Source organism: Nymphaea colorata, chromosome 9, assembly GCF_008831285.2.
Source record: "Nymphaea colorata isolate Beijing-Zhang1983 chromosome 9, ASM883128v2, whole genome shotgun sequence".
NCBI lineage: Eukaryota > Viridiplantae > Streptophyta > Magnoliopsida > Nymphaeales > Nymphaeaceae > Nymphaea > Nymphaea colorata.
Window position 1 is genome coordinate 311,920 of NC_045146.1, and position 138,901 is coordinate 450,820.

The 138,901-nt window shown below is 37.9% G+C and overlaps 12 protein-coding genes across 23 annotated transcripts; 6 read left to right on the forward strand and 6 right to left on the reverse strand.

The window, feature by feature from the left end:
- Positions 1-4,564: 4,564 nt before the first annotated feature.
- Positions 4,565-6,190, reverse strand: LOC116261352 (non-classical arabinogalactan protein 31-like). The gene is made up of 2 exons (XM_031640069.2): positions 5,859-6,190; positions 4,565-5,370 (listed from the first exon to the last, which is right to left on the reverse strand). Exons 1-2 carry the CDS (start codon positions 6,055-6,057, stop codon positions 4,988-4,990), a joined length of 582 nt encoding a protein of 193 aa, XP_031495929.1. The 5' UTR covers positions 6,058-6,190; the 3' UTR covers positions 4,565-4,987.
- Positions 6,191-9,390: 3,200 nt separating this feature from the next.
- LOC116261351 (uncharacterized) lies at positions 9,391-13,870 on the forward strand. The gene is made up of 11 exons (XM_031640068.2): positions 9,391-9,572; positions 9,860-9,963; positions 10,571-10,702; positions 10,802-10,875; positions 11,446-11,551; positions 11,671-11,739; positions 11,919-11,983; positions 12,078-12,176; positions 12,378-12,477; positions 13,256-13,346; positions 13,445-13,870. The coding sequence occupies exons 1-10, from the start codon at positions 9,431-9,433 to the stop codon at positions 13,316-13,318; spliced, it is 954 nt and encodes a 317-aa protein (XP_031495928.1). The 5' UTR covers positions 9,391-9,430; the 3' UTR covers positions 13,319-13,346; positions 13,445-13,870.
- Positions 13,871-16,519: 2,649 nt separating this feature from the next.
- LOC116261240 (VQ motif-containing protein 4-like) lies at positions 16,520-21,212 on the forward strand. Its single transcript, XM_031639912.1, has one exon. The coding sequence runs from the start codon at positions 16,721-16,723 to the stop codon at positions 17,381-17,383; it is 663 nt and encodes a 220-aa protein (XP_031495772.1). The 5' UTR covers positions 16,520-16,720; the 3' UTR covers positions 17,384-21,212.
- Positions 21,213-21,331: 119 nt separating this feature from the next.
- Positions 21,332-26,455, reverse strand: LOC116261239 (probable bifunctional methylthioribulose-1-phosphate dehydratase/enolase-phosphatase E1 1). 2 transcript variants are annotated; one of them, XM_031639910.2, is made up of 8 exons: positions 26,053-26,455; positions 23,618-23,796; positions 23,226-23,381; positions 22,934-23,083; positions 22,753-22,854; positions 22,053-22,162; positions 21,761-21,879; positions 21,332-21,692 (listed from the first exon to the last, which is right to left on the reverse strand). In XM_031639910.2, the coding sequence occupies exons 1-8, from the start codon at positions 26,228-26,230 to the stop codon at positions 21,601-21,603; spliced, it is 1,086 nt and encodes a 361-aa protein (XP_031495770.1). In that variant the 5' UTR covers positions 26,231-26,455; the 3' UTR covers positions 21,332-21,600. The 2 variants fall into 2 exon arrangements, with proteins under 2 accessions (XP_031495770.1, XP_031495771.1); XM_031639911.2 differs by having other exon boundaries at positions 23,618-23,800; positions 26,102-26,452.
- A 6,263-nt stretch (positions 26,456-32,718) lies between these two features.
- LOC116261157 (early nodulin-like protein 1) lies at positions 32,719-35,023 on the reverse strand. The gene is made up of 2 exons (XM_031639790.2): positions 34,747-35,023; positions 32,719-33,499 (listed from the first exon to the last, which is right to left on the reverse strand). The coding sequence occupies exons 1-2, from the start codon at positions 34,937-34,939 to the stop codon at positions 32,970-32,972; spliced, it is 723 nt and encodes a 240-aa protein (XP_031495650.1). The 5' UTR covers positions 34,940-35,023; the 3' UTR covers positions 32,719-32,969.
- Positions 35,024-46,308: 11,285 nt separating this feature from the next.
- On the forward strand, positions 46,309-48,683 carry LOC116260086 (uncharacterized). Of its 4 annotated transcripts, none has more exons than XM_050079755.1 (4): positions 46,309-46,632; positions 47,161-47,436; positions 47,581-47,986; positions 48,169-48,683. In XM_050079755.1, the coding sequence occupies exons 1-4, from the start codon at positions 46,446-46,448 to the stop codon at positions 48,497-48,499; spliced, it is 1,200 nt and encodes a 399-aa protein (XP_049935712.1). In that variant the 5' UTR covers positions 46,309-46,445; the 3' UTR covers positions 48,500-48,683. The 4 variants fall into 4 exon arrangements, with proteins under 4 accessions (XP_049935712.1, XP_049935711.1, XP_031494031.1 ...); XM_050079754.1 differs by having other exon boundaries at positions 46,311-46,632; positions 47,161-47,508; XM_031638171.2 differs by having other exon boundaries at positions 46,321-46,632; positions 47,161-47,986.
- Positions 48,684-50,822: 2,139 nt separating this feature from the next.
- Positions 50,823-54,714, reverse strand: LOC116259914 (uncharacterized). Of its 2 annotated transcripts, none has more exons than XM_050079406.1 (2): positions 54,448-54,714; positions 50,823-52,165 (listed from the first exon to the last, which is right to left on the reverse strand). In XM_050079406.1, exon 2 carries the CDS (start codon positions 52,163-52,165, stop codon positions 51,113-51,115), a length of 1,053 nt encoding a protein of 350 aa, XP_049935363.1. In that variant the 5' UTR covers positions 54,448-54,714; the 3' UTR covers positions 50,823-51,112. The 2 variants fall into 2 exon arrangements, with proteins under 2 accessions (XP_049935363.1, XP_031493772.1); XM_031637912.2 differs by lacking the exon at positions 54,448-54,714 and adding an exon at positions 54,202-54,441.
- A 5,663-nt stretch (positions 54,715-60,377) lies between these two features.
- On the forward strand, positions 60,378-64,559 carry LOC116260399 (trifunctional UDP-glucose 4,6-dehydratase/UDP-4-keto-6-deoxy-D-glucose 3,5-epimerase/UDP-4-keto-L-rhamnose-reductase RHM1). The gene is made up of 3 exons (XM_031638719.2): positions 60,378-60,846; positions 61,965-63,575; positions 63,686-64,559. The coding sequence occupies exons 2-3, from the start codon at positions 61,977-61,979 to the stop codon at positions 64,142-64,144; spliced, it is 2,058 nt and encodes a 685-aa protein (XP_031494579.1). The 5' UTR covers positions 60,378-60,846; positions 61,965-61,976; the 3' UTR covers positions 64,145-64,559.
- An 8,952-nt stretch (positions 64,560-73,511) lies between these two features.
- Positions 73,512-89,185, reverse strand: LOC116260218 (alpha,alpha-trehalose-phosphate synthase [UDP-forming] 1-like). Of its 4 annotated transcripts, none has more exons than XM_031638380.2 (18): positions 88,909-89,185; positions 86,401-86,862; positions 85,907-86,004; positions 85,390-85,778; positions 84,330-84,444; positions 84,068-84,169; positions 82,491-82,641; positions 80,598-80,686; positions 79,092-79,140; positions 78,667-78,767; positions 77,692-77,879; positions 76,481-76,598; positions 76,206-76,385; positions 76,006-76,128; positions 75,818-75,905; positions 75,607-75,737; positions 74,714-74,812; positions 73,512-74,396 (listed from the first exon to the last, which is right to left on the reverse strand). In XM_031638380.2, exons 2-18 carry the CDS (start codon positions 86,774-86,776, stop codon positions 73,995-73,997), a joined length of 2,799 nt encoding a protein of 932 aa, XP_031494240.1. In that variant the 5' UTR covers positions 86,777-86,862; positions 88,909-89,185; the 3' UTR covers positions 73,512-73,994. The 4 variants fall into 4 exon arrangements, with proteins under 4 accessions (XP_031494240.1, XP_031494239.1, XP_031494238.1 ...); XM_031638379.2 differs by lacking the exon at positions 88,909-89,185 and adding an exon at positions 87,249-88,141; XM_031638378.2 differs by lacking the exon at positions 88,909-89,185 and adding an exon at positions 87,025-88,141.
- An 8,415-nt stretch (positions 89,186-97,600) lies between these two features.
- On the reverse strand, positions 97,601-111,139 carry LOC116260213 (peptidyl-prolyl cis-trans isomerase FKBP42). Of its 2 annotated transcripts, none has more exons than XM_031638372.2 (9): positions 111,003-111,139; positions 110,636-110,695; positions 109,187-109,265; positions 108,401-108,586; positions 102,323-102,412; positions 100,359-100,543; positions 100,153-100,275; positions 99,878-100,030; positions 97,601-98,368 (listed from the first exon to the last, which is right to left on the reverse strand). In XM_031638372.2, exons 3-9 carry the CDS (start codon positions 109,221-109,223, stop codon positions 98,039-98,041), a joined length of 1,104 nt encoding a protein of 367 aa, XP_031494232.1. In that variant the 5' UTR covers positions 109,224-109,265; positions 110,636-110,695; positions 111,003-111,139; the 3' UTR covers positions 97,601-98,038. The 2 variants fall into 2 exon arrangements, with proteins under 2 accessions (XP_031494232.1, XP_031494231.1); XM_031638371.2 differs by lacking the exon at positions 111,003-111,139 and adding an exon at positions 110,845-110,975.
- On the forward strand, positions 111,140-119,693 carry LOC116260212 (probable hexosyltransferase MUCI70). 2 transcript variants are annotated; one of them, XM_031638370.2, is made up of 8 exons: positions 111,140-111,198; positions 112,162-112,243; positions 113,966-114,434; positions 116,091-116,308; positions 116,507-116,683; positions 116,756-116,911; positions 117,684-117,960; positions 119,269-119,693. In XM_031638370.2, exons 3-8 carry the CDS (start codon positions 114,083-114,085, stop codon positions 119,496-119,498), a joined length of 1,410 nt encoding a protein of 469 aa, XP_031494230.1. In that variant the 5' UTR covers positions 111,140-111,198; positions 112,162-112,243; positions 113,966-114,082; the 3' UTR covers positions 119,499-119,693. The 2 variants fall into 2 exon arrangements, with proteins under 2 accessions (XP_031494230.1, XP_031494229.1); XM_031638369.2 differs by lacking the exon at positions 111,140-111,198 and adding an exon at positions 111,412-111,468.
- A 2,532-nt stretch (positions 119,694-122,225) lies between these two features.
- Positions 122,226-125,312, forward strand: LOC116259923 (HVA22-like protein f). 2 transcript variants are annotated; one of them, XM_031637925.2, is made up of 5 exons: positions 122,226-122,474; positions 122,692-122,718; positions 123,229-123,351; positions 124,428-124,718; positions 125,126-125,312. In XM_031637925.2, the coding sequence occupies exons 1-4, from the start codon at positions 122,428-122,430 to the stop codon at positions 124,699-124,701; spliced, it is 471 nt and encodes a 156-aa protein (XP_031493785.1). In that variant the 5' UTR covers positions 122,226-122,427; the 3' UTR covers positions 124,702-124,718; positions 125,126-125,312. The 2 variants fall into 2 exon arrangements, with proteins under 2 accessions (XP_031493785.1, XP_031493783.1); XM_031637923.2 differs by having other exon boundaries at positions 122,230-122,474; positions 124,428-124,677.
- Positions 125,313-138,901: the final 13,589 nt, after the last annotated feature.

Below are 138,901 nucleotides of genomic sequence, written 5' to 3' on the forward strand. Positions count from 1 at the left end.
CGAATCCGATCTGATTTCTTAATCAGATATTAATTTTTTTTCCCATGTCCATTTTTTCGAATCGGATCTGATCAGTCGGATATCCAATTTAAATCAGATATATTGATGTCCCTAGTATCGATGTATCTCCAAGAGGCCAAAGCCCCCTTAAGAGCTAGAAAGTTCTGGCAAATGAGCAATTTTAAGTTTAAATTTCAAACTTTAAGGAGCACTTATACGTAAAAAATTGAAAATTATTGCAGTTTTTGTATGTAAATAAAATAAATTTTGTGGGCTGGTGTAATGTAGATGAGTGGCAATGACACTTCCCCCTTCTCCCCTACCTCCAGGACGCAGGACTGGTTCACAAAATGTGCAAATTAAAATTATTTTTATGGGTGTTTTCTTGAATTTGAATAATGGCATTAGAAGCCTTTTGTATTAACTTAATCCATAGTTGCCGCTAATGTATACATTGTCAAGTACCTAAGGTCAAGGACTTGATTAAAGATGAAAAAATAATTTAAAATCTAGTTGAGGTTTTATAGCTCAATATCTACAAAAGCTCTAACTCAGCTAGACGAAGCTCGAACCCAGCAAAGTATGAGGTGAGCATAAATTGGCACCCACTAGCTTTAAAACACAACTTCTTACTTGAAAACCTACAAAAATGAACATTACATCATATGATAATGGTAATATGCCTAATCGAGAGAGCTAGTGTGGGTAGTTTTCAAAATAATCTTATAAAATTTAGCAGTACTCATTACCTATAACAGATTACTACTGTCTCATGTTTTTGTTCCAAAATTGGGTGTAGATTCATAAAACAGTATGTTACAGGGTTTCGTGAATTTGACTTAAGTTTTAAGTCGTTGAGCCGTAACAATTTGTTATTGGTATCAAACGGCCTCTTAAGAGTCTAGTATGTTTTGGATGAGTGTCTTTTAACCAAAAGTTTTTAATTCTACCATGGATAATCAAACTTCCAAAGATTTGTTTCATTCGTCAAGTTTGGCTTCAACTTGTTTAATGGACGAGCCTAAAACAAGACATGCTCACCTTGCCCAACACATTATTTATATATATAAAGGTATTGGAACCAAATGGCTGGTGGATGTTATCATATAGCCAAACAATTAAAAACTGTCAATAATGCACCTTCAATTGTTGTTAAAGCATCATGAACCGCTGGCTACATTTTTAAACTTGTAGTGATATATATATATATATATATATATATATATATATATATATATATATATATATATATTCTGCTACATACAGCAAATAAAAAGGCATAAAGGGTAGAAGATATGGATGATGGTTTTGCATGTTTTTTCTAAAAGCTGGAATGAAAAGGACGGATTCCATGGGAGCTAATGATTGGTTGGATTGATATAATGGTAGTTCGACTAAAAGTGCATACTTTTTTCATGCCATGCCAAAAAAAAAAAAAAAAGAAGGATGGCCTTTGAAAACGACCCATCATTCACGTTATCCCATGAAACCGGATTTTAACAAATCGGACCCGACCGGATCGGATTCTAATCTTTTAACTGGCGTAATTTCATTTTACGTATCATCTACTTCAAATTCCGATCCCCTCCCCAATGCGCAGGGAAATTGAATTCAAGGGCTCAAATTTGCCCATAATCCGGAGGAGGCAGGGGGTCGGGGGTGAGCGCAAGAAAAAAAAAATTATATTAAAAAAGTCATTTTTTTTTTTAAATTTGCCTTGACCCGTCGCTCCTTTTGACCCGACCCACCGACCGTTTGGCCTGCCCCTAAAAAAAAATCCTGGCTTTGCCCATGCGCGGAAGTGGGCTTCGTGTAATGAATATAAACTCGGTCAGCTCGAGTTTGAGCTCGAATTCGGGTCAAGTCATGTATTGCTCGGCTTGAGCTTGATTCGAATTCAAGTAGAGTTTTGTGAGGGAAGCTTGAGCTGCACTTAGTAAACTGGGTTTGAATTTGAGCTCAACTCATTTAAGTTCGTTCCACTTCATGCGTACTTTCTCTTAAATGAAAACGAACATCTCAAAAACAGGTGTTAAGATTTATAAACAAATAATTACTGACATGCCCTTGAAGATTAACTAAGTTTAAACAAGCCAAGCTCATATAACTTGAATCCAACTCATTTATAACTGGAGTTTTAACTCGAGCTTGAGTGCGACTTGCTTGTTAAACGAGCCAATCTTACAAAAGCAAATTTGAGCCAAGCCCGAGTTGGCTCGACTGGTTGTACATCCTTATCTTCATATCTGTGAATTTTTTCCATGCAATCCGAAAAATCTGTTCTTGGGTTGCTGATTGGTGAATTGGCCAATTCATCAATTTAGCTGAACGAGTTAGTTGTTAATAAGCCAAAAAGTATTGATTTTAACTAAATGCTTGATTTTACCATTTTCCTGCATTAATAGTTGACGGCAACATTGCCCTTTATTACATGGGACACGCATGACCCAATTTATATGTGTTAAATGACTGGTAGTAACGCATTTGTAATGATGACGATGACAATAACGAATAGAATCATGTGGCGCTCACTGACACACTCCAACGACTGCAAAAAAAGTTGAAAACTCTCAGTCTTTAATGTTTAGATGTTTAGAAATGCTAGCTAGGCACCTCTTTGAGGGGCCAAGCATAATTAGTTGGGTGAATAATTATTCCAGAGGCCAAGCATAATTAGTTGGGTGAATAATTATTGTAAGGTACATTACTTGTTTGAATTTTATGGATGCTACTCCTCTAAATCTTCAATGATTGTGATACTTAGGCTTGCGAGTATATTGTATTTTTTTAGGTTCCAATGGTACAATGAAGGGCCTTTAAATCTTCAATGGTTGCGATACTTAGGCTTGCGAGTATATTGTACTTTCTTAGGTTCCAATGGTACAATATAGGGCTTTGAAGACATGAAGAATAGGGGCCTTCAGGACGTGTTAGATTTTTTTGGATGCTACTCCTTTAAACCTTCAATGGTTCCGATACTTAGACTTGCGGGTATATTGTACTTTCTTATGTTCCAATGGTATAGAAGACATGAAGAATAGGGGCTTTCAGCTCATTTCTGAACAGTAGGTTTTTAACCTTCACGATGTGTTTGATTTTTATGGATGCTAATCCTTTAAACCTTCAATGGTTGCGGTACTTAGGCTTGCGGGTATATTGTACTTTCTTAGGTTCTAATGGTACAATGCAGGGCTCTGAAGACATAAAGAATAAGCGCCTTCAAGTATAGGCGCCTTCAAGTCATTTCTAAACAGTATGTTGTTAACCTTCTTCTTGCTCACCTAAAAATTTAACTCATTTAGACTTACCTTTACATTATATGCAGTGTAAGGAGACTATGAGGATAGAACATTTGTTCACCAATGTCATCTCTTCAATGGATAAGCATTTGTTTCACCTCCCAATTGGTTGGACATAGGTGCGATGATTTACTATTCACGGGCGAAGTCCGGGCATCAGACTTCATGCTCCAATAATTGGCTCGGAGTATATCAGGCTTCTTCATGCATGCTCCGCCCCATGTTTTTTTCTCTGTCCACTTGCCTGCATCAGAGCCATGGCCCGCCCCCTCTAGTGCTAACTCCACACATAATAACAAACTAAACAGATGCCCTCTAATGCGTGAGGGAAGGTCTTCGATTTCGTAATCGAAGGTCTCATAGTCTCAAGAGGGCGGTCTTAATACAAGAACTGAGAACTTGAGAGATCTCAAGACTTTGACCTTTGAAGATTTGTTGATATAAAATAAAGAGTTGTAGAAGTTAAGCAAAACTTCAAGTCCAACACAAGATCTTTAGTTTATCATATCACAGAACACAAGATCTTTGTTCGTTATGTCATAGAAGAATTTTTTGGCTTGTAGATGTATTGGCTTTCATCATACGTCGTCAATTGAACACATCAGCCAACCCATATGGCGCATCAAACTCATGGATTTGGTCCGCCCGTGGAACATTAATCTCTTTGCACCTCATTAGTGTAAGCAGCTTGTTTTTAAAAGAAACAGTAAGGAAGCAGGTAAGACAAGCAAGACGCGTAAAGAAGCTAAGAACTTCCTTTTTTGAAGGAAACTGTGTGAAACATTAACAGATGCTCCAATTTTGCTGACAACTACTAAATAAGAAAGATCAGTTGCCAGTGGATAGATGATTTTGTTTTGAACAACTTGAGGAGTTACATTCCTTTACTCTTCTTTGAAATTTATTTTCATTAATTCCTTTACTCTTCTTTGAAATTTATTTTCATTAATATAGCTCAGATTCATCAGTACTCTTCGATATGGTAAATCTCTGGTGTCAATGCTGCCAGCGAAAGCTGACAACGCTCAGAACAGCAGAAGCCAGCAAGAATAAACATTAAACAGGAGCAAGCACCGTCCTTTCCTCATTTATGCGCAATACTCCGCATCAGATTAGCCATAGTAACTCCATTTATCCATGAAAACCAACAAAGTACAAAAGTTCCTACCCATTGCAGCACCACCACCATTAAAGAAGCAAAGAAAAAGTATTAAACGAAGCCAGCACCGTCCTCTCCTCATTTATGCGCAATACTCCGCATCAGATTAGCTAATAATAACTCCATTTATCCATGAAAAGCAACAAAGTACCAAAGTTCCTACCCATTGCAGCCCCACCACCATTAAAGAAGCAAAGGAAAAGAAGAAAAGCCTCTATTCTGGCTCTCTGTAGAACCAGGAAAGTGCAGAAGCAGAAGAAGAACATGGACCAAAGTCCAAACAGAAGAAGCCCCAACGCCCACTACAAGTCTACAACAAGCCCCATATCAACTCTCTCTCTAACAGAAGAACATAGATCCAACAGAATAAGCCACAGTTAAAACAAACCCATTTAGAACTCTCTCCCTTGGCCTCTCTTGATTCCTTGCTATCAATCTTTATTCATTTGTAAGCAAGGCATGAATAGTACGTAGTAGCAGTTACTTGAGAGGTGGCGGTGGCTCATTCATGTCATTTTGATCCAATGCATCAGTGATGTGGAGGAGGAGGATGAGGTGGAGATGGGGTTGGGGTTGGGGCGCCATGAGAATGACCGGGGGGAGGGGATGCGCTGGGGGGGCAGATGGACGGGGCAAAGGCGAAGGGCCCGGCGGCGAAGAGGGACGTCGGCGGATTGCCGCCGAGGGAACGCTCGAAGAGGACGGGGGCGCCCCGCATGCCGCCATTGAGGTTGGTGGGGATGTTGCAGGGGGACTTGGCGGAGGAGACGAGATAGAGGTAGCACTTGTGGACGCCGTAGCTGGTGACCTTCACCTTGGAGGACTCGATGTAGAAGTAGCCGTTCTTGTCTGTCATCCCTTCCACCACCATCGGCACCCTCGAGTTGTTGCAGACCAGCTTGACGGTTGCTCCTGTAAAACAGAGAGAAAGGGAAACAGGAAAGAAAGCATAAGACAGAGAATGCGTTCATTCATTGGTCTTCCTTCTTTCTCTCTTTCATTAAACGTTTGGTTGCTGATGTTGGAGACATGCTTCTGTGAAAAGAAACGGAGAAAGGAAAGAAGAACAATGTCCGAGTTTCTTCACTTTTTGTTTCTCTACATTTTGATGCTAGGATTAGTTTAGTAAAACCCAAAAGATTACACTCTCTCTCTTTGCTGTAAACCGCTTCACCATTGAACCTGAAGCAAGTGAACTGGCTTTCTCATTAGCTTTTTGAACATTTTACTATTCAAACAGGCATCAAACCCTCGAGACCAACTTGTCTCTCTATGACAGACACCATTAAAAAACAGAGCAGTAAAGGGGAGCTCAGCTCAAACAATGCTTGCAGTCAGAGTGAAGAATAAGAAACAGGATATCGCATAAGAATCTTATGAGTCTTAGTTATCATACAGACCGAGCAAAGGAGTGGCGCCAACCAGAGTGTCCACGTCCTTGTAAGCGCATGATTTGCAGTAAACAACTCCCTCCACGGCCACACGACTGCGAGGAGCAGGCGAAGGCTTGACGGGGACAGTACCCTCTACACCACCACTACGCCATGAACACAAGATCAATGCAACCAACAACACGGAACTCTTAACCAGAGAAGCCATTTCCTCTTTCCTTCAACTCTCTCTGTCTCCAGCTAGATGGCTTGTGGAGTGGGGGGCCAAAGGGAGAGGTGGGGAGATATAAATAAGGGGAAGTTAGGGCATGATTCCCGGCGGGATTGATTGAAGGAGATAAAGATGGAGGGGTACGAGCTAGGCGTGACGGCCTCTGTCAAAAAGTGGTCTTTGAAAGAGACGGGGGTCTTCACCTTCTTTTCTTCTCTGCTTTTTCTTTCGGGTTCAGTCTACGAGGAGGAGGCTGGTGGGGAAGAACGGGAGAGGTGCTCCCTGGCCGGCTGCACGTGAACCGTCGTCCACGTGCAGCCCCTTCCCCGATCATCTACATCTGCTTTCTTCTCGATAATATATATTAGACGGAGCAAATCCTTTTTTATCACCTCTTCTTTCTTTGAAAGTTTGATCTTATAACCAAGAAAGGAGATGTCAATCAGAAACAATGGAGTTTTGAATGGTTTAATAAGATACTAAGATTCCACAAAAATCCGAGAAGGAAAAGCTCGTTTCTCAGGACTTCTCGTCTTCTTCCAGTTTCAGGCCAGAATAGATCATAGAACGCAGACCTTTTTTCGGTCTCTCTTGGCTTCGCGGATATTTATGGATCTTCCTGCCAAGAAACATCAAACAGCAAAACCAATCAAATTGCTGAAGCGACGGTGAGTCGAGACAAGGAGCCTTCTACTCAAGCTTCTATGAAATGTGCAGTCTGAACGAACATATTCGGCCTGCACATATTACTCAACCCGTTGGTGTGAAGGAGAGAATACTCGAATTTTCGGCCTAGCCTCAGTAACCCACTTCATTCATTTAGAGCATCAACTGCGTGTTAAGGATCGAACGAACTTGGACCTGGCAGCTAAGTAATATATGGTGGAAACATAAAAAAAAACATGTTTCTTCTTCTTTTATATATATTTATGCATCATGTCACATCCCTCCCCTTCCAAAATGTATTTCTATCTTCCAAGAAATTAACTTTTTTTCCTTTCGTCTGGCCCTTTATTAAGTTCTTTTCTTTTCTTATATCATGGCATTTTGATCATTTTGTATCCACTTCCATGTTCAGCCTGCACATATCATAAACTTCTCGTCCACGCTCCATTTGTTGCAAAATAAGCTTCTTCTATGCTTCTAGTCCAAATGAAGGATCAAACCGATCTTTCACTTATTATTAACAAACGAAACTGCATCATACATGTATCAAGCAGTGTGTCGCGAGCCAGATTGAGGATTTATTCGTACTAAAAATTTAGTATATATAATATGAATGCATGACTTTGGCTATTTATAATCACCAGTAATCTAACCAAAGCCGTTTATTTAAAGCAAATAGACGAACAAAATGTTCAACAATTTTGCACAAATTAAATAGCTCAGGAAAAGATAAGAAAGTGTGTCTAACTACCTACGTTCCCCAACCAGGCTTTTTATTTAAATATTTTTTGTTGGGTCAATGAAAAATATTTAATAGCTCAAACTTTTTTTTTTTTAACTGCTCCACTTTTTTTTTTTAATAGCTCAAACTTTTTTAACTAGTTATTGCCATCGGATGTTGCGTAACGTCGCCACTTGATTGCTCATTTTCTTCGTTATAAAAAATGTCATGGGTGCGGGGGGAGTCGAGCCCAGGGTCGGGTCGAGTCCCTACGGTCAAGCCGGTTGAGTCTTGGTTCGAACCTTCTTTGTTTAAACCCATTGTCCTCTCTTCGCCTATAATGAGGCTTGCGAGCACGAGCCCAGCGCTAGGAGGGTATCAAAAAACCGCGACGAATTGAATCGGACCTACGTGCTGTAGCCGATACGATACGGTGGTTTTCCCGTGGAGGAGAGTAGATGTAGATCCCTATGGGATGGGATGGTGACTTTGGGGACATCGGGAACCGTCCAGTTAGGAGCTGCCAGCTGGACGGAGAGCCCAAGGAACTGACACCTGCTGGGCAACCGGGTCCGGGATTCACTTGTCTCGGGTGTGGTATGGAATGCATAGAAAAAATAAATTTTTTTTTTTTAGGTGAATAATTTATTTGCATGTCTCTAATATCCACGGGTCTGATATCCAATTTCAAATATTTTTTCTCTTATTTAAAATAAAACGAGCATTAAAAAGTAAAACTTTTATTTTATTAATTTTTAAATAATTATTATATTCCACTATTACAGGTGAAATGTTGTATCAAATAATCGTGAGAACGATAGTTCAAACTCTTTTATTTTTTCAAATGAATATATTACAGTCTTTCCTTTACAAGACAACTTTACATCTTCCATTTTATTTTATGAGCCATTACCTAAATTAAAAATAACTTGTAATCACTGTATTTACTAAAATCTTTAACTTTGTTAATTTTATTTATAAAAGGTTGAGTAGGAAGGTGTTAAAGAGAACACGGGAGGGGGCTAGGAAGATATTGGAGTTATTTTGAGTGAAATAGAAGCATGTGCTAAGTTGTTGACAATAGCTTTGGTTTTCTCAAAAGCCAGGGGTTGGGCTCCCACTTTAATGGCGGTTGTCTAGATCCATAAGTATTATGGTTGCTATAATTATTTGACTCATAAATAAACATTTATGGAGTAATTACTAAATTTATATAATCTATAAAAGTGTAGAGTATAAAATTGCTTGTATTTAAGGAGTCTTTGACATGCTCGCGAATCATAATAAATAGTGACAAAAGTGACATTTAAATTAAATTAAAGAATGTATTCTTAAAAGCATGCATAATGGTCTGACATTAAGATTTTTTTGTTAAAGGTGTTTTTTTTTTCTAAATAAAATATTAAAAAATGTCTAAATTAAAGCCTGAATGGTAAAAATAAATTTAAATCAAATGTGCGTGTAAAAACAACAAAAAACAAACTTAAAAAACCACTCTCACTTTAACTTCAACCCATAACTCGACAACTGAACACCAGGTCGGTTGAGATATTTGTAAAGGGGCTAAACTTAGTTAGCCTAAGCCGATTTGGTCCTGCCTCGGTTCAAAAGCAAGAGCGAAGCCAAATTTTTTTTTTAAGAGTGGGCCAAACGATTTGTAGGTCGGGCCAAAAGAAACAATGGGTCGAACCAAACTAAAAAAATTAGATGTTTTTAATATAAAAAAATTCTTTTTTAATTAGATGTTTTTAATATAAAAAAATTCAGTCCCCCTCTCCCTCCGCCCTTGCACAAATGGAAATCGAGCGCCAACAAACCTAATTTTTTTTCTTAATTTTGAATATATATTTATATATTTTTCTTTATATTTATTTTTCTTCGGTCGTAAAATGTTAAGGGAAGGGCGTAAAAGTAAAACGATCTTTTTATTAGATTCTGGAGGGAGGCTGGCCGGAGGAGAAGGGAGCAAGGGTTCAGAAAAAAATGGCTGGTGCCATGAGGGTGTCCGTACAGGGGATGAGGTTGCTCGGGGGAGTTCTGATGCCGAAGACGCCCCTCCTCTCCTCGCCCTGTTCTCTTGGCCTCCCTCGTCACCCATTCCTGAACCCAAATCTCCGAGCTTCAGGTGCGTTGACGTCTCGATTTCCTCACTGGTTCACGAAGGAACCCGAGCTGCTAATTCTTCTCCACCTTTCTTCCTTTCTTTTTCTTTTCTCGACAAATCTGGACTATGGTGAAATTGATGAGTTTTCTCTCATTTATTTGTACGTTATCATCACCATCCACGTTTTTCTGGGAAGTATCATAAATGTGATGATTGGTCATGCGGCTTTCATCGTCGAATGCTTCCAGGTTTCAATATTTGGTTGGCTTGTGTTCACTTCATTTTTACGTATAGTTCTGTGCATCCAGGATTTTGTGATGTAGCCCATGCTTTGAAGGGTGGCGATGATGGTTTACTGAAAGGCATAAAAGATAAGGAGATACTTGAAGAAGTAAAAAGACTACTTGAAATGGTATTTGTTTCCGCCGTTTTCGTTTTTATTCTCTCTTTTGCATTCCACTTTGCAAGATTCTGATACTGTGTGTGCGGGTGTGTGCTCGTGCCCGCCGGCCCAACCCCCCCACCCTAATGATCCTAATGCTTTTGAGATATTACTAGTTCAATGTCTTGGTTCATGATACAACTAAATTCTAGTCCAATCAAGTGTTTGTTATTGAAGATGTTGGTTCATATTTTTATTAGCTTTTTCTTGAACTATCATTTTGTTTATGTACTCGTTATGTTGCAAGAACTGTAAAAATGCATACCATTTCTCTGTGAGAGGCAGAAATCGCATACTTGGTAATCTGTCAATGTTTATGTCTCACAAGTGTAAAACTTGAGATGCGTTCGCTCAGTGTGTTCCCCAGTTTGTGACCCATCATCAGCAAACAAGGTCTTTCATCAGGCAGTTTTCCTATATTCATGGGTAACTAAATTAAGCAATAAGTTGGTACCAGAGTTACTGGATCAATGTATCAAGCATAATTTTCCTGGTTCAGTAAATCTCTGTTTGTTATAACGAAACTTTGCAATACATGAAAAGAAAATCTAGGCTTGACTATCAATGTATTTGGAAGGGAAGGCGGGCATTATCAAGAAGAGAAACCATACATTCAGATTTTCTCACTCCTCCAGTATTAAAAGAAGCAACAGCAGCACTGGAGAAACTTTCTGATGTCAAAGCAGTTGCCCAGGGAGGATATCCAGAGGCAAGGAATTAATTTAGATCTAGTTCTGTTTTATGATTTTGTAATGCACGTTCACTTCCTAATATGCATTTTATTTATTGATTGATTATTGATTAGCAGGCTGAACGCTGCCGCCTTTCCATTGGACATATTGATGACTTCCAAGCAGATCCAGATGTTGTTGCTGCTCTTAGGTTAGGTCATTCCTGTGCTATCTGTAGTTAGTCAAGGGTTTCTAACAACTCAATTTGAGACTTGCATGTATTATTCTTCAATTCATGCTAATATGCTTATTTTTATTCCAACTGGGAAGTTGAATCTATGATTCTCCCTTTTGCAATTTGCTCTCTCATCCCTCCCTCTTCTGACCTTCTCCAACTGAATTGCCAATATAATATGATTGTAACTCTCCCTTTTCTCTGCTTTTTTTGTAGACAACCTTTAGGCACAATCTACAATAGATGGTAACATTAACACTTGAAATTTCACTAGTTATTTTTGAAAATGCATGATCCTAAATCTACTATGGTTTTGGTTTTTTCAATAAGAAATAAAGTGTTTAGGATTTCACAAGGCACTATCCCTTTGCTTGTATGCTCTTTGAATATGGGCAATTTGGTTAAGTACCAAATCTGCTGCCACTTTGGAGCACGTGCTTGTGAAACCTTATTTTCACTTGCAAATATTTTCTTGCTAATTACTCTGTTTCTACTTTCTACTATGGCATCTGTTGCATTTGGTTTAATTCTATCGACTGCTTCCAGTATCTCAGGGAACTTTGAGTTTGAACCTTGTTCTCATGGGGATTTCCTGGGTGCTATTCTTGGTACTGGTATTACACGAGAGAAGCTGGGAGACATTATATTGCAGGTTTATTGCTGAATTAAGTCAATTTCTGTTGATCTGTGTATGCTTATTATTATGATGTCACTACATTGTTCGTATAAGTAAAAATGACATCTGGTATTTATTCACCATCTTGAAAATAGGGTGAGAAGGGGGCCCAAGCTCTTGTGGTTCCTGAATTGGTTGAGTTTTTGGAATCATCATTGCAAAAGGTAAATTTTCCGATAAGCTGCATGTGCTGTAACATCCTAGGCTTGATGTCCAAATATTTGTGCAATATGGTCTGTGACAGCTTTCATTATTGGTCTTTTCTGAATTAGAACAAATATATTTTGTGGACTAAGCTGCACCAGATTGTAGCTAAGATTCCTTTTTTCTCCTTTCTTTTTAGGTGGGAAGTGTTCCAGTTTCTTGCACAAAGATGCCTCTACTGGCGTTGGAATTTCTGCCACCAAGGTAGCCACTTCATTCGGAACCTTCTTGTTCTGTCCTGTATTCTTTTTGTAGCATTGTATCCCAGACCTTGATCCTGCTATCAACTATTTTGCAGGACTAAAACTCTCAAGTCAATTGAAGCATCATTGCGAGTTGATGCAGTTGCTAGTGCAGGATTTCAGATATCTCGTACAAAGCTTGGGAATATGATCTCGTAATCCTTGTTACTGAAATAACATTTTCTTGGTGGCATCCTTTATCTTTCTTATATATGTTTATATATTTGTGAACAATGCATCTATTCATGTGTACATTATGCCCCTATGTTTGTGCTTTCATGTGGTTGTTAATTTTGTGTGACTTTTGTCAATTAATTCTTTCTCTGAAGCTGATATTTTGTCTTTATCACTTTCAGAAATGGGGATGTTCGAGTTAACTGGACACCCGTCACTAAAAGTGGTACGACTCTGAAAACTGGCGATATGGTTTCTGTGAGTGGTAAAGGGAGGTTGAAGGTATCTTGTTGCTCTTTCCAATCATCTTTTAATATTTCTTGGTTGCTTTATTAAAAGGTGTAAATGACGGTGTCATGAAGCTGTCTGCATATGACAAAGACACTTATACACATACATGCACACAAGCACATGATCGGATGGACTGCCCCAAGTTTTTACATTCCTTGGTGTTTCCCGCCAAAAAACCGTCTGATTGAATGAATGGATGGTCAAAATAATTTGAAGGACGTGATCTGCACAGTTTATTTACAAACAAGAGGTTTTGAATAAGATAATTTCAATGCGTAAGATAACAAGTTCATGAAAAATCAATGGCTTGAAATGCATCTAAGATTCTCAAGCAAACTAAGTCCGTTCCTCTATTTGAGGTTCTTTCAGTAAAGGTTTTTTTCTAGTAGTTTCGAGAAAGCAAGCTTTTGGTGCCACATCGATGACTCAGTGTTCCACTGCCTTTTGGGAACGTACCATGCAAATTGCAAAGTTAACCTTTAAAGAGCAACTCGTCAATTATGGTAATGGAAGTTCCCTTTAATGTATGGTATCAAAATTTCCCCTATACCTACAAAGCGTCCTTTTAGTAAGAACTTGACAACTTGTATGGTACTACACTGATCTTTTGATATCTTCTGGTAGTATCTCACATTAGGAATGCTGGCTTGAACTCGATTTGTTTGAAATTTTTCTTAGCAATTTTAAAAAATGATATGGGACTAATTGCTATTCTTACCTGAAGTTGCTTGATTGATGGGGAAGTGACTGATAAAAATTTATAATGCAGATTGGGGAGATCACAACAACAAGGAAAGGCAAGTATGCCATTGAGCTCATCCGGTATCTTTGAAGATTCTAATATGGCAAGGTCTTCTGAAGTAAGAGAACTGGTTGTGCTTGCTCTTATATGACAAATTCAGGCTTTATGCTTATGTGAATCCAAACTTCATTTTTTGTTTTCCCTTATTTTGTGCAGACAGAGGAGTAGCAGAAAAGTTGTGGAACTGATGAGGCCTATCAATGACTAGTACTCTGGAGTCATGAGTTCTCTAACAAAAATATGGATTCATTAGCTAGGCCATTATGAGATGCAACAGAGATCAATGTGGATATTGCTGATACCGTGAGAATCTGAAGGTTGCAGATTTAACCTGTGAAAATACTTGGTAATTGCACTTCTCCACCGCAGGTTGGGTGCTTGGTCTATTAGTTATTGCTTAGAACAACCCTAGGTTTTGAGAAAATGCATGATGAAATGCATTGTTTTGCAGTTTTATTTAGGTGTTTCAAGGATTACATTCATTGTGGCATTATTTGTACTATTTTTGAGATCTCTTCGGAGTTTCATGGCTTTGCCATTTTGTCTATAATTTCAAGAATACCAGCCTATACTCTTTTCAAACTTCTTGATCTGCTTTGCTTGATAAACTAGCTTGAAGGGCATAAAATGGGGTCAAGTCTTGCTAGACCGGAGCATGTTAGTTCAGCATATTCTTTTTTCTCCGTACCTAAGCAAGAATCTGTACAACTTTAATGATATCTTAGTTATATGGGATGTTGAATTCATTTATACTACGATATGGCCCCATTCATTAGTCAAAATAAATTAGAATTTTAGGTGTTCTTTAAAGGCTGGTATGGGCCGATTAGGAAACGATGCTTATTGTGATACAACTTTGGTTTTGGGTTTCAGATTTTGTGGACTGACTTTTCACTCCCAAATCTACTGGCACCTACATCTCTATGTCGCAAACACATGCGTTAGACAGAACAACACATCAAAAATTCCTTCATTTCTTTATCTCCTTCCTTATTTAAAGCACTAAAGTCTTATAAATTATTGCTTGTACTCTTTTGGTGAGATCAAAGCTTCTGTTGATAAAAAAAAAAAAAAATCATAGTGAAAGAGTAAACAAAACTCAACTGGACCCACATAACTCCTAAGCACTGAAGCTTCTTCCTGAAAGTCAATTCTTTCTTCGCTCTCTAAAGTCAATGATAAAACAATGCCTTTGTGTAGAATTATCTTCTCAAAACCAGCATCCGCCCAAAGCAGCTTGTGGTCTCTCCCGGAAGACATGATGCACTGTTGTTACTAAAATGGCATCCTTGTCCACATACATATGGTAGAGCTCAGTCTTAATTTTGAGAATGGGAATTCATGGCTCGTTGGTTTTCTAAGTTGGCAAGGACGAGCGACCGTGAACTTGCTACTAAAACTGCGAAGGTCCTTGGCCAACGAACATCATGAGTTTTAAAGCTCAATGTCACCTTTTATAAAACGGGGCTTTCTAAACTTTAAAGTAGTAATGAACATTCTTCTCAAAGTTTTATATCGTTGGATAGGTAGCATAAAAATTTTAGGTTATTGAAATGTCATGACTAGGGTTGATGAGTCAAGCTCGACTCGTTAAAGCTAGGCTCATGAACGAGTTCGAGCTGAGTCATTTGTTTAACGAGTTGAGCTTGAGTTCATGAGTTGACTCGTTCAAATAATCAAGTTGAGTTCAAGCTCAACACGTAATTGCTGAGTCGAGCTTGAGCGTTAATCGAGTTTGTCGAGCCTTAATCAAGTCGATCTATTCAAACGAGTTTATGAGTTTGTTAAGCCTTAATCTAGTCGAGCTTGAGTTCAACGCATAATGATGAATATCAAATTTATTCAAACGAGTTTGTCCAACCTTAATCGAGTCGAGCTCAACACGTAACAATGGATATCAATTTAATTCGAACGAGTTTGTCAAGCCTTAATCGAGTCCAACTCGAGCTCAACACATAACTGCCGAGTTGGGCTCAAGCTGCTTCCGTCGAGCAATTATCGAGCTTGAGATTTTATTAGTCTAGCCGAGCTCGAGCTACTTGAACTCGGGCTTGACTCGGCTCATGTTCACCCCTAGTCATGACTCTGCCTCAAGGGGCATAGTGCAACTGCAAGACAAATCAACTCCCACTCAAGGGATTCGAGGTTTAAACCTTGTGGTTCGTTGTCACATTTCAGTGTATATTTCAAAGCTGCAAATGGTGGTAAGCACGACACTCAAATTGAAGGATGTACGATAAGTTCATTCATGCCCTTAAAAAGTTAAGACCTTGGGGACATAATCTGATCTGGAGGGTTTTATATTATAGGTAGTTTTTCTGTAGTTAAACGTTACAAGGAAAAAAAAAAAAAAGCCACCACATAGAATGCATGCAAGCTGTAGTAATAATAGGGTACAACATGAGTCTCTTAATTAAAAAATAGATTTTTTATTTTTTATTTTTTAAAAAAGTAAACGTCTTGTAAAATGCCTTGACTAGAAGAATGACCCAAGCGCCCTGCATTGATCCATGCTCATTGTCAAGGACGTTGATAAGCAAAATCTGAATGAGATCTTCTTACTCGAGTTTTTTTTCAATAGATTGTTGCTTGGTCAGAGTTTACTTCTCTAAAGTGGAGCCGTTAAATGGTTTTATTCCGGGAAGATTCCTCGTTAAGAGAAAAAAAGAAACCCTCGAAATTAACGTCTATCTTCGTCGACATATCCCAGGGCACTCGTGTGATTGACTCCCATGCTATTGTTTTTTAAAACTTTCTTTTCACATCAAAAAACAAAAGAAAGGGACATCCCCATTAATCAAGAGTTCTTCTACCCCTATGTTCATCCTTGAAAAAGTTTTGGAAGAAATAATAGGAAATTTTCATCTGAAAACTTGTCTTTCAACATAAATTGTAGAATTGGGTCTCATGTTTTTCTATCTTCCTTTGCCTTTTACTAAGCTGTTAAATAATTTGATATCCTACCTTGTAGGATTATAACATAGCCCTGATTCAAGTATTATTATAAAAAGTTGGCAAGAGTTTTACATTTAAAGGAACCACATTGAAAAGTGTATTATAGTAGCTGGACGCAGTATGGGTTTATAAGAAGGTAGGTTTATAGTTCAATTCCTATAAATGTTATTATCGAACACAATGTCTAAGTTGAAGTTCTAAGTTGAAGGATGCATCGAATGAATCAACGTAACATGTCTTGCAGTTTGGATGAACCGGGAAAACATATTACGCGAATGAGTTTGTTTGTAATTGTTGACAAAATTGGAGGTACATAAAAATTTTAAAAAGTAAGACGGTTGTTATACAATTTCTAGTAAAAAGTTGGACCTAGGTGAAATATCATTTCCATATAATCAGAATTCGAGAGAGAGAGAGAGTCCTCCCGTCTCCCGCGTTCTGCGTTCTATTTCTGGTCTTCCCTCTACTCTTGAGAAAATGTCGACTCTTTTCCTGCGGGAAATGGATGCAGTACATCCGTCGTCGTCGCCGTTTCTCCAGCCGCAGCCCCCCTTCACTTCCACCACCAACAACGGCGCCACCTCGCCGGCGCCACCGCCGCCATGCCGCCCGCCTCGCAAGCCGTCCCTCATCTTCCAGGACAGCTCTCCTCCCACCACCTTCGTCCAGGTCCAACCTTCCTCATTCAAGCAAGTCGTCCAGATGCTCACCTCTTCCCGAGAACAGCCGCCGGTCCGTGCCTCCTCCGCCTATCCTCCTCCCTCGTCCAGCCTCCCCGTTTTCAAGAAGGCATCCTGCTGTTCCCCCAGCAAGCTCCTCGTTCGCCGCCGCAATAACTTCCGCAACCTCAAGCTCGCCGCCCTCAGCAGCGGTTGCACAGACTCGTCCTCCTTACTGACGCTTTCTCCTAGCTCCCTCGTCGATCTCACCCAGCTCTCGCTCAGCCCCGTCGCGCCACTCGGCTCCGATTCGTCCACTGCTCTTCCCGCGGCAACGGCAGAGGAGAATGCGATCGCCGGGAAGGGGTTCTTCCTCCATCCAACGACCCCACGAGGGGGCGAAGAATCCGTCTCGCTCCCGCGGCTGCTCCCACTCTTCCCGACTACCTCGCCCAGGGTGCCTCCTTCGTCGCCGTCATGACCACCGCGGAATTCGATGGGAGGCGGCGATCTGCATGGCATCCCTGTGCGGAGACCCTGATTCAGTTGCTCAGTTCTTCCTTTTTCTCCTCCCATTGCCTTCCGGTATCCTCCTTGTTCTGATTTTGATTTTATTTGCGACTTCTGAAATAATTATACTTTCTGATCGGAAGACTGGATTCTGCTTTAGAATTCCTCTCACCGGTCTGCCTTCGTCGTTGTGTCCGCTTACTTTTCTCAATGTTCTTCGATAGTTTATAAGTAAAACTCACGTCTATATAATAATAAATCAGAAACCGAAGGCCCATATTTGAGATTATGGTGAAAAGGGTGACACTCGTGGGGGTGGCATTTATGTAATTATTCTGTCACCGAACACAATCACAAGAGAGTGAACATTGTGAGATTGAGTTGCGTGCACACACACCTCTGTGTGCGGAATAAATATGCACCAAGGAGACAGTGGCATTTAAGATTTTTTTTTTCTTAAAACTATGTATATTGTAGTCTTTTAATACTTTTATAATTCTCATTTTATCTACTCAACTTTTCATTTTTATTTTAGTCATTATAAACCCATGTGCATACAAGGTGGTGTGTATCATATAAAGGTTGCTAAGATCATTCACGACCTTAAATCCAACTTCCAAGTCACCAACGTTGCTAAGATCATTCATGAAGTCAGTTAGGATCATCAACTAATTACATCTTCTTTTTGGTAGTGCATTACTGAACACTGAAGGTTGTTATTTTATGAATTGTGAAATATCACAAACTTTATTAGATATGCACAGATATCTGTATTCCATGTTATATGGTTTTAGTCCAAGAAAAAATATCAAACATCAAGTCCTACAAATCCTACCTTCTTCATCTCTACTAGCTTCATCTTAGCTTATTAGCTTCACTTAAACCCGGGTCGCAATATGTCTGTATGATTTCAGAATAAAAAATTCTTTGTTTGATAACACATTCCCATTTCACCAATGGTGAAAATGTTAATTCTAGAATTGCATAATTCTAGCAGAATCAAATCAAACACCCCTTTAAAAAGCTGAGGCATCACAATTAGGTCAACTTTAGGTGTGGGGTAGCACTATGTGGTTGGTCAACGGTGCAATTTTCCTACTGTTCCTCCAGAAGCGAAATATTATAGTCAAAAGCAAAATAACAAGAAGAAAACCTTGGAATACGTTTGCAGGAAGCCGCTCCTATATATACATTAGAGGCACAAAAATTGGTTTATTACAAAATACATGGCCAACATGCCAACCAGTTCTCCTTCTACTCAAGTTGATAAGAAGTCAAGAGTTCGAGTCTCTATTGGCACAACCAACTAGAATCGGCTTAAGAAAAAGAAGAAGAATGTTCACTATTTTTTGGATAGTTATAGTCAGCGGCGAAGTTAGAAATTTTTAACTGAGGAACACTGATCCATTTTATTATTATAATAGAGTGAGTGCATGTAGAACTATGGCTAGACCTGAATCAAACACATGATAATAAAACTTTTATAAAAGCATACACAGGCTGGAGTAGGCAGTTGCCCACTCCAACTTCATGATAGCTCAGTTATTGGTCCTAGTTCGATTCCCACGTGTTACACATTTTACACAAGTATAGTTTTATTTAAGGTTGTAAGTTTTTTTTTTTTTTTTTAAGTAAGCACAAAAAAAGGAAAAGAATAATTTATTTAAAAAATGACTAATAGTGCCAACTCGTGTCGGCCCGATACGGCATAAGCTTTAGATACAAAATAGAAACCGAGACATAAAACACTGGCACCAGGAAGGGTAACCCATCATTTCAACCATGGGATTCTGTCGTTTATTTTGAAAGGTAGGTTGAAGAAGTCAGATCCCAAGAGGTCTGACATTTTTTGAGGGATTTCTGTCGGTCATTTGGGAACAGTAAGATTATTTATCACATCTGAGGCAACACCTAAGATTCTCAGTCAGCCGCATGAGAATCATATAATTTAACAGGTTCTTTATTTAAACGTATTTTCTTTTCTTAAGGAGGGAAAAATGGACATTTTAATTATTTTTTGATGTTTTCATTAACTAAGGATGCGTTTGCGAATTGTATTATTTTGTGATTTCTCTAACATTATTTATGGGCATGTCCAAAGTTAAGGTGCCTTAAATTTCTAAAAGAAAAAGGCAAAAGTCAAATGACAACTCAACCAGCAAAGGTGGATAATAAACTCATAACTTTTCAACCACACACATATGCCCTTATTTCTACCTCGCAATTCACAAGATCCGAAAGCCACCCCCTTGTCCCTACCCTCATGGTTCAGGATTGTTTAGGTGGTTCTATGGTACACCCTTTAATTTGAGTGTGACATATGCTATTGTTTGCATTCTGAAGGAGTAGTGCCCACAAAAATCAAATTGAAGACTGGGTTCTCACACGCCTACCAGTCCGATCAGCTATCTTAAGTCCCTTGGAGCAGATCTTTCTCTCCCTGGATTATGAAATTATGCACCAAGATATAAATACATCTCCTACCAATCAATAAAACCTCTACCCGTAACACAATTCACAAGGAAAGCATGTTTTTGTTCTAGGAAACATGATTTGATTGTGTCCAGTGTTTGGTTGCTGGATCAAAAAAATTCATTCATAATCAAATATGGTTCTTTGGAACAAAAATATGATTTTCCTAAAACATGTGCTCGAAAAAAGAAAAGTGTTCTTCCTACAAAGCACCCTATCTGTATCTGTGTGTCTCCATGTTTATTAATTTACATTTATATGTGTAAGGAACTCTTATGTATATTGACTAGACCAAGCCTAATAGGCCAACAAGCCAAATGATAGGGATGTAAGCAGTTCCGTTTCAGATAATACAATAGACTCAAAATTTTATTGGATCTTGTCAGCTAATACCAGACGTGAACCATTAACTATTAATTGTCGGGTGAATACAATGAGCATTTCATCATATTACCCAACAAAGAGGGTAAAGCTAAGCCTGCGCATCGGGCTGGCCTCACATCTAAAACTCAGGCCCTGGCCCGGGTCCGAGCTCGGCCTGGCCCAACTTGATTAAATTTAAAAAATATTTTTAAATATAAAATAATGGTTGTAATAAAATATTTTAGATATATATATATATAAATTAATAAAAAAATTAAAAAATCATTATCTGACCCGACTCGGGCTCATCGGACCCACCCAGGCCGGCCTGATAATTTATCGGGCCGGCCTGAGTCTCGTTTTTCTGAGCCTGGACCTGAGTCGGGTTGGGTACTGGGTACTCGGTGGCAGCCCGGCCCGATTCCCAGGCTTAGCTAAAGCCCTCACTCTTCCCCTAAGGGGACATGCTTGCTTTCGATAAACCATTAAGGCATTGACTATTTACTGAATGCAAGCATTTTCAACATAATATCTCAAACACCAACAGTTGCAGCTTAATGTAACAAGAAAACAAATCAAACTGATATGGCGGACCACTATCAATTCCTATTGATCAATTGAGCCGAAAAAGGAAACATCTGAACCATGTACTATAATACTAACCAGTAGATCGCTGCCTAGCAGATAGGGCCATCGCCAAGAAACCAGCAAAGCCCAAACAGGGGGCAGGCCTAGTTTATCAAACTACTAGACCAGGCTGCTGACCAGCCCATCCTGGTCAACTGCTCATCAAGCAGTTAATCGGATGAGCTGCCTGATCCATTGACCAACCCCATGACATGCTTGACCACCCTACTTTAAACTATATGGTTCAAATTTGACATTCGATTTTTTGACAATACAGATCCAGGTTGTCCACCAAAATGAATTTGATCCATAGAAAATTTATTTTAATCCATGCAAAATGAGCCATGCTGTGATAGTCGGGGGATATGTATATTACTCATTCTTCAAACTCATATTCCGTAGAGATGCACATGGGACCTCATGTTGGAAAGGATGCTTTTCTCCATAGAGAGGATGGTAAGAACTAAGAAGTACTAAAAATTCATTGAGCATGTTAATTAACTATTTAAGGTGTAAACAATTTCAAATTCCCGCAACAATCTCAAGGTCAAAAACTGGAAAATAATACTTCTGTGGCTTTCTGTTTATGATCAATGAATCGCAATAGCATAATGGTAGATCTCTATTCTCTTCAACCAAATAAATTTGCCATAAGCAGTCAGGCTGCTTCAAGCACATACAGGGTAATGTATACAGATGGCTAAGCTGCAGCTGTTATGTTACCTGCTAGATTTCTTCAAATGATTGGATTGTTCTGAACTTGTGATTTTCTGGTAGAGGAGCATTTCCTGGTCGAATTGAGATCAAGACATCCAAACCTGGAAAATAAGCATTAGCAAGATCCAGTATGTGATAAACTGTGGCAGGATATCATTGATGACAATACCTGCGGAGCTTGCAGCCTCTGCTTCTTGGATTACATCAGTCACAAACAGAATTTGTGATGGCTTGTCTACCCCTAGTGACTGCCAAATTTCAATATAACTTTGTGTCTCTCGTTTATTCCTAGCGAGAGAGAGAGAGAGAGATGTTAACTTCTGACTATTGCCCAAATAAGATCAGGTGAGAGAGATGTCCACATAAGAACCAACTAGATATATAAAAAGGCACAGGCACAGGGTACCATGAGAATTATATTGTCCAAAAGAAGAAAGGGACATGTTCATGAGGTAACCTACCCCACCATGGTATCAAAGAATCCACAAAGATATTTTCTCAAGTCACCATGTGCTGTATTTCCAAAAATAAGCCGTTGAGCCTCCCTACTACCGCTAGAATATATATAGACCTGCAAGAAAAAAATACAACAATCTGTACCTAAGTCCAACACATTAGTTTTCAATTGCAGGTACAAATGAAGGCAAAACTACAAACTTACAAAGTGACCATCACTAAAAGTGAAACGTTGCAGATCATATAACTAAAATACAATGAACATCATTCACCATTAACCCTTTTTCGTAGGCAATTCACTTTGGGTTGCATTTGTTCCTTAGTGCTCCTTTAATCACAAGATTCACTATTTGGGCAACATCGGTCATGCTTTTGCAACAGGTTGAATGCATGTTGGCACATCTCAGCGTGTTTCACTCTCAACCCACTTTGGTTTGGTACACATTATTTTCCCTTCGAAATGATTATTTTTGAATTCATGCTTATTGTTGTCATGTTCTTATTACATACATGACCATCATTTTTGTTATCAAGTCAGAAATAAACATAATAAAAGATCATATCTATCAGAAATGAGCATCTTGTTCTGTATGATGGAAATAACCCATCAGGCATGAGAATCAGAGGCTTTAAGAGGATTATAGCTATCACGCTAAAACACATTCATTACTGAAGAACTTTGGACAAATAATGCAACAAAATAACCTTAATTCCCATAGCGTGCCACTTAGCAAGAACTTTAGGTACATCCTCGAAAAATGCCCCCTTCAGTTCATTATTCTCAAAACCTGTTCTCCATATATGGCCCTTCACAAAAGGGTGAGAACTTGGTCATATCATTAATCTGCAATATGCAAAAGAATGTAAAGAAAATATACTTTTGCACCTGCAACTGTTTCAATGCAGTAATTTTTCTGTCAGCCTTGATCATTGCATCTACATTGGCCACTAATGAATCAATAACCTTCTCTTTGCTAGCATCTTCTGAAGGTATTGGTTGTGAACCTGAAATGCCTTTCTCTAAGTCCTTGATTACCTGTATAAAAAATTTAAGCATTACAAGTATCAGAATCCGGAGTGGCTAGAACCAGGATGGCCATGATAACATTAGGGCCTGGTAAGAGTATCCAAGTTACTTAAACGACCATGAGATGCACTTAAACAAGATGAAATCTTACTTGTGCACGTAACAACTTTATATCATCTTGAGTTTCTTTGCTGTCATAAGTAGCAGTCAAATGTTTCTGCACATTATCACGTGCATAGGGAAAAAGAACTTCTGTGACAAAGGATATTGGTGACGTTGTACCTTCAATGTCGAGTACGATGCAGCTCTGCAAACGTAGCATAGCAAAAGTCAGAAAGTACGGACTTGTAGGAAAGTACAGAAAGAAGGTCCAGAATAAGAGCTTGATCAGCTCAAGGTTTTCTGATGTATGTATATCACTACATCCATTAGCTTGATTTGCTGTATGCGCATATTTGTGTTTCCAAAGCTATTGGTGTACACGAGTTTGTCTGTGCATATTTATTTCTTGATTTAGTAAATCTACTGCCATATAAAACTAACCCAGTCTGATTTCTCAGCTTTATTTTCCTTCTGAGAAGCTTTTACAATGCCAGTTACATATTTAACTCTGCCTTGTGAGGTTCCTCGGGCTCTGTGAAATTGACCATGACTTTGGTTGGTTTGACCCAAGCCTGATAAGCAGAGCTTGATCACAGCATCAGAGCGACCACAACAATGTCCTGCCTGCCAGCAAAAATCGTCACTTAAACAGAGTGAAAAGAGATGGTTGTTAATTTCATGTTGGTTACCGTCAAACATGAAGAGCATGAACGATCAAAGAGCAGACATTGTCTAGAAGCATTGAATACCAATATATCAGTATCGGAATGACTAGAGTTGCCTAAGTTACCTCACGACTTACACAGCAAACTCACTGTTCAAACTCCATCCATCTTACAAATAAAATGCATGCATGGAATACATTATGACCACTAAATTTTCATTGTTAACTGCTGAGGGACACAAATGAGGTATGCTTTTTTTTCTTGAAAAGCCTACAGATTCCAAGTTGAGAAAATAAGGTCTGCAGCTGAACAGCAAGAAACTAGCCTTTAAGATATCTATGCAGTGAACATTACCACATCCTCAGCATATAGCAGGAGAAAACTAAGCATGTAAAGGTAAAAAGATAGTATATATTCACTCAACTACACATACATTAACTGACAGGACAGCAGTGGTCCTCGGCAGCACAAAGACACATTTAACAGGTTACAAAGAACCTGGAGAGAAAGCCCTATTGAGAAAGACAAGAGTTTGTATTCAGTTCAGTATTAAAATTAGAAGACCTTGCTAACGATTTATTTCAATATAGCTAGTCAAACCTACAAAAAAGAACATGAAGTTTGTATCTAATTCACATATTTGCAAGGTAATCTTCCAAACATCAAAAGGACATGAGAAATAAAAAAGTAAACCAAGCAGAATAGTTTTCATGTTCATTGCATATCTGAAGTTTATTTGGATAATACATAAGTTCTAGGCATGGAAAAACCGTACAAAGATGGAACAAACCTGTCTTCAGATGCCATTTTTCGTTTCTGGAGAATTTAGAATTTAAGAACTAAGTCCTATCCTCAATTCTGTTATGTCTATTCTGCTATCTTGAGCCATGAAATCTGCTATCTTAAGCCATGAAATGCAAGGGCGAGACATTTAGTTTCTTCAGCCAACACATGCATCTGGGGGGAAGGGGAATGAAAACCAGAAAACAGAAATGGTATCACTACTTACAAGCTAAATGCATTAGAAATCAATATTTAGTCTAGATCCTGCAGCAACCAACAAAGGAGAAATTTCCACATTTCATGTTACTCCACATGGCATGCAAAGTTTATATGACCGATTTAATATGCTGCTAAATGAGCCTGCCCAAGGGATGAACAAAAAAGTAACGACATCTGGAAAATGCAGTCAGATGAAATGGGTGGTACAAGTGGTCAAGGGGTCTCATGGGGGAAAACTTGCATAGAGCTCCATTAAAAATGGGTGGCGACAATATTCTCTTATATTAAGGGGCACCGTTCTGTCAAGTACTCCTTATGGCCTAGGTGCTCATTTGAAGTGGGCTTTCCGTTTCATCCTCACAATGATTGGTTGTGCTTATTTGCTTTCACTCATTAAATGCATATTGTAGGCTTATAGCTAATGAAAAGCAGCTCCTGCTACTGTACCACTAGGTCTGATCATCTTACCCAGGTCGGAACTGTGGGTAACCCACACCATAAAATTAGACATGATAACAAAAATCTATTAGAAATCCGTACAACTATTTTCCCTCCCAAAACAATAAGAATTAAGAAAAATCATTAAGGATAGAGAGAAAAAAATGAAAAGGTGAAAAAGAGATCAACCCTCCATCTATATCTAACAACCAGCAACCGGAAATCAATAAAAGCTCAACTCATTAAAGCATACGTAACACCCCACTTCGCAAACAAACCCCCCCATCCCTCAAAGGAGTTCAATCTGCACTATAAACTAATTAACAAACATAAAAATTCTGTAAATGCAAGAAACAATCAAAGATCATTACTAACTGCAATCATTTTTCACTTACTACTAGTCAATTCAGTGCCAACAACTCAGATGCCACCAGATTGAATAACTAATAAAGAAAAATGTAAAATTCAGACAACAGCTAACGTGGAAAATGTCCCATTGGCAAGTCATCAGTTTCACCACTACACTGCAAGAAGAATAGCTATTCCAATGAAATAATTTTGTTCTAAAAAATAACAACATTCTGAACGCTCGCACCCCAAAAGCAGAAGTCGCATTTTCAGTTACCCAGAATAAAATTGCAGAGAACCAATTCATATAACTCTTCTTTCATCAATACTCATAACCTATATTCACCCACCAAGAAAAGGGAAGAACAAAAACAGAGGGAAAAGACAGAAATCTGGGTGCTATGAATCATGGGGAAGGAATACCAGAACGGCAGGTCATATTGAGTCGCGGAGGCTTGAAGACAGAACTCACTTTGGTGGTGATACGGCCAAGAGTGCAGAATTTCCTGCGGAGCTGAGAGGGTGAGGCTTTGGCTTCCCTGATGCTACTGCACTCAATATATGCGTGAGAGGAAAGGCAGGGGAAGCCCTTCAATGCCATGAATGCTCTCTCTCTCTCTCTCTCGCTCTCTTCCCTCACAGGTAAGCAAGATAAAACTGAATAGGTAGTGGAGCAACTTCTACTACCATTACTGCTCCAAGGTACTGCGGTCACAGAGAGTGTGATTGGCTCACCGTCGGTTGCGTCCGCAAGTCATGGATGACTCAAGGAGGCATCCCTCACCCCTATCGTCATACCCTTCAGTCGGCAATGGTTGTAATTGATTCTAGCAAATCCCTTGACATGCGTTCATCTTAGTCTGTTCAGCTAATTTCTGTTTAAATTGTGGCAGTCCAACATATATGTTTTATTCTCATAAACTTCAAACGTAGATTGCTTTAAATTTAAGATTAAGAACTGGAAATGCAATTAATTTGAACATTGATTCATAAGAAACCAATATCACAAAGTTAATCTCCATTAACATTTGCTTAAAGCAGTGTACATATATGAATCCTTTTTTCGGGTCTTGAAAAGTTTTTGAGTATACGGGGATGATAAGGGTTGAGGGGAGTTGATGACCTTAAACCGATGTCCTAATTAAGTTGGACTTAACCGGCCTGGAAGTTTTAATCTGCGTTAACTTTGCAGATTAGAAGGAAAAAACGCGCAGTGTAAGATTTGGCAGTGGTTGGTCAACTTACAGAACTCTTTGAAATCTGGCACTTGTAAAGGCACTGAAGCTTTCTCCTCCTCTCTCTTTTTTCCCTAAAACTTCAAAGATTTTTGCAGCTTCACTTTTCTTCAAATTTTTACCGTACTGTGAAGAAATAAAGCAATTAAAAGAGAAACTAAAAAGAAGAAAAAAAAGGGACAATTTTTCCCCTTAGCTAATCAAACTGGTTTATTTTTATTTTGGATAAGTAGAAGAAATATTTCATTCTACGAGAATGGAAGCTCTCATCCAACCTCCTGTATTTGTAATGTGCAAGGTTTGCTTTTAATGCTTTGGAGTGTGGTGCGAATTGACAGCCTCAAGAACTTATATATATATATGTCAGCCACCTCTTAATAGTTTTTTTGAAGAAACGTGCAAAAAGAAACTAGCCTGGAAAATTTGAAAAGCACGTATATGAACAAAGATAGAAAACATAGACAACCATTTGGGAAGTTACCCTGCAATTGTTCCTCATGAAATTCATGAGGTATGCGACCAAAATACGAGACACAGGAATTCAATAATGGCTGCTCTTCGTCTTCTTTAGGCAATTGTCTCCCAGGACGACCTTCGAAAGTATGAGGGGGAGCCAAAGACCCGAAGTTACAAAAAACATTGGTGGGGATTGGGAACATGAAGATGAGGAAAACTTCCTGAAAACTAGATGATTGAATACCAAGAAGTCAGACACTTATTTTCTGTAGCGTGACGATGCCACCACTAAACTGTCAGCACTTCGGTTCACTTCGCACCCATGTATGCTTGATTCATTTAATAAATGGGTGGAGCTTGAGCTTGAGCTTCACTTAAAACTTGAGTTATAAATGAGTGGAGTTAGAGTTACATAGGTGGACTCGTTTAAACTCAATTCATCTTGTGCCTTCCCTATTTGTAAATCTTTAGGGGTATGTCGGTAATTTTTTTATGGTTCTTAATACCCCTTTTGTGGTTTTCATTTTCACTTAAAGGAAAAAAAATATAAATCAAGTGACATGAGCTTAAACGAGTTGAAGCTCTCGAGCTCGAGCTCGAGCCGAGCAACATGTGACTTGAGCCAACTTGAGCTCGAGCTCAGCTCTTGCCTGTTGTATATCCTTAGGAATTAGGAGGCGTTTGATTACCTCTTGCATTAGTTTATGAATCAGATTGTTGACTGCTATTATCGATGTCCACACTAAGATCCCTGTAGTATCTCAAGTATTGTAGATTCTCATTTTTACTCCTTCATATTAGAAGAAAAAGGTTTAATTGGAAAGCAAAAGAGGTGAGGGTCCTGTTTTAAATCCTGGTAAGTATTCACATCAAATAGTTCAGAAGTAACCAGATGCCCCTAACATAGTGATGAAGGGGGACTTCTTAATGCAGAGTCTTCAACTTGATGGAACATTTTTCTCATTCTTAATTGCAAACTCAACTTCAAATCTCCCTGCGCAGGTTGCTATCCATTTCATGCCACAAAAGCTCTTCGTCTTCACCTTCTGATCAACTTGAAGGTCTTGACGCCGACCTAAGCCAAATGGGCAGAGCTTTCTCTTCATCTGTGTCAATTAACTGTATCAGGATAAGACAATCAATCTTAATGCACTACCATAGATCAAAATACTCATACCATGCAAGGAATTGCCCAAAAAAAGGAAAAACAAACTAACAGATACATGTTCTCCAACTGTGGATATCAAAGCAGCAATTAATATACTGAACATCCACCTTCTACAAACAAAGCAAACAAACAGTTGTAGCTCACTCATATTTCTACATTAAAATACCTTCTCAATTAATGCTAACTCTTCCAAACATAGCAAATTGACAACCTAGGAGCAATTTGTGTTTCAGATGGTGGGTATGTTTAGTAAATTTTGCAACCAAATAAAAAAGCAACATTGTCATATTCTAATGAGTTGGCTTTTTGGGTGATGTAATAGAAATTGAGGTTTGTTTAGTTGATGCTGAACTCAAGATAAGAACCTGATTTTCTTGTCAAATTTGCTTGAAAGTACTAGTTTTCATACGAAAAGCGAACGCGGTTTCTCAGTCATCCAAATACTTATAATGGGTGTGAGATAAACCCCAACAGCTGTGCCTTAGTAGGACAACACTATATTTAGATATGAAAATGGCTTTTAGGATAACATCAACTGAAAGGTCTCACAAGTAGTTGTTGATAAAATCACTAAAAGATCTTATGTGAGCCATGAACGCAACTTTTGACTTAGTGTTTAGCATCTTATTTATCCTTCTCAGAGAATGCTTGGAGGGAAGCATGCTTCTTACCATCACCTACCAAATCATTCATTTCCTTTAATTAGTACAAATTTGAGGGGCTGTTTGGCACTAGGAACAAAGTGTGAATGTTCCATGAATCTGCTCCAAAATTCGATTAGATTCCTGAGACATTTGTTTCCAAATTAGAGTAGATTCTTGGAGCACTTGAACAAGTGACTGATGAATCTACCACAATTTTGAGGTAGATTCATGGAACACTTACATATTGTTCCTAATGCCAACCTCTTAGGACCCATCCTACCACAAAATTAACTTTAATTATTCTGCATTCGATTCATCTTATCGTAGGATCAAGTGCAGCTCTCAAAATTATATACAGTCTCTTGGTTGTCTCCAACTTTGAAATAACTTACTCTTGATTTTTCTCCTTTAGCATGCCATCTTCCATTTGGTAACTTTGAAGTTTAAATTTCATATTTTTCAAACCAAGGCTCCAGTTTTTTTTTTTTCCTTCTTAGAAGATGGAGACCTCAAGGGGACAGACCTGCCTAAGGGCTGAGCATGTTTAACATTTAGCCAGGCTCCGCAATTAATACCCACCACTGTGATTTCCTTGGCTAGGTGGCATCAAACTTTAGCATTACCAAGTTCTATCTAATAGATTAAGGTAATGTAAAGTAGATTAATTTGTAGTTGAAATAAGGTGGAATTCTTTCAAATGAAGTCCCCTAGCATAGGATCCAACTTGTACATGTGACCGTAGTCAAATATAGATGCAAAATCACATGAAGCTATAATTATGTTCAAATCAAGGACCAGCTACACTAACATTGCTTGTGACGAGGAATATTAAAATTAAAAACTGTTGCTGGACTTCACGAACGTCCCATGCAAATTAAAGCCACAAGAGAGAGAGAGAGAGAGAGTATTAGTGATCTTAATGCAAAACATTTAACCCCCCCCCCCCCCCCCCCTATATCCGATTTGAATTGGCTGTCTGACCGAACTGATAAAAAAAAAGATATGGAAATGAATTCGGATCAGATTCATTTTTAGACAAATATCATGTATCTAATGCTATTACATTTTGTTGGCAAAATCCGGTTCAAAATTCAGATTTAGATTCGAATATGAATATAAAATTGGATTCAGATTCAAATATGACTCTTCTTTATTCGTATTCGAATCCGAATATGTGAATATCCAAAAAAGTAAATACCATCTCAAGACGAATTATGGTTTATGGTTTAGAGGAGAAGCACACAGAGACATGACAACTACCTCTCCAGGATTTGAACCTCCCTCACACTCACACATTTTGTGGCAAGTGTTTTGCTTCGCGGACCTGGAATGACTATGCATAAATGACCCCTCGTTGATCATGGTACACCTATAACTACCGGGCCCACTCCCTCACTATGTTTAGAGTCTCAGACTTACAACTTTGGTTTCAGCTTCAAAAACACTAGAAATGAAAACAATCAATCACTTAGGTACTCTCTTATAAGTTCTCTAAGATAAGCACACTGAGATATGAAAGCTACTACTCCAGGATTTAAACCTCCCTCACACTCACACATTTTGTGGCAAGTGTTTTGCTTCTTGTTGATCATGGTACACCTATAACTACCTGACCCACTCCCTCACTATGTTCAGAGTCTCATACTCACAGCTTTGGTTTCAGCTACAAAAACACTAGAAATGAAAACAATCAATCTCTTAGGTAACTCTCTTATAAGTTCTCTAAGATTCATCACAATCTTAGGGACGAGATTAAAATTTTTGAAATGAGGCATTACTATCTCCTTTAGGTACACACATCCTTAATGTTGGATCAACATCAATGCCATTGTAATAACTGGGCTTATTCCCTCACCAGGTTCAGGCTCTCTATTTGGTGTTACTTGCATTCGACTAGCTTTGGTTCCAACCTCAAAAAGACTAAGAACATGAGAACCAGTAACTTAAGTAACCATAGTTCCTTAAGGTTCATCACAATCTTAGATACAAGACTAAACTTCTAAAAATGAGGCATTATGACACTAGCTAGAACACCAATATACACTTGTGTTGTTTTACAATAATATGGTTACCATGTTACTTGAAGAGGTTCGATTACTGTTGTAGTCTATGTAAGGGTGCATGCTACACTTAATCCCACCTAATTTACTGCAGAAGGTTTTTGAGGTCAATAATTACCAAAATTTTCAACCAAGCCAAGCAATTACTCCAAAAAATGTCCAAAAAAAAAAAGATAAATGGGAGTTAATATGCAACCCTTAGTCCTGCCATTGCTGGATTGTAAAAGTAATACAACTTCCACAGTGAGTAGAAGGCATAAAAAGGGGTAAGATATATATTTGAACTGTTTGCATATTACATCAGTTTCTTGCTCAATCAATGACAAATCAAAACTGCCCCCATTAACTTAAAATTGCCTCAACGGATACAACATAGTTGGTTGGACTGATGAAACAAAAAAAATTGAGTAGTCAATTCAATTTCCATTGATACTAAATATGAAAATGTGCGGACAAATGGTCTGGAGCGAGGTACCAAGATGAAAGTACAATAGCTTCATGGCTCCGGACCCTATCCTAGAGTTAATGAAAAATATGAGAGGCGAGGAGTAGTAAATGAGAGGGAATTACGTGCATGGCTGTGCATGGTACACAGCTTTCAGGGCACGTCAACTGTACCCCTCACCCACTTTTGTGAGTATATGTACAATGCAAGTGCGCAGAAACCTGTGTACAATGCAAATGTGCACCATACCTATGAATATAACCAGCTTCATTAGTAAATAGCTGACATTGTTTACACTTTTGCGGCATCATTACCACATTGTTTCCTCTACTCTACCAATCCATCCGTTTTCTTATTTTGCATCAATCATATTCTGAATCCAACTCCGAGTGAAGAGTATGCAAATATCGTAGAAGCAGTTCAATCAATCCTTCGGGGATATTGCAAATGCCAAGTAAAATTATTACAAGTACGAGAAGATGAAAAGAAGAATGACAGAATATCAAAAACTAGCAGTATGAGCAGATGAAAAGGAGGAAAAGAAAAAATAGGTCCGCCACTACGGATCGCTTTCAGTTTTTAAAGTCGACCATTTCTGCGTGACAGTCTTCGAAGCAGATGCACAGAAAAATAGCCTGCCTTTTTTATGAAATTTGTTAAAGTCAAGAGAAGAAACCAAGCAAAAGAAGCACGTGCACCAAACAAACTCTTTTCACATATTTCTGAACAAAAATGAGAAAATAAACACAAAATGTTCGTCCCACATTGGCGCAAACAAATCAGAGAAAGATAACAACAGGATTTCGTAGCTTATTCTTAAAAAGTTATAGCAGTTACAAGGAAAATTTCCAGAAACACTATATAAGCAATGGGGATTGAAGATGTATGAAAAATGAATTCTTTTTTAAATTTCACTTGAATCAACTAAAATAAGTATGTAAACAATCCACCAACTTATATGTCAAAACAAACTCCACATAGATGCACAAGTAGAGAGAGAGAGAGAGAGAGAGAGAGAGAGAGAGAGAGAGAGTCAGATTCACATGCAACAAGCAACAAGAGGACATGACACACTAGAGAACTCCATATTACGAATCAGTTCATACATTAATAAAAGAGACCACACACTAGAGAACTCCAACCTAAGAATCAGTTCAACAGTAATTCACCAACTAAAAGAAATGGGGATTCAAGATGCATAGAAACATCTGACCAATCCCCAACCAAAAGTTCAAAACATCCATGTACCTCCCGATTAAAAAAAAAAAGATAAATCGACGATAAAATCCGACGATAATAAGGTTATATATCCCCCTAATTTTAGAGATTCCTTCAAACCATGACCATCCATCCAATCACCATGGCCACCAAGCCCGCAACACCGAACCTAGCGGAGAGAGGTCCACCGGACGGAGCAGGGGCCGGCGCCGCTACGTGAGGAAATGGTGCGGGGACTTCTCCTGGCACGGCCGGGGGTGGGACTGGCACGGCCGGCGGAGCAGCCTGGGGACTCGATGGGCTGCTGGGTGGTGGTGCAGTTGGAGCCTTGCCTGGATGGTGGTGTGGAGTGGGAGCATGGGTGGGTGCCTTCGGAGGTTGGCTCGGAGAGATGGCCGGAGGCAGGACAGGAGGTTGGGAGGAGGGCGCGTGACTCCGGTCGGCAAGAACCCGGATTATGAGCTTCTGGCCCTTCTCACAGTGGCCCAGTTCACCGCTGATGAAATAGAGAGGCCCAGAGTGGGGCAACTCGATGGAAGTATTGCCGTCTGTGAAGGAGTTGACCGGGTTGGTCCTGTTGCAGTTCTCATAGGCCTCCTTGCTCACCAACAGAACAGAGTCTTCGCCGGCTTTGTATTTGAAATCTGAAACGTACAACAGAAAACACGAAAAAGAACAACGGAAAACACGAATTAAGATCGGAAACTAGTGTACAAATCATGACTTTGGCGGACAGTCCACGAAATCGAGTCGCAAGCCAAACGAGAACGATGGATTTGAGAAACATGAGTAAGTAGGAGAACCTGGTGCATCAATGGCACGTATAGAAGCGATCAACTAAGATGCAAAATGTCAAGAAAGAAGGACATAAGTGCATGGCACATGCAACGTGGTAGAGAGATTTGACTGGTGTTTTGGAAGCAAGAGCCAAAGGCCATAAAATTTCCAATGGGACAAACAAGCTATTGCTTAGAACTAATTAAACAAATAGCAAACAAACCAAGCTTTAATAAATCGAATAAGAGTCAGTTATGTAATTAGAAATACATACGAATAATACATACTCTCTCTCCGTTACTTTAACTCTCCCACCACTAGGTAATAAGAGATACGTATAAAGATATTCCCACTCTCTCTATCTCTCTATTAGGTACAGAAAGTATCTCTTATTACCTAGTGGGAATATCTTTATGATATATATGTACAAAGATACTCCTTTCTCTCGATGAGGTAACTAGAGATGCGTAGAAGATATCCTCTCTGGTCTTGTCAATTACAGTAAATTAATTACAATGAAAGGCAGTGGTGCTGTCACAATATTTACTCTCTCTCTCTCTTAAATAGCTTATTAGGGATATAATATGTACAAAAGATACCCGCTCTCTCAGTGAGGTAAGTAGAGATACGTACAAAGATAGCATCTCTCTCTTTATCTCTCTCTCTCCCTGGGCGACACGCACAAGGACCTGAAGATGACAACTGGGTACGTCCTGAAACTTAGGAATAGACTCAAATTGAGTCATTTGCATCTACATGCGCAAAAAAGATGATATTTTTACCTTACTTTTCAGACCCCCATCGACGAAACTACCTCTTTGTAGTTCAACGCAGAAAAAAGGCACCGAAGAATGTAACTCAAGTGCATCTGTAGTTCTCTCTCTACTTCATTATACATATGCCTAAAAGACTAAAACTATACTAAATTTGAAGTTTGGAATTCCGTCTTCATATGTTCTTCTCATATTAACAAATATATATCTTATACATATTGTAGAGAGAGAGAGAGATATAAATAAAAACGAGTTCAATTAAACGAAAAATCATCCAAAGAGTAATGGGTGTCAACAGAAACAGCAGTTCAAAAAGAAAATGGCAGTAGAGAGGGACTCACATAGACGATCGAACTTGTGAAACCTTTGCCTGTCAGACCAACGGTTCAAGGGCTCAGAGGGTGACACCACCCAACCATCTTGCCCTCCAACTTTGAAAACGCGAGCATGGAAAGCAGCATCAGCGAACAAGAAGCTGCTGCTCATGGCCGCCAGCACCAGCAGCAACGCCACAACCTTCACATGCATCCCCATCTCTCTCTCCGTACTCCTTCCTTCCTGATCTACCACACTGAGAACTCGAACTCACCCAACTCAACAATTTGTGAAGACGCGAGAGAAAGCTTGCCCAAGGAAGCCGGAGAGTGCCAAGTCTCCATCCATATGCATCTGTATATAAAAAAAAAGGAAAAGACGGAGAGAGCGATAAATTAGAACTAGAAAACACGTCACATACTAGTTGGCAACCCGAGACATTTTCACAATCCCCGCGATTCTTGCCATTTGAGATAATGGCAAATTAAAAAGGAAAGACGAGGATGCCTGAAATAGCCTTCATCTTCTCCCGTAAGGACCTCAGATATGAGTTGCAAGGTCGCCTGAAAAAATGACTCGCCCAAGGGTAGTATGGTCAACATGAACCAATCGCCGGACGGAAAAGGAGACGCCGGTATAAAAGTAAACTACAAAATTACCCTCTCTTATAGCGGAAAAGGACCAACTAGACCGCATCATTTTGGGGAAATAAAACGGGCATTTCAACGCGGATTATCCAGCCGTTGGCTATTAATTGCTAATTGAACTCCTTCCTAGAATTAAGCCCCAAGCACATTTCGAGAGATTTTCCGACCGTTGGATTTCCCGAGTCGCTCTCGATGAACGGTCCTCCTGGCCTCGTGGAATGGGACAAACCTCTGGAAATCGGAAACCGGTGATAGAAACGCTTCGTCCACCCTCCGCGTGGTGCACCTTAAAATTAAGCCCATACAAAGATAATCAGAAGCCCTCCGTCTAGCTATTACCAAGTTGTGCGAATGACTTGATCTTTAGGTGCGAGCTTAAGTTACCGAAGATAAACGGATGAGGAAATCTTATCCTTTGTTTTTTGGACGATTGTGGGTAGAAGAAGAAAGAATCAGCTTTTTGCCGAAAATGTCTAAAACGGCCATCCTTTTGATTCGGACTTTCACCTCTGGATGATTTCGTTATTAGGTGGTTACTCTTGGGTTATTTGTGTCATTAGAAAATGCCAACTTTGACGCGCCGCGTGTGTCGAGGTGGAAGGGAAGACGCGTGAGCGTCAGCGAGGCGTGGCCGTCGTGAGGAGTTGAAGGCGGTGGACTGTCCGGTCAGACAGGTTAGGACGAAAATGAGCTTCTGACCAGGAGGTCCTGACGGGGCAGGATTCGCGGGAGTGGGAATTGATCCGAAATAGATGCCGATGGTTCGAGATCGGTCCAACATATAATAATAATAATCACTTATGTAAGAGAAAAAAACCACACCACTTAAATTTGTTTAGAAAATTATTTTAAACAAAACATGAACTTCCTATTATGTTTATAAATACCAATTTAAGATAGATCAAGTTTCAGTTCAACTTATTTTTAAAAAATTGATTTTTTTTTACTATCATAATTTTGGTGCCATAAAAGTCGTTCATTTTTATTATTAAAAACGTTATTAATGTTAAAAGTGACCAAGTTAATACATATTCCTCATCAAATCATTCTTAAGATCAAACAATTTGCAAGGTTAGAATAAAAAAAAAGTCACTTTAATAATTATTTTTAGTGGGCCTCGGTTTTTGTCTCTTAGGTGCCTGGCCTATAAGAAATCATTTTGCCCATTGATCTTTACATGATGCATGACTAAAACAAGAAAACATTTATTATTTAATGTTAGATTACTAAAGCATCATTTTTTTCTCATTGATTTTCTTTGAGATATATCTTTGAAAGATCAAAGACCAAGATTATTTCTTGCAAGTAATGTTCCTAAGGGTCATGTGCTTCTCTCTCTCTCTCTCTCTAAAACAGGATGCCAAACCTTAATATGTTAGACTTGAGGGGAATTACTTGGCCATTAATTTTAAGAAAATCATACCATAAAAATTAAGTTGAAAAAAATGGACATCTAGTTGTATTTTTAAAAGACTTAAATATATCTCAAAAGAGGCAAGAGATTAAGAGATTTCAATTATGTGAACTTATTAGTTTCCTCAATTGAAAGGTATTTCAATCTCTTGAAAATGCAATCAGGTTTCTATATCTTTTAACTAAGTCTCCACCATTAATTCTCTTTAAAGTCAATAACCCAAACAATTCCCGTTAAATATAGCACATGAGGGTCTAGTACCTACGTACACATTTATATATTTATATATATATATGTATAATTTACATAATAATTTATCAGAAAAAACAAACTTTAGATTTATGGTAGTCAAATTTTGAGTATTAAGAACTTATATTTTATGACATTTTCAATTGAAAAAATATTTTGTACAAGACGTTATTTATCAAAATGTAGGTTGGAATTACAAGTGGCATTTCACATTAGTGCACGAGGTGCGTAACTTGTCTAAACCCTCGGATCGTAATTGCAAGTTTTTGGCTTACACCGCCCAGGGTCTAAGTCTTGCAAATTGCAATTCAGAAGAGTAACATCTATGAAATCGAACTGACGACATAACTTTCACCGTCTGTCAATCCGACCGTTCGTGCTACACCCATCGAGCTAGGTAGGGCAATACTTGATTCATAATCAACCATGTCAGATAGATCCAAATCCAACTTATGTTAGATTATGATGAGATTCGATAGTTAGTTTAGAGTACCATAGTTATGGCTAGTTATTTGTAACTTTATATTCTTCTTATTTTAGTTTATATTTGTACAAATTTTACATTGGAATGCAAATGTTAGGGATGTCTGTTTTAAGTTTCGGAATGCAAATGTTAGGGATGTCAATGTTAGGGATGTCAATAGAATATTGGATTGGATATTCAACTGAACGGCTTTAAAGAAGTATGATATAAGAAAATTTTGACACATCTGATTTATGACTTAAATCATACTTAAGTTTTAAGAAATAACATTCGATCAGATGCAGATTTAAATTCAGATTTCAATAGATTATTAGATCTGATAATGAACCTAAAGGTGGCTAAGTTTCCTATATCCAATATCCATATGTGTTGTAAGTTGGTTCTTAATATACCACATGATATGAAACATTGAACCTAAAAGCGTATATCAAATCAAATTTGGTTCAGAATTTAAATTTAGATATGACGAAGACCTTTCTTCATCCATTTTCAAATCTTAATTTAATATGTGAACAACAGAAAATTCGAATATGGCATGTACATTAGATTCGATTATGACATCTTTATATGTTAACCCTACTTAACTATGCAAATGCATTAATCATATCGGTCTGATGCTCTTTGCGGGCGGCAAGGGCCATGCCTCCCCCTTCAAGTTTTAAAATTTAAAATTTTATGTATTAATTATTTTTTTGTTCAAAAATTTAGTTCGGACCCATAAATCTTTTTGAAGAAATAGGGATTGGCCCTGTTAAAAATTTTATTTAGTAATAGCAAGACTGTTCACCCTGCTAAAGATTAAATCCTGGCTTCGCCTATAATCATTGTAGTGCAATATGTGCAGTGGAGAAGCCATAAATTTTTGGCCGTAGGGCACTGTTATAAAAATTCTTATTTTTGAAGGACACAACATATATAAATAAGTAAATAATTGTAAAAAATCTATATAAAATATGTAAAAATAATTAAAAATTTTGTTGCTAGCATAGGCAACCGCCCACGCCAGCCTATATGTAGCTACGCTACTGAATATACAAATCATGGTGTGTTAACTCGACTCATTGAACAGCCATAGTCACACACATCCAGGTGAAACAACGAATGATCCACATGACCAGGGACACATTTAACTATAATTCAATGATTTCATATGAACGAGATCGCCAAGGTGAAAAACCTCTGGCTAATGAAATAATGTAGGCAAGGGAAGTCGGGCAAAATAGATCCATAACCATGTGAGAGAGAGAAAGCAGGACAAGTACTTATTAGACATTTATAGATATACTAGACTTTCATAGGAACTATCTACTCTGTCAATTCCAAGAGATCAAACAGTAGATATTATGTTGCAAATATAAATACAGAATCTAAACTGTTTTTTTTTTTAAGTATAAATAAACCTCAAAAGTGATGAGGGGTTTCATTCAAGGAAACTAGTTTATTTCCATTTTTTCTCTCCATCTTCTTTTGCGTGATATTTGAGTTTCTTGAAAATATAACTTGGATTTTATATTTGCAACTTAATTTCTATAATTTCCTTATAAGCAACTGTATAAATAATTCCCATCAAACCTAGTATCAAAGTATATCAATATATATAAGAAAATTGGTGAAAACCAAGCCACTTGATTTAAAAGAGACAAAATCCAAACCTATTGAAATTAATTGTCAAAATAGGTTTTTGGAAATGTAACCTTACAGATATGATCTTAAAAGTGATTCGATAAGAAACATATAATAACTTAGTTGTCTTCTTAATTAAATAGTTTTTTTAATAGTAAAAAAACTGTTCTTATAACATCAAAATTTTGGTAATGCAAAGTTTTTTTTTTTTTTTACAAAAATTACTTGAACTAAAACATGATTCATATTAAATTAGTGTCTGTAAACACACTAAAAGGTTTATATTTTGTTTTAAACACTTTTTAACATGAATTTAAGAGGTCTGGTTCTTATCTCTTACCCAATAATTGGTCTGGTAGTTTCCAATTTTCATCTCTCTCTCTCTCTCTCTCTAGCGTTCAATTCCTGTGGCCTCTCCCCTCACTCTCTCCCCGCAAGCTTACATTCTTTTCATCAACAAAAAGCTCTGAGTTAGAATTGAGAACTGCCTTGTATTGGATCATATCGATCACAACAGAAAATAGAAAATTAAAATCACACCAACAAAGGAAAAAGGGTGGTGGCCCGGTGTGTTTGCTCAGTTTATATGATAAATCTCACCGGAAAGTATGGTTTATAACTTCATAGATTTTTCTTACGACACCGCGACAGGAAAAACGTGGTTTGGTCGGAGAAAAAGTTTTTCCGATCCAAATTTCGTCCCCGAAATTCCGGTTCCGTCTACCAGTGTAACTTATCTTGAAGCTCTTATCTTTATAGTTAATGGAAGACGGACGCCTTTCAAACAAAGAAAGGACCCGCTAAGTTTCTTCATTTCCTCCCAATGCAAGCCTGTTGGGAGGTCCATCTCCTCACCTTTTATTTCAAAGGGAGAAGGCACAAATCTAAGGGGATAATTTGGAATCAAAATTTTCCCAACATGGAATTTCCTTTTTTTTTTTTTCTGCTGACTATTTTGAACAGCCTCTGCAACAGGCAGCTGGCTCGTGTCAGGTCCTACTTATTGCATGAATGGTCCAGTTTGTTCAATTCCCTCATTACATCACCATATCAACTATTAAGAGTGTGGCAGGCCCAATTATCTAGAGTAAGGTTGCACACAAGCACAAGCGAGTCGAGCCCAAGCTTGGCCAGCTCAAGCTCATCTCGGCTCAAAAAACTTGAGCACGAGCTCAGATCAAACTCGAGTCGAGCTCCTTATAACAAGCTCGAGCTTGATTCAACTACTTAAAATCAAGCTTAAACTTCACTCATTTAACCTATTTAACTCGTTTAGGAGTTAACTAATTTCGTTTAACTCATGTAAATGTTAACTCATGTAACTCTTTTAACTCGTGTAACTTATGAAAATTTATTTTTACCCTAAAAGTTAAAAACTATGATTAAGTGAACCTGTCTTGGCAATATTATAGAGTACCGAGTCGATCTAGTATAAACGAGTCAAGTTTTTGAAACTCGAACTTGACTCGTTTATCGTTTCGAGTATCTTTGTAAACTCGAATTCAGCTCGTTCATAAAGGAGTCAAGTTTTTGCGAGCTAGTTCGAGTCGAACTTGAGTTGACTCAGCTCATTATGGGCCCTAATGTATAAGCTGAAGCCTCTTTCTCTTTCCTCTACTCTTTAGGTTCGGGATACGGGTAGAGAGGGGAGGACACCCGTCAATAACAGTGTTGTACATCCACTCTATGTAGAAATAACAGTGTTGTACATCCACTCTATGTAGAATTGAAGAAAGTACACATGAGAAATCAAACTGATGACCAGACTTTCACTCTCTGCTATTCTAAACAACTACAGAGAAACTATATAATTAATTTACCCGACCAAAGTGCCTTGTGAAAGAAAGACTTTTAGTTGGTGTTCATTTCTCTTTTAGAAACCACATACCTCAAGTTTTGAACTCAAAAATTTCATTTCTCTTTTAGAAACCACATACCTCAAGTTTTGAACTCAAAAATTTGGAGTCCCCATGAGTTCAGATTTAGCAAGGACCATTCCAACTTAAAATTTATTAAAAGGACAAAGGAAGCAAGAGAAATGATATATATATATATATATATATATATATATATATATATATATATATATATGTTGAAAAGGCTGGAGTTGGAATCAATATTCTGACAGATTAGCTCAGAAGAGGTCAAGATGAGTCAAGTTGGGAGCGAACAATTGGACCTTACAAGAGAGAAGAAAAGAACAGGGAGGTAGTTACTACAGAATGAATTAAAGAGGAGAGTGTGAGCTGGGGGGGCAGGCAGCCCTACAGTGGAGGACAATGACCTAAAGATGGGAAGGGACCCACCTCATAAGGCACACCGACCTGGCCTGACACTCTCTGCGCCATGGCCCTGAGGGTGGGCTTGTGGCACATGCAAAGGAGTCTCCCAGAGAGAGAGAGAGAGACAGAGAGAGGAGAGAGAGAGATTTAAGACTTCCTGAAAGGTAATAATGTTGGGCTATGTAAATGAGCATGCATGAATTCTAGTTTCTCTGGAGGAGGATGAATTCTTCTCTCTCTCTAGCTAAAAGGTGTGTAGCGCAGATCTTAGATTTGATTACCATAGCACTACCCTTCGAATGGCATTGAGAGTTGGGGTGAGGAGTTGCATTTAGTAGCTCGTCTCTCTCTCTCTCCCTCTAGTGCCAAAAGGTGTGTAGCATAGTTGGTCAGGTTAGATACATTCACAAACATATCTTGGATTCGATTACCATGAGCAACTACTCTTTGATGGCATTGTGAGTTGGGCTGAGCAGTTGTGGTTAGCGGCTCAAGTGTCCTGCCTGCCCCCTTTTCTCTCTCTGAATCTCTGATGGAAATGCGTAGGCATCATTGCATGCACGCATAGACACACATATTCTTGCTAACTTACTTCACCCTCAGTAACTCCTTATTCCTCCTTCCCATATCCAGACTGTCATTCATGGCGCCATGATAGTTAGGCATGGGTGGCTCGACTGGCAGTTGTGCCTGTGTTACCAGAGCATGGCAGATTAGCAGTGCTTCTACTCAAAATTTCTCCATTAATGCATGCTTGAAATCAAAATTTTAACTAGAAAAAAGACGGAGATCTAGGAGGAGGAAGGAAGAAAGGAGATCTGCTTGTCAGATATATAAAGCTACATATATCTCTATCAGGAGCACTTATCTAATGAGCACCTTGGAATTTCGCCGAAATTTCTACATATAAATATTTGTTATATAATGTATCTTTTCTTATAATATCGTGTGATATCACTGTCTAATCTAATTCATTTGAAAAACTGCAGACACAAAATTGATTTCAGCGTGTGGACTGTAGTACGCTTATTATTTATTTATGAAAGGAACGTTTTGATCTTGACAAAAGAAGCCACAAACCTAAGTTTGATTTCAATTTGGATTTAATGCAAGTACATCTGAAGCATGAGGAAAAGATTATCCACATCAATTTGGCAACCACCAAAGAAGAAATCAAGCAATAAGGATGGTGCATACTTTAAGTTTTCCTGTTCAATAAGTTTGGCCGGAACTACCTTCATGCCTTAGATCCTCTCACATTCAATGCCCACATTTGCTCTAAAGTAGTCTTTAAATTGAGGCACTGCATGGAGGGCGCGCATTTAGTAAGAATATTAATATATATGTCCTCCCATAACTTTGATCTAGGGCAAGCATTCATTGCATGTCTTTTCAAACAATAAATAGGCATAGGATGTGTCATGTGTTTGGACCACATGCTGGTGATCGCTCATGAGGAGGCCAACTCATTCATTAGAATTTGCTTCCATTTTTTGGGTTTTAAAAGGACCAAATTACTTTGTTTTTGATGGTGAAAACTTGATATATCTAATGCTCAATGTTACTGAAGCCGGAGCAGACTCATCATGTAGAAAATTAAGATGCCCGAAGGCCCCCATTCCCCTTACTTCAGAGGTTCTGCACAGTGCACCGTTCAACTTAACTACCATACCCCACTACTTTTAGTTACCTGAGTTGGAGCAGCTAATTTTGTGTTTAGAAGTGTCTTTTTGTTGATAAATTGGTAACCAAAACATAAGTAGTAGTAGTAATTCTAGAACATCATCACTATATTAACTTTGGCATCAGAGTAAAATCACTGCAACAAATTTCGATATCAGATCATTATCAGCTGCATCAGTTTGGCTTCAAAGCTTCGATAGCGCTGGTAATAAGAACAGTATCGCTGTATCAGTTTGGCCTATCATTTACTTTTAAAGAAATGGATAATATGGAGTTGGGCTAAGCGTTGCCACAATATAAACATCAATAGTGAACAGTGATGCATGCAAAGACCAGTTACTGCTAGTATCTTAAGCATTAACGTTCAAGAGGGCTCAGTGAAGAAAAAGTGTGATAACTTAGTTCTCGATTGCCCGCAGTGGAGCTCCAGGATGGCGACTCCTCTACGTGGTCCTAATCATTAGAGTCCTACCAATTTCTATTTCTTTGAATGAAGGAAACTCATCGACCTAGCTAGGAAAAATAAGTTGTGTATAACTTCGAATGATTGTTCTAATTTATTTGAAAAATGAAGAAGCCATTCTTAGGATTGAGTGGGATGGAAGCTTTAAATTTCAGAAAGCTTTAGTTGTGGAACAAATTTGCCTCAAAGGGGCCACGATGATGTTGAAATCCTTGACCAGTCACCTGCTGTCCAAGGGCCTATTCTTATTGTGCATATCCTTGGGTTTCCAATTGAAAGATGAAAACGGTAGCCGCGAAGGCAAGTATGGGAACCAATACATCCTTCTGAATGTGTGTGTGTGTGTGTGTGTTTGAGTGGGTGGACTGAACGTACTTTTGTGTCGTCTCTTTTCAAAACTAAGTAACTGCTACATCAAACACAAAACTGTGTTTCATGGGAATTTTTCAGAGAGAGAGAGAGAGAGAGTGAGAGTGAGGACTGCACGTCTAATTAGGTGGGTAGTTTGATCATAATTAGGTGGGTAGTTTGATCATGATTTCACACAGTACAGGAACTGAAGAAGCTTCACTGTAGAGCCAAATTTTGCTATGGAAGTCGCCTTTGCCATGTTCTGCCTGAGTAAAAGAGTTAATCGCCGACAAGTCGACATGTTCATGAGCTGATGGGCAGTCAGTTGGCCTGTCTAATTCCTTAAAGTCCAAAAATTGAGAGGAAAAGAAAGGAAGAAACAGTTGCCTCAAATTGACTACACCTTGCCAAGTTGGGTAGGCTGGTAATTGGTAAATGAACTGAGAATGATGTGTTCAAGCTTCACTCTTTCTTACAGCAAACCACTAAGCCAAGCCATGTTCAAGCTCGTCAAGAAATTGTTATAAATATATAAGCTAGATCTCAATGTAACCAGACATGTAAGGCATCTGTTCACCTGTGGGGATATAAAATGGATCACACCAGAGTTAGAAGTTTTACTGATCAGAGAGTTGAATTCGAGCTCTTAAAGTCATTTCCCTGTTCTGTATCCGAAATGTTTGTGTTAATCGGGAATATTCTATGTTTCAGACACAGACCATGTAAATATAGAATGAATGGGCTCGATCTGATCCAACTAGACCACTCAAAGCTTCAAAAACTATCAGAAGATTCTAACTGTTAGCACCCCTGGACCTATCTGCACGGTTGATTAAATTTTGCCTGTGTTTTTTCTGACAAACTAAGTCTGATCTTGCTTGTCCTAGTGACTGACTTGAACTAATTCAGATCCAGTAACTATATGATCAAATGCTTAAAACAATGAATCGCTAAAATTATCATTGTTCATGAACAATAATCCTCCAGTTGACATACTCTGATCCGTAATCCCCATTATTAACATAATCATAAGAATCATTCAACACCTAAAAATTTTGTGTCGTCAAATCGTGACAAGATTGTTGGATCCTAGCTGTTGATGTATAGGTAAATGTGGCAGAAATTAAATGTCATAAAATTGCACCAATCGCTCAAAACAGTTGAGATTGGAAATAAAAGGGGGCCGCTCCCCTTATTTATGGTCGTTTCCTGATATCTCAGCTAACTTCCTGCCACAGTCATAAATCCCTCAAGAACAGACAGGACAACAAGGAAAACGACACATGGAATCAGTAAAAAAGTAATTAAATGAGATTATTAAAGCTATTAACTGGCATCGAAACCCGTCTCTCTAGATTCGCACCTTCCCTTTTCTTCTTCAGAATCAATAGTTCCTAACTCTATATATATATTTCTCTTTGGTTATTTTTGAATACTATGAACCCATTCATATTCCGTGTTCTGTTTAATCAATTCAGAATGATTGGTGTAAACTGTTGTTAATGTCAAGCCATATCGGCTCAGGCACGTTGTCTTGACTCCTTACTGACATATATGATGCAAGGCCAATATGGGTTTAGATACATTTTTATATAAAAAATTGATATCCAACAATGCCAATTGGCCCATATATACACCACATCAGTGAGTAAGTATGTGCATCGATCAGATGTTAAGAACATTGGTTTGTTTGAAATGATCAACATATTGTGTTGATTTATATTTCATTAACTTTTGGAATATATATATATATATATATATATTAAGGAGCTTACTAATCACGCTATGATGCAGAATATAGCTTGCTTTCAATTAATATAGCGACTATTTTGACTGCTGACAATTTTATTGATTGATTTATGTGCACGAATCCTGATAAGTCTCTTCCTTGGGGACAGTGAGAGAGAACTCTTCTGATGAACACAACGCCAATTGTCATCGGGAGCTTATATATAGATGGTAGACTGATACGTTCTAGAGAGCCACTATTCGTGGCCATGCTCCCGGATTATGGCATGCAGCCTTATAATTTCAATCTGATTAAGCCCCTTTTTATTCTTTTCAAATTTCTGGCGATGGGAGAGACTTAAATACGGCGCCTTAACTCGCTTGTCAGAAAATTTATATTAAAAAAGAACCATTCCTTTTTTCCTGTAAAAAAGCAGATCTCAAAGTTCCACCACCTAAATCTTTCTTTCCTCTCTCTCTCTCTCTCTCTCTCTCTCTCTTTCCCGCCCTCTTGCCCGAGCTCCGGCTCTTGACAACCAGGATAATGGTGTGAGAGGCTTTAATAAGATCTATAAATGCACCCGATGCGTTGTCCTCTAAACCCCCGCAGGGCTCTTTACTCACACACAACAACCTCCCCAAGTAAATTTCATATTTGAATATATATATACATACCCAGAGCATCGATCCACTCGAAGTACCCTTCCCCTTGTCTCGCTTCTTCTCTTCCTGGAGCTTTCTTTCCCACTTTGCTCAGTCTTTCTCTGTAAGTGGTAGGAAGTTGGAGCTCTTCCTTTAGAAATGGGGTGCGGGAGGAAGAGAGCGAGCTCTTCCATGAGTTTGGTGTCCATCATTATTGGTGTGGTGATCTCCCACTGCATGATCATCCCAGCACTGTGCCAAACTGAAGCTGAACTTGAAGGATTTTATGACAGCAAGAACTACTATGGCACACCCACTCCCCACGGTGGGTGGAATGAAATCAAATGTGTGTTTCCTGCTTTCTTTTATGTGTGCTGAGAGAGATCTAGAGAGAGTGTGGTCTATAGAGATTACCGTCATTTTCCTTTTGAAGCATGAATTTGTGTATGCAGTTAGGTCAGATCTAAGTCTTGAGAAAGGAAATAGTTGAATCTTAGTAACTGACCAAGCACAAAGCATGCATGGGAGGTTGGTCGACACGACCACTCTTGTGTTACGTGCCTCTCATCTTCAAGATGGACGGCGACATCTTATAACTCACTGTATCTCTCTTTCTCTTTCTCTTTCTCTGTCTCTGTCTCTGTCTGTCTCTCTCTCTCCACCCATTTGAAGTTGCAGTTGCATGTTCCAGATTGCATGCTTGGCGGCGAGAAGTTCACCGGATGCATTCTTTTTGCACTGTTCTATGAACGTTTATCTTTGTCTGTTATTGCGAAGTATACGTGCAATGTTGCAGGAGGAGCAAGTGGTACTCTTTTTTAAGTCATATTGCACTCTGAACTCTCTAACATAGAAGACTTTCTTCTTCTTGCAGGCTCTGGTAGTCCTCACCATGGCGGCGGTCATCCCACGCCTAACTGCGACACCCCGCCTAGTGGAGGGGGAGGAACGCCTCATCATGGAGGGGGAGGATACTACACACCACCAAGCGGCGGAGAACCAGGAGGTGGGGTGCCCATGACTCCTCCGTCACACGGCGGCGGGTACTACACACCACCAAGCGGCGGAGAACCAGGAGGTGGGGTGCCCATGACTCCTCCGTCACACGGCGGCGGGTACTACACACCACCAAGCGGCGGAGAACCAGGAGGTGGGGTGCCCATGACTCCTCCGTCACACGGCGGCGGGTACTACACACCACCAAGCGGCGGAGAACCAGGAGGTGGGGTGCCTATGACTCCTCCGTCACACGGCGGCGGGTACTACACACCACCAAGCGGCGGAGAACCAGGAGGTGGGTTGCCCATGACTCCTCCGTCACAGGGAGGCGGGTACTACAACTCGCCACCAACTGGTGGAGGACCCGGAGGGGGGCTGCCACTGACGCCTCCATCTGATGGCGGATACTACAATTCACCACCCACAAGCGGCGGCCCCGGAGGGGGGCTGCCACTGACGCCTCCATCTGATGGCGGATACTACAATTCACCACCCACAAGCGGCGGCCCCGGTTTCACACCGCCTTCAGGCGGTGGTGGTTTCTTACCGCCTTCAGGCGGTGGTGGTTTCCTACCGCCTTCAGGCGGTGGTGGTTTCCTACCGCCTTTTAGCGGCGGTGGTGGGTCTCCTTTGCTTCCTACACCAATCACTCCCATCTTCCCTATCGATCCCAACATCGGCTCACCCTTTGGAACTTGCACGTAAGCTCATCTTCTCTCTAGACCAGACGTGATTTTCTTTACTCTAGCAAGTACATATCTTATTCTGCTTCATGTTCTCCCCTGTTCCTCCTTGTTTCCTTGATAAATAATTGGATCTTGATGTTGTATTCTGGCTATTAACATTGCAAATTTAATCTTTTTTTTTTCTTTTGCTTCAACAGCTGGTGGATCACTCACCCTTCGGCCATTTATGGTCTCTTTGGTTATGTTGGTACCGTCGGCGGTCTGTTCGGTACCCTCTGCACACAAGTGTTTGGCCATGACATGAGCCTGATGCAGGCCATGACGAACACCCGCACCGATGGGTACGGCGACATTTTCCGGGAAGGCACGGCCTCCCTCCTCAACTCCATGGCTCACCAACGTTTCCCTTTCACCATGGAAGAAGTAAGGGACCACTTCGCTACTTCCCTCGTCTCCAATAACGCCGCCGCCGCTCAAGCCAATATTTTCCGGCAAGCCAACGAAGGCCGCCTCGGCTTCCGACAATAGTTCCTCTGCCATGCCTTGTATTTGAATACCTTCTTCATGTTATGTTTAGTCCTCTGTGTGTGTGTGTGTGTGTGTATGTGAGTGCATGCACACTGACTCGTGTGCAGGAGGCGTTGTTTGCGTTTTTAACTGTGTAAGTTACTCTGTTGGGTCGCCATTAAAATGCTGGTTCTTGTGAGTGGTATGCCTTGTTCTCTGTAGTTGGTCTGTTTAAATTCGAGATCAATGTTCATTCCGTCAGGGAAAATGCGTTGCCGCTGCATCATTTATATCTTACGCATACTTATGCTATGCTTGATGTGACTCATCCAGATCTGCAGTCTAGATTTAGGGAAGGAATCGGTTCGGACATGGGAAAGTTAAATTCATCGGTAATCCAGGATTTAGAATAGCTGCATGACATAGTTATCCGGAAATCCGCTTCCGTTTTCCAATATTTGCTTTTCTGCTTCTGTTTCTTCTCGGTTCACACTGATTTCTCAAACTACCATCAATGATATTGATGTATTAGTGTTTGAAAATGTTCAATTTTCTACCACCGCTAGGTTCTTATACCCTAAAATGGCAAAATATTGTGATGCCAGATCTGGCCTATTCGCTTTGCTGACACTTTGCTAACTGGATTCCTTTAATTTTAGATCTGTCCAATAACTCTTTGCTAAATGCCTCTAGTTACATCCTTAATATGAATCCCAATAATGTTCACATAAGCAAGCATCTTCACGGGCGGAGTTCTGTCAAGGGGCAGCAATGAGGTTTGAGAAGTAGCGACCCCAAGACTGGGAATCCACTAGCTTGGGGATTTCATGTCATGTAAACAACTAACTCCAATCGAGGTAAATTTTGAACTCAGAGGCTTGCAACAGTTTTGTACTCCTTCAGTAGAAACGTCAGATTACACAATGAACTGAACATTGGGGCAAGAGAATAGCAACTTTCTCTGCAAGCCATGAAAGTTCAGCAACAAGAGCCTACTTGCTTCATTTAACAAAAGGAAGAAATTGAAGATTCAGTATTCTGGCCTAGCTGACAATAATAGAGGTGAATCCATGCCTGACCTTGAGGCTTATTGTCTCAGGAAATCAATCTCATAGATATAACTTTATTTTTGCCTTTGGAAACCTGTTCTACATATCTTTTTTGTTCACAACTCAAGAAGAATGAGCCACGTATATACCGACTGTCAACTTTCTCATCTGATGAAAAGCAGATTAGTTGCCTTAGCTTGACGACTGTTTTATGTATGGCCTCATAAAAACAAACCACAAGTATTGTATTTGTAACTGTGAACTTTTTCATATTTGAAAGCACCTCACATGCTACTGTTTATTACCGCATGCGTGACAACTGTCCCCTAGTTCACCTGTAAGTTAATAAATGAGTTCCTAAGCATGTAAATTTAATTTCTCAAAAAAGCACATACGATGATATTCGACCAGCAGGTAAACTTTTAGCAAACGATGTTAAAAAGGGAAAAAGAATTTGCATTTGACAGCAAAACCAGGGAAAGTGGCAAACTAGAGAATCAAACTCAGAACATAGTTGGCACAAGAATCAAACTCAGATCAGTAGATAACTGGGCCAATGGATCAGTGAGTTGACTAGCCGACTCGATTGAGTCAAGTCGTAAGTTTTTATAATGTTTTTTTTTTACTGTAACCTTGTAGTATAACCTACTCAACATAGAGCAACATGATCTTGGTTATGGTTTGTCAACAACTTTAACCATGACCGAAGTCACGAATATAAGAACACTTGCTTAACTTGTATTTATCTTTCTTTCTCTGTTCAGTCACCTGTTCCTCCATGGACATCTAAACGTTTAGAAATTGATGGTAAGAACATATTTGCAAATAATTGAGCTAATGTTTCTTTCATGTCCTTGATAAAAACTTTCATGAGAGAAAAAAAAAAACCAAAAAATGGTTAAGAACTTAAGAATCAAGATGAATTTTTACACCTTATAAAGTTTAAAACAGTTAAAATCAAACTTGAACGATTCGGATTCGAGTCACCGATCTAGTGAGTCAGGTAATTTTTTGCCGAGTCGCCTGAGATTTGGTGTTGATTCGCTTGGGTCCTGACTCGTAGCCCAGGGAGAGGACGATCCCGAGCCGACGATCCCGAGCGATTCCCAAGTCCACTCGCCAGGTTGGCCAAAAATGGTGCCAGCAGCTAAAGAAAGCGTCGCATATCCTTTGACTCCTTCTAGGTTCAAGCATGAAAAGCACATCCAGAATGAGAATTGTGGATGGTGTTCTCAAATTCGCAAGGACGAGAATACTTGTTTGAAAAAAAAAAAAGGAAAGAACTTTCAATAACCTGAAAATGGAAGTCAAACTCAAGTTTGCCTTGCAAAGTTTTACATAAACTGAACATTGCCAGTCAATTATACCGTTGCTGAAGATGGAAACTGTAACACAGGAATTCCATTTGTGAGCCTCCACTTGAAAAATAGATTCTTGCCAGCCACGAAACTGCTCACTTCCACAAGGCTAATTTTCCGCACAGCAATCATGACTCATAACATGAGCTGCTTTTGCACGCTTAAATGCGGTTTGAAGCTTAGATATGTGGTTTTGAAGATTGTTTTGCCAAGATAGCAGAATCCCATTAACTCAGATGCGACTGAAACCAGTCCAGTATCTGTGCAATTGGTAAGCTAGTCATTTCATGATATGCGAATGCAAGGTTAAGCTCCTCCTGAATATGGCTGGCCCATTCATAATTGTCTGGTAATACCTCCTTTTCTGCAAGGGCTTCTCTCCAACGTACAATACGACCATCACTCACCATGAATCCCTTTTCATCTATAATGCCTTTTTCATGGAACGTACGAAAAATTTTGACAGAAAGAGCTTCATCCACGCCTGGAACTCGATCAGACAAAAATTTGGGTGACAATGGGAATTCCGTGCATCTAATTTCTGAAACTAAGATACCTTTCTTCTTAAGACTTTCCATATATTCAGATATCAATCGTGCTCTTTTACGGTCTTTTGGCATGTGAACAAAAAGAGTTGGTGGGTAATCATCCGGCAGTTCTTGGTAATCAAAAACACCTTCCGCAATCATAATAGTGATGCTACTAAATTTTAGTTTAGTTGCAAGAGCTGAAACGAAATACCCACCAGAAGAGGCCCCAAGAGCTGTCAGAGGGAGCTTTTCCAGCTTTCTTTTCTCAATCCACCATGTGATAATCTGCTTAACACTTTCTTTTTCTTTTCCTAATAACCAGCATCGGCCAGTGCTTGAAATGGTGATAACAGCAAATTTATGAGCAAGAGCATTAAGGACAATAAGACGTTCCTCAGGTAAGCCTACACAATTTGGGCAGCTTTGAGAACGATCCCAAAAATTTGCAGCTCGTCCATTACAACCATGAGCCAGGAAGAGAATAGCCTTTGGAGAGTCAGGTATCTGCCATATGACATCAGTTCCATTCACGAATTCAACAGTGGGAGAAAACTGAACTGCAGACCGAAAACTGTTCCATTTGAGCACCGACAAGTGAAATGCATGATCTGATTTGGGGTTCTCTATAGAGAAAAATAGGGTTGTTGTAAGGATAAGCAACAGAAATGCAAAAGCCACTGATTTCCATTTCTGTGCTCTATGCCATGGAGTATCTGTTCGATATGCACGTCTTAACATTACAGTAAACATCTGCAGGTAATAAAAATCATCAGTGATACTTTAACAAAAAAAGAAAGAAAGAACACTATGTATTCATGAAGAAGAAAAAATATTCCACTGATAAACATTTGAAGAAGAAAATTGAAAAGCAAAACACAAGAAAAAGTGGACATTAACTAATATACCTCTACGTAACAACTGTCAATTTTATGATACAGTCAATATGTCGTATAACATACTAAGTTACTAACATAAACGGAACAGAGAAAATAAGTGAAAATAACTTTTAAGAGAAGAAAGAGGACCCAATCACTAGTAAAACAGATAGGCATATAATAGCAAAAGAAAACCATTTACAGTTGAATAGCATGGTGTAAGAAAATTATTAAACCTGATGGTAAATTGATTAGCCCAGAATCTGACAAGTTCTTTCTGTGGTTAATTCCATGTACATATGACAGCATACCAACATATCTTATCATGGATACATGGTTCAGGACTGCCATGTGCTTTCTTATTTATATCTTGTTAATGTGTGCGAGATAGCCTTGCCAATGCATGAATTTCGAACAGAGGAACCCTCACACACATTCATAAAACATCAATAAGAAAATAAGCGGCAGTCCTGAACCATGTGTCCATATAAGATATGCTGCTATACCATGGAATTAACCATAGAAAGACAGAACCTATCAGCCTCTAGGCTTACCATCAGGTTAAATAATTTTCTTATGCCATAAAATTTAAGGTATGAAAAACAAAGTGAGAATGACAGTGGCAGATGTTTAAAGAATACCCAAAGGATAATGGACTGAGATTTAACAAATGAAAATAATAAGTAAATCAAGTCAGTCATCATCTGCGGCTTTATCATTCCTTTTGGAGTTCACAGTTTTGTAAATCAAGAGCTTACCACCATAAGTACTTGACAGCTATTTTTATCAGTTTTTCATGTTCAGCTTGTAGTCCATAGAGATAAGCCATAAGCTAAGCACAAGCTAGCTTGTGTGTCGGTGCTAGGAGTGCAGTGTGTTCATTTATAAATGCATTCCTAGATACTGGTATTTATCATCATATGCGTGGCAGCATCAATTTCACTGAATGGTTGAGTTCGCAGCAACAAAATCCTAACAGAGGACTAATGAAGATATGTTATACTAAAAAAGAATTAGGAGCCGGCAATAGTAAGAAGATGAAGAAAATGATATATTATAGTGCAAGTGATATTAATTATAATATAGGCTTTCAGGCAGCATAGGACGTACTACTGTATTATGAGCTATATCCAGTATAAAACACTTCATGATTGGGAAAATTCTAAGTTTGGGCAAGATCTTTTATGATTTGCCTATTCTTAAGTCCTCACAAGAAGTATGATAAGGTATCAGAAAGATTCGGGCATCTGTAATAGAACTATTAAACTACAACATGTCATACACTAATTGTGGGTATCAAGAACCTTTCAACTTTAAGATGGAACAGTTGAAGTCCTCTAGAGATCCATTATGGTTTCATGTATTGCTAAAAACACGCTGGCATTTTTTTTCTAAAGAAAGAAAGCCATGGGTTTAGAAATTTTGATCTAGGGAGATGTGCTCGGAGGGACCAAATGCAGGCTTTGTTGAGGCCATGAATGAATTATCGTCGCGCTTGATCTAGCACAGTATCAAGATGCTCCTTTCTCTAATAAAGATATACACAAGGTGCACATGTAACCACAAAGAAGACAAAATCGCAAGCCTTTAGAAAAGAATGACCAAATGATAAAAAACCAAAACAAAGCTCCAGACTTATGCACATTTGATATCTAATGCAATATGAAGTAGTAGGGAACATTTGATTCGAAATAAGAACATATGTAATTAAGCAAGAGGAATTTCCATATAAAAACTCAAAGTTGCAACTGGCAAAATCAAAGGGTGTGAAGCATGATATTCACGAAGAAACACAAAATTATAGGGGAGCACTTGGTTGGAAGAAAAATTATAGCAAAGCAAGAGGAATCTCCATCTGCGCCCGAGAAAATCACACGGGTGTGAAGCACAATTTCCAGGAAGAAACACTACCATGTTCCCCTTTTTCAGCAAAATGCATGATTTCTATGACGAATCAGCAGAACACTAATGGCTCTCCACATCCTCCTAGAAATGAAAAACATTCTCATGAACATGTACAACCACTTTTCGCCGCCAAAGCGAGAACTCGCCAATATTCGGCTCCGGATTTAGGCGGATTAGGGGAAAGAAAAGCAAAAGCAGAGTGCAGAAGAAGCCACTAAAATTCCACATAAATTCAAAGGTGCAGCAGAGTACCTGAGGCTTCAGATTTGTCTCAAAGAAGGCGAAAGCAACGTCAACGGGGAGAGGGGAGGGGGGGACTCTTTCACTGTGACCTCTCTCGCTCGCTGTCGCCCTCTCGTGTCGTGCCTGTGTCCCAAGCGCCGGTCAGGAACAATACGCAGTCTGGATCTTGGTATCAGATTGTGCCACCTGCAACGGATTTCAAGAGACTCAGGGCCAGGACAGATCAAGGGTCTCGCAGGTGAGGGGAGGTCAGGACTTGGTTTCAGCCTTCAATAGATACTTTAGGATGACATGTCTCACCAAAAATAAACACAACAAACCATGTCCATGACATTCAAACCCACTAATTCAAACATGGTGGAACTTGTCAAAGTACTAAGACTTGTCTTAGACTTGTGGCTGAGCATGTGAAATGGGATGCCTCTGGAGGTTTAATCTCTCCACCCAGATGCTCTTTAAGTGGGGCAGATTGATGCTCGGGACAAAATTTACCAGGTAAGCTTTGGTGGTGTACTGATCAAGGATGTCCAAAGCAATAGAAGAAAGATTTTTTTTTCGGGCTAGTTTGAACTTTTCTCCCTTCCTTCTAGAATAAGGTCAGGTAACCCTAAGAGGTTGTAGCATATTGGGCGGCAGTGCGATTCACCTCTTAAGAGGCTTGTGTTTAAATTTTGAGGTGTTCACTGTCACATGCCCCTCCTCTAAACTGTAATAAGTCTTAAAGCGAACTTTGTGAAACCCTAAAGGTAGTGGGCACAAGGGGGTTGGGGTCTCTCTTATAGGTAGTGGAATGAACCATTCACCATTAATTAAAAAAAATGAAAAAAAAAGAATCAGGTACAGGTACACATGAAGAAGTTCAAAATGGTGATTAACTTCACCGAATTTCTATAGCCTCTTGAAGTGTGCTTCAAGGATAAAAGGTCTAGGATAAAAGCTCAACACCCTGTTATTGTTGAAAAAATACAATGGCATGTTTCCTTTCATCAAAAAGTATCATGTTCCCTAGGTTGAAGACTTTTGTGACCAATTTCATGAAAGGAACTTCAAAGGAGACGAAGATGGTAGGGAGCTTGAGTAGGTGACTTTGCATTTTTCAAGTTGTTAAGTTGTATTGAGAATCAATTTATGAGAAATCTGCAAAATTGTAATGTTGGTGGGGAGCTTGAGTAGTGGAACTTTTTTCTTGCATTATTTCTCAAATTTCGTGGAGAGATACTCATAATTAAATTTTTAGTAATGTATGAAAACTATAAGACTTAGTTGTTCAAAGTTATATTGGATTCTAAAAAAGAACATTACACTCCAACATTATTGTTAATATTTGATCAAACAAAATATAGACCAGCAAACCATTTCACTATTCCAGGAATTGACTTATATATAAGGTCCTGATACTGTGTGTGCTATTTTCTTACCTCATAAGTCTTTCAAGGATTAATCCTTCTTATCAATCCATCTAATCATTTGCATCGGTTGATTGATGAAGATCGGATTGGTGTAGCTCGACCTCGTGCTATAATTAGTTAATACGGCTCAAAACTTCTTATAAACGGACCAAAGTGCCCTTACGGTGAAATGATGGAACACGGGCTACGCGAATGACACACAAAATAGGCATTAAAGTACATTATCCATACATGTTTTACGGTTGACCAAAATTATACCCAGATTTAATATCAAAATTAGTTGTTGCTTTTTTAACTTTAAATTACTTTTCTACCCTCATAATTATTGAAAAGAAAAAGATATTCCTACACCCATCCGTGGTTTTCATTTTGGGATCCCTGGTTGAGAAATTCAGCGTTTGTTTAAGTCGTGGATTTAACCTAATCAGCCTTCGTTCTCAGATCTGAGGCTATCAAACGTAGCATTAAAGATCCCCAGTTGAGAAATTCACAGTTTGTTTAATTCATGGACTTAAAATCAGCATCGGTTCTCAGATCCGAGGCTATCAAACATAGCCGTACCGTAAGAGTATCTAAAACATAGTTACATATGAAACTACTAAGATTTCAACTGAATTTTTTACCATAAGACTTTGTGTCTGGTTTATGATGGAGACCAGTATGATGGGAACAACACAAACCCTTGTTGGCTGTGGGGGCAGACGCAGGTGTTGTTGCCCACACAGTCCCAAAAAAAAAGTTCAATTTTATTTTATATTTGATATTGTAAGGTACTTTTTTTTTTCATTTACATATTCATGTTCTTTAAAAATTTTAAAATTTTATAACTACTGCCCTTGATATTGTAAGGTACTGTCTTACTTTATGTACCACCGACATCATGTGCATCGATCTCTACTTTATAATCATTTATTGAATCCTATTTTATTATTTCAAGTTGTTTAATTTCATAAATGATTAACATGTCATCTGTAGTTATATTCTTATTCACCATACAAGTTTAGCAAATGAAGTCGCCATAGACGTCACAATAAATAATTTAGAAATAGTAAAGAACTCTGTTCCAAAATGCAACTACCAGTGCTTGAATTAATGCAGATATTCAATTTGAATCTGGATTTTTTTTTTTTATAAAATGAATCCAAAGAATCGATTCGGCACCACCTGGATCCAGCAAAGAGGCGAGTTTGGTGCAATCTGCTGCATTCGTGGGACCCACTGGAAGAAACCCGACCCGGGCTGGGTGTTTTTTGTGATCTGGATCCAGGTTGGAATTGGATCCCACCTGGACCCAGCTGAAAAGTCTGTGGATCCATCCGGATCTGGGTCCAACATGGCGGCCACCCACCTGTGCTTTCCTCTTTTTCCGTCAACATCTGACAGTCTTGACTTTATATATATATATATATATAACTATGTTTGCTTTAGTATTATACCCTAAGTATGGGCATAAGAATGATCTATACTTGCATCCATGTTTTCCAAAAAGAATTCTAAAAAATACAAAAATTTCAAAAGCAAATCTTCCAAAAGCTTCAAAAATGTGTATGATTAGAATATCTCCAAAAGTTATGACCAAGGCACCAAAGTAATGACTTACCTTTCAGCCTTAGTCTAAACCTTGAGATGAAACTAGACCATAAAAGTCATAAAATCCTAGATTAAAACCTTAGGTTTGAAAACACTAAGCTAAACTAAAGCATAAAACCATCTAAATCCTTGGTTAAAATAAAATTGAAAAGATTAAACTATAACTGAATCAAAGCCTAAAACTTTGGATTATGTCACAACCTAAATCCAAACCCTAAAGCAGAAGCATTTGAATATCCAAACGAACATGTCACATCTAAGTCCTAAAGCCCTAAAATGAATCTTAAGATTTAAATTGGTAACTCAAATCAACATCTAAAGGCATAAATCATTCTCAAAAACATTAAAACTAGAAGAACCCAATGGCATCTCAAACTCTAGGTCCCAAAATTGAAGATATTTCAAACTTTGATTACTTTAAAACCTTATCTATCAAAAAGCAAAGTTCAAGCCCAAATAAGTCTCACACAGTTCAATTCTAGATCAAAACTTCATAAACTGAGGCCAAAACATAGGATCTTGACCTAGTTCTTAACCTTTAACCCTTAGAAACACAGTTCTAATAATCAAATCTTTGATGAAGCAAGCATTGTATAGCTTTGGCCTATGATCACTAGAGAGACAATTTAATGACATTTCACTACGAAATCCTAAGTTCTGAAGGCCAAATTAGTTTTTTTTTATTAAACATTAGTTTCAAAATTTAAGGCACATTTGCTTTGTTATGGCATTAGGAACATGATGACATCTAGATACCTACACAATAGAAGGGTAAAACTTAGTCTTTGGCTTGATTACTCTATTGTTGACATCCTAACAACAATGGTTGCTAACTAAGAGGCAAGCCCATGCTTGCTGTCGGTCCAAACCCAATTTAAAGTGGAAGGAATTGAATTCCATTTTCTAGACCTGATAAAGAAGAGAGCCTCTGACCCAAAACTGGTCCTGATCAAACCCACTTGCACCATTAGAAGGGGAAGAGGCGGGAAGGATAGGAGATTGATACAACTGAAAATGGTTGAGCATATCACCAGAGGTGTGAAATCGGGCATGCTTGAGGCTCTGCCTCGTTCAAAGTTTTCAGGCGTCTCTGCAGCAACAGGCTCGTTCAGGAGTTGTTGTCGCTTGCAGACTTTTATAAAATTCATCCGACCTCTGATTGAGCTGAAAATTAGTCTACAGATTGTATGATTAGGAATAGACACCCAAAATTTGGTCCCAATCCGATGCTTCTACAAGAATTGCGCCCCTCTGGAAGACCTCGAACTGTCGCAGGATAGAACAAGCGACTGCTGGTGCTCCTCTTCGATTCTGCTCGATTTCAGGCGAATTAAACGAAAAATCCCCAAATCAAATACAAGGAATCAACTTCAGAAAAGATTATACGAAAGTCAGATCACCAGATTTGGAGTTTTTCCTAATTTCTGACGAGATTTGACTCACTGCCGCCGACTGGTAGTGGAATTTTGGAAATCACCGCCGATTTCCGCCGGATTCTGGTAGTGTAGGATTTCTCTGCGGTCTGTGAGGAAGACAAGCACGGTGGCCGGTTGCTCAAATGTTCCATCGATTTGTCACGATCCTCGACTGATCAGGTATGGATTGACGGTAAAATAGAGAGCAAAATATTGGGGAGATGTCCTTGAGGCGTACGCCTCAAGCATAAAAAAAAATTAATTCATTTTGAAACATTTTAAAACTTTAATTCGGGCTCCCCCAATGCTGCTTTGGAGATGTATCAAAAGAGGACAAAGCACCTCCTCCTTTCCCCCTGCCCCAGAGATCTAGGAACAAGAACAAGATCTTGATAATGCCGGGTTTTAGTGGCCGAAGACCGATCTTACTCCAATACTCTGCGTCGATTACAACTATATGGTTAAAGTTAACCAAGAAAACATATCCATTTGAGATGAAAAAGTATTTTTCATAATCTTGTAAATAGCGCGTGTCTTCTCTTGCCAAACGTTTTCATGGGAAACAAACACAGCTTGATACAAAAAATGTGCTTTTCATGATCACTTGTTTAGGAAAATTTTATATGCGTTTCTTGTCTCATGAAAAAGTAGTCATTTTCCGTCAAACAAATGAGTGCGAGCTTATTGCTTGGAAGGAAAAAGGTTGGAAGGAGCACATGAGTTGCCTGCGACCCCATTATTGTTGAGTTGCCATCTAAGATTAAAAGGGAAGGCCTAAATTTCATTTATTTACCGAAAACCACCCAATCTCTGCAGCCGCCACATTTTTACATTTAATATAACTTATTGGAATATTGACAACACATATTTATACGCATGCACGCAACTCGCGCCTCAAACACGCATCTTTTTTGCCACCCTCGCACAATTATTAGAACAACTCGACTTTATTTTCTTTAACAGTGAGAATATATATATATATATATATATATATTTATTTATTTATATAAAAAAACTAAATGATAACTCTAGCTTTTTAAAGTCATTTAAACCTTTTAATTTCCATAGTTTGATCCAATATGAAAAATGATTAAAAAAAGATAATAATGATTTTTATTATTTAATATTAGTTTATATTTTTTTTCAATTAATTCACGTGTTCTAAATGAAAGGCTTTAGTTAAATGGTCGAGTGATTCTATATAATCAAAGTTTTCATCCACTCATTCTATATATATATATATATATATATATAATATTTTAAATGAAAATATTAGGTTTAAAAACAAGTTGGAAAGAAGAACTGCAAGTGTCGGTGGCTAAAAATGATTGGCAGTTGGAATTTTGAAGATTCTTTTTTGTGACACCACAGAAACGAATTTAGCGCCGTGTGTATATTTATGTTTTGCAGTTGCTGATTTCATCAAGTAGATTTCCAAATTCGATACGAATTGTAAAGCGCTTCGAACTTTGTTTTCCCTTTCAATATAAAAAATAAATCTCCCTCCGTGTGATATTCTTTATCACGGGAATTTCACTGCCGATCGAGGAAAAACTCCAACGAAGGGATCTGCTTACCAGTTGTCCGAATTAGAGTCTCATAATTTTGTAGTCGTTTTCTTGTTGACTTAATTTTCATAAATAGCGAATGTTCATCAGCGGCTTCTGTTTAGGAGCCAGGAAAGGCAGGGAGGCGTTTTCCTTACATGACCCCTCTCTCTCCCTCCTCGATCCTGCCTGCTGTTTAGGAAAATTCATGGTCAGGTCGTGCCATCTCCACATCCGCTAGTTTCTTTACCTCCTAACTGCCCTTCCTCTCTCTTTCTCTCTCTCTATAAATTCCCACCTTCCTCCCTCCCTACATTCTTGCACTAAGAAAACGCATCTACCTCCGACTCACCGGTTTCCATTATTGCTGGTCATCCCTTTTTCTCCTGCTCTCTGTTGGTGCTACGTCTATTTTCTTTGGACCACTTTAGGTTTCATCTCATCCTGGTGAGTTATACGTTCGTCCGTCTTCTACCACTTGCATCTGTTGATTTTCTTCGTGGATTTTAGTAGTTAGGACCTGATCTTGAAACACCATTATTACAATTTCTGGTTATTCAGAAAATCTTCTCTTTTTGCTCTTCTGTTGCTGTTACTGTTATGTTCTGCCTTACGAAACGGTATCAGAATTGCTCTCTTTGATCTCTCGAAGCTTGATCTGAATGGGTGTATAACGTTTTAAGGGGATTTTGTTTTCTTAGTGTTGTTCTTTGTAGTTTGAATACGCTTTAGATCCGTACTTGTTCAGCCAGATCTTGCATACCCAGTTGGCCGATCTCTTTATCCTTTGATGTTTTCTCTCCCTTTTTTGGATTTTGTTGTGCTGCTGTGAATATAAAGATTAACTAGCAACCTAATTCTGCACGAGTTCTGATTTGCTTTAGAAGGTGAGGGGACACAAATATAATTTTTTGGTTCTTGATTGAGTTAAATGTGTCCAAGTGGTAGCTCTCTGGTCAGATCTGCGATCTTCTATGGTTAAGGCTTCCTTTGCACGGATTTCTCCTTTATTTGGCATTTTTTGTCGGTTTACCCCTTTTACCTTCATTCTGTAGAAGCTAAGATGGGAGGTTAACTATTTATTGGTCCGGCTAGTTTGAATTTCTCGTTTTGTGCCTTTAGTTAACTTTCAGCTACTATAGGTCTGTATTTGAGTTATATCTTTGTTTAACAAAAATTCCTTTTCTTTTCGACATATAAATTGCTACTTGTTTTGGTTGTACTTTAAGCCAGAGTTTTTTTCTTCTTTCTGCTCTTCTTCTTTTGAGCTGAGAGAGAAGGCACCAAAGTTTTTCTTCTTCTTTCCTTCTTTTTTTTTTTCAATGCTGAACTTGATGTCGCATGTCTAATGGATGACGTAGTTGGCAAGAAATTGCAGAAAATCTGTAGGTTTTAGATGCTGCTGCTCATGTAATTTATCTTGTTTCTGTTTCCTTGATTCCTTTTCTTTAGCTCTTGAATGGTTTTCTTTTTTCTGTTACCAATGAGTGAATATGAGTTTCTGCTCTCACTAGTTCATTACTTCTCCTCCTGGATTTGTCTGAATTCCTTATGAACCTATGCAGAAACTATAAACAATGTCAGCTGTCGGGAACCAATCTGCGCAGGAGGGCAGATACACTCCTAAAAGCATTCTTATCACAGGTGCTGCAGGTTTTATTGCCTCACATGTTTGCAATAGGCTTATCAGAAACTACCCCGAATACAAGATTGTGGTGCTTGATAAACTCGACTACTGTTCCAACCTTAAAAATCTCAATCCTTCGAGGTCCTCACCAAACTTCAAATTTGTTAAGGGAGATATTGCCAGTGCTGATCTCGTGAACTTCCTTCTGATCACTGAAGGCATTGACACTATAATGCATTTTGCAGCACAAACCCATGTTGACAATTCATTTGGGAACAGCTTTGAGTTCACAAAGAACAATATTTATGGAACTCATGTCCTTTTGGAGGCATGCAAAGTCACTGGCCAGATCAAGAGGTTCATCCATGTGAGTACTGATGAAGTTTATGGTGAAACTGATGAGGATGCTGTAGTCGGGAATCATGAAGCTTCCCAGCTTCTTCCAACGAATCCCTACTCTGCAACAAAGGCTGGGGCTGAAATGCTTGTCATGGCCTATGGTAGATCCTATGGGTTGCCGGTCATAACCACAAGGGGAAATAACGTCTATGGACCCAATCAATTTCCAGAAAAGCTTATCCCAAAATTCATTCTCTTGGCCATGGCAAAGAAAGAGCTCCCCATTCATGGTGATGGCTCCAATGTTAGGAGTTATCTTTACTGTGAAGATGTGGCAGAGGCTTTTGAAGTTATTCTCCACAAAGGAGAAGTTGGCCATGTTTACAACATTGGGACAAAGAAGGAAAGGAGGGTGCTTGATGTTGCGAAAGATATTTGCAAGCTTTTCTCAATGGATCCAGATAGGGCCATCCGATTTGTGGAAAATAGACCATTTAATGACCAGAGGTACTTTTTGGATGATCAGAAACTGAAAATTTTAGGTTGGTCAGAGCGAACTACATGGGATGAGGGGTTGAGAAAGACCATGGACTGGTATACCAGCAACCCAGATTGGTGGGGTGATGTCTCGGGTGCATTGCTGCCTCACCCAAGAATGCTAATGATGGCAGGGACAGAGAGACATTCTGACATGCCTGAAGATTATGCTCAGGCTTCTCCTGTGACGACTAAATCTCGTCAAGATCATATGGTTGTTCCACTTCCAAAGAGCCCAAAGAGTCCTCAAAAGTCACAGCTAAAGTTCTTGATATATGGCCGTACTGGATGGATAGGTGGACTTCTTGGTGGACTGTGTGAGAAACAGGGAATACCCTTTGAGTATGGAAGAGGCAGAATGGAGGACAGATCACAATTAATAGCAGATATTCTCACTGTAAAGCCAACCCATGTTTTCAATGCTGCTGGAGTGACCGGTAGGCCAAATGTTGACTGGTGTGAGTCTCACAAGACCGAGACCATCCGCACCAATGTTGCAGGTACTCTTACTTTGGCAGATGTGTGCAAAGAGCAAGGATTATTGATGATAAATTTTGCCACTGGATGCATATTTGAATATGATGCCGACCACCCAGAGGGATCAGGCATTGGATTCAAAGAAGAAGACAAGCCAAATTTCACTGGTTCATTCTATTCAAAAACTAAAGCAATGGTAATTTAAATTTCTTTCTCTCCTTTATGTTTATGAACAATTCCACTTTAGTTGCTTCTCATGTTATTTCAAGTCTATTTCTGACGAACTTATTCATTTTGGTGATCCAGGTTGAAGAGCTTTTGCAGGAATATGACAATGTGTGCACTCTTCGAGTTAGAATGCCCATCTCATCTGATCTTAACAACCCTAGGAACTTCATCACAAAAATCTCCCGCTATAACAAAGTGGTCAACATTCCAAACAGCATGACTATCTTGGATGAGCTTCTGCCCATATCAATTGAGATGGCAAAAAGAAATTTGAAGGGCATATGGAATTTCACAAACCCAGGTGTTGTAAGCCATAATGAGATCCTGGAGATGTACAAGCACTATATAGACCCAAGCTTCAAATGGTCTAATTTCTCACTTGAAGAGCAAGCCAAAGTTATAGTTGCACCTCGAAGCAACAATGAGCTGGACGCGACAAAGTTGAAGAAGGAGTTCCCGGAGTTGCTTTCAATCAAAGAATCACTTCTGAAGTATGTCTTTGAGCCAAACTCAAAGATTGCTAATGGAGCTGCTTAGGAATTTGTTTCTCATGAGTCGTGGTTATGCTGCCTGACTAACCTCTATAAGCGGAGTACTACTATGGTCTACAGTCTTTGTCTTTTTCATTGTTACTTAGTTACTAGATCTAGCTATCAGGTTTCATTTTTATGATATTTAGCCATTTCCATCGGTTACTACATCTAGCTATTTCCTTTGTCCATTGCCAAATGAGTACGTCTAGCTACTATTTTTCTTCTTCTGGTACTTCGGCCCATACCTTCTCATTGTTTAGCTCCTTTCATGGGCTCTATCTCTCTCTCTCTCTACCCGCCCCCATTGTGTCTTACTCTTCTGGTGGCTCCATGGGATGGGATTGGCTGACACGAGACTTTTTTGCTAATTCATTTGTATTTGACGCACTATTCTTCTATTGGATTTTGCATTTTTGTAATTTTTTTCTTTAGTTGGTGATCCTTTTTGTCCTTTCGTTATCGCCGCTGTGTTGAATGCACAAATTAGGGATAGGATTATCTTGAACTTTTAACGTGTTGGAACATGCATACATACACATCAGCACTATTTTCAGGAGATTATCAATGTTCGCTGGACATGGTCCAAGAGGATTACGTTTATTTCTGTATGGTGTGCTGAAAATTTGCCCGCACCCCCTCAATAAGGCGATAAACTGGTAGAATGAAAGGTATCTTTCTGAGCAGCTGCTAAGGAGATACTTTCTAGCAACAGGGCTGATCGGATTGTGGAATACCGCAGCCAGAATATGAAGGCGCCACTGTTCAACTTACGGTTCAGTAATCAGTATGTTGTTTTGGTGATTATCTATGGTCCGCAACGTTGCCAAGCTTGTACCAGCATTAAGAATCGCTCAGCATTGAACATTCTTTTATGTCAAACGCCAGAGATACAGTTCATGTTATCGTCTTTATGAAGTTGGGAATGTAAGATCAGCAGAAATAGGTACTTTTGAAGCCAAATTGGACTGGGTATTAAATGTTTAGATTGGCCTGTCCTGTTTTCATTTCATAAGCTATTGTTTTTGTTTATGTAAGAGCTAAGATATATCTTCTTTAAGTGAGAAACCTTAATGGAGCTATTTTAACTGTAAGAGTTGTTTCTGATTGATTCTTTTAGTTGGTTGCAAGTTCAACTGTAAGAGTTGTATTGTGGGTTGTGACACTATTCGTGATGTCACAGACGCTTCATGCTTTTCAGGAGTTGTTTGGATACAGCTCCACGCCTCCTTCTGTGGGTGATGTTAGGCTGTGCTTTTCCATTGCTTAATGTACTATAACTGATAAATACACGACTCTTGCTGTATTTAGCGGATCTGTCTGATATGTTATATGGTAACTACCAACTAGAGAGAGAGAGTGGTTGGGAGCTCTCTGATCTGTTATCAACGCGAGAGAGAGAGAGAGAGAGAGCTAACTGCCACAGTAGGGAACAGCACCTCCCATCAATGGTCTAGGTAAAAAATGCATACATGTTAAACCACTGGAAACCCTCTTCCCCAGAACAACCAGCATTGGTATTGCAACGCACCCCAACTGGTTAAGATCTAGCTACACCTTTCTTCATTTGTTTGATAAGTTGACTTTGCAGTTGGTGTAGTACACCACTCCTTTTGTATAGATGACATTTTTCTTCTCTATTCCTGGAAGGGATCCTACTTATTCTCCAACCCATCTGTTTTGGATTCTTTTCCTTCCAGAAAATCAATCGCTTTCTTCCAAACAGCATCAATGGGATCTAAGCCTTCGACTTCCTTTCTCTACCAATTCGGATCCACTATTTAATTACCAAGACTGGAGAGCAGCTGGTAAGGGGAGTTTTGTGAACACGCTGATGATAGTGGCTAGAAGGAGGGAGTAGATCAGATCCACATAATCAGTACGGCTTTACATGAACCAAGTCGAGCTGTACAAGGTCCGTTCAAGCTCTATTCGATAGACCGAGTCACGGTTCAGAAATTACAGAAAAAGAAAACCTTAGATTAAACAAGCTTACTTGAGTTTAATCCAGTTGAGTTCATATAACTTGAACTCAGTTCGTTTATAAGCTCGAGATTTTAGTTAAACAAACAACAAGTCGGGCTAGTTCGAGTTGGCTTGACTCATTGTACGGCCCTATTATAGCAGTGGTACTAGGCCTGCTTCGCCTCCAACTCATTAAAAACAAGCAACTACATGGCCAAATGATTCTTTAACCCAAATTCAGAATAAAATCGACTATCTTTAACCCATGATCTCTTGGAAAATAATGGACTAAGTTTTCAATCCACCAACATAAACACAAAGATCCAAATCCAAATACAGACAGTTCGGCCAACAAAAGATCGACAAGTGTCCATGTTCATAGGATCAAGACTTGAGAGTATGGGTCCACCTCCAATTTGAATTTTGTGGAGGAGGAAACTCGAGCTAAGCAACAAGACATGACATGGATCATGGCCCGTTGGCTTAGAGTAGTCATAGACAACTGGATAAATTTGGTCCAATATGGATCCAAGACCCAGCCAAAATGCAGGTAAGCTCCAAAAATCTAACCACCTAGCTCGAGGGGTGAACACAAGGCGAGTCAAGCCCGAGTTCAGTCAGCTCAAACTCGGTTCGACTAATGAAACATCGTGCTCGAGAATAGCTCGACTGTAGCAGCTCAAGCTCGACTCGGCAATTACGTGTTGAACTCGAGCTCAACTCGATTAAGGCTCAACAAACTCGTTTGAATATAATTGATATTCATCGTTATGTGTTGAGCTTGAGCTCGACTCGATTAAGGCTCGACAAACTCATAAACTCATTTGAAATATCGCGTTGGGTGAAAGTTTCGGCTCTTTTAGGTGGTTGGATGAAATATCCCTCCTGCTTACCCAAATAAGCACCCAAATTAATCTGATTCATACATGAATTTGAACTTCGAACGGATGATAAGTATCAAATGTAAGTTAATTCCAGATACAAAGTTAAAACGGTTCAGTTTCAGAAATCCACATTGAGTCCAAGTTGTTCGGACCCCAATAGATTCTACACCCGTAATTGAGAACTCTAGGGTGTCGAATCCTTGGGACTCGATATTTCTGATCTTTGGATGATGAAAACCTGACGATCCAGACACTCAACCTGAGTATTGATGCTCTTGATTTTCTTCAACTTCAATAAGATCAACGATTTTAAATTATTTATTTTTCTTTTCTTTTCTTTGTTCTTTGTTTAGTTATTTATTTCTTTACTAAATCATGGCAGTTAAGCAGACTGGATATACTCTCATTCGACACAGGAGGAAGAACCCGAGTCTTCTTTACAGTGTATTATTCTCCAGGTGCTACATTTCAGTCAAATATAATTCCGGCGGACAGTAACTGTCACCGGCTGCCGGGAACTAGAGTTGCAAACTCAATCTTGCTGCACATCGTCCGTTAACTTGCTGGAACTTTTTTATTCAAATTTTTCTTTTCAGAGATTTGATAAACTAAAAGCCATCCAAGATAAACGAGAGAAGGTTAAAGACTCGAATGATCAATCTTTTCCCTCCAAGAATCCCGTCTGCTTCAGCACCGAATCCCTCACATTCCTCAGATCGCTCCCCTTTAGAGTCCTCCCGTTGCCCGTACACATCGAGAATGCCGCTATTCGGTCACTTCCGGCGGCGAACCGCCGCTCCACAATTACATGGGGAGGGATCATTTCGTCGTCGGCGTCGCCCTCTACCTCCCCGTCCTCGCCACCCTCCACCTCCCCGGGCGGGGTGCTGCCGGAGCGCCACGGGAACGGAGACAATCCATTCAGTCGCTGTCCCTCCCCGTCCTCGCGACCCTCCACCTTCCTGACCGGGATGCTGCAGGAACGCAACGGGCCCGGGGACAATGCATTCAGTGACGTCCCTTTCGGCGAGTTTACGGTCGAGTGGTGGCTAGTAGTCGGTTCAGGCCGGCCGAAACGAATGACGCCTTCGTCGGGGAACTCCTCCATTGCGTTGGGTTGGTCACGCCGGAGAATATCTGAGGTCGCCGGAGAACCTTCGAGAGGAGGGAGAAGTGGGTGGGAGTGATGCGTATTTATAGAGAAATGCTCGGGGTGTAGGAGGGAGAGTGCCGTCTCGAGCACACCAGCGCCGCCAGGCGTTGTCCGGGTCAGACAGAAGCTTGTGGCTTGTCGGCTCGGGAAACGGAATGGAATCGGCCGAGCTGCCGACTCGGTGAATGAGCCGATCAAGATTCAGTAGAATCGGAAAAAATTGATGCTATATTTATTGTTCAAAAATAAAAAGAGTATTAATATCAAAGTTGATATCCAAAATATAAAAAGTAGATATAGTATGGAAAAAGTAGATATAGTATGGAATATTGACATGCCAATTGATTCATCAAGGTTTCCTATGCTTTATTTTCTTTATTTTTGTCAATTATTTAACAAGACTTAAATTTTTTTCATTTTAAAGTCACTTTTCCAAGTTATCTTATTCTCGATAGTCTTACACCTGGCACATATTAGTAATGGAATTTTGATATCTCTTTGGTGGTCCGGACATGGTCCGGACCAAGAGTTGTTTTAATAATAAAGATTTTAAGCTTTTACTTCAATAAAAAATAAAAGAAAAACTCATTCAATAACAAATAAGATCAATAGATTCAGATGTTTTTCCAATTCAATGTAGATTGGATTTTGACTTAAATGCTAAAATCTAATCATTTGTAAATATTTACATTTAAAAAGATAATTAGCTTCCTAGTCATCAATATGTTTAGTTTACTGATGTAGGAGACAAAATTAAGATTGAGATCAAGCCATTGGGCATCGAGCCAGCCCAACCCCAGTCCAAGTTAGTCTCAATCCCACTTGGAGCCCATGCTTGAGGACTAGACCGCATTTAATTAAAAAAAATAAAATATATAAATTTGATTTTTTATAAAAAATATTTATAATGAATATATGTCGTCAAATTCTGTCAAAAAGTTGTTGGACGGACCTGATCCGAAGCCCTCTTTCCAACCGAACCGAGCCGACCTGAACCGCTCTGACAAAACGGTTCACTAAAGAGTTCGCATTGGGTGCAGCGGCTCGGCTCAGATGACGTCGGCTCGCCTCCTCCCAAGCCGAGAATGTTAGCGGAAACGTAAGAGTTGGCTTTCTTTCTTGCCACGTTTTTCAGTCAACTTGAGTTGCTTTATTTCTTTACGTTTTGACTAAAACACCCCCAATGACGCACTCTCTTCTCTCGGGAGAAAAAAATCTGCAAAGAAGGGTAAATGTGGAAACATAAATTTCCATCCATGAACACAAAAAAGAAAACAAAAAAAAAAATTAGATAATTCATTTGAGAAGTCATTTATTGGGTTTAGAAAAGCTTAATCATAAATATTTTTAGTTGAAATATTAATACTTTTAATCAATACTGTTGAATCCTAGGGCTGCTTGTTACTCTATAAACTGCGTCACATGATCAGCCTTTCTTTTTTATAAAGTAAATACTAAATATTATTTTAATTTTTTATTAAAAAAATATGATCAAGAAAATTCGATGTGGGAGAGTGCATGCCGTTTTCCTAAATCATTTTGGGAAAGAATATAGTTTACATTCGATTCTAAACCAGTTGGTTTGCCAACAACTTGTTCTTCAAGTAAAGCTTGTGCTTCCATTTTCTTTACATATTGAGTTTCAGCCTTGATGACCTATTCACTGCTTAGGACTTCAAATTTTATTTTTTTTATATCAAAACAACAATATGATTTATCAAATTAGATGTACAATTCCCATTCAGGCAATGTTTTCAATATATATATATATATATAGTCTTAAATATTGACATAACAGAATAGCGTCTAATTCGATTTTATCGACAACCCAAAGTCGTCTTTATAGATCAAAGCATACACATGGACTTAGAATTTAAAAAAAAAAAAAAATCTTGTATATTGTTTCAAAAAATCAATGGTATAGATGTGATTTATATGGATAAAAAATCACATTTTTTCAATGCATAAATAGATCAGAAAATTAACTTATAGAAATTTGAAATCAAATTTCGAAATTTTATTCTTCTTATAAAAATATAATCTGCACATAAAAGTTTGTGTCTCTTTAACAGCTATAATTATACATAATCTGCCAATTGCTTGATTTTTGCTGTAAAGAAAAGAATGCCCAAAAAAAAATTAAATTGTAAATTCATATCGCTATAATATAATGTTGTGTGTGTAAGACCATATATATATATATCACGAGTTTGGTCTCATTCAGTCCATTCAAAGAATTTGGAAGGGGCAAACTTGATTAAACCTTTTAGGAGTCAATTTGATTTGAAAACAGAGACATGTTACATAAATCCATTCTAAGGGGTTGTTTGATAGCAAGGACACTCTCTTATTGTCTTGCTTATCTGCCCAAATATTTAAGTAGATTTATATAATACTAAAACTAACGTTTTGTGAATTTAACCCATTTTTTGGACAGATTTGTCGGATGTCCCTGCTGTCAAATGACTGCTAAAGACTCAGGCCGACTTTTTAAACACTAAAACTAATGTTCCATAAATTTACTCTAATTTTTGAGACATATTTATAAGATATTTACAGAGCGTATAGGTAACAAACTGTTGAGCATATTCATAAAACACTATGTTATTACATTTTATTACTGTTTTATTGCCAAACGACCTCTCATGAGCATGCTGACCCAATCAGCGGGCAGTCCTAGTTGTATATATAGGAGTACATTTGGAAATGATTTGAATTTAGTTTGAGGATTTTGTTAGTTTCTAATATACCGGATTCAATTCGAATCTAACCTCTAAGTCATATATGTATTTTGAATCTAAGTCATATCTGTATTTTGAATCGGATCCATTTTGGCACCCCACTCTCAATCAATCATATGGGCATATTATCCATGGGTTCCCAATTGGGGTGAGGACCATGTCAATGAATATGGTTTGGGATTGAATGTCATCTTCTAAAACCAAATTATTTTGGGTCCTATTATTTTTAATCTTATCTTAAATCTTAGACATTAAGAGGTCAGCATAGTGCTTCTTTTCTTGGCATTTTGCCTAAATATTTCGTCAATGAAAACTAAAAAAAAAAATCTAGACAAAGACTAGGTTTTTCTAACATGCATTGCGTGCATTCATTTGATTTTTGTAAATGGTAGAGTTTTATTACTTGATTCTATTACGTAGTCGATTAAATTTTATAATTGAGCATTTTATTAATAATTATGTTTTTATAGTATCAGATTTTTTTTGTAGGTAATTATCTTCATTAAAATGAGTATAAGGGTATGAATCATGTTACAAGACCATGTCACAAATATAGTTCTTGGGTATTGATGGTAAGGTTTTCTTTTGTATTTATTGACAAATTAAGTTGTTTTTTCACAAAAATCTTGGGAAAAAGAAAAACATCTAAAAAAATTAGATAAAAACACAATAAATGAAGAACTAGAAAAACTAAATAAAATGACAAAACCACGTGTTGATGATGATAAAAATGATGGAAAATGATTTCGTTTAAGTTTAAATTTGATCCCGTGATGATATTAATGTAACAAAAGGGGAAAACAAAAAAATGAGGAAAAAACATGTTCCATTTTTTTTGTCTTTCCCATTTTTTCGATACTGTCGGAATATCTGTGATAACGTACATAAAAAACCAATGGGACATGAATAACAAAGTTAATTACCAAATATATAGTATCATATTCTATGATGACTTAAACAGTTCAAACTGTCCTAAATAACAAATTTATTCTTCTTCTTCTTCTTCTCTCTCCCCCTCACACTTATGGGCTACTGATATCTTATATGATCATATGATTTATACATTTGAAAAAGCATGTGTTTTATATTGACTATGCAGATTTGGGAGATACCTTAAAGAAGCCGACCCTTTTTCCCCTACTCTTGGGTCTAGGACTGTTTCAAGGGAAGGGAGAGCTGCACTTGTGAATTAGAGTATCATGTACCTATGTACCTACTGCTTACAATCAAGAGAAGTAGTGCTCACAAGAATCGATACTGACGATCTAATTTTCATTAGCCTGCCAATCCGACCAGCTATGTTATGTCCTTCGGGTTAGAGTCTCCAAATAAAAGGACCATGTATAAAAGACATGCTACTCTCGGTATGAGGCGTTACACTTGACAGATATCCTGCTTATTGTCTAGGTCCCAAAACAATCATGGACTCTGGGAGAAGGGGAAATGTTATATTTTAATCTGAATCGGAAATCCAGTTTCACAATATAAGTCTGCTGTCTATCCAATTTTTACATTCACAATCCAAAACTGAATTTTGAACCAAATGTAGGCAATTTTTAAAATATAAGGGTGTTGAATATAGAATATTTGTTTACCTATATATCCCAAGTATACCTATGAATAAAAAAAAGTCACTAACTTCAGTGCTATCACCATGGTGCATTGTCTCAAGGTTGACATGTAGCTCTACTTTTCAAAGTTTCTATGGAAATGAAGGCAATTGTACAATTCTGGAAAACCACCGACTGGAGGTTATGCCACCCACGTTTGTTAAAGAATCCAATCAATGAAGGAAACAAATACAAACCACAACTAAAGAATTAATTAGCAGACCTTATGCAACTTCTGCACAAAGAAAAATGTGAATACCAGAGAAGATGGTAACAAAGAAGATGAGCAAACTTCTTAAGGTGGGGGAAACAGTTCAAAATCTCCCTTCTTCCCTCCAGTCTTGGCCACAACCAAATTCCTCCATCTGGGTCTGTTAGAGATCAGTTTGACCCTAACTAAATCCTCCATATTCTTCTGCATGTCCTTCTTCATGAAGTCAAGAGTGTCCTCAAGCAGGGCGTTCCCAGGAAACTTTAGTCCTCTATTAAAACTTCGTTTCTCCGATATGATCTGTTTGTGCCACGGCTCCAGCAAATGCCAAAGACACCCAACCTTCTTGTGGTATTTCCTAGGCCTTTCTGGTAAAGTAATATGTCTTGGTGTAGGCTTCTAAGGTCAGAATCAGTAGTACACCATGGTTAATTTCACACCTTGTCCACACAATAATCTTTTAAGAAAGAAGTAAAACCTTTTTTCTTCTGAAAATCTTATTGAACATAGTTCTATACTACTGCAAAGTTTTTATAGGCAAGTTGAAGTCAGATAACATGCACGGAAGCTTGGAAAATGGAGAGCGACTAACCGGTCCCTCTGGTCCATCTCAAACAACAAACGTATTGGGTTTCAGAAATGGGAAAGATTGATGACATTACAGAATCCACTTCCCCTAAATTTTGGAAATTAATAAGGTCATTCATAAACTCTTAAATGTGAAAGACGTTAATAAAGTCTGATCCCGAAGTGATTGTCCAAGGTTTGCTAAAACACAGTTATCCTAAATCAAATCTACAAACAAATATCTGCCTGACTTTCAAACTGTTGTCACTCAAAATCTTGGAATTATGACAAAAGCATCGTATCTACAGTAAAAAGAATATCATACACAATCTTGTACAGATGCAGACACACACTGAGGCACCTCACATGCACATGAAAACAGTCTCACCAATCATTCTTTGAAAAAAAAAATCATAAATGCCCTTGTTGCAGAACCATAGGAGGTAGCGAAACCAATTCCCCCTCCCCCCTTCCCCTTCGCAACTCCCAATCAAAGCTCATTTTAAGAGGCATAAGACTGAAGATATGGAAAGAAAACCGTTGCACTGTGACTAGAAGAATCAGATGAATCAATAAGGTCAGAAAAACATACAACTAGAACTATCTAGATACCAGAACTCAGCAGTCACCACCACATATAAACTTAACTGATATTGGATAATCTGGGAAGCTGCCATAAAGGAGAAAGGATAAAGAACTCCAGGAGAGCACACTTGGCTACCGTAATCAGCCGTCAGCAATACGGCTTGCCTCTGCCAGTTCTTTCAAAAAAGACACTACTTCCTCCGAAGGGAGAAGGTAACGTGCCGTAGAGCATTTCCTACTAACTGCACAGGAGAAGTAATTTTCACCCTTGAGATCAAGCACCGATGAGCCTTCATGCCAAGCGGCATTCTCCTGATGGTGCCTGTAGTTTCCACCATTCTGGCTCGATGTTCTCCTCTCCGAGAATGAGGTTGACCTGCGTGGCCGGCCATGGTTCGACTTTCCACTGTTTTTTAAAGAAGAACATCTATGCATCATCCGTCTATCTGGAAATGATTTAACAGATTCCAACACCTTCCCTCTTGTTGTTCCCAGTGCATCCCTTGGCAACTCCGGATCAAAAAAGGAATAGATGTCTTCATCCTGAAAAATGGCCATTGCTTGCTGATTAGAGAAGACTGAAAGAGATTATGAAGTGCACAACTGTTAAGACACTGTGCCCCTCAACTTTGCTAGTGTCCAATGAGAGTTGAATTGTTTCACAAAATAATACAGTACGGGGCTGTAAGTATTGGTCTGTCTTAGCAGTGTTAAAGAACTTGTTCTTATGTAAAAAACAAGAAAGAAAATAATTTTGTATTAAACAAAGATGAATACAAGCTGAACCAGTTTACTTAACAAAAGGGAAAAAAAAGGGATAACTTCACGAAAATAAATTAAACAAAGTTCAATCCAAATACCTTTCCCAGAAAGTGGCCAAGGCAAAGAACATAATCTATTGGTGTTGCCAAACACTTGCTATGAACTATTTCTCCCAAGATTCTGTCAATTGCAGCACCCTGAATGGATAGAAAATTCTTCAGAAGAATGATAAATTGATTGCAATGACATGTTAGGCAATGCCAGTCACCTGCATATTTCAACTACCCAAAAACAATGGCAACAACAATTATGCAGCTATAAATAGGATTATGCAACAAAAGACAGCTACGAGTCAAGAAACTGGTATAGTTACAAATAAAGACTATTGAGGGTTTGAGTCCCTCTCTTTCCATTTTGCTTATCTGATCCAATTGCATAGTATATCTTCTATCCGTAAGGTTTTGCAACTCTTGTGATAGCAATATTGAGTCCTCGGTGAAGCTAATTCCAGAAGTGAACATTATAATCATGTTGTGTATTCAATTGAAAAGGACATAAGGATGTAGAAACTGAAGCACTCAACCTCAAAGTGATAGAAGGGAATATCTGCATGGAACATCTCTTAAAGGTTCCAACATTTTCCTGAGCTGTTCTAGAATCAAGACAGTATGTCAAGGAAAGAACTGGTATCAGACGTGAATTATACATAGATTACAAAATATGCCTGCTCAATTTTTCACTTCTTATCTTGGAAATCTTAAGGACTAATATCAAAAACATAATTGAAGGAACATTAGTTTCAATTTCCTGATTCTGAAAGACAAGCAAATGTATGACCACTGAGGAAATAAAGAACAAACTGAGGCAACCACCCATGTATCCACAATAGAATTAACCTTATCATTTTGATCCAAATTGTGGGATCCATAAAAAAGTTGATCAATAAGAAACCAATATGAACCACGTTACACAGCTGAAGAATACTACATACCTTTGTAACTCCGACAGGCCTGACCTCAACAGACCGGCTACCTTGTACGACATCCACTGCAGCATTTGAGATAGGCCCAGTCCATAAATGCTGCAGCATATCCCTTGCTTGAAGCCTCCCAAATTCAACATCTATACCCAAAGAAAGTTAAGACGCCATCCCCAATAACGTACATGGAAAATGCCAACAGAAGAGATATTTTTAAGCCTACCGGCAAACTTGAAGTTCCATACTAGAGAAGTTTCTCGAACCTCAACATAAGAGCGAGGCGTTCTTTCTGTGAAATAATCAAAAACATCCTGCACATCGAACAAAATCAAAATGATGGTATCAGAAAGCAAGAACCTTAAGAAAGAGATTCCATAAATTGGAGAATTCTGGAAATGATCTTTAATGCACCTGTACACTCTCAACCCAGTCCATGTTTAGGTGCTCAGGCATCGTAGTCATCCATTCTCCTTTTGTAAGGCGCAAAAACATACCATTTTCAGCAGCCAGCCACAGGTTATAGTCCCCAAAATTCTGTATAGGCAACTATCAGTAGTTAAACAAGCAACTACTCAGATTAATGTAGACGGGCGAAGAATTTGTCAGAACACCTCATCTAACATATTCCTATCACTTCCACTGAGTACAACAATTGTTGTTTTTGGATCAGCGCAGAGAATTGTAAGAGGTTCTTTCAAATCTGGGTGCAAAGAAGTTTCCATCTCCTTAATTTGATCAGCACCCCTTCTTCCTGGAGCATCCACTGGTGCTGTCAATGTTGCATTGAATCCCTGGAGTACCAAGGAATTTTACTTTGATTCCATACCACAAATGTGCATAAAAAAAGAAAAAGAAAAGCACCCACAGTAAAGGTAAAGCTAGTTACCAGTATTAATAACCGATTTCTCGCCTGCAAATAGCGGTCTACAGCAGTTTTAACTGGAAGAGAAGGTGGCACTTGCCTTGTTCTCAGCTGAGCTTCAACTATGGTATCATTAAGTTCACTGAAAATGATATCAGGTAATGCTAATCATAGAGAAATAAATGTCACATTCAAAGAAGAAAGAGAAAATTAAACTTTTGACACTACAAACAAGAACCAAAAACAGATCAACAAACAACATGACACTCATCCTGGATAGTTTTAAATTTATAACAACGTGAAAAGTCAAAAAGAAGGCAGAAAAACTAAAAGAAGAAAAAAATCAAACACAAAGAACTCAACAAAGTTATGGTACCAATAATGAAGAAGTTAAATCGGGAAAAGCTTCATCAAGAAAATCCATGATACACAACATTGTTCTGTAAATTGATGCAATGTCTAATACCTTCTCTATTCCTGAATCATTCAGTATTCTAGTTTCTGCATTATATTGATCTGTGTTATCCATAATTTACATTGTTGGGCTTTTTAATAAAATTATATTACACCACATAAAATTTTAAAAAGGTGTAAAAAATGAGATGACAACTTCCATTAGATTATGGAATGATCCAGAGGAAATAAATATAGCATCCTCAAGATCTGCCACAATGTTATAGACCAATTACTTAACACCCTATGTGTTCGAAAGGGATTATCGCTTGAGAAAGCCTCAATGACTTGAGAAATCTTCAAAGATCACATACTTCTACATCATATTATGTTTATCTGGTTTGCAACCTTTTTGGGTGCGAATGGAAGCCGTTCAGAGGCAGGTTGGAACCTCCCATACCAAACACGCAGATCAGCTTTGACAAAGAAAAAAATCTTATGCTTGGAACTTGGGTCCAACATGTGAGGATGTGTGTTCCTTAAAAGGGGTGGATTGTTACAACCCATATGTGTCAAATGACTTGAGAGTACTCATACATTAAAGATTTTGAGAAACCTTCAGGAATTATACTTGCATGACATACTATCAGTTCTCCTGGTTTGTAGTATTTTTGGGTGTGAAACATAACTGACTATGGGGCAGGTTGGGATCAATCTTGGGCCTGTTCATTGCAAATGAGGCCATTATGTATTCACGACATAACAGACAAAAAAATTCTATACACTTAGCATGACAGAGGAAAGACAAATAATAAGGCAGTCCACATATCATAAAGCTGTACCTCACAAAAGTTTCAGCCCAGACCTGGGCAGTGTGTGTGGTTACATGTTCAAAGTTATGCCTGTGCCTTTTTTCTCTCTCATCCTCTGCCATATCTAAAGCACATCCAATCGAAGAAGCAACTTCAGTTATATTCCATGGGTTAACAAGTAAAGCACCAGCACCAAGAGATTGTGCAGCTCCTGCAAACTAGAGACCAAGGTGATCTTTGAGCAGGTAAGAACAGTAAGATAATGGAAACACGTAAATGTTGCACACCATGAATGAGACTAGGCCTGTTCAACGAGTTGAGACAACTTGGGTTCGACTCAAACCCACTTGGCTAAGCTCAATTCGAGTTTGGCTAATTTAATAAATGAGTCGAGTTCAAGACTTCAAGTTAAGAACTGAACTAGCTTAAATAAACAAGTTGAGCTTGAACTAGGCAGGCTTGGGTTGCCTAAACTCGTTTAAGCTTGTGGTAAGACTAGAGTATATGTAAAAGACGTTTTACATTATTATCACAGAAAAAAAAAAAGCTTTTTCAACGGGCTTCCTTGTGGCTAGCAAGAGGTGGATTCGAAGTTCAAGTCCCCTTGTCTCGTCTCATGAAACATATTTTTTTAATAAATGGCTCAGTAAGCTCAAGCCAAGTCGACTCAAGCTTAATCGAGCCGAGTTCGAACTTTCTTCAACTGGAGCCGAGCTCGAGCTGGTCAACTCGAGCTTGACTTGAGCCAAGCTAGCTTTGACCCAGCTGGGCTTGAACTCGGCTCGTGAACATCCCTAGGGAAACACGAACTAGCTTCGATAGATTATACATGGTACAAATGAAAAAAATTAGGAAGCAAAGGCAACCAAGTTCAGATGTACAAATTGCATCCAACTAAATGCACATAACAAGTCAATTCACACATAAAAAAGACATGCATCTATTTACCGAGTCAAATAAATCAAAACTTCAGATCAACCTCGAAGCAAGCATTAAAAAGCTTACTTCACTAAGAATGAGAACTCCTTTTTTTGAATCTTGGCATGCAACAAATTCATAGCTGACAAGATTCATCCCATCACGCAGGGAGGTAACTAACGCCACATCTGCCAGGTAATGTATCATTGTATCAGTAAGAGGAATGAAAGTGGCATTAAGCATTTGAAGAATGAAGAGGCACAAAAAATAGCACAGGTGATTGATTAAATATTGAGAATATTTCTATGTGTTCAAGTGCCAATATGTCCAAAACCTATATCTACAGGTACACTACAAAATGTTGAAAAAACAAAGATGATAAAAAAATCAGTTTCTACACTAGCATATACACCTGGCAGCCCTCCCATCATTTCCATGAGATGCATAATTTGAACAGTGAAAGAACATTAAAAGAAAAACTATGAAAAGGAAAACGAAGATAAGCTGAGTACCAGTGATTGCATATAGTGCACATAAAGCATAAAAATCAAGCGAGCGGTCCTACATATAGAAATGGAAACTTATTTAGGTAAAGCAACAACAGAAAAGTAATAACACTTAGTAAATGTTAATTGAGCAAAAAATAATATGTATCAACTTATTACAACCTCTAGGTAGCTATAAGTAATTGTAATTTACATATTCAGAAACATAAATGGTTCAAAATGAATAAGAGATACATGCACCTCGTAGATCTTTTATTTTAAACAGAGATCATGTTTATGTTCTGCACATGGTTTCTTCAAAATCATGCCATTTCAAGAAGTCAAGGGTCATACACAACAGGAAGATCATAGCTGCTAACTGAAAAAGTAACAAAGAGTCTAAAACCAGTAAACTTTTAACTATACCATCTGCAAGAAATCAATTAGACACAGGTGAACATTTTAGGTTAAAAAAAAAAACAAGTTGTGAAGAGATAAATATTAACGTAATATTCACAAAAAGATGCTAGAGATTATGGTACAAGTTTAGCTATTACTAGAATAATTATGCACTCATGTAGTATCTGAATGATTCTTACAAAGTCTATAGCCATTTTCAATTAGAAAAGTTAAGATGTTGAACTGCACTCCTTAATAGGGAGTTGAAACTAGCACATGAATCCTCACAATTTAAGGTTGTTTCTAGTCTGCCTTTTTGTTGCTCAACTGCCCATGCAATAATTTGAAAATACTGATGCAAGCTCCTCATACATGCTGCTGCAATGTGAGAGATGATTTTAAATTTACTTTTTCACAAAGGACCATTGTAGAAACACATTTGAGAATATAAAGAAGCAAAGTTAAATAAAATTTAAGATGACAAACCTTGGTCTCTTCCACATGCCTATAGAAAAACGATAAAAACTTCTTTCCTATTTTGATGTTATTTTTAGTGATAAAAGAAAGCTGCCACTGATTTCTACAACCATTGTATCTTGAAACGAACATGGGAACCACAATGAAGTTCTATTAAGGGGCCTTCCTTTTGACTGGTGCAAAGTTCACATCTTTGACTAGCAGTCGCCACAAGATTATTCGTCACTGTAGACCTTCATGAAGTGAGATATGTCAAGCATGACATTACTGAAGGCCTCCATACCTCTTTCACATTCATGAAACATAGATATAGACGAGGGAGAAGCCATATGGGATACACATTTAATCACAAGTCTTTGCATGTTGTTCCTTGACTAGTTTCTCACTCATGATTATCTAAGATGCAAGGAGTGTCATGATCAACCATTGAGCTCAAATATATATTAATGAGTATTGACTACTGTAATATTTTTAACAGATTTACAATCTCTAAAAACTTCACGCTCTCAATCTTCTGTATATCCTATGATATGATTAATTGGAGATAAACAATTACATATGATTTTCCTTTCCTTTCTTTGCTCGCAGCCAACAAGATTTGCTGCATACCTGCCAGAATTCAAGCATACATTATAAAGAAGAGAAAAAAGGACATACCAGATGATGGATGGGTACTGCTGTCAGTGTACCAAATCGGCCATTGATGCGGCCAACAATCTCATGAACCTGACTCGTAAGCTTTTGATCTGTAAGGGAAGAGATCCAGAATTGAATTACAATTACTATGCTGATACATCCATATAGTCTTTGCTGCTAACATGTGGTTACAAAATGGTTTAAGAAAAAAAATGGTAGAAGAATGCCAAGAAGACAATGAGATGAATAGCCACAAACATGATATCAGATGCAAAGGAAAATAAAACGACATTAACAAACAAAGTGTTTTGATATAATTGGAAACAAAGGCCAATGATCATAACATATTGCACTTATACAATTTTTTTATGATTTGAACATCCATATGAATAGTAGTAAATCTTTGTAACTGTTAAGATTCAAGTGCTTTATGCCCCATAACTATACTAATAGTCTTAAATGGACTCCTATATGACCTCAAAGGCAAAGGCCTGTAAAGTTTCACTTGAGAAAGTTTTTCAATATTGAACTTTCAGCTACACCATAATTATGAAGTGCATTTCACTTTTATTATCAAGTTAAGTCATTTTAAAGGATTTCCCAAGTTCAAATAAAAATCAATGTAACATTGTGGTCTGAGAGAAAAATACCAATCACAATTCACAATAACCCAGTTTTACAAAGGAACACAATGTTGTCAGTTAGAAGACAAAAAACCACAGACCATTACTTCTCTTATAGCTACCATTCACTGCATGTTCTTTAAATGCCTTCAATTGATTGACATCTAAATTACCAAATTATCCGTTCAAACCTATAATTAAGTGTCTCATGCCTGATGCGACTTAATAAGAAATCTGCATGCCATGAGTATGATAGAGAGAATGCCTGTAAATCAGTTGGAGAGGACATTAGATTTCATTCCTAGATATAGTTTCAGTCATCCTTCCTGGATCAGACATCTTGATAAAGAAAAATTTTGACTCTAAGTATTCATGTAAATGACATTATTGTGTAGGTGATGATGCAGGATGATCTAACTCGTGGGTTAGACATTTTTAATCGAAGAATTACTTGGTCTCCAAGACCACCAACAAATAGACATGAACTAGTCAAGAAGGAGCACGGTTTTCACTAATTATGATGAATACTTTTTGAAAAGACCTAATGTTAAACTAGGGATTGTAGAATGAATAATGGAAGCCAAACATAAAGCTGAAATTAAAAGCATTATAAAGGCACTGTTCAAAGTCATAAGTAAGGACAAAAGTGAATCTAAAGTAAAAACTAGTAAAAGGCACCATTCTTAGAAAAAGCAAAGGAAAGAAAAGATGCCAAAGGTGGATTGAAGCAGAGTGAAGAACAAAAGCAGGAAAAGGGCCTTGATTTCCTTTGAAAGGTAGGCAAAAATCCAAAGAAATATAGAACGGAGTCCCATGCTAGTCCAATTCAAGTAGATCAGATTAAATCTCACACACCATTTAATGATGCAGTGAAGGTACCACAGTGGCTTCTATTAGAAGTTTCGCCCAATGAATAACTCATAATTAGTCTTACAGAAGGAGCATAAAGAAAAATGACCATAAGAACAGAAACAACCAAACTGGAATGAGCTGTCTAATACTTCTGCAGAAAAATAAGCATTCTCTCGTCATGAACATGGGCTTGTGCCTTGATGATGGCTCACACTTGCACAAAAAAGAAGGTTGAGATTATCAATACTATCAGATCCGACAGAGTAAGAGACCACTCTAGAGACGGCCCGCCCCTTTTGTTTTCATTAAGCTTATGAAAATTGATAGTTCAGCATCATGGATATGATCAACAAAACTGAATAAGTATTTCTACTTCTCCCTTCAATTTATTGACAAAATAAGATACATAAATTAATCAAAGCTCAAACAAAATTCATACACTCAGGGACATCAGTTCTGGTAGGAACAGCTATTTGCAGCAGAACGACTTTATCACGCCACCTGGCATTTTCTTCCAGAAACTTTTCAAATGCCAAAATCTTCTGAGGAATTCCTTTGATCATGTCAAGACGATCAACACCTAACATAACCTGTCCAACAGACGCATGCAGTTATGTCTAAACTGAAAATATCACTGACAACAGTCATGTACACTAACCCACGGTAATCTCACAATAATGGGCATTAAGGCCGAAACACAAAGATAATAGAGAATGAAAACAATATTATTGAAATTCAAAGATGCTGTAAAAACAGCACATTCACAATAAGGAATGAGAATACACACACACACACACATATATATATATATATATCCAAAAGAATAGGAAATTAAAGAAGAGAGGAGTGATAAAGGAACTTGCTGTTGGTCTAGCTCCAACGGCTCTTAAGTGAGCCTTAAGAGCCGTTGGAGAAAGCCAACATTTAGCTCCAACTCAATTAAATAACAGATAAAAATAAAATAATGCAGAAAAATAAGTCTGAGAATTACATATATTCTTATATAGAAGTATATACATATATATGTATCTATAGTCTTATGTGTGAAACACATAAAAATATAGATAAAGCATATATATAAATATAGAATATATACACAAATAATTTGACATTTTTCTAACATAAACTTATTACGCGAAAAAGAAAAGGACCTAGCTCAATATCAGTAAATATGTTACTGAGAAAAAATGAGCAATAATTCCATATTTGCACACTTATACAGTTAAGTAGGTGCTCCATGCACAATGACAAGAAAAAACTACAAAGTTTTGCAGGAGACACAAGCATAAAATAAGAAGGCAGGAGATTACAGTTGAAAAAAGAACAAAGGATACCTGAATAGTTGAAGAGAATACCATGAACCGAGAGAATAACTAGGTTTTTTTTTTTAGATTCTGATGTATGTCAAAATCTATGAACTGAGGATACAATTTCAACTTGTTATAGCCATTTCAGGAGAAATGCCTAGCTAGTATTCACTAGCTTGTAGGAAAAGGTGACACCTGGGGCCAGAGCCACATATGGACCAGGTTGGATGGGCACCCTGACTTGCCAAAATATTTAACATAAACATATATAGGATGGCCTTTTGTGCAACACCCCCCCACCCCCAAACCTTCTTCACGACTAGAAATTTGTGCCTCCCCTGAGCTAAATCTTAGCCCGGCCACTAGTGACACCACCACAAAATTTGGAAACTGGCAAGACCAATCAACTGAAGCTAGTTGATTATGTTTCAGTTTCACCCAAAAAAAAAAAAGAAAAATCTGAAGCATGCTCTTTTGTTTTAGAATCTATTTTAATTTCTCTAATAAGATTTGTCCAACAGTTTGCATATTGGTTTATTTTTAAATTTCTCATAAGCGAAGCAACTGGACACAGGAAGTAAATTTTCAGTCAAAGTCTGTGCTGAGGAAATATAACAGTCAACCATATATATTGGGAGCACTGCATAGTTTATGAAAATACAAGATAGCTAGTGCACTATGATCCTGATTCTAGGAGATGAGAATTCACCTTTCTTCCAGCAAACCTTTCTTTCAGCTCTTTGATATGCTCTTGGACCTGCGGGAGCTCTAGTGCTCGAATGAATCTTTCTGAGTCTATCCCAATAGGAAACTGGAATTACCAGAATTTGAACAGGCATAGAAAATAAATATATCTACAAACTCGTATTCGATGATATTATAACAAAAGAGCAATATAATGCTAAAATTCAAAATGCTGTATGCAATTCAATGTCTAAAATGTGCTTGTCCAACTCAGAGATCAGCAATACCGCAGCAACTCGGGTTAGTCTTCCCTGATCCTCTACACCTTCTGGCATGCCTTCAAGCCCAAGGATACGGGTGCATGCACTGACGAAATGTCTTGCATAGTCATATGTGTGGAAACTGAAATTTATTAGAACAAAGAAAGAAAAATAAGTCACAAAAATGTAGTAAGAAAAATAGTTTTTATCAGTTTATTCTTGACAGTCAAATTCTCTAGGCATGTCTGAATGGTTGGACAAAACGTGTCATAAAAGTTTGTTCCACTTTCTCATGCCGTGTAACTGATCCCCATCAAAAGCTGAGAAAAGAGTTGTGAGAGCTCAATGTCTAAAAACTCAAAATCCCATTAATTGGTCAGACCGATAGGGGTACAACTGGAGACAGCAGGGGAGCAGATCGTATATACATGACAGGCTGCATTATGATGCATTACCAAATGCTTTCAAACATGCCCAGGTGTTAACAATAGATGTAGATTTCACTCATGCATCTCATATTACAATCTATGACAGTGAAGATGCTGCCAAGATGTAAAAATGTGAGAAGAAAAAACAGGTTATTATTGCAAGAAGCATGTATACTTGTAAAATGCTACCATCAAAGAAATACTGCTGGCCTCCAGTATCGTACTGTAAACTCAAAATCCATATATGCTTCAGATGGGGAATTTTTCTTTCCTTCATATCAAATGAAAGGTGGAATGTGTTAGACTAGATGGAATACAAAACCTAAAGAGGAGCTATCTTTTGGAGATATCAAACTTCACTTCAAAGTTCAAACATAAGAGGGTGTTTGAATGTGGAACAGAACATCACATCACAGGGCATGGTTTTCTGTTCTGCACATTCCACCACTTCATTCTCCAGTGCAAAAGGGAGGCAATCTTCATGTCCTTTGTTTGCATCTCTCTGCAGGGCCCACCAGGAGCTCCTGCAGTGAGTTCTGCACAGCGGTGAATGATGATCAAACACATCCTCTACTAGTTATTAGATGGATCTCATACAGACAAACACCAAACCCAAAGATATATCAAGGGATACTGCTACCATCAGCGTTATCACTCACCCCACTAAATCAGCAGCAAGAACAGCTCTTAGTAGTTCTGACCGGGAAGGCAACGTCCTGTGGATCTCAGATGAAGGAAAAGGGGTATGAAGGAACCAACCAACTTTCATGTTGCTGTTATACTCCTTCAGGAACTTAGGAAGAAACATCAGATGATAATCATGGCACCACACGACATCACCATCTTGGTAATGTTCATTGACCACAGCAGCAAACATTTTATTGGCTTTCTTGTATGCATCAAACTGGGACTGGAAACTGCGGGTTGTAGCAAGCTGGTCCTCTTGAGGAAGCCCCAGGTAATGAAAAAGAGGCCACAGAATATTGTTGCAGTAGCCATTGTAATACTGGTGAACTGTTTCCTCGTCAAGAAATACAGGTATGCATCTCTGTGCATATCCGTAAGATGTAAATTTATAAATGCCTTAATCAAAAAACCATTTCTAATAGTAAACCATCTTTGACAAAACCAAATTTTAAGACCACAAGTACCTGAAAGTAAACATAGAAAAGGTACCTTTTCAGCTAATGCTTTGGTAAGCGCCTTCTGACCACTTTCATCTGGTACATTGACACCGGCCCATCCAATCCACTTGGTCTCAAACTGCTTGACACCTAATCGTTTTTTAATTTCCGCAAGTTGTTAGTGGACCAGAAAATAGACTTGCCAGAAACCAAATTTTGGGAAAGCAAAAACGGAGAAAACAACTAACGAAGTCCCTTTTACCTGACCGCCATTAATGTTGCCAAAACAAATTGAAATATTGAGCGGCTCCCATTCAAACAAAAATGAAGAAGCCATGATGAGAAACAAATTTAAATGTTTAAGAACAAATTTTATGGTACCAAAAATTTGAAGCAACGGTTATTATCTTCTCCAATACGTATTGACATATGATTGTCTATCTATCTTAATCAGAAACTAGAACCTGTAATCCAAAAGAAAGGAAAGGAAAAGAGAGAAAAGACGGGCTGGAAGCATCTGAACTACCGCGGTCATGCTTATCTTACCGAGAAGCGCACTGACCAGACCTCCAGCGCTGATCTCCAGCGTCCATGAATCTTCGCCTTTCCTGATTGCGGAGACAGGAAGCCGGTTAGCCACCACCAACAATCTCTGCTTCGCAGGCCTTCCATCTTCTTTCCTACATATCTCCCCATGAGAATTCGTGACTGCAGAGGCAACCGCCTCCAGCAAGTTCTCGTTGCAGACGTCGCTCCCGCTTATGCTGGCTTCGTTCTCAAGCACACTATTCTCCCTGTGATCAAGATTCTCATCTCCCGAATTGCTTCCTCTGCTACTTCTCCTCAACTCTCTTTCTCTCAACAACCTCTCCAATCTACTGGCAGGGATGCCAGGATTACTGTGATACTTACTCCCCGGCATAAACGCTTTCGATTCACTTCAGATGTCGATATAAAAGTACAGATGCGGCCTTCTGCTTTGCCGGAGAAAGGTCATGCTTTCTTATCCTGCAGTAACATAAATTCCAGGATGAGCAGCCAACGCCTGAAGGCAATAAAGAAAATCAAAAACAAATGATGGGGTGTTCTGAAATATCTATTTTTAGATTGCTCACTCCGCATAAATTGCCGAACTTCCCGGAATTTCATGCTGAAATACACAATTTATACCAGTTTAATCTTGATAAAAGAACAATGAGTCCAAACTTTTGTATTGGTATATAGCATATGGAATCTGCTAAGCAAGAAAATCCGGAAGCAACCGTCTAACGTCCTTGACGATGAGAGAAAATGGCCCACATCGCCCGCACCACATATCGGATGACAAACAAAGTCACAAGCTATCAGGTGTCCATGGATTCAAAACAAGCAAATATTATATTCCTCTCACGTACTCAGAACCAACGGAAGCTTTAAACTTTTACTCGCGCCATTTACCAACAGAAACGCGGTCTTAGCTTCTCTTCGTTACATCAACTCCCCTTCCCCTTAACAGAAAGTAAAGAGTAGAACTGTAGAAGGAAAGGAAGGCGGGCGTAAATCACTGAGCAGACTCTCTGTTTCCGACATGAAGATATACGAGACATCAAATGAACAAGAACGTCATATAGAAGAAGTTAAAAGAAATCGCCCATGCTTCCTCCTGGCCATAGCAGCACCACCCTCCCCTCTGCTATGATAAAATATACGTTTCTTTTTTGTCGCAATCTTCTAAGATTTACTGATCAGATAAACAGCTTGGTTTCTTGTCCTCAGCGTCAAAAGTCGATTGACAAGGTCACGAAAATATGAATCTCCAGCATTTTGAGAGCCACAATTTGCCACGGCTGCCATAAGTCCAGTGGCATAACTTTTATCCATCCATCCTCTTCTGTTTTAATCTTTCTTGCAGAAATAATAAAGAACTCTGACAACCATCCTCCCGTAGGGCGTTTTTTTTGCTTTTTGGTTTTTACGGCCCGTGCTAAAGCAACCACAATAATAATGTGCCCCATGATTTTCATGAAACCAAAAACATTATATGATTTAATATCTCTGCATGAAGAATAAAAAGTGAGAGGCTTTCTTCACCCTGTTGGGGAGCTGCGACTCTCTGTTAAGGCACAATTTGGAGAATTTGGTTAAGATTCGCCTAATCCCAGCTTGGCCATCGAAAAAGATGAGGAAAATAAGAGATCAACAGAGTTGAGTAATTCTATTTCAAGAGAAAAGAAAATGAAATGTGGAAGGAAGACGGCGAGGGAGAAATATAAGGATTATTCCCCTACCAGATGCGGGGAAAAGTGAAACTGCTGCAAATTGTGCTAATTCTAGTAACTAGATACTGAATGAAAATAAATAAATTATGGGAAAGTCGCAAACATAGAAAAGGGCTCGTGTCTGAAAAGATAGTCATTTTGTCCTTTCTAGAGTAGAGATAGAGATATGAAAAGAACGTGTGAGAGGAAAATTGAGAATGCAAGATTGGAAAATATTTAGGCAGAATTCCCGACAATACAGGTAGAAAAACACGTAGCCGGTTCTAATGGAGTCCGTTTAAACTCTGCTCCTCCGAGGAACAGGCCTGGCGCCCCAAAAACAATAAAAGCTTGGCCGTGTTTGATTATGCGGAACACAGTGTCGAAATTTCAGTGCTGCTGCACGTTCAGCGCCTCTGGTATCAGAGAATGAATAAATATTCTACATGGTAATTATTATATTTAATGATCCCGGAAGCGCATTAAAATACACGCCATTCAAGATGCTCTACCAACCTTAGAAAATTCAAGAAAAACAGCAGAAAATTAGATGCGGCATCTTTCGCGAACGTATCGAATGGAATAGAACAATACTCTGAAGAACGAAAAAGGTATTCTTCCACCATTATCTTAATTTCACAGATGGCCCGAATCACCCACCACTCCTTTTTGGCAGCACAGTGACAAGTTGGTGCCGATATTATCGCACCTTCTTGGCCAGGAAGGAAGAAATGGAATGAAAAATACAGAAAAAGAAAGAGAAAGAAAGGCGAAAAGGAAGCTGAAAAGTCAAGATGGAGATACAGATAATCCATACGGAACAAAAGATACGGCCGTCTATCTCTCTGAACGTCACTCCCGCGCCCGCGCTCCTCCACTTTTCTACTCTTTCTTCAGAGGGGGGAGATACTGCTTGTGACCACGCAGATTCGAGATCCACAGTCAGAAGCAACTGAGGTGGGTGAAAGGACAGCGGCGCCACCCGATCTTGCTGCAGGAATTATTGGCAGAGGTTGACAGGGACGGGTGAAGGCAATTTGGCATGAGGAAGTGCAGCAGAAGGAGACGGGGTGCAGATTGCATTCCGTGTTCTAGTGATTACCGAGCTCTTGTTTGTCTCTCAGTCCACCCTACAAGTGCATGATCTTGGTTGGTCCCTCGAACTTTCGGCTTTTAACTTTAGGTAAAAACCGCCCCTTTTCCTTTTCTACACTTCTTATCCTTTTTACTTTTCTTGTGTGGCTCTCTTATTCCACTGAGCTCTTCTCACACGCAAAATTTAATCACTAATACATATATATATATATATATATATATATTCCACTGAGCTCTTCTCACACGCAAAATTTAATCACTAATATATATATATATATATATATATATAGAGGTGCGAAACCTATAAATAGAATGTGTAGAGATTATATCATCTACTTCTCTAGCAAAATAGTTGGGCTTCATGTGTGATACAGCTAGCAGTCTTGGGATTTAGTAGATGGTTCTATTCATGAGTTAACTTCTCGTCAATTAATTACTCTATATTTTTTGGAGGTTTCGTCATAAGGAAGCTAGTTTTGCCATTTTTTCAAATGGTGAAATTTTATTCACTGTATTGGTGTATCAGTGCAATCCAAGTTTATTCCCTGAATTATTTGCAGCAGCAGCACAACCATTTTCAAATGGAGATGATGGCCTACTTAATTAGATAGTGTGGCAGTCCTGCTCAATATAATTGTAATAAATGTAACCCTATGTTACTCACTTATATATATAATGGCTCTAAATATTTAAAATCACTCAACTATTTAATCAAGACCAATCATTTCAAGTAAATGGTTGCTTGAGAAAAAAAAATAGGAACTAACATTATATGACGAAAATACTCATTACCTTTTTCTTATTGTTTTTTTTAACAGTTCATCTTGTTTGATCAAATGGTCATGACTAAGTAACTATGAAAAGTCAGAATCACAATTCAATTTTTCTATGTATAAATATATATAAATTGGTGACGGTCAAACTTTAATATACTATATTTAATATGAATCGGCAAGGTCTCAATCCTAATATAATCATAATGGTGAAGGTTAATTTGAAAATATATAAACCAATATGCTTTTTTACGAGATTCGAATGAGTGAAAGACAAAGAAAAAAAAAAAATCAGTTCCTTTAAACATGACCTCTTACCTCTTTAAATGGTATTTTGATATCTTGAAAAAAAGTTGTTTTTATATGTTTTTTTACTTGTATCTGATTCAATAGAATGAATAGTTCTGATGATTCTCATTAAGACTAAAATATATGAGTCTGGTAGCTAGTCTGGTATATGAGTATGCTGGCCACCAATTTTTGTACATATGTAAGAAACTAACAGCTGCCAAGCTCATATAGGAATTACGACAAAACATTGCATCTAGAAAAGCTGTCCATTCTATTTCTGTGCTTTTATTCTTCTGTCATTCTTTTTGGGAACTGAGTTTTGCACACTTTTTGAAACTCATTGTCGTCTAGCATGTTACAACTTTTGTTGATCAGCCGACACCCTAAAACCCTAATGCCTGAGGACTAGGCCCATCAAACATACAAAATGCAGTGTTGAATTAATCAATAAAATGATAACTAACAAAATAAAAAAAAAACAATATGGCGGCTAAATGCAAATTAAGAATATATGGATCAGCTAAATGCATAAACTCCTGGGCAGGGGCCATGACAGTCACATGCCACCAAGAATCCCTACCCAAATCTAAGTAAAATAAACACTTGATCATGCTTATATGCTCAAGGACCACATTCCCCCTTATCTTCTTGGGCAAAAGAAAAAGTAGGGAATATATATATATATATATGCTCTTCCTGCGATGCTTTCTGCATAAAGATATCAACTATTGAGATTTTAGAAAGGATGCCGCAGCTTACAATAGTTTATGATGTCATGTTATGGTTGAATATGCATTTATTTGATTCTCTTAACCAGTTCACTTTTATGTTAAGGAGTTTTGAATAGTTGGTACATAAGAACAATCTCTAGTTCTAGTTTGATTAATGTAAGCATTAAACAATTTCTGCAAGTCGAAGCAAAGCAGAACAAGGATACTAGCCTCGGAGTTTTCTGTCATTCGGTGAGCAACAAAGTCTTTCAGGCTAAGTGCAGGTTCTTGAAAGCAAAGTAGGTCTCTTTGAACTTTTATCTTAAGCATGTTTGAATGCAACGACATATTCTTGTTCATAAACTAAGATCTTTATTAGACTAAAATTGTCATTTTTATTCTCTTGTATGTTATAAATGAAAAGCCGAAGAAAATTGTGTAAACATATCCAGTGCACACCACCTATCACACATTACCTCAAAAGGGCAGGTAAAAGAGGAAGATTAAAACCCTCAATGGTTTTTTTTTTCTTCATTGTTCAAAAACAATGTTAATAAGCCGAAGTTTTTCTAGTGCCAATGTAATGGGCAAAAATTTTAATTTATATCACTTGTAATATTGTTTGAAGCACCAAACAGAATGTGTAAATGGACCCGCCTTTCTTAATAAACAAACAATGATTTGTTTGGCATTAGAGACATCACTCGAATCTATCTTAAAACATAGGTAGATTCATGAATCAGTAGAGCTACTATTATATGAATGTACTTCAATTTATGGGTAGATTCACGAGACATAACTCACAAAGTGTTCTTATTGTCAAACGATCCCTAAAAGGTCTAGGATAATGCTGCATTTACAAGTGCTAAGGTGTTTGCCAATTTTCCCTTTCAACAACTTATGTACTTTAAGACATCAAATCTCAATCAAACACTATATTATGTGTCTTAAAACACTTTTCTTTTTGCCTCATAATTAATTTCAAACCATACGTGCCCTTAATTTGGGCCTCATTAACAACTGGACAAGCTGACAAATAATTTGAAAATGCACTTTTCAGAAACTCTTATCCTAATTACAACAAAGCTGAAACAAACACTTGTCATGCTTTGACCAACTCTTTTCATTAGTTTTCTGCCTCACCTTAGGAGGCATTCTCATCAATAATGTCGCGTATCGGATGTATCATATCGGCCCCCTCGCTGATGCGATACAAGTTATTATTATTATTATTATTTTTTCAGATTGATTTAAAATAGTTTAGTTTAACTTTGAAGTTCATAAAATCAATTAATATAAGGCGACAATTCAAGATGAGTATAAAGGTCGTTTGACAACAGTAAGTCAGTAACACATAGTTACTATCTCATAAATCTGGTTAAAAAAAAAAATGAAGCTTATTCATGACAGGACACATACCTTTTCATGAATTTATCTTATTTTTGTAAAGATACATTCGTGTCTCTACTACCTTATTTTGTGTAATTTCATCCACCACTTTTTTTTCTGGTGAATTCTATCCCATTTTTTTCATTTTAAACTTCCAAGCTACGAACAGTAAATGCTGGTCAGTTTTCATTAGAGCGATAAGTATCACTGTGGCTCGGTTCTCCCAAAGAATCTTTGGAATCAGGCATCTAGTGGGTCCAAACTGGGTTGACCTTAATGTCACAAGTGGAACAGCTCAAAAGCATCGACAACCAATCAATCAACCGCACATCACATCAGACCACCCGGGTGGAATATGCTGCTAAAAGAAGAACGCATTTATGAATTCTCATTATATATATGTCACATATGGAAAACGATTGACAATATGTCTATCAACCAAATATTGGATGGTCCATAAGAAATCACAATTCAAAAGTTCCGAGATCTTAGTATTATCAGTTTATTCTTTCAATAATTTAATTGTTGTACAATTTTAATTATTTTAAACATATCACTAGGTGGGTCAGTTTAATTTATAAGTTGTCATAAATTTTTAATTATTTTAAACATATTACTAGGTGGGTCAGGTTTAACTTGTAAGTCATGATAATAACATGTAGATAGAAGTAATCTCTTCTCTCTCTCTCTCTCTCTCTCACACACACACACACACACAAGATTTAAAGGAGATAGGGACCATAAGCACATAAAAAGAGAAAGGTACAATTCAACATATATATATATATATATATATAATGAATTATTCTTATCCCTTAACAAGCAATGGGACCTAAAAATGATTTAAAAGGGAGTAGGCATTATAAACTCCACAACAAAGAAAATTTACTTTTCCTCTCCCTCTCTCTCTCTCTCTCTCTCACACACACACACACACAAGATTTAAAGGAGATAGGGACCATAAGCACATAAAAAGAGAAAGGTACAATTCAACATATATATATATATATATATAATGAATTATTCTTATCCCTTAACAAGCAATGGGACCTAAAAATGATTTAAAAGGGAGTAGGCATTATAAACTCCACAACAAAGAAAATTTACTTTTCCTCTCCCTCTCTCTCTCTCTCTCTCTTTCTCTTTCATCTTATCTCTTTTTTGAGCACTCCCCACAAGATGATTGTCACATTTCTTTGCACTCATCTTCTCCAACTTATGCCCATCCATTCTGGTTCCTTTCCTCTGGCTTTCAACTACATGATGTCGCCTTTTTCACTAATAAGGTGGTCCACTCTCCTAAGTGTTGTGGTATGTCTCTTTTTCCTTTTAAAGTTGACATGTCTAAAGCGTTTGATTCTTATTAGTGGACACATACTACACTTTTTTCCACTTTGTGTGGACTTTCTAGGCTGGATCTAAGCCTTAGTCTCCCCCACTATCTCCTTTAATAATGCAAAGTGCATGGAGAAGTTGTTTGCTCTACAACGTAGCCTTTCTCAGCGCTGCTTCCTATCTCTTTATCTAAAGATTCATAGAACATTCACTGACTTACGAAATAGTATAACAAGTGTTCTATCAATCCACCATATTTTTTGGGGCATTCACCAAATGATAATAGTGTTTTGTTGTTGCCAAACAGCTAGGAATTGTTTGATAATAATAATATTAACACACCATGCATAGATCTCAAAATTATGATAGATTCATGAAGTATGGTTTGGGAGTCGTATGTTACTACCAAATAACCCCTAAAGATCAGTTTCTTGCCAGTTTCCCATAGTTTTGCGTGCTCCGATATGCAGATGACTTCGTCGTTTTTCGCTCACTCGCTCCCTCTCCCCGAACGCCCTCCTCCACCACCGCCGATGAAGCACCCCACCACCACCACCACCACCACCACCACCGCCGCTCCTTCTCCTCCATGCCCTCCACCATCATTGCCGACGACGGATTGGCATGCTGCATCACCCACCAGCTCCTCCCATACCGACACTTTCCAACGCCAGCCAGACAAAAGCGTCTTTAGGTACCTCTCTCTTTTGCTAAAGTTCTTGTCGCTTGTTTTGGGATTGTGACAAGGTCCAATGGTTTTTTCATGCTTCTTGGCATTCTCTTTCAGTGGTGGTTTCTCCATGTTCCTTTACACGTGATCTTCTCTTCAGACCACCGGCCGATTTCTTCTGCGTACATGGTTATGTATCTTTTGGTGGCAGATTTGGATCACTTGCAATGACGTCTTCTTAGGTGGCGCACGTTTTGATTTCCACCATTCTTTGCTCATGCTCCATACGGAGCTTCTTGCTATCATGCAGGCTTTTTGGCTGTATCCTGGCATCCATTACTCTTTCAATGCTTTAGGTTCGTTTAATGCAAGTTCTTTTTCTCCCTCCCTCTGTGCCGTTGGTGAAGGGGTTGAGTTCCTTTCATCCATCGCCTTCACTCTGCAAAGATGACGAATTCTAATTTTATCGGATGTCTTATGAAAGTTTACGATCACTCGTACCACCCGAGTGCAGTCACTTCCATTTATAACGTTATGAATAATACAACACTTGATTTACGGTACAAGTAAAAGTCGCATGGTTAGTTTAAAAAGAAAAAAAACAAGTAACTGATACAAAATATGGTTTCCAAGATTTACGCATAAAGATATGCCACGGTCCATTAAATACCCATTACACATAACTGAGCACCATTACCACGCGAAGACTTAACAAACCACCATTATCTCACGTAATCTTATCAGTCCCCGAAAAGACTACAAAAGCCGTTAATTTTCTTGCTATTGGAAAAATAAATGAAGAATGCTATGATTTTTCAAGTTGTCGCCTCTCCCTTGAACGAGAATGAAGTGGCATTAGAAATTTTAACAATGTGTAGTTCGCACTGCTGAAGCATCCCGATCTGCCGGTGCGGTTCTTCTGAAAACTTATCTGTTTTCTGGGGTTATGTCATATCATGTTTCAATGAAAAGCGTTTAGTTGGTTTTGGGGAATCATGGGTGTGGTGGAAGTATGGGAGATATCGAAATGGACTTACCCTCTCTCTGTCTTGTTCTCTTTTTGTAAATTTTAGTTTCTCAATTTTGTTGGGGCATTGGCTGGTTTCTGTAAGATTTCTTTGTCGCTTTCATCTGTTTTGGGCTCTCCTCCTTTTTATTGGTATATGTCCTCCATTGCTTCTCTTTTTTCTTCTTCATTCCTATGAGCTCCGGAAAACAGAGAAGTTAGCAATCACATCTCGATGGTGAGAGCCAGAAGTTTAAGAAACCTTTGTTTCTTACGAGTTGGTGCTCACATGATTTTTGGTGAGCTGGTAAAGAAGAAAGGTACAGACGTCGAGAGGACAGATTTTATTCTGTGTTTCGAACTGGGGCAGATCAGACCAAGGAGTCACAGATATGCATTCTCATTGTGAAGAAGTTGGATATCTTGCAATTTTACTTCAGTGGCTTCCTTTGCTTGTAAAGTAACTGTCCTTCCAGTCCAGTTTCTTTTCTTGATGGGGTGCTATTACAGGCAACAACAGAAACTTTGTACCAACACCAAAAAATGCTGTGTGCTGAATTTCTTTTTTCTGACAATTCTGAAAGTTAAGATTGTTATTTCTTCTTATGTCTGCCAGCTTATAGTAGGCAATAATGAAATGTGATTTCTTTCCTGTTCGATAGAAGGCTTAAAGCAATTGGTTAGTAAAATGGTGTTCTTACTCGACGACTTTGTATTCGTTACTGGTTTAATTTGTATACATCTGCCAGTCTGGTCTTAACCAAACTACTGACGGCCTGCTGCTTTGATCATCGGACTGGTCAAATAAATTGATAATTTGACAAAACCTTAATGCCTTGGTTGCTAAGTTATTTTTCGATTTCTCAGTTTGTAACTTCATGTCTCAAATAGCCCAAGCTTGGATTCCTAATTCTCCAGCTGCAATTCCGAAAAAGCAGAACGGTACTCAAGAGTAGCAAATAAAGAGGGTCGAGCTCCAACCCTTGAGGGAGAGGATTTGGTTCCAGATACTCATGTCAAGATCAAGGCAGTTGAGACCGATTCCACACTTTCCACTGGCTTATGTAATGAGCTCCTGCAGATTACTGATAGTCAGAATGAAATTCTATTTGTGAGCTTATGCACAAATTCTTGTTTGGGTCACCACAGAGAGAGAGAGAGAGAGAGAGATTCCATCATAAGTGATAATATAACTCTAGTTCACTGGTCCCTTCCATCCATTCACTCCATCCAAGTTACTCTTTGGCAAGTGGATTGATGGTGAGTCTGAGATGGCACAACAAAGCTTAAACTGAACTTCAACTTTTTCCTTATTCAGATTCAACTCTAGACTCGCAGTAGCCAACTAGCTAGAAAAAGCTACAGGCAAAGCATTAAACATCAGCCTACTTTTCCATATTCCAATTGAAGCCTAATGTGTCCAAACAAGAAAAATCGCATGTGAAGGAAAAGAGGAGCATAGAAGAACTCTACTGTCTGATAGCACACAAATGTAAGTACAAATAAGGTGTTGCAAAATAAAGCGTAGGAGACCATTCCGACTATTATTCTCTTCTTCGTCCATAATATTTTCGCTCCCCTTAATCAAGCTTTCAGTGAACGTCGTGCGTGTGATCAACAATTAGCCCGCCATGTGCCAGTGGCCTAGGCCTTGATCATGAGCCAGTGCTCCTCCTGAAAATGATGGTGCACGAGGGGAAGGTTACCCATACCTTCTCTTCTATATACATACACACACAGAGAGAAAGAGGTTATGTAGCATAGCTTCTATTCTACACACACTTGCGTGCACACACACACACACACACACACACACACATATTAAAAGAGTGCATGTAGCAGGTAGAGCTTGTCCAATAGAATGGACGACAAATGTGGCCTTTAAAAGGGAGAAAGAGGACTATCAGTAAAAGGTTCTGATCGATCGACTGATTGGCTCTGCAAAGGGCCAGTGCACTCTGAATGGTACAACACTCGGGAACGCGATATAGTTTTGGACAACTAACGGGAAAAAAAATGCCAAAAGAGTATCGTAGCACGGCCTAAAGCATTCTTTCTGCACAACAATTCACAAGCAGAGTCAATTTGACCTATAGGTCTTGAGATTTCAAAAAGATTCTAAACTTGCCATTAGAAGAAATTCAATATCATCTCCTCGGCTTGTCCATTGAAATGGTGGCCATATAAAATATGGAATCTGGTTGATAATTCAAACCTGCAGCTCAAAAAGTTAATCCAGCTAAGAAAACACACCTCAGACTATATTTCAATTTATTAGCAGCCTTAGGCCTACAAATCATTTTCATAGTTCCAATAGAACATCACAGACCCAAACCCAGTTGGTTCTTTGGTTCTTCATATCTCAATCCATATCGCAACTTACAGAAGATGAAGATATATTAGTCATAGCATGTACCGTAAATATCATAGAAATATATATTGTTATGATTAATGAGACACATGGAAAAGGAGAATTAGACATCTACAGTTATTAGGAGTTGCACATCGCACTTGGGCATCTTCCTCTTCTCCAAAAATCCTTCTGACACAGCATGAACCTAACAACTAAGCCACTCTAAACTACTACACCTCCACCAAAGTTAGGTCAAGCATTGATAGCATGCACCAACTGGAATTTGAAAAGAAAGACCAAGTTTACTGCAGACCTCACAAACACTTTAATCATCCTTGACCCTGCGGTGGCGCCTGAATATGAAATGAAACAGAGAGACCAGCCACTGCCAAAAAACACAAATCCAGTTTAGCTTTGTTTTCTTGGGTTCAGGCCGTGGTCCAAACATGCCTTTGTAGATCTCCTTCTGCTTCTGATACAATGCTCTGTCATGTTCATCAAGAAGGCGCAGCTCCCTTACAATTAAATTGTCATGAGGTGCATGTTTTCTTGCCTTTAGGAAGTCTGCTCGGGCATCATCAGATTGTCCAAGTTCCGCTCTTGCTTTTCCTCGCCTAAATAGTGCTTTGACATTGTTTTCATCTTCAGCCAACACCTATACACCATTCAAAAGAGGAATGTAATCAACAAAAGGAATAGGGGGCAATTATTGACTGCAGCAACTAGTTAGACACCAAATACAAGACCAATGCTGAATCTTGGCTGATTAAAATCAAATGGACGAACTAAGAACATGACTGAGTCTTGATTTCATCTGTTATATGCTTCCATGGTGAGTAAGAACTAAGGACAAGGCACAATAGTTGCACATTAACCACTGGAAATATCAAACAGATGACATATATCTCACACCCAAGTTAAAAAAGTTGATTCCTATACACACCTGCAATCATATGACGTAGCAGTAGCAACTGCTTGGACTAGAGAAAGTATATAAAGTGTCATCCTTAATCAACACTAAAAATGTGATTCTTCTATAAGGTCCAATATTCACCAGCATTTAGTCAAAATATTTGTTTGGTAAAATAGAGAAGATGGTCAAGAAATTGCACAAGAACACTGTTCTAACAAAGATATTGGTAGCATTCTAGATTAACTTGAGCAATCATTTCAATCCAACACCTGTTTGGGTAGAATAGAAAAGATAGTGCAAAATGGTACACATGCACTGTTTCATATATATATAAACTTGTTTATGCATACCCTGCCATATCCGTGCCCATATTTTAAAAAAATATTGTATCAAAATCCATACAGCCAAAGCTGCACCCGCACCCACATCCAGAGGCTGTTAAGATGTATGGAGTCCAGGTCTGAATTCAGATTTGATTTGGATCTGGGTCCAGTTGTCTTGTGAATTATGTCATTGTAATTGTTATTACTTATAAAGAACATAAAAGTCCTTGTAAAAATAAGTTATTACATATAATGCAACAAGACCCAGTGTGACACTGTGTTAGGGTTTTTTGTGACTCCACACCCTTCTACACAGGGCCGGAGGCACGGGGGGCCAGCAGGGGCCATGGTGCACCCTCAAGTTTTGAAAAAATAAATTTTTACATATTAAAATTTTCAAAGATGTTGGTTTAGTCCCTGTGAAACTTTTGAAAAAAAGGGTGGGTGCCCATGAAGAGTTTACAGAAATGTTATTTATTGGGATGCAGGATTCCCTGACACACCGCGCACAGCCCCCCTCCCACCCAAAACCGCGTAAACAAAACAAATTCCCAACTAACCCTGGCTCCACCCCTTGCTTCTACATGCTTCAGTACACAATCCAACAAAAAGTACCTGGTTACATTAGGTAAAGTAGAGGTCTAGCCACTTTTAAACTAATCAAAAGTCATGAACATGAAATATGGGCATGAATTAACCATATTTGACATAGGACCCATAAATCAACAGAAGGTTTCTATACTTTGTTTACTAAACTCACATGCTAGTCTTATAACAGTAGATCTATGATCAATTCCTACTACCAAGATCAGTTGAATTCCCAGCTTTCAAATTAATGGCAGAAGTTGAGGACAAAGCTGTGCTGAAGCCCTGCATCTGGCATGCACAAATAAGAAAATAGGCATATTGTGTTGTGACTATAACATACAATGTTGCAATGCCCAATGGCCTCATTATGGCGTTTTAGCTTGAGCAAACTTGCAGCAACGTTCAGATGGCAAGGGTTCTTCACAGCCAGTGCCATATCTCTGTATTTGCCAAATAGCTGAAACATAAAGTCATCCCCCATGTATGCTATAGCCTGCAGTAGGAAAACAATCAGAAAACTACTCGTATATAGTCCACTGACTTTATAAGAACAAATTATTATACATGTCCACTGAAATACAATAAAACATATATAGGAGGCCGATAGTTAGTAACCATTTCATACTGTTGTATAGCCTCCTCAAGTTTGCCTTCTTTGAAAAGATCATTTCCTTGCATTCTTCTTCTGTCAGCTGCTGCAATTCGCTCTTCAACAGTCATTTCCCCACGAGATTTACCCTGATGATAGAGCACATGTCTAATCAGAATCATGGCTTCCAATGCATCAGCCTACATAAAGCACAAGTCTCATAATAGAATACCTCATTTGTTTCATCAACACCAATAAGCTCAACTTCATATAATAGGTCTGCCATAGGGGGGACATTTGGGAAGGAAAAGCTTCCTTCTTTCCCATAACCTAACTCCCAACTGACACGCAAGAGTGCACGTTCACCAGACTTCATGCTTAATATGCCGATTGCTAGACCAGTCATCTCTGTTTTTTCTGCCAAAAATAATAATACCAAATACATATTCAAATGCCAAGTAAAGAATATTACGCTCATGCCATCTTTCAACGGTATAGGCCATTTTAAGAGGGGAAAGCTAATAATCAATAATAACAGATCTTGCCTATCAATTGATCACTTAAACATCAACAGGTGACAATAACAAAGATCATAAATGAAAAAACCAAGAAAAAATAACAAAAAAGAAACATAATAAGATACTCTACAAGCTTTGGGTTTATCGTACGATAGGGAAAAAATATGATAATATGGAAACCAATCATTTTTATGCCATTTTGCCAAAGCATATGGTTTTCACCTATTTAGAATGTAAAACAAAGTTGACCATGAGAAGTGCAGAGGCAGTTTTCATTGCCAAGAAGGAACCTTTAAAGAAGACATAAACATGTGCCTCACTGGAATTTGATAAAGATTTTGTCTTTTTCAATGTAACTTTCGGCAATGGTAGTAATTTTATAGAGGTTTAGGTCCCTTTTTGAGCTGCATACAGAGCCATCCTTCGTTGGCATCATTGCTCTCCAAAGCAAAGCTCACAATACCCTAGTCTCCTTTCTTCCATTGTCATTTCCATTTTTCTTACGCTATTCAAACTAACTCGAAACTTTCGAACAGCATTCGTGGTAGAGCTGCTTATAAATCGATCCAAATGTCATCACACTTACCCAAAAAATTAAAAAAATGTGATTTACAGTGACATAAAATCACATTTTCTTTTATTTACACAGCCTATTGGGAGAAGTCAAAGGAAGTTGATAAAGGATCTATGCTTCACAGAGTTTACAAAATGTGAGATAAAGCATGTAAAAAAAGATGTTGCACTTGATCATTTATGATTTTCAGTCATGGACATAAATGATTTTCAGTCATGGACATGCTAGTGAAAATAGTGGATAAAAACAATGCATTGTATGTATATATGCTAATTGCCCATTCTCCAGCTTTAATAAGTAAAAATATTTGGCTCAAAGCATCTACCAACTTAGGGAATCGTAAGATGTAAGGTTCATAATGCCCCAAAACTGATGAGAAAAAAATAAAGCTTTCTCAATAAAGCTAACATAGTGCATTGAAACATCTCTGAAAAAAGACAAGGAACAAAACAGTAACCTTTTTCTCTTTCAGCAGCCTCATCAAATAGGGGTGTGTGTGTGTGTGTGAGAGAGAGAGAGAGAGAGAGAGGGAGAGAGCTGATACGCTTATCAGGCATTGTGCTCTCATGCTCATCTTATCTCACTTGGCAGTGCAGACAAAAGTATCCCTGCATGCCAAGTTTTTGGGTTAAAGGCACTATTTATTTTGTGGAAGGATAAAATCATAAAAGTCTTGCCATAAAGGTGAAAAAAACCCTCTTATATTTTCTCTACCAAGCCATCTACAGTTACACCATGTAGACACTTGTGATATGTCCTCAGCCAAAAGATTTGAATGGGTTCTCTTATTACTAAGTAGTAAGCAATTGATGAAAAAATAGAATTTCATTGTTCATGAATAGCCAATTGCAGCATCTGAGGGCAACAGCAAATAACTTACACTTCCAAATAAACCAAAAGCCTTGAAGAATGCATCAAATATATTGATAAATGATCAACTAACATTCATAAGATTATAGAAAAACAGTGTTTTTCCCTGCATTTGTAACAAGCATTTAACATTAATGCACAAAACCACAAGAGCAATTCTAAGCAAAAAGGCAATAAAAAAAACGAAAACAATATTCATCAACATGAAAAAGCCAAATATGTTTCACACAGTACCTTTCCCGATAACCAATTCCAGCGGATGCTGCTCTTGCCAGGTGTCTTCAAATTTATGCAGGGTGCTCTCAGTCCATGCTCTGTAATGTACTGCCAAAAAAATGAAGGTTGTTTGATTGTCATGAAACAAGACCAAGTTGTAATGACAAGGGAGCCCAATTTAAGATTCCTTAAAAGAACCTTTCTTTAAAAACCAAACAGAATATATTAAATAAGAGGAAAACATGATAAGCAATCACAAGGCAGTTAAACTTGTGACTGGAAGATATCGTATATCAGAACTAATCCATGAGATATATCATATATGTAACGGGTGAGTTGCTAACAGCACAAGCTGACAATCTGTATGGCTGTATCGTAGGACAACACAAGCAGGAGAAGGCAATGTCTCCAATGATAGTCTTCAAATAGGATAATATGAACTCTAGAAGAATAATGGAAGATAGAAATCTAAAACATTAATGAACACAAGTACACATGGTAAAACGACAGAATGCTTAATCTGTTAGCCCTGAACAAGTGTTGCAGCGCTAAGCATTCATCATTAATGGATATCCGCTATCTAGTCTCAGCCTGAAACCATGAATAGATTAACCTAGTGTATCTCGATCCTTTTGATAATTTTATCTAGTAAAATGGCTTCCAACCTGACCCTTCCCTAGCTATTTTTTATCAATCTTATTCTGACTAATAGATATTCTACAGTCTTAGCCTATCTCTGGATAGCTGAATTTTTTGGCTTAATGTGAGATGACAAAGTTATACATGTAATTCTGATGGATTTAGTGATGTACAAACCAATCCATAAAAACTAAAATGAAGGAATTTTCATCAGGCAAGACCTCTAGCAGCCTTGAATATTAAAAAACTATCCTCAAGTGTACCATTAGGCCCTCTTCTATAGGGTGACTAACACCAAGCATCTAAGAAGAACTTCCCCTTTCTCATCTGCTGTCAAGATAACTAAGAGTTCATTTTTACCAGGAAAAAATTTAAGCCAACAATAGGGATAAGCATCAGTGCTACAGCTTATACAAACAGATATGTACAGAACTCTTGGCCACGTATAAGGACCATTTTAACCAACAGATAAAGGAGGGACCTGCCACTTTTGAGTACCCAAGAAAAGGGGGGCACGTACCTATTATAGCTTTTGTGAATCTAATTACTTTAATGCAGTTATTCTTACTATTTTGAATTATTTTTCCCGCTTCTTTTGGACAAATCCCTTCCTCTCTTCTTAATATTGATCCTCCTTGTTATCTTCCAAGTTCCAACCTACTGGATTCCTCTTTGCGCGCTGGACTTTCTTCTGATTTTCTAAGCCAGCTTGTTTTGAAAAAGCTTAATTAAACCAATTTCCTAACATGGAAGAGAATATTGTTCCCTCTATAACGAGATAAAATCTATGTAGGCATCAAAAGGGATCAATCCCACCTCCACAACAGTTCATTTCAAAGGAAACAGAGTATGATAAAGGAGTTGCATCCAGTGTTGTACGTATCGTACGATACGGGGCCGTAGCGTACAATACGTATCGTTTAGGAAATACGATACGATACACCGCCTGTATCGTAAATAGGGGTGTATCGTACTTTTATTATATGATACATACGATACAAGGCCCCGTATCGTATGATACAAGCTGATTTCAAAAAAGGGGGTATAGAATCCTCCTTTTTCGATTTTTTAATCTTATAAAAACCCGACCCTTCTTCATTTTTAACCTAGAGATGGTGCCACCGTGGAGGGAAATCATCGATTTCCATCATTAAATCTTCAATTTTCAAAGTGAAATCATCAATTAAACCATGAATTCGTGCGTGGGTGGCTGATTCCTGTTGGGAGGAAACAGGTTTTTTTAAATCATGAAGATGAAGATGAAGAAGAAGATGGAGATGAGGATGAGAATGAATATGATGAAGATTATGAATGAGAGTCGAGAGTGCTTTCATTTTATATGTACTGACATTGAACATTTTCATAATTTCATTATCATCTTGTGATGTAATGCATAACATTTAAAACTTGTTTTTCGATGTGGTATCTCATAGACTTATGGACCTTATGACTTATGAATCTATGTGTTTTTATGAAGAACATATTATTCTTGATTTTTTATGAATTTTTTCCCTATTTTTCTGATTTATTAAAAAAAGAAACGATACAGTTACGATACGTTACGATATTTTACAATACAACGTATCTTAAAGCCAGACTAATACACCTTACGATATGCTTTTTACAACATTGGTTGCATCAGACCACTATTTTTGAAATCCAAATTTTGTCGCATGGATGAAGCGAGATCAATCTTTGATAGCAAAGATTACCTCCACTATCACTTAGGAGGTGTCGATAGCCATTCTTCATTGTAGATCAACTCAACTGTGAAGTAAGCTTGTACAAACCTATTCTCAAATTTCAAGGGCCCGAATTTTATTTTCAACAAGAGAATTTCAAAGCCTTAGAAGAGGATCAATGTTAGTGATAGAGACATAGAGTATTTGAACAAGGTGAAAACAATTATAGATCAACTTGCTATTGTAGCGAATGAAGTTTTAGATGAGGAGAAAATTCGCCAGATTATGAATGGGCTGGGACCCGAATATTGCATTATTACTACCCCACTTTTACGCTTAACAATATTGCCTAGTTTTGAGATCTTAGGGTGAAACTACTTCAGTAAGAGATGAACATGAATCAAATGAACAACAAAATGCCCATAATCTTTTAGCTACAGGCACCTATTTAGACATTAGACGAGGCGTCGAGGAGGTAACACTTTTCAAGGAGGAAGGGAATGTGGTTGGCTTGGACAGAAGGGAGGACAAAGTATTTGGAGTATTTTATCTACTCCAAATAATACAAATTCTTCTGTTAAATTTACCTTTTTACCGTGTGTCAAAAATTTTCAAATGAAGAAGATGTTTTGTGAGAAAATGACAAGGAAACATTACATCTTCTGGAAGGACCCACTGTTTCCACAACCTCCGTCTTGAAGATATTGTCTTCTTCGTATTGTCACTTCTGAGTCGTCATACTTGCCATTCAAAGCATTTTCCATTATAATGGTCAAATTCATAGCATGTCATGTGAGTCACCCTAGTTAAAGTTTCATTGAAAAACTCATGGCTGAACGTCTTATTTGAAGGTCTTGTCTCATGTTTCAAATGCATGCAAGAGTCATGTCCTGCATTTTCCCTCTATATGTAAAAGAGATTCCAAACCTTACTATGTTCTGATATTTGTGGATCAGCCCCATTTCTTCTTTGTTTGGAATTCAATATTAGGTTTTGTTCATTAACTCTTACAATCGTTATATTTGGATACATTTAATGAAATATAAGTTTGAAGTTATTTGATTATTCCAAGATACTCACACCCTTGAAGAAACTAAATCCATTTCAATATTACACATTTTTAATGTGCTGGGGGAAGAGGGTATTCCTTGAATGACTTTATGGGATAAGCATTGTCACATGGGCATTGCTGTAAAGGCAGCGTGCCCGTACCGGTCAGGTACGACACTGGAAGTGCCGAAGTGGTACACTGTCCTGGGTACTACTTAGGTACCAGTTAAACAATACCGGATATGGTCCACGTATTCAGGACCATATCCATCCAGTTTAAGACTCGGTCAAAGTTGACAAAATCATTTCCTGTCCAAAATAAGGGTTTCATTTTTTTTTTGACATCAATTATAAAGTTATACTCAATAAACGGATATAGAGCATTTTCATATTTTGTTCAATAGTTTCTTCTTTAGAATTTATGAATTTTGAATTATGTGTTATTTTGTTTGTCTGAATTCTTCTTATTATATATTGTACCCCTGTCCCCAAGTTTTTTGAAAATAATCCGAACATGTACCCTTACCAGCACCTGCACCGGCAACCGTACTCGTACACGTACCTATGTGACATAGGGCATAAGTCGACAAGTGCCTTGCCTGCTTGCCAACCAACAGAATGGAGAAACTGGGCGCAAGCACCGATATATTGTTGAAACTGCTCCATGATGGCAATTGGCAATGTACCTATTAGTATGCAAATAGACAACTTTCACACAGTTGTCCATACTAACAATTTTTTCCTACAACCACTTTAGCACAACAGTCTCCTTTTTTTATCTCTTGGACAACATCCCAACTATAACAAACTACGTGTTTTCAGTTGTGTTTAATATGTTCACATCGACAGATCTTTGACAAATAAGTTGAAGGATAAGGTCATCAAGTGTATATCTGTTGGTCTTGCATAAAAAGGTGTAGATGTTGTGTTTCAAAATAGGGACAATTCGTTGTTGTATCTTTAGTAATGGATCATCACTGGAAATCAAGTCAGTTAGAAACTTACATGTCAAACATGCTTTTATCCATAAACATATGAAAGAATAAGTGTATATGGGACAGCTACCTGGATATGTAAAGAAAGACCCCCAAACCTAGGTGTGTAAATTACAAAAATCTCTTCATGAATTGAAACAAACTTCTCGTTCATGGTTTGACAACTTCTCCATAACGATTCAGAACTAGGGAATTTGCAAGATGTCTTCTTAAATATTCCCTTTTAATTTTCAACAAGGAGAATATTATTACATTGGCCCCCTTATATATGTTGATAATATTGTTATCACGGATAATTCTTATTTTATCACATTCAAAAAGTAAAAGACTTATTGATCCAGTCCTTCAAGATGAAGGATCAAGGGAAGTGAGATATTTCCTTGGAGTTGAAGTGGATGAACAAGAGATATTTTGAAACTTATGCAATATAAATATACTCTTGATATGTTAAACAAAGCAGAAATGTTAGACTTTGACCTTATAAATACTTCTGGTGGACTAAGTCGCACAGGTGAGGTACCAGTGCTGGTGCTGGTGTGAATGCAGCATTTTTTAAAAACATTAGGGTGCAAGTGTGAACAACTCAAACCCACAAGAAATTATCAACTGGGGATTTCAAACTGTTTTCAAATTGTGGCATTTATTGTACTCACAATGTTTTATTGTTCTCACCCTCAATAAAATGTTTCAGTTTTAAATAATACAATTTATGCTTTTGGCAATATTGAGCATTTGTTGGAGTTAGCAAGGCAGACGCCATGATTCCATAACCTAAGGAAATATCTAGATTTTTCAGATTTAAATATTTGAATATGGAAGCCAAAAATGCAACTTTGTCAGAGCCAGTTTGAAATTATCTTCATATGTGCAACACCTTTGGAGCTGAATAAAGCTACTTTTAGTTTTAGCAAAGATCCAGATTCAAATACATGAGCTGGTACCTCCAAGAATGCTAGAGGAAGCTACAGAAACTTGTATTCATGGTTAAGATTATTTTCTTTTCCCTCTAAATGATTTTCTGAAAAATAAGCAGGGAACTCCAAGATGCTTGTCATATTTCAGTTCACATAACTGAATATCATTGGTTTATGAATTTACTTCGTTATCTAGGTGCAATATAATAAATTATGAATTTCATAGCCTTCCTGTTTTGCATGTGTGATGCTTGCTCTCACCCCACCACTAAGGTTTTTAATAGCAAAAACTGAGGAATGCACTCATGAGTGAATTTGCCACGAGCAATGACTTGGTCTCTTGGAGTTCATTTTGTAATGCAAGGAACCATTGTAACTTTATTCATGTATAATCTCATAAATTATTGATTGATTTGTCAGTTTGGTCGGTCACCCTTCAGGATATTTTCCTGATACCAGCACTGCTTATGTTTCTGCTGAAATATTATTCAATTATTGTCAAAATTATGATTGGTAAATAGGAAAATATTAACTCTCAGGGCCTAGCAAGCAGGACAAGCTTTGTACAAGCTGAACCAAAACAAGCCGTGAGCAACTCTGTTTATTACCCTGCTATATCAGCTAGTTATAATTAGGAAATCACAAGACTAGGCAGTGAAAGAAAGAGACAAATAGATGACCATTTGACAGCTAATGGTAAGTGTGTACCTAAATTACGGAGGCACTGACTAATGAAAAGCAACTCATAGGAGTTTATGATACTAAGCACAAGGTTTGAACTTAAAACCGACTTTTAAGATGTGAGAACAGACTTACAAAAGCATCTGGAGAACCTTGCAGGCTTTGGCCCGTAGCCTTCCTTGATTATTTGCTTGGTAACTTTCTCATGAAGGACTTCTACTTCACTATCAACCTTTGGAGGCAATTTGGTATCATCTTCAACAGGTCCAGCATGAGAAAATGTTGCATGTTCAACTTTGATCTCATTCTCATCCTCCTCACCTGGACCAAAAAGTTCGTATAGCACCATCACCAAATGAGAACAAGAAATTATGAGACACATATATTTATGGAATTGAAAGGCCAAGACATCCATATGCATGCAACAAGCTGGGATATCAAACTACATTGCGACATTATAAATCCTCATCTGCCCTGAATTATGGGCTATGAGGTTGCAACCAGAACTCACCTAACCAGTTCCAGCTCCAGATGTATTAATTACCAAGAAAATTTCGAGCAGCAGTGAAGAACACAGGGAGTCAGTCAGTTAATACATACATAAAAATTTGTCAAAAACGGAGAAAGAATGACTTGAGATATTGTGTAATAAATAATAAGATATCTCAGCAGATCCTGCAATAGCTGATATGTAGATACATTAGAGAAACTCCCATCGGAGTGTTGATGTTTCAGTTCACAGTGAAAGGGAGAGAGAAAAACCAGAAAAGAACAAACAGCAAAATGCTTGCTCATATCTTCTTTCTTTTCAGATACACAGTTAAAGATAATAAAACAACTCTCCCGGACAATGGGAAGAGTAACTTCTTCGAACAGAGAGTACGTTTCACTCAGAAAGGCAAGAGAAAAAAGAAATCTCACCATCCGCTCGATGGTGTTGTATCTGATCTCCCTCCATCTCCAAAAAGGCAGACTCCGAAATGAGACTTTCAACCGGACCCTGAATCAAACAGAACAGACATATGATTTCTGCCAAAATTGCCCCCAGAAGTTTGTTTCTTACTGACTGAAACTCAAAAACAGAAGGATTGCGACAACCAATAATAGCATCAAGTCAGCCGCATAAAACCCATGATCAGTTTCACGAATAACAGCCTTCAGGTTACAATTTCAAGTGAAGCTGGAGATAACATAAGAAATACCAAGGTAACGATGCGATATGACTCAGCTACGAACAGTAAACAAAGAAATAAAAAAAAAAAATCCATACGGATCGTTCACTAGCACATGTGAATACAATCCACCTACAGGAAAGGAGAAAGTAAAGGCAATGGAAAAAAAGAGGAAATGCCATCAACCTACTTAATTGTGTTAATAAAGGAACATGAACGGCTGATTTTGCCTTAGAGAGAGAGAGAGAGAGAGGTTACTACAGTCACCACTCTCCGCCGGATTGACTCGAGGTGACCAGGTTGATGGCGGGTTGAGAGATTTATGAGATGGAGAATGGCACAAGACCCTAATTTTCGCCTAAATTTTACTGAAATTTTTGTGATTTTTTTTGTCGTACTTTGCCTATAATTTAAGAAAAGTGTCGAACCAATTTAGTTCCAGGCATTTAGTTTCACGTTTGAAATCGCGTGGAACTAAAATGCCATATGTCTAACCAATTTTGATTGTGGACAGTAAGAAGGCACCAAACGAAGTTTACATAAAATTGACTCATCGCCAACCAATCTAGTGTTCGTTGCTGGTAAAAAGTAAGAGGTTGACAAATCATTTCAACATTTATTTTTTTAATCTGCAAATTGACAAATTTTTAGTTTTCCCAACTTCAAGAAAGTTTGAGTTAAATCTGATGCAAGAACTCGGACCCAAAACGACTTTTAACAACGGATAAGGAAAGGCGCAGATGCGTGACTCAAACATTTTAAAATGGTTCCTTGAGCCATCTCATCTATTACAGGGTCTAGAATAAGCTTCCAAAGACAAAGCAATACAGCCAGCTCTATACCAGAGAGAAGCTGGACGATGGTAGTCAAGATCAATTCTATACCTCAATGTAATCAAGAAAATAAGTGCATATACACAACAAATTTACTTGAATCCTAGAGATCAACACACCAGATATAAAGTCCCTAAACAGATACATTGGACCTCTACCACCAACAAATTCTACACTGCTCAATTTCCTTTCTCTCCCAAGCAGCCTGGTCACCGCCTGACCAGGCAGGGTAGCATTCAGCCAGATGCGGCCCTTCATTGACAATCACAAATAACTCCTCCCCAATCTAAGAATGCACAACAACTTACAGGCACAAGTAGGAAGTGGTACAGACAATAAACGTAGACACAGGAAAAAGATGGTACCTGATGAACTCTGCAGGTACCGTAGCTTTCAATGGTCTGAAATCAAAACTTAAGGAGCACCTGCGGGAAGGACATGGTACACCGAATGAAAAAAGGACGATGGTTGATCAAAAAATGAAAACGGGCGATGGTCGAGCAACCAAAAAAAAGGGCGTTTCACATAGACGGAGTGAGATTGAGAGGGAAAGTGTGGAGGACAAGTTGCATACTGCCTCCACGATTTTTCAGCGAGATGCAGGTGATCGACCACCGGCAGGGAAGTCAAAAGATCTCCAAGATGTGAGAGGGGAGATGAAGACGGGATTACAGGTTCACCAGTGTAGGTGGAAGTGGAACTTATAATTCCTGGGACAAAATAATCACTTACGCGCACAATGACCTGGCACTTAAAAGTGGATCGGTTTGAGTCGCATATCCGACGAGAACGGACCCAGTTGCCTCCTTATGCAAACGGCAAGCCCCCCCCCCCCCGTCCGTCGTCCTCCACTCCGGTGAAGCTCAGTTGCCGGACGTTCTGCTACTCACTTTCGGCGAGGCCCTCCGGCGACGACGCCTTCCTCCGTGTAACCAAATTAAGCTTCGGCCGGAAAATGCTTTCATATTTATTGCCTGCAGGATTCTTTGCCATTTTCTGATTCCGTTAGACAAACGTACTTTGACATTTTTTATATCACAAGCGAGTCAGATCTATTTCCTCTTCGATGGAAGCATTTTCCGCTACTTATGCATGAAACAAGCCATTTCTAGCACGCTACTTCCTTCTGCTCTGTCTCCCCGTTTGCGATTCTGCGCCAGCCCCAGGCCGCCGGCGAACTTCTACTACTCGTTTCTTGGTAATTTTTTTCACCATGAAACCCGTTTCTTCCTTTTCCTTCTGCATTTCCCTCGCAACCTCTCAAGATTCTCTCTGTCTCTGGTGAAACCTCCCTCTGCCTCTCTCTCTCTCGATTCCCACTTCCGGAGATTCTCACCGTCCCGCAGGAATACTCTCTCTCTCTCTCTCTTGGGGAGCCGGCCCTTTCCTTCTCTCTATGTCACGCCCAACTCTTCCGGGCTTACACCTTTCCCTCTCAATTAAGATCCGTCAGCCAGCAATGCCCGGCCGACAATTCTCGCCCCTCTCTCTCTCCCCTCGTCATTCATGGGCTGCCGGCCCTCTCCTTCTCTCTATGGTTGAGGGCCACCGCGGCCTTCCTCTTACGCCCAACTCTTATTGGGCTGATATCTCCCTATCTGAAGCTGATACTCCCGATATGCTACTTTCTTTATCTCATCCACAATCTTGTTATTCCTTGACCTCAGCATGAACTAAACCAAAATGTTCTCGTATTTAAGCTCTTACTGTCATTCTTGGTCCAGTGATCATCTTATGAATCAATATCAATGTGGCCTTTGTCTTTATTGATTTTATGCTAAGAGTTTTACTTTATGTCTTAGATTGCAGAGATCATTTTTTTATCATATATGAATGTGGCCTTCTCCTTTGTTAACTTAACTGTATGTTAAGAATTCTACCTTGTGGCCAGGATTGCAACCATCGTTTGGCACAATGGCAAAGGAAATATGTTCGTGAGAAATCTTCCTTTTCTGGTTGGAGGATTAGAAAAGGTAAACCGGATGTTGATTTTGATGGGGGAAAGATGCATGCTATGGAATTAGTTTTAGTGAAGAAAATTTGCCTCTTAAAGCTTTTTGATTAGCAGATTTTTGTGGCCCATGCCTAGAATGTTTCCTTTTTGTTATCTTTGTAATCAAAATTCTTTAGGCATTTGATAAATGTAATTGCGGTTTCTTTCTATTAAGTTTGTAGGTATTTCAGTGTTTGGTTATTTAATTTTTTCCGTCACATGTTTTAATATGCATATTTTTTGGTAGAATTTCTTAGATCCTTCAGTTTCTTGCTTGGCTAAGAAATGAAGCAGATAATTCCATAGAGGGATGACCTGTAAGTTGCTTAGTGGAGACTGGAAAAGGGGCTAGAAATATGATGTTGGAACTTCTCTCATCATATAGCCACATGAAAGTAGAAGTGTTCAACCAAATTCTCATCAAATAAGATCTCTTTCTTTAAGGAAAAGCGAAGACAATAGTACTCTATCCTTTCCTTTCTGTTCTTCCAAAAGCCTTGAGAATCATCACTTTCAAATGGCATTGCTCCCACAATGTAAGGAAGACCCAGATTGAGAATTTTTTTGCGTCATGAAGTTTGTACCATCCTGAATTGTACCATGCTTCAGGCTGTTTCCATATACCCATAGTCGTATCTAAGCAGACATACTAAATTTGAGATCAACATGTTAATAGTAGCAAGCAAGTATTCCCTTCTGCCTACTTTGATGCTGAAATTAATAGATTGAACTCTACTTGTCACTTTAGCTGTACTTTTGGTTGACACTGTTATCTAAACATTGGTTTCTCCTGTTTTTGTTGTTCATTTGTGAATATTAATTTTGTACGGAAATGGAGGAATTGACTTATTTTATATTAATTGTGCAACTGAACTAGCGCAGAATTTTTTTTTGCTCATAGAAGGTATTGTTAGGAACTTAGGACAAGTTGAATTGGGGATCAGGCGACATTTGTTTGAACTGCTTTTAGAAGTTTTTGCTAGAGCAGGTTGATTTGGGATGTCTCTATGTCCATATGAACTGTTTCCAATATGATTTTGTTGTGGATATAATTTATTTTATTTTACATTGTGAATATTATTTGATTATGGTTCACATGTGCATGTGCATGAAAGTTGATTAATACGAGTTACTTGCAAGAAGTAGCTATTATCACTTTAATTGTTCTTTTGGAATTTTTTTCGTCATCTTTATTGATATTGTACGTTTCAGTATTTTGATCATGAATCTTACTCTTCAATCCTTAAGGCTTATGCCTCGTCGCATGACAGACTCAACACATCACTTCACTTTATTGCCTTTAATAGCCTTAGTTTTGAATTCTTGGCAGATCTAATTTACATATTGATAAAATAAAACTTTTGAATCAATTTCTAATTTTCCAAAAAGAAAATTTGCAACGTTGCTGTGCTTAAATTTTCTATACAGATTATCTTTATGCATTGTTCAGTTTGGGCTTTTTATTTCTCTATACTGTTTATTTTGCTTTTACCCTTTGTTTTCCTATTTATTTTCCGTGTGTTATTCATTTGTGCACCTCACCAGCTGTTTTTTTGTTTTTGCATGGATTTCTTTCTGTTCACTGTTTCAGTTTGTTCTATTTTGAGTTATTTTGGTTTTTTTTTTTTTTTTTGGTAAAAATCAGAGCTAGTGAAAGCTTTGTATCTAGAAGGTAAAGTAAAGAGCTTTTCTTCTCTAGCAGATTAATAGCATTTTGGAGCTGCCTATGGAGATGCACGACTAGGCTGCACTGAAGATCTGCATTTATCTGCTCTTGAGATCCCCTATTTGCCTTCTCTGCTTGTCTTCCTTTGCATCAATGACATCATTATCAATGCTCAACAATGTCTCCATTTCCATCTCTGATGATGATTCGGGTGACGATGCTGGAAATATAAAGGTTAGGATGAAAAGGAAGAGGAAGAAGTTTAACTTCCGTAAAGGGAGGTATTGGATCCTGTGGTGGGGCATGGCAAAGATTGCTCGATGGAGGATAAAGATCATGCTTTTCTTGATGGTTTTATTGATATTCCTCCAATGGTGGAGGATGATGGGGAAGACTGTGGAGCCTCTGCAAAGATCAGATCTCTTCTCTTCAATTGACAAGGAGGCACCAGGAAATCTTAATAGGATGGACATGCCAACACGATATGTCAATGGAACCAAAGAGCGTAACTCTCTCTCTCTCTCTCTATCTGTGTCTTGCTTCTTAATTAAGACATTTGAAACATGCTGCAATCTATTGGTTTTCTTTCAAATTTGTGTTCGTCAATTATAAGTAAAGAAGCTTAGTTTCACATTTAATTGTTCTTGCCACTTGGAGTTTCTGGTGGGATTGTTACAAATTCCCCAATTTGGGGACCGGTGGGGAGATGTACTCCAATTTTTGTTTCATAGAACTTAATGAGAAGTTTATGGGAAATTCTACCTTTTGAAAGGAAGAAACTAATTTTATGGCGTATCAATTTCCTGTAGTTTAACTTTTTGTTACGTTTTGTATGTGGTGTTTCACATTTGTACTTGGTTGAAAATCCAAGTTCTTTCACATCTTGACATGTTGTTTTGGGGTCCTAGCATTCAATGCTTTAGAACACCACAGCGTTTTCAAGTTTGCTGGCTAGTTGCCTTATGAGTTATGTATATCAGCATTTTGGTTTATGTATTATTATGGCAGCAACGTCACAAGGATACCAATGCAAGCTTTTCATATAAAACTCATTGAGATTTAGTTCTAAAGGGCCACATGATGTTCAATCGTGGAGCTCATTAAATTATTGATGTACTTATATAAATTGGAAAGGAGTAGTAAGCTTGCTTCCGTTGTACTTATTGACAGGCTGAAATTACAGAGAAGGTACTTATATATCGTCATAATTTTGTATGAATATTAGTTTTATACATAAAATGTAATAATCATGATAACCACATATAAAATTACTACCTTATGAAGGCCTTTTTTGTGATGAAACTTTGTATATCTAAGCCCCATATGTACCTAAGACAGAAATGGTAGTCATGGTTTGGGTGTATAACTCTATAACAGAAGTACTGGATTTTCCAAGTCCCTTTTATAGTTTTATTACCCTCAAAATATAAGCATCTTTAAGAATACAGAAAACCCAATAAATATTCTAAATGACAAATAACTGTTATATTAAAATCATAAAAATTTCATTTGCTATTTCCCTCTTAATTTGGAAAAAGCCTGTAATTTATTGTTTAGGTAGTATTGTAGTTCTTACTTTTACATATATGATTTTTCTTCATGCAGTTTTGACCTTTAATGTTTGGGATTATATTGTCTTTAGAAGCTAAAGTTGAATACTATTATGAAAATATCGTGCCCAGTAGATGTGGACTACTTTTCTTTGGTTTTCTGTTGTTTAAACTTTAATTTTCCAATTATTTTGCATAATTTTATTCACATTCTTTGGGTTACAATTGATGACAGCCTTATTGTAGATTTTTGCTTCATGAAATCTATTACTGTTGAGATGGACAACTTCCCATACTTGTTACAATATCTGTCATGACTGAACTGCATTCATGGTTTACATTTGTGGAAGGTCATACTCATAAAATTCCATAAAATTCCTCTATCATTTGCCTATCTGTACAGGACTAATACTGGTTCATGAAAATGCATGTGTTTTTTCAAATTTCAATTTTACTGCTTCACTGTATTTCCTAAAATTTCTGCTATTATTGAAGATGATGTTTGGAACTTAGTTTCTATCATGTATTGGCAACTAAAGTTGTGCTTCTAATGCTTTTGGTTTTGGTCACTAAAGTTCAGTTCTAACTTATTAATTAACTTGATTGCTCAGCTTGCTTGAAGATCTTGCCATTAGAAGAAATTGAAAGGTTGGAGCTCCCACATATTCCATTGGGAAAAGATCCTGTGCAAAATGTAATTTATAAATCACTTGCAGAAGTATTTCGTGATGGTGGAAAACATGATATCATGCACCAAGGCATGGAGGCCACAAGATTTAATCTCTTCTCTGGTTTTCAAACCCTGACTGAGAGGGAGAAAAGTTTCAAGGTTATACCCAACTTGAAGTTAATAATCTTACGATGTGAAATTCTCTCTTCCTAGGGTTTCCTGGGAAATAGTTATGTGGCAGGTGCTTTCATAAACTCCTGGCACAATTAAATGATTGGCGTATTCTTTGTAATCTTAGTTCATTTATAAACTTTCGTTTTTATGCACCTGATTTTTGTGCATTAAACTTTATTTCAGGTGAATGAAACAACTTCAGTACACTGTGGTTTCTTTAGTGAAAGTGGTGGATTTAGGATATCTGATGAAGACAAAATTTTCATGAGGACTTGCAAGGCTGTTGTGTCTACATGCACGTTTGGTGGTGGGGATGACCTCTATCAACCTATTGGAATGTCACAGGCATCACTCAGAAAGGTTTAGCGATGGCCTAAACCAATGTTTTTGACTGCATGTACTTCCTTTGGAATCTAAGTTGGTGAATTTCAGGTATGCTATGTCGCCTTCTGGGATGAAGTTACTCGTTCAACTCAGGAAACAGAAGGAAAGAGGATTGGAGATGACCATATGATTGGTAAATGGAGAATAGTAGTGGTTAAGGAACTCCCATTTAGTGACCAGCGCCTGAATGGAAAAATCCCCAAGGTATGCATCTCCCTTTGTAGATTTTTTTTCTCATTGTTAATGGGTCAATTTTTTTTTCTTTTTGAAACACAAGTAGGATTCATTTCCTATGCTTCCTCAGAAACATTTAAGTGAATGAATCTGGCACTTAGTAGTTAGTAAGGTGTTTATTGAATGTTTTGCTCAGTAACTTTCTGAGAAAGGATGACTTATATCTATAGTCTGAGAGCCATAATATATTTGGCTTATGCTAACTCATATGGGTGCTTTAGTAAGGTCCCCATACCCATGACACCATAACGACATGGCAAATTGGGTGTTTAGATACACCTGTGTATTTTTTGGACTGAAACTGATATAAACTACTTAGTTTGACTTGATTTAGCTTGTTTCTAACTCGTTTCATTTTGTTTGTGTTATTGGTCATTAACATGTATTTTTTTTATTTATAATACTTGTTTATCTAAATGTTTCCTTTTTATAGCATTTTTCATATATACATAATATATACCCTGCAATACCTCCGTGCCCACATTTTCTAAAATTGCTGTGCCTGTGCCCTTATCTCCATATTTGTACCCACACCAATGTGACTTAGGGCTTATGGTTTTGGATCTCCCTCTCAACTGCACGGTAGCATAAACGTATTGAAAGCTATCTTGGTTAGGGAATTGTCTGTTTAGGGATACTGGAATTGATAACCAGAAAAGAACATGAGGCTGATTATTGCTTGTGCATGTCTCTCTTATTTGAGCATTAAACCACGTATTGACTTTTGGGGATCTCAAATTAGATGTTAAGCCATCGCCTCTTTCCGGAAGCAAGATATTCAATTTGGGTGGATTCCAAATCTCAATTTCGTAGGGATCCAATTGGAGTTTTTGAAGCACTTCTTTGGCACACACATTCTTCACTTGCAATTTCAGAGCATGGTGCTCGAAGCAATATTTATGATGAGGGAAAAGCAATTGTTAAGAAGCATAAAGCTACACCTGAAGAAGTTGAAGTGCAACTGAGCCAGTACCGCCAAGATGGATTCCCTGGTGACAATCGGTTCAATGGAAAGAAAGGTAAGATTTAGCCTTACAAAATGCTTCTGAGTTGTCTAGAGAAGATCTCATTTTGACTACATGGTTGGTTGTTGAGTTTCCTGACTGGATCATGTTATTTTGCTTTTCTCATGTATATGTGCAGGAACTGTGGCTAGGTTAAACCTTTTTTTTTTGTTCTGTTTGATGCTTGTCGGTAAAGAACTGAAAATGAGTTGTCTTTACTTTTTAAGCATCACTTAGGTTTCACTTGATATCAATGCTTTTGATAAATTGTGGATCATATCAGCAAATTCAGACAAGAACAGCTTAGGGGTCATGTCTCATTGGCTTCTCATGCTTTCATCCTTAATGGTATGGTCCATCTGATTATCACAAGGATGAATCCCAATCTGGAATATGAGCCATAAAAATAAAATCGCAGTACCCATCAGCAGAAGATAAATCCTTCTGTTAGTACTAGTTGCTTACCTCAGTTCTCTCCATATTTCATCAAGTTGTCATTTTAGAGGGATATGCGGTCATGGATAATTATGGGTGTGACATCCTTCGAGTTCTGAATGAGATAAGATAATCTCTTTTCCTCTCTCAATTGAAGAAATAATTGGAAAATAAACCAGCAAGTACAAAGATGAGTTGTAACTGCTGTAGAGACTCATAGACTTTAATTCAAGTTTTTGGTATTTCAGATTTGATTGTGTTGTATCTCTATAGTTAATTTTATATTGTTGTTGGATGAACTTATCCTGTTTTAGGTGTCATCAAAATGCCCTCTTGGATCTTATCTGTTTTAGCTTTTCGTTTAAATTTGATGACTTATTTTCTCTGTGTTCTTGTTGTTCCAACATTTCTACATTTTGAATGAGCCAGCCCAAGTATAGTGGTCCTGGGCTTCTTTTCTATATTTCCATGGTTTCAGTTACCCTTGCTTTGGAGCCCAAGGAAAAAATAATAGCGCTGGCATTCCAAAAGCCATCTTGAGTTTGGTACGTGGACATTGATGGCATGAACATAGAATAACCAGTAACCAGATACAGCTGTTGCCACATAAATTGTGTTCATGGCGTTTTGTCTCCTTGTGTGTATTCTCCTTTGCCTATAAGAACTAAAGGAAATGATCTAAATTGAGCCATGTAGCCATGTGTGTGCAGCAATGTAACTTGAGGAATCTGCTACTTATTCTTTGCCATTTGTGGTTCAAAGCTGAGATGAATCCTTGCCTGGAAACTTTGAGCTCCTTCAAACTTCTCTGTACATAGATTGTTTGTTAGTGAAGAATATAGATTTCATGTGCTTATGTATAATTTGAAATAACTTCTGTTTATGCAGCCCTGGCCGAAGCTTCTGTAATTGTGAGGGAGCACAGCCCAATGACAAACTTGTTAATGTGCCTTTGGTTCAATGAGGTTGTTCGCTTCACATCAAGAGATCAACTTAGTTTCCCTTATGTCCTCAGGCAGTTGAAGGGACTGAAGATCAATATGTTTCCTGTTTGCACTAGGAAAGCTCTTGTTAACAGTATTGGCCACAAGCGCAAAGCAAAGCCACTGAATATCTAGTTTCCTGTTCTTGAGGATGCATGTTGATATGGTTAGCCTGCTTCCCACTTCCCAGGCAAGTGAATGAGCAGCAAAAATTTTTGTAGTTCACTGTTAATTTTTACCGATCCATTTGTACCACAACCATAAGCTGATAAGAAATTTTGTAAGGTGTGAAATGCATTCAATAACAGAAGGATGCCAAATAGTTTTTTACCTTGTCCAGCAAATCGGCATCATGTGTGAGAAACAAGTATTTGCTATGTGTTTCCCTGTGATACATCTTCTAGAAAACCCTCAGCCCTGTTCAAATTGGACAATTTCGAGTACTACCTGCAGCAGCTTAAATGTAGTATGCAAAAGAACAAATCCAGGGACTGGCACCTTCATTGGTTGCATGATGGTGCATGGAGCATTTTGGGAGTGGGGGCAGCATCGCGAGGCAAATTATGCTTCTCTTTGGTTCGGCCGAATTTTGTACCTGTTAATCATAATCAATTAGATCCCAAAATTCTCCAGTTAAGTTATGAGTTTCCTTTTCATTTTTCCCCATGTAATACGCTCATAAAAGGGTATCCGCCTTGGCGATTGTATAATGGGGGTCTTCCTTCTTCCTTAGTGTTGTTCCTGAAGCGTATCTAATAGTGTAGCCAGCCAAACTCATTTATCAGTGATTTTGCTCAGAAAGAAGTTGGACAGAGTTCGATACAGAAAGGTATGTAAATTTATGATGCACAGATTGTGGATGCTACTTCATTTAGACATACACACAGTAGGTGAGCTGTACACATTGAGCTTGTGTGACAATCACAATCAGCCATTTGACAAATCCAGCTAACTACAAGCAGTTCAACTCATTTTGCAGCCCTAGCTGATCTTAGGCAAGCCCTTGCCTGACTATGCTAGAAGAGACACAAGCCATATGTTGGATTTTTTGTCTTCTTCAATTAAAAAGACGCAGTCTTACCTTCCACTTGGGCAGGGAGGGGCTCTTGTTTGCTACCGACAGTGTCATTGTGGAAGTAGAGATGAGAAATCAAGGTCAGTGGCCTTTGATCTAAATGGGTAATAGATGGTGATGTCGCTCAAAGCCCTTTTCTGCCTATGTAGATATCACGTGCTTTTGACCGTCAACCAAGTTCGCGGCGCTTGGCCAGGTGTTGATTGGTGTCTGGTTCTAGCAACTCTGTGTATCAGGATTGTCTAGTCATGAAAATCTTTAGGGGACATTTGACAGCCTTGAATTTTGATTATAAAACTAAAATTCCAAAAACAAAATTCCACCCCAAACTTTAATTAGAATCAAAGTTCCACTTCTTGTTTCCCTTTGTGATTGATATTATGGAATTTTGATTCCAAAAATTCAAAATGACATGTTTGATAAAATATGAATTGAAAACTCTATAAATGGATTAAAATTCTATAACTGATGGATTAAAATCATCATGCCATGTGCCTTAAAGAGATGATTTTTTTTTAAAATTCTGGAGTCATAATTCCACCCCCTAGGGTAGAATTTCAATTTCAGATTTTTTATTTAAGAACGAGTCTATAATTTCATAATCAAAATTCTTTGTTGGTTAACACAATTCCCATTTCATCAGGAATAAGAATTTTAATTTTAGAATTCCACAATTCCAGCCTCATCAAGCACCTCCTTAAAAAAAAAAATCATCATTTGACTCATTTCCAGTGTTTTTGCCATCAAAGGTTAACTAAAATTCTTTGAAAATTTCAGAACTCAACTCTCCATCGGAAATTTAGGAAAACTAGCATCTGATGTTGTGTGGCATGCAAAAGGTGATCTTACTCTGAAAACGATGTTCTGCGTGGATCTTAACTTCAGATTTTATTTGAGTACATGAATGAAACATCGATATAAAAACATCCTTACTATAAAACAGAATTACTCGAAAATTAGTGAAAAGGGGGCAAGTATATAAGCTAAATTTCCTCTTTATAAGCCAAATTACCGTTTAAAAAGTATAATTCAGGAAAATAAACATTCAGCAGCCAAATTTAAGCTTAATTAGGAAATGGATCTCGTGCATCTCAATTTCCACTGCCCACTACAGTTTTTCTTGTTTTTTTTTTCTTTTTTCTTTTCACAATTATTATAAAGGGGGTGTCTTTTGTGCTACAACACGAGAAGCTGTAATTTTGCACATCTAATAACACAAAAGGCTTTTGACTTAGAGACCCCTTTGGTTGTTGTGAGTATATAAAGCTCTCTCAGCAAAACTCAGTCCCGTTAATTTCATGCTTGCTATTAACTAAACCGTTCCATCTTTTCCACTTTAATGGAAAGTTGCATCAAAGCGTCATTTTGATTAAGGAAGGATCGCTTAGGGCCATAACAGGCCATAACATATAACTTGCTTTGCTCTGCACTGAGACGTGACAATGGTCACTCGAAGACCTGAGTCTTTAAAGGAGTCAGACTACCTTGCCACCCAGTACAGTAGATTACCACCCCTTGGGGTTTTCCATTTAACTAACAAGTACATTGTGACCATTTCAGTCCATAACACATGGTCCCTTGTAAGGGTTAATAACATATAACTTGTCCAACAAAGCGGGCATGGATTTGTCAATAGCAAATAAGGTGAGTCACGAATTTGATAATTGCGTGTAAGTGAAGGGCGAATCTGAGAAGAACCTTTTAGTTCAAAAACCGCAGGGGATAAGTAAGGAATCACATATGCAGTTCTGCTCTTTAATTTGCTTGTTGCTTTTTGCATTAAGCTACCACCCTTTTGTGTCTTCATTTTTGGGGAAAGAAGCCTTTAGCCCTGTTGTTGGTTTAGGAATAGGAAGGTGGTTCCTTAGTCTTGGTGATAAAGCTCCCCTCCTTTTTATTTATTGTGCCCTACCTCTCTTTTCTTCCTCCCCAGTCTCTCTCTCTCTCAAGCTTGTCGTTGCAGGTAATCAGAGGAGCCATTCATCAGAGATGGGCATCCTTGTTCATCTTGCTAGGCACCTTGACGCATTGTTAGGGTAAGAATACCAACTGAATCTTCTGAGGATTTCAGAGTCCCCCTCTCTCTCTTTCTCTCTCTCACAGGAGGAGGCTTGAAAATGAACAATACCATGTTCTCATCGTAAATATATTGTGAATGAAACAGATATGTGTGTGTTCGGGAAACTTAGGAGATTCTTTTGTAAATTGAAAAAAGAATAAGTTTCTCACAGTTCATTGGTTTATTGTTGGCAGGCCCATGGTGATGCTTCTTTATCCATTGTAAGTCTCTCCTTTTCCTCCGTTCCTTTGTGCCATTTCTTTTCTTTTCTTTTAAAACCTTGCAAAGGATCTCTATTTCTATCTTTTATTGGCAGAATAACATCTTAGTTTGTTCACAAGTAGGGGGACTTTGAAGAGGATTTTAAAAAAAAAAAAAAAAACTATTAGGAAAAATGATCCATTTTCTTACAATCTTGATTTCATTACCCGGCCAACCAAATGAATCTTGATTTGCTCCTATTCTTAAAATCTAGTTCCAGGATTAGCAAAAATGTTCAATCATATTATGACACAGGTACTCCAAATTTTTCTGTGATCTTTGAACCAAGCCAATTGGACTCGAGAACCCAAATCGATCTAAGTTGCACGGGGTTTGATGTTCTGGGTTAGGTCTTCTAAGTATTAAGAATTAGTATTAGTTCTTTGCTTAATTAATAACTAAGGCTTCAAACTTTTTATTCACAACAATCGTCATGTTTTTTTTTTTTTTACTTATTAAATTGTACTCAGGTACTCGTCCATAAAAGCAATAGAAAGCCCTTCAGCTCTGGATGATCAACAATGGCTGACCTATTGGGTGCTGTATTCACTGATAACATTGTTCGAGCTCTCATGCTGGAAATTCCTAGCCTGGTAAGTAGGAAAAATCCAGATAGATCATTTCTTTGGCTGTCTGCTTAATTACTTGTGTTCTAAGAATAGAATCTCCCTAGTCTTTTACTTTGTGCTGTCGGTTTCGATACTAAGCTCAAATGGATCACTGATCCATTAGTGATTTGAGTCCGACGTTGGCGCCCAATGCGACTCAACAAATGTATAATTTGACAAATGTCCGGCTGCCACAGTTTGATGGCTTGTTTGGCCCGCCCCTGAAAAAAATCCAGGCTCCTCTCCTGGTGGGACCTGTTTAGTCAAGTCTGGCAAAAGAAGTAGGATCCAGATCCAGTTAGTATTCAAGTATAGTTCCGGTACTCTGTTTTGCAACTCATGAATCAGAGACTGAGACCAGGACCTTGCACAGATCCAGCAAATATACCGGTTGAATCTGGGTTTGCTTTAAAAAAAAAAAATTAAGTCCAGGTCCAAATAATTAGAAAGGAATAATTGGGATCTGAATAGAGTTGAATAAACTAAAGCCCTGGTATGAACCGTGTGGGAAACACTTGCATTAATCAAGTAACGAGCATATGTGTCCTTAATATTGCACGCACAATTAAATGAAGTTGCATGAACATTTATAAATGAGATCCGGTGAGGATCGAACTTAGTGAAGCCTGGATCTGGACTGAACTGAGTTTGGAACACGTGTTCCTGATCAAGCCGAGTCAAACGAGTTAAGCATTTAAGTAATTAAGTAATTAATAAACAAATGACCTTGTTAATTACGAAATACAAATTTATCACTGGACTACACCGAGCCAAACGAGTTTCGGCCGAGTCATGACTGAGTCAAGCCGAGTCATGCCGAGTTTTGACAAAAACAGAGTCTCTTTATTGGGTTGACTCGTTAGAGGGCCGAGCCAGACCAAGTCATCCATTGACTCGGTGAGTTTTTTGAACACTGATTTCATAGTTGGAGATGAAAACTAAATTGATATTATATGGTCCCTCTTAATGCTACATGCCCTGCATGTGATTTGAACATACACAAATGAAATGAAAACTTGAGTACGTATATCTTACCCTACCATGAATTGCAATGTGTACAGGTTCCCCCTTTGGCCATACATGAAGCTGGTCGTCTCTTTATGGCTAGTGTTGCCCATATTCAATGGAGCAGCATACATATATGAGAATGTTGTGAGGAAATATTGGAAGATCATGGATCATGGCTCAGGCTCCAATCTTACAGAAGGACAGAGGATGGTGGTGCAGATGATGAGCCTCGACGCGAGGAAATCTGTCGAACAGTACATTGAAAAATATGGTCCAGAAGCTTTTGAAAGGGTCGTCAAAGCGGTAATCTTAATGTTTAACCAGTGAGGAGATAATGAACAAAGGTCCTGCATGAACTTGCAATACATGCTCGCACCCTACATGCACATGCATATACCAATAAATCCATTCATGCACGCATGTATACATAGTACATACATACGTGCACGCATACACAGGACTACAGAAGATTGTTAGTTGATAAAATGCTTCGATGCTTGATGCATTGTACCAAAATTATCACAGTTCCAATAGGTCAATAGGCATTCCAAACCTTGAATGAATGTGGGAAAAACTGAAAAAGAGAAAAATACACACAGTGCTGAAAACATTTTCATGACTATATTCATGAACAAACTTCTCATATCATTAAATGATCAAAGGTAGATTACATTTGTAATGTAGTGTTGTTACATAGGTGGCAACCAGGTTGTGGGGCCTAATTTGTGATTATATATATCTTGCCTTGCAGGCAGAAAAGGAAGCAAAGAAGCGGCAATCTTAGTGCAAATACTTGAAGAAATTCTATACTTGTGAATTATTGGGAAGAATACATTCTACCTTCTTATTTCCTCTTTGGAATCGTGTGATATTATGAACTTTTCCTTATTTGTAAATCTTCCCTACATACAATAAAGATGCCAAGGACGCTTCTCTCTCTCTCTCTCTGTCTCAACACACACACACACACACACACACGCACACACAGGCAGAGTCACTCATGAAGAAGGGCAAGAAGGTCGGTAGGTCTTGCAAAGCAGAAGACATAGAGTTCAGCACTACTCTGTGCTCTGCCACGGGGCAAAAGCAATAAGATGAGGTCTACTTGAGTTTATCCTAAGTGACAAGTGGAGAAGTAGAAGTGCATTGCAAACGTGTGTATTTCCTATACCAACAAGTCCGAGACATTTATACAACTGAGTGTTTCTTCGTCTTGAAAGCGGCAAGTGGTAGATATATGGATGTTGTCCTCTTGAAGCAATCCTCACTCTCTTTGTCCACCCAATGAATTCTGTCTCCGGTACCACAAACCATATATGATCACTGTAGGAGAAGATGATAGAGAAGGATGGGTCCTCAGAACAGTTTCATTTAGGTCGATTCACCAAATTGATCGGCATTTGGTTTAGAAACTGATTTTATTAGGGATACTGGTATTTAGTTCATTGTCTAGCTTCAAACATATCCTCCTGCCATAGGAGCAAATAATTTGTAGGATTTGAAGTTGAGAAAATCCTTTGTACATCAATCCTCCTAATATTAAAAAAATAAACTTTTAGATGAACAATCTGTACTGGACTTTACATCTTATCTTGCATGGACAAAGGAAAACACTAAGTTGGATGTCAGCAGACGAACTACTTGGGATCACCTGGTTAAAGAAGGCAACATTACAGAACACTCAACCACTTGAGACTCAAACTTTACGCTATAAGCATTTAGGATGAAACAATCTGCAGATGTCTCAACCGGCATATTGTTTGTCAAAACCCATTTATTTCCATGTTGTTAACAATAAGCTTCCTAAAAACCTGCTGGGACTGCACTCCCATTTCATTAAAAAAAAAAAAACATTAATTACAAAAAAAATAGAATGGCAAGCAGCAGAAGAGGAATGTACAGTCACAGGGCAAACCACTTTTTACCCCCTTGTTAACAAGAAGCTTCACTATAGGCTTACTGGCAGGGTACTCAATGGGGCTGAAGGTTTTGTCGTTTTTTCTCATATATAACACATTTGACATGGATCTGGCACCTACATCTACAGTGATTAGCTGTTCGGGTCTGGTCCATTTCAATCTGTACCCACCATTGACAAAGAACAATTATAACATTTCACGCATGCAAAGTGGCTTGCAAATAGTCCCACAATGAAGAAAATTTAAAAGGAATGATGGCATTGTATACCTATTGTTACAATTATCTTGTCATTGACAGATACGGATCAAGCAAGACATGAGTGAACATCATCAAAATTTGCCAGACTGATCCTTATAATTAATTCTAATAAAGTTGTTATTTAAAATGCAATTCACCAATAGCACAAACATCCAAATGGGCTTTTTGATCCGACCAAATATTACACCAATATATTCTTCCACTGAGAGAATTCACGAAAGAATACAATCTATAAAAAGTTGATGCACTTTTTTGTTACAATATCGTTTATATTTTCCAAAACCGTACGGTTGTTCCATTGTTTATCTTGACATTTGGTAGGCTAGAAAGAGTTTCAAGCTGACATTATTCAACAAGGAAAACTTTTTCCCTTTTTTTTTAAAGATAGACATATCCTTCAGTACAGACCTTCTTTTCCTAGAACTTTAACCTTTAGGTGAATGTTCAGGATGCTGAGATGGGTTGTTAATGACGCCTCTTCTGAGATGCTCTCTCTCTAGGGCAAGACATCAATATTCCAATCTTTTTTGTTCCTCTCTTAGAGATGAGACAGAAGCCAAATACAAGTAAAGAAATTGACAAGAGTGTGGACCAAGTGCCATGGACAGTTGGTGCAGTATTTGTCGCTGTTATTGTACTGCCAAGACAAAGTGTCTCAATAGTACATTGTGACACTGCATCAAAGTAAAAAAGAGTACTCCTTTACAGTGTAATAAAACAACTGTGCATGATTTGAAGATGCACAGGCAGGTGAAATTTCACCACTGGGTATAACTGTGACACTTTTCATGCCTAACAGAAACCTCTTGAGGTTAAAATTTTTCCTCCTATAATCGGAAGCCAATATGTGCATTTGTGGGAGTACAAGAGGATGCCCACGTACTTCTTGAGAGTTTCGGCAAAAGCATCTTCCTCCAGCAGTCACGACCAACAACTTGCTCTCAAGATAGTGCGAGTTAATGGCATATTCCTCATTCTTTAACTTGGGCACCGTTTTTTCTCTTGTTCGTTTCTTTTTGCTTCCATTTATTATGACTCCCTATAACACCAACTTTATAACCTCAGGTCATCTAGATGTTCTCTATGCAGAGATTGCAGACACTACTCATTAGATAGGAACTAGTTAAAATAGGAGTAGTTTCTTCACTTGTGCTAACCTAGTTATCTACCACAGAACATATTTGAGAAAAGGGAAAAAAGGAGAGGAGAGAAGGTACGTTAGGTATCTAACTTGAAGAAAGAAACTACATCAAGTAGAGCAGGAAAAAAACTGATAATGGGAGAAAATGAAAAAGAGATCTGCAACAAGTTAAAGAGAGTACACAGGTAGCCAAAGTGGAGAGAAACTACCATGAGAAGAATAAAAGGAATTTTGTGGTAAGCCAAGATTCTAGTTCATAATTCTTAGAGATGCTCCTTCTTTCATCAATTACCAGATAGAAACTATAGGTAGGTTCATTAGCATACTGCTATTTCTAGCTGAAAAGTATGGTCTATAACCTGTTGGACAACACACAGAGGTTGCGACCTGAACTTAGTTTAATTATAGAGCACTAATTTTTTAATACACATTACTGCTGCATCTATATTTCGCCTTGAAATTATCAAGGGCATGACCTTCAGTAGACAGTAGCGTTTTTTTCTGCGCTACAAGCAGCATCACTAAAGCCTCTACTGATGTTTTCTCCCTCTCTACTGATAATTTTTAAGCGTAAGTGATGAATAAAACTACTCTTGTGGTGAGAGGATATTATAGAATTGATGCCAAAAAAGGAAGCCAACTCTATCATGGAAGAAATTATTGATGGAGCAGTGATTGGGCACCAGATACATGGAGGTCTAGAAAAGAGCTGCTGTGATAAGCTGAAATTCTACAACAGAAAGCTCAAGCGCCAGTCGAAAGGAGGAACCGAATACAACTTCTATTACCATTCTTGCAAATCTGGGTGAGCAGGAGTGTTTCATCCTACTGCCCCCTCAGAGCCTCAGCCCCCTGTACTTCTGTCCATCCTGATGCTCTGGATATTCCTGCAAATCAGCCTCGGATTATTCCTGCAAATAAAAAACGAAAGCTAGGTTACAGTGCCAAGATGAGCGCAAACCAAAACTTTAATAGGGTAATTGGAGAAGTGCAGAGTGGTTTTAGGCCGAGATGGTGCCTCTCCAATTTTACCAAACTTGTTACCCGAGCAGTACAAGGGTCCCATACTTGGTGCTTCAGCTTCATTAAACCCCATTTTTGTTCTTCACGTGCAGATCATGGAGTTTGTCGACAGAAGGGATACTGCCAGACTTTCACTCACCCATCTGCAATACCCTCTCCTTTTTCACCAAATGCCCATTAAAAAAGACCTACTGAAGAAGCTAGTGAGATCTGCTCATGGTGGTCAGGCGCTTGAGCGATCAGATCGGAGCAGATGAGGTACAGTGACAAAGCGTACAAAAACTGCTTATCGAAATGATAAGACGTTAAGTTTACAAGGCAATATTCAAGAAGTATTTCACCTCCTTTTCTATTCTACGCAGAGTAATCTCGGTCTCATGTCACCGGAAATTGGAATTATGATGAGACAAAACGGGTGAAGCCAGGTAGGAATGCCAATTTATCCGAACTGGAATCGTCGACCAAACCAGATATAAAAAGAAGGCTCTAATACGGATTAAGAAATCAAATCAGATTCATATTTTAAGAATGACATCCAATCAGATTCATATTTGCATATATATATATAAATATTTCATTGGATTCACATCATACTTCGTTTTAAATAAATATCTTATATCCAATGTTTTTAGATTTTGAAAATTTAGCCAAATTTGGTTCAAAATTTGCATTCAGATTCAAATATAAAATATAAATGTACAAATAGAATTCGGATTGGATTTAGATAATAAAATTGGATTCTGGATTCAGATTTAATATGACCTTTCTTTGTATATATTCGAATCTGAATTTTAAGACAAATATATGAATATCAAAAAACCAATATGCTTGAGGGTGCATCCATTGACATCCCTAGAGCTAGGCGATGGAACTGTTCAGGTTAATTTATATATAATCAACTGGAGTAAATTAATATAACACAATGCCAAAAGATATAATATTGTCCTATAAGGATGGAGAGATCCAATAGGATGAATGAAACAGTACAATGTTTTGTCATTTGGATGAGCATCTGGAAGCCCACTAGAAAAAGGTGGAGGGGCGAAGAAAACATTAAAATTCAGAAACGAAAATGGATCATTTTGGATTTGCATTACATAAAAATAATCATCCCTATTCTACTGCTCAACCCTTTGGACAAACTAGAAGTTCTATGTTGTCAAGACATGCAATAAAGGCCAAGCAGGGCCCCACATAAATAAATAAATAAATATCTTTGTCGATCCATATGGGTCGTAGAGTTATATGTTCTACGTTCCACAATAAATACCTAGTAGACTATTAATGAAACAAATATCTTATCCAAATTTAGCTACATTTGCGATTTTCACATTTTGGTACAATGATATTATGCTAAGAAGTGGCACAAAGATTTAAACTCAGTAACACATGGATCTCCAAACCTCTTCTCTACTTAGTTGTGATATCCAAATTCTCCTATGCATATTAACATACCAGGGGAGATACTAGGGATGTCAACAGATCATATTAAGATCAGATATATCCTTAACTGTATCCATTTTTTCAAGTATGCACATATTCAGATTCAAACCCAAATTTAAAAACGAACAAAGAAGAGTCATTTTCAAGTCCAAAATCCGATTTCACAATGTGAATTCGATTTTTAGATTCATATCCAAATCCAAATTTTGAACCAAATGTAGCCCATTTTCAAATTTATTGGATATATATATATATATATATATATATATATCCAAAACTGGATCTAATCGGATGTCATTTCTCAAATCTGAATCCGATCAGGTTTTTTAATCAGATATTAAATTATTTTCGTATCTGATTTTTTCGAAACAGTTCTATTTAAATATCTGATCTAGATCAGATATATTTGACATCCCCAGCAGATAGAATTAATTTAATTCATATACATGGTACTAGAAAAACAGTAAAGGTCCTTAGATTTTTTGGTTTGTTTTTTCAGAAAAATTTTCTTTGAAAGAGAGATGAACCATGAACTGTTCAACAAACTAAATTCTTTCGTTTAGACACATACGGCGTGTAGCTATAGGAAAAAAAGAAATTGCTAGGTCATGTTTGCCATATATATATATATATATATATAAGCCTCAAAAATCATAAATTGGAAGATATTTTCCTCCAATAAGGATAGATGCCATTGTTGTCAACATTGACAAGCAGAATGAGACTCTACCTTTATTCTCATTCCATCAATCACTTCTACCCCAGCATTACACTCTGGATTGCATGATTGTGCCCAGATGAGATTGATCTCAAAAAGATTTTTTAATAAGTTGATTCTCTTGGGTCCTGCAGATCAATTCTTTTTCCAATTCCAAGGTCCAATGATGTCTTTGTGTTTACATGTTGATTTTTATTTTTATTTTTTATTTTTTTGTGAAGATTTGTGGATGGCCTCATTGCTTGGAAGAAAAATTATCTAACATTTACATGTGAACAGTGGTTGAACGACAATATATAAAAAAAATGCACTTAATATTGATGATTCATCAATAAAGATGATTTATACCTAGTACTAATAGATCAGAGAGTATGATGCACATACTATCTTGGGGAAAAGTATATATATATATATATATATATATATATATATATATATATATATATATATATATATATATATATATATATATATATATAGTTTTAACTTTTCCATAGGCCATGCTGTGTTTTAGAATTTTTTCATTAGAGATATGAAAATTAAGACAATTTTTTTAGGATGCATTTGATAGCCTCAGATCTCATATTTGATGCTGATTTAGGATCGCTTCAATGTAAGATTTAAAGGGTAAACAAACATCGGATTTTACTACATCTATGAAAAAATGGGTATTTGAGATCCTCAGTTTATGGCAAAACCCACAAATCTGAAGTTGGATTTTTTTTTTTTTTTTTGAGAGGAGGGTCAGATCACAAATCCTTGGATTTGATATCTCAAACAATCTTTAATCACTTCAGGTTTCATATCCAAAGATATCAAACACCCCTTATATGGCTCTTGCCAACCCCTGGTCAGATTAACATAAACTCCTCTGTGGATGTGTTAGTTCGAAGGCTGGGTTAGCACCTTGAAGGAAATTTTTGGGATGGACTGTCCACACCAGCTTATATGTAGATCTGTTAGTGAGGGCGACCATCTTGCGGAAAGCAACCTTCCATCGACTGCCAAAATCAGGAATTCAATTGTTCCTCGTGATAAGCCAGTCTCGCACAATGGAACAGAAAAAAAGAGAAAGGTTTTCAATTTAGGACAATAGTTTGATCGAACCGGTTGGGTTGGAAGCAAGGTTCTCAATTTACTACAATAGTTCTCTATAATTACTTGATTCTTTATTTCTAAGATTTGGAGCGTATCAAGGGTTTTTTTGGTAGTAGGGACACTATGAGTCTCCTATGAATCTATCTCAAATATTGGAGCAAGTTTATGAAATAGTAGGACCAATGTTCCATGAATCTACCCCAATCTTTAGGACAGATTCATGTGACACCTACCAAACTATCCCTCAAAAACCGGACCGTCCATACTTGGGTGCTCCAAACACTTAACTACCAAGCCTCGTGAAAATATCATGAGCATGTGCGCAAAGCGGCATGATTGAAACATGATCGCGCGGATACACCTCGAGAACACCCCACACAACCCCTCTCATACCACCTGCTGATCCATCTATGGTGTGGTTCATTCATATATGCATATGCATGCGAGACATAAAGGCCCATTAATATTGGGCCCATTGAATGATATTAAATTATTGGTACTGGTTCTACCAAGTAAGGGCCTTTGAAAACGAAGTGGCTCCATTTGAGGCACACTTTCCATCTATATAAGGAAAAAGATGGCACAAGCTGTTCATGCTAATTGCTCATGCTGAAGTGGGCCTATCACCAAATGGGCCCTATTGAAGTCACCCAACTAGCAATAATGAGGTTAATATAGTCTAAAATATAGGGCATTCATGAGTTTCTTGCATCTGCAAAGAGCCGGGGCGGAGTCAAAAGTGTTTTCAAGGGTTTGCTGATACGTAAATTTTAAGTTGAGAAGAGGTATTAGTATGTAATTATATGTGCTTATATAGAACATTATTCCATCTCTTATATGTGGCTATGCCACTGTTGACATTAAGCACGTATTGGTTACTACTAGCCCTACAAGTGATTTCCCTGAATTCCAGCACCAAACATCATATCCACCAATGACCCAAAGATTAGGGTAGATTCATGAAACACTCAATCGGCTCTCATCTTTGGGTTATATTCATGAAATAGTTACATAGTGTTCCGTTTTCCAAATGGGTCGTTGTTCTGTTCTCATGACCATAAGGTTTCCATGAATCAGACACAATCTTTAGGTTATATTCATGAAATCGTTACATATTATTCTGTTTACCAAACGAAACCCCAGTGGATACTATCCTGATTTCAACAAAGACCTTAGGTAGGTTATTCAACCTGCCAATTTCATAATTTGAATGAGTAGGGCTACTACTAGGCATGCAAGCCCACACACAAGGATCTTGACTTGTAAACTCAACTAAAAGTAGGATAGATTTCCTAATGTCTAACCTAAATGAGAGGGCACAGATAAGATAGATATCAAGTTCAATGGGCTCTTTTCCCTTTCTTAAGATGTGGACAAAGTGAAAAAGCTGGCCATTCCTAGTGCATGGAGCTCCATGATCGCGAGCTGCGGACAGTTCTTGCCGTTGCATTCGCAAATCTTATACCCTTTTGCACCAACTAATGGCATGACCATTATAGTTGGGTTAGTTGAAAGCAATTGTATATAATGTTGCTGAATTATAGATTCCTTAACAGGTAAAGATGTAATTGATTGGATCAACGGAAAAATCCGGTCATTAACAATTTGAGAGGTGGTTTAGAAGCGTAAAGTGTGTTGGGAGTCTTGACCTCTCGAAGGCTTATGATAGAGTGTCTTGCCCGGCCAATCTAAGAGAGCGACACATGCATTTGCTTGCACGTACATATTCGTAAATTATATGCAAAGAGTAATATGGTTTTAAAACAGAAGTATCATAATCTTTCCCATAAAAAATGCACACTAAGGATAAATTAATTATGGTACTTATGATATTTACCAGCCTTTTGCATGGTGTGCCCCTACACACACACACCCCATATTTTTAATTTTTAGTCATTTCATAATATCCGATATTTGATAGGTTTGAACTTTATATATATATATATATATATATATATATATATATATATATATATATATATATATATATATATATATATATATATATATATATATATATATATATATATATATATATATATATATATATCTGTGTGTGTGTTATGGGACACTATTCTCAACCTTCTATCAATTTGATAAAATGGTTCAAAACTGGACATGTGTACAAAGCAATCCTTTAAAATGGTTCAATTGTGAGTATTTATGTTGTTCGCTTTTGTTGATGAGTTTGCAGTCATTCTACAAATAAGACCTTGAGGTTATGCAGTGATCTTCATTAGGGATGAACATATTCCAGAAGACCTATATATATATATATATATATATATAAAGCTTGTAAAATATGAAAACAAAGTGAAAATGAGCATTAAATGTATTCTACAATGCGTCATCCGTTTAACATGATTGAAAGACTCACACATGGACACATACGAAATAGTGTTTTAACAAGTCACTGATAGTTAGTTTATTCAGTTAAGGGGGAATTTAATGCATATTCTTAACTTGAAAGCCGCCCAAAAAAATGTGTTTTATGTGTGAGCCATTAGTTCATATTAATCAGACAATGTGCGGAAGTTCAGATTAATTTCATACTATATTATTATTTGGTGTGACATATGTATGCCTGTATCTTCTTTCATTCTTTCTTATGTGCAACCAGTAAGGCAAAAGTTTTACCATTATTACTATATTCAGTTGCAGGAAAAGGCAGAGACACATGGGGGATGGTGCTGGCCACTGCCCAAACCAGTTACTCAAAAATTTTATGGGAAAAATTCAAAATTACACAGGATGCTCACATGAGTCACATCAAGCTAGTGATTCGAGTTCCTCTGGGCCAAAAAATCTTAGCTCTTCTATGCTTCGTACAAGGCAATAGTTGCGTCACACTTGTCAGAAAGCAATGTCCAAGAGAGCTCCAATTTGAGTTTTTCATTCACACATGCACACACATGAAAAGAGAGAAAGAGCCGATAAAATGAGAATGTATATCAAAATTTGGGAACAAGAAGTCCCCTAAATACAAAAATTGGGAACAAGAAGTCCTTTAATTACAATAACAAACCACAAAGAAGAAACAAAAGATGAAATACACAATACAACTCACAAAAAACAAAATAAAAGGGGTGGGAAGAGAGTGGAATGACGAAACGACACCATCACCCAACCACAGAAAGAGAACGCCGCCGTAGCCGAATGACAAAATAAACATCTCCCTGCACAAGTTATGTTGTGAAATTGATTCATGCAAGTTTTCTAAATATATATAAAGGGGTATATATATATATATATATATATATATATATATATGAATTAAACGAGACAAGCACTTGATTTTAGAAGTACGAACGTCATATTCTTTCCAAGCTAGTGGACGAATTTCTTAATGTAGAAAGACTTCTTGATGGGCAGTGCAATATTTATAGCTGATCAAGAGAAAGAAGCAAGCAAGGTGATCAAGTAATAGGATTTTTAAGATGAGTCAATAGTTCATATCTCACATAACATATACCAATTTTAGAAGAAGAAGAAAATACTGTGTTACTACCTAAAAGAGTTCTGACACATGGGAGGACAACTACTACGTTCAAGAGTCAAATTATCTGAAATAGTTAATTTCATAGCGTCACAATAAAAGATGGGCCACTTCGTTACTATACTTTTTTTTTTCTTCTTTAATTCTAATAGCTTGGCGTTAGTGTGATTCTTTCAGATTACCAAATGAGTTCACATCCTTGTATGGTAGTCGGTAAACTAGAGATATTTCAACTAGAATTGTCAAATAACATAAGATATTGATGATGGGTAGTCAATAACTTGACTCCTTAAGGTAGCAATTTGATATACAACCTAAGTTTTGATGTGCCCATCTATGTTGTGATGTATGGGAAGGACTTCAAGGCACAGTTACATACTTTTTTTTTTCTTTTTTCTTTTTTTTAATAGCGTGCCGCGTACAGCTAAAAATTTAAATCTCTCATTAAAAAAAAAAATCATCATAGGAGCATCACCCACCCCATATGGTTCAGTAATTTTTAGTTATCCCAAGCCAGCAGATATTCATTCCTTCTCTCTCTCTCTCTCTCTTCCATGAACATTGATTCTAAAAGTAATAGACATGAGGGAACATCAATCCTCAATCGTCCTATTTATCATGATGGACGGTTGAGAGCAGTAGACGGTTGAGAGCAGTAGAGGAGCTCCATATAAGCTGGCGTGGGCAAATTTTTATATATTTTTACATAGATTTCTTACAATTATTTAGTTATTTATATATTTCTAGTGCCCCATAGCCAAAAAATGTGATTCAGTTCATATATTTTTCTTATTGTTTTTATCTCAACCATCCATCATAATAAATCAGTTAATCCTCATAAGTGAGCTGGTAATTTTGACCATATAAAGTCACTATTCAATTATATATATATAATTGAATGGTGACTCTTTGGGAACAGTTCTCTCTCCACTCCCTCTCTCTCTCTCTTGCTTACCTCTACTCTACCATGATGGGAAGAGGAAGGAGGAGCCCTGGAAGCTCTACCCCTGTCATCATGCTCTAGGATCCGACCCTAAGGTGCCGGCGACGGGAGGGGGAGGGGGAGGGGCCTGCCCTCGGGGTGATGCCATTAAGAAAGTTGCTTAATTATAAAATTTCAAGTTCTGGTACTTTTTTGATGGCAGTCTTGAAGTGATGTATCCATTAAAGATCAACGAACAGAGTTTAACTTGGAGAATTCTAGAACCAGGATTTGATAAATGAAAGCTTAATCTCAAACTTAGTGATTGATTGGCCAGAGAAGGTGCAGATGATCGATCAGCTTGGGGATAGAGGAGGCATGTAGTGGCTCCCCAACAAAAATATGACATATTGTTTGATTGTTGGCTTGTTAGATTCTTATCTTTACTTCACAAAACCACGCCGTGTCGGCGGCTGGAAGCACTTACAAAAGTAAAAGCTTGTTTAGGAGTAGATCATCTTGCTCTTTCATTACTTTATAAAGTCTAAATGTGTTTCCTAGTGTTTCCAACACTTTCTTTATAAAAGATGACTAAGTTTGCAGTTAGATGCAAGTCTAATTTCAGTAAGTATAAAAAGAGGTAAAACAAGAAGGAAACCTTGACATCATTGTCAGTGTACAAGGGGGTTTATCAGCATGATGCTTTATACAGGGTGTACTGACTAGTTTCAAAATTGACCCAAATTTCCAATCTGATAAATCTCAATTCGTCTACAGTCGACTTAGATTTGCATCAAAAAAGGCTATGAATCGTAGCCACAAATATCGTTCTTCAGTTTTTATTGGTGATGTTTTTCCTGGGTAATTTTCAGTAATTTTGTTTTTTTAATCTCAGAAAAAGCTCAGAGTTTTTTTTTTAAAAAAATAAAAAATCAAAATGTTATGTAAAAATACAATAGAAACAAATAAAAAGACATGACAGACATCTACTTAAACTTGATAAGTACTAAGCGTTGTATTGCGTCTAGGATGTCATGTTAAATACCTAAAACAAGGGGAAATAAAACAATGAAACAAAAGTTAAAGAAATGAAATAAAAAAGTAAATGAAAACATCACTAAAATTGGAATAAATTGTTTTTTAATGTTTTCAAAATATCTCGTTTTTTCATTTTTTTTTCATTAATATCATGATGTGTTCGAAAACATTACGATATTTGTGGCTATGCTATGAACTACGACTATAATAGTATCCGAAATAAAGGTACATGAATCCCTTAAGATTTTTCAAAATTGTCAAAATAAAACTAGTTTCGAGTCCCTTCGCATAAGTGAAGTGTTATAATCCACCCCTCTTAACTAAAACACATCATTGCATGTAGTTTTGTTGGATTTGGTATCCCATCTTTGTACTTAGCTCAAAAACCAGTGTAGTAATTGATGTAACACTAACTTGAGGGCCCAGTTTGATGGATCCCAACGACAACGATTGATAATGTAAAACATGAGAACACAATCGGTAGGGGTTGTTTGACATTAGGAACAGCGTGTTAATGTTTCTAGACCACACATCAAAATTAAGTAAATTCATATAACACTTTGTTCACGTGTTACATGAATCTACTTCGATCTTTGGGGCACGTTCAATATGCAACACTCACATAGTGTTCTTAATGCCAAACAGTCCCGAGATTTCTCAAAGTTTTAGCATATGGTCATTCTCAAATATTTTTCCATCCATAAAACATGAGGTTTTGTGAGACCTTTCATGAGAATAGCAAGAGTAAAAGTACAGCTGAACTTGTGATATTGGTCATCTAAGTATCTTCATGTTTGATAGAAAAAGTTCTAATATTCTATCGTTTCTATCGTTATAAAGCATAAAAGCACAGTATCTTTAGTCACAGAGAGAAAGAGAAATTGACCTTTTACTCTTTTGTGAAAAAGGATTGATAGAGGTTTTGAAATATAAATAGTATCAAATATAAACACTTTTGCATTCTCATACCAACCGTTTGATTATGTTGAATGAGAGGCTATGAGGGTGTCATCCAAACACTCCCTAAATCTTCTTTTCTCATATATTTGAGTGACGCACCCAAAACAACATTTTCTTGTTAAAATAAGGCTTTTCAAAAGCCCAATTTTGATCATCACCCAAATATGTCTAAAACGTGGTTTTGGGCATTTTGCCTTCAAAAACATTAGATGTCATCCAAATGCACCTTTCATTTTTTATAAAACTTTACAACTCTTAAAAGAACGTGAGAAATATTAATCTTTCTTCACCTGTTTCAACTGGCCGTAGAGTACCATTGGCTTTGGCAAGACTTCAATCCAGGAGAATAATTCCAATGATCAAACACGAGCTTTGAGGGACAAGAAATGAAGGTCGTGCGGCTAACGCCATAGAAGCAATCTCACATGGGTGTCACAGTCAAAACCGCCATGGACAAGGATCATGTCACTCTTGGGGGGACCATAAGATGTCTACAAGCCATTTGGCTGC

Coding starts and splice junctions, on each gene's coding strand:
- LOC116261352 (XM_031640069.2), bottom strand. CDS start 6,057: ATGGCTTCTCTGGTTAAGAGTTCCGTGTTGTTGGTTGCATTGATCTTG. Junction 5,371..5,858: donor TGGCGCCACTCCTTTGCTCG/GTCTGTATGATA, acceptor TCTGTTTTACAG/GAGCAACCGTCAAGCTGGTC.
- LOC116261351 (XM_031640068.2), top strand. CDS start 9,431: ATGGCTGGTGCCATGAGGGTGTCCGTACAGGGGATGAGGTTGCTCGGG. Junction 10,876..11,445: donor GATGTTGTTGCTGCTCTTAG/GTTAGGTCATTC, acceptor GACTGCTTCCAG/TATCTCAGGGAACTTTGAGT. Junction 12,478..13,255: donor GTGGTAAAGGGAGGTTGAAG/GTATCTTGTTGC, acceptor TTTATAATGCAG/ATTGGGGAGATCACAACAAC.
- LOC116261240 (XM_031639912.1), top strand. CDS start 16,721: ATGTCGACTCTTTTCCTGCGGGAAATGGATGCAGTACATCCGTCGTCG.
- LOC116261239 (XM_031639910.2), bottom strand. CDS start 26,230: ATGGCATTGAAGGGCTTCCCCTGCCTTTCCTCTCACGCATATATTGAG. Junction 22,855..22,933: donor CTGCATTGAAACAGTTGCAG/GTGCAAAAGTAT, acceptor CCTTTTGTGAAG/GGCCATATATGGAGAACAGG. Junction 21,880..22,052: donor TTCTTTGATACCATGGTGGG/GTAGGTTACCTC, acceptor CTCTCTCGCTAG/GAATAAACGAGAGACACAAA.
- LOC116261157 (XM_031639790.2), bottom strand. CDS start 34,939: ATGGGGATGCATGTGAAGGTTGTGGCGTTGCTGCTGGTGCTGGCGGCC. Junction 33,500..34,746: donor TCACAAGTTCGATCGTCTAT/GTGAGTCCCTCT, acceptor TGTACGTTTCAG/ATTTCAAATACAAAGCCGGC.
- LOC116260086 (XM_031638171.2), top strand. CDS start 46,446: ATGGGGTGCGGGAGGAAGAGAGCGAGCTCTTCCATGAGTTTGGTGTCC. Junction 46,633..47,160: donor TGGGTGGAATGAAATCAAAT/GTGTGTTTCCTG, acceptor TTCTTCTTGCAG/GCTCTGGTAGTCCTCACCAT. Junction 47,987..48,168: donor TCACCCTTTGGAACTTGCAC/GTAAGCTCATCT, acceptor TTGCTTCAACAG/CTGGTGGATCACTCACCCTT.
- LOC116260399 (XM_031638719.2), top strand. CDS start 61,977: ATGTCAGCTGTCGGGAACCAATCTGCGCAGGAGGGCAGATACACTCCT. Junction 63,576..63,685: donor ATTCAAAAACTAAAGCAATG/GTAATTTAAATT, acceptor TTGGTGATCCAG/GTTGAAGAGCTTTTGCAGGA.
- LOC116260218 (XM_031638380.2), bottom strand. CDS start 86,776: ATGCCGGGGAGTAAGTATCACAGTAATCCTGGCATCCCTGCCAGTAGA. Junction 85,779..85,906: donor CCAAAGCATTAGCTGAAAAG/GTACCTTTTCTA, acceptor GGATATGCACAG/AGATGCATACCTGTATTTCT. Junction 84,445..85,389: donor CTTGCTGCTGATTTAGTGGG/GTGAGTGATAAC, acceptor AATAAATTTCAG/TTTCCACACATATGACTATG.
- LOC116260213 (XM_031638372.2), bottom strand. CDS start 109,223: ATGGAGGGAGATCAGATACAACACCATCGAGCGGATG. Junction 100,031..100,152: donor CTATACAACAGTATGAAATG/GTTACTAACTAT, acceptor TTCCTACTGCAG/GCTATAGCATACATGGGGGA. Junction 98,369..99,877: donor CCATTGGGCATTGCAACATT/GTATGTTATAGT, acceptor AATGGTGTATAG/GTGTTGGCTGAAGATGAAAA.
- LOC116260212 (XM_031638370.2), top strand. CDS start 114,083: ATGACATCATTATCAATGCTCAACAATGTCTCCATTTCCATCTCTGAT. Junction 116,912..117,683: donor TGAATGGAAAAATCCCCAAG/GTATGCATCTCC, acceptor ATCTCAAATTAG/ATGTTAAGCCATCGCCTCTT. Junction 117,961..119,268: donor TCGGTTCAATGGAAAGAAAG/GTAAGATTTAGC, acceptor CTGTTTATGCAG/CCCTGGCCGAAGCTTCTGTA.
- LOC116259923 (XM_031637923.2), top strand. CDS start 122,428: ATGGGCATCCTTGTTCATCTTGCTAGGCACCTTGACGCATTGTTAGG. Junction 122,475..122,691: donor CACCTTGACGCATTGTTAGG/GTAAGAATACCA, acceptor TATTGTTGGCAG/GCCCATGGTGATGCTTCTTT. Junction 124,678..125,125: donor TTGAAAGGGTCGTCAAAGCG/GTAATCTTAATG, acceptor CTTGCCTTGCAG/GCAGAAAAGGAAGCAAAGAA.